The sequence below is a fragment of the Sus scrofa genome, chromosome 13 (assembly GCF_000003025.6).
Source record: "Sus scrofa isolate TJ Tabasco breed Duroc chromosome 13, Sscrofa11.1, whole genome shotgun sequence".
In the NCBI taxonomy this organism is placed as follows: domain Eukaryota; kingdom Metazoa; phylum Chordata; class Mammalia; order Artiodactyla; family Suidae; genus Sus; species Sus scrofa.
Window position 1 is genome coordinate 200,120,977 of NC_010455.5, and position 144,179 is coordinate 200,265,155.

General features: G+C 47.8%; 1 protein-coding gene and 1 long non-coding RNA gene across 6 annotated transcripts; one reads left to right on the forward strand and one right to left on the reverse strand.

Annotated features, from left to right (window-relative positions):
• Nucleotides 820–80,736, reverse strand: CLDN14 (claudin 14). Of its 5 annotated transcripts, XR_307263.2 has the most exons (4): nt 24,189–25,509; nt 2,605–4,351; nt 2,223–2,302; nt 820–2,036 (listed from the first exon to the last, which is right to left on the reverse strand). XR_307263.2 is itself a non-coding variant. In XM_021068341.1 (3 exons), the coding sequence occupies exon 3, from the start codon at nt 8,586–8,588 to the stop codon at nt 7,869–7,871; it is 720 nt and encodes a 239-aa protein (XP_020924000.1). In that variant the 5' UTR covers nt 8,589–8,637; nt 49,728–49,863; nt 80,602–80,736; the 3' UTR covers nt 7,074–7,868. The 5 variants fall into 5 exon arrangements, 4 of the variants coding, with proteins under 4 accessions (XP_020924000.1, XP_020923999.1, XP_020923998.1 ...); XM_021068341.1 differs by lacking the exons at nt 820–2,036; nt 2,223–2,302; nt 2,605–4,351; nt 24,189–25,509 and adding exons at nt 7,074–8,637; nt 49,728–49,863; nt 80,602–80,736; XM_021068340.1 differs by lacking the exons at nt 820–2,036; nt 2,223–2,302; nt 2,605–4,351 and adding exons at nt 7,074–8,637; nt 11,588–12,253 and having other exon boundaries at nt 24,189–24,690.
• LOC110256439 lies at nt 82,928–84,962 on the forward strand. Its single transcript, XR_002337941.1, has 3 exons — nt 82,928–83,018; nt 83,616–83,703; nt 84,784–84,962. It is a non-coding gene; the product is annotated as an uncharacterized LOC110256439 (long non-coding RNA).

Genomic DNA, 144,179 nt, shown 5'->3' on the forward strand with positions numbered 1-144,179 from the left:
TGGCTTGCTAAAAACCAATGATAAAAAAACCTAGATTTTTATTCCTACCTCACTGCAGTCTCCATCTTCCTCAGAAATGTGTGGACAAAGAATGTTGCCTGCCACCCAGCCAGCAGCCTGTGCACCACCCCAGTGGTGAGCCCTGAGGGGATTCAGGAGGGAGAAAAACAAGATGCTGGCCCTAGATAATTAAGATAGTTAAGCTGGAGTTCCTATCATGGTGCAGCAGAAACAAATCCAACTAGGAACCATGAGGATTCGGGTTTGATCCCTGGCCTCGCTCAGTGGGTTAAGGATGGGTGTTGCTGTGAGCTGTGGTGTAGGTTGCAGACGTAGCTTGGATCCTGAGTTGCTGTGGCTGTGGTATAGGTTGGCAGCTGTAGCTCTGATTAGACCCCTAGCCTGGGAACCTCCATATGCCATGGGTGTGGTCCTAAAAAGACAAAAAAAAAAAAAAAAAAAAAAAAAAAGATAGTTAAGTCAAAGGAATAATTTCCACTGGAGCCCAGACTCCTGCATTTTCCCATATATAGAAAAGCACTAAATGATTATCTTGAGCTGTCCGGTGTTTTTTTTGTGTGTGTGAGATTAGCAGTAATCTTTTCTTTTTTTTTCTTCTTTTGTCTTTTTGCCTTTTCTAGAACCACTTCCTGTGGCATATGGAGGTTCCCAGGCTAGGGGTTGAATCTGAGCTGTAGTCACCGGCCGACGCCAGAGCTACAGCAACTTGGGATCCCAGCCGTGTCTGCAACCCACACCACAGCTCACGGCAACGCCGGATCGTTAACCCACTGAGCAAGGCCAGGGATCGAACCTGCAACCTCGTGGTTACTAGTCGGATTCGTTAACCACTGCGCCACGACAGGAACTCCCCAGCAGTAATCTTTGGATGTCCTACTACATGACCTCTTTGGAACAGTTCCTGGGAGCTGAGAGGCCACCCTTGCAGGCTATTGTCCTCAGTACGGGGTCCCTGAACAAAACATAACTTTCAACTTTTAGGTTATGCTTTTTTTTTTTTTTAATTTCAGTTGATAAAAAATGTAATCTTTTTTTTTTTTGGCCCAGGCCAGGGATCGAACCCACACCACAACAGCAACCTAAGCCACTGCAATGACAACACCATATCTTTAACCTGTTGAGCCACAGAAGAACTCTGATGGCAGCTGTAGTCTTTTCTTTTTTTTGCCTTTAGGCCACTCAGGTGTCACAAGGAGGTTCCCAGGCTAGGGGTCAAACTGGAGCTACAGCTGCTGGCCTACACCACAGTCACAGCAACACAGGATCCAAGCCTTGTCTGAGACCTGTCCCACAGCTCATGGCAACACCGGATCCTTAACCCGCTGAGTGAGGCCAGGGATCACACCTGCCTCCTCATGGATACTAGTCCGGTTCTTAACCCGCTGAGCCACAGCAGGAACTCCTTCCAAGGGCTTTAAGTGTTTTCAAGTCACCTGCGCACATTGCTGTACTTTTTTTTTTTTTGTATTTCCCATTGAGACTTTGGAAATCGCAAATATTTTCACATCAAATTACAGTTGTTGCAAATTTCTTAAGATGTCACTTATGCTTATTATTGCTTTGAAACTGCCTTATTTATTAGACCTTCTGCACTGGATAATGCCATTTTCTGCATCAATAAAGGAGTATGACTATTACTATGCCATAGTTTTAAAATATTTTGAAAGCATATTTCAGTATAATGGTTTCCTCTTGAAATTTTACATATTGACCATTTTTTATGTTGAAAAGTATTAATCTGAGGTGAGTACATAATCATACCCCTCTCTCATGGCATATAAAGGAGTCCCTATTCTATTGTCTAGGGAAGAATCCATAGCTAGAAATATCTTCTTCTCACAGGTTATTGCAACCTTATGGACTGGAAATGAGATTTTCTAATCTCAGTGTGTATCTTTCCACATCTGTCAGTTTCTTCCTTCCATGGAGCCGTCTTCTGCATGGTCCCGTCTTTTCCAAGCCCAGTTTCCTCATCTGTGAAACGCAGCCCATCCTAGTGCCTCCATCCTACGTTGCTATGGAGATAGAGGAGGTGATTCAACACTACTGATGGCTCCCTTCTCTCAGCTTCCAGAACCCACCCTCCAGGTTTGGTCCTCCTTGCTCACGGGACGTTCCTCATCTGACTGCTTTGCTGGACCCCTCGTCTTCCCAGCCCCTGAGTGTGAAATGCTCAGCCCTCGGCCTCCGTGACTGCTCACCTGTGTTCATGTCCAATTCGATCCTTTGGAGCTGCACGCCTTCCATCACATCCTGGGCTGAAAAGCTCCCACGTGGATCTCTGCTTGAACATCAGAGTCACATATCTAAGGGCCCCGATTGACATCTCCCCACTTGAGGCAGCTCAGACCACATGCATGGACAAAAATTTAATCTATCTCATCCGAATTCTTTCTTTCCAGCATGTACTTTTTTCAGAGAATAGTAGCCCCATTCTTCCAGTTGATTTAGTCCCAAATCTTGGCATCATTCTTTTTATTTTTATTAAAAAAATTTTTTTGGCATCATTCTTTAAGCCTCTCTCTTTCCGCCCCCCCACCCCCCGCCACACCCCACAAGCAAGCTGGCAATAAATGTTATCACCTTCAGGCACATCCAGGGCTCATCCTCCCTTCACTGCTGCTGCCTGGTTCAGGTCCCCATCTCATGCCTGGATTGCCACCATTCATGCTGGTCCCGCTACCTGGCAGTCAGAAAGCAGAGGGTCCAAGGCTGGGAGAAGCAGGTGGCATGTGGTCAAGCATGAGGCTTTTTAGGTTGTGGATCCTGGCCCCAGCATTGGTTGATTCCTATCAAGAAATGGACTGTTACACAAATTGCATGTGTGCCGTATTTTTCCAATTATTTCCATTTAGGGCAACAGCGACCGATGTGAGAGTAGGATTTGCCGGGGGATTCCAGAGACCTTTGATTTCTAAAGACTAATACCCCTGAAAGCAATTAGGGTGTGTTACCCAAGAAGGAGGACAGGTGCTTTGAGTATAGAAAGGGCGTGGATCCATTTCAGGAAGTGGTTCCCAGAGACTGGGCCTGGGACAAAGGATGCCTCAAGGGAGAAGGGTCTAGGGGCTACGCACACACGGCCATGACCATGAGGATGGATGGGCTGCAACCTGGGAGCAGCATCGGGAGGCCCCGGGCTGTGACGGCATGTACCTGGGGCGACCACAAGGACTGAAGGCTGGGCCTCCCCCTCCCCCCAAGTCCTGGGCCTCCACTAGGGCTGGGGCCTTGAGCCCTCCAACATGCAGGGGAGGGAGCAGGGAAACGTGGCTGGATTTAGACCTCTCTGGATCAGAGCCAAATTCGATTTGATTTAGGGAAGCAAAGACATACCACATTCCTTATCCCACGAGGGTCATTGTGTCATTTTCATTCATAACAACAGTTTCCTGGAAAACATCAGCGGCTGACTCATGTTTCATTTTTTTTATTCTGAAACCTTGGATTATGTGCTGTCCCTGGAAAGGAGACCGCACGTCGGTCCAACAACCTTGGTTATGACTGCCTAGTCCCAAGATCTGGGCAGAAGCAGGCATCTATCTGGTGGCCGTGGCGGTTGGGATGTGACAAAAAAGGGGGCCCTAGGACCTGAGGTCTTGTCTTGGGAGTGAACGAGAGCAAAAGAGCAAGGAAACTGGTTACTTGAAGAAAGGAGTCAAGGTTTTACGTGGATCTATTTCCTCTTTGGGGGATAGAAACTTGGACCCATGGATCTGACACCACATTTCATCGAGCCCAGCTAGGACCCAGGTAACAGAAGGCCTATAGAGTGATGGTTCTAGAAAGAACTCAATATGGTTATGACACAATTCACTTAATTATTTGGAAATAGTCTGGGAGTGAAAATACTTAGGCTATAGGTCAGGCTTAACGTATCTGCTCCCTGCCTGCCTGTCTGGGTTTGAATCCTGGGTCTTTTACTCACTAGCTCTATGATTCTTCTGGGCAAATAACTTAATCTCTGTGTGCTTTGATTGCCTCTTTTGTAAGATGGGGTTAAAATAGAATTTATCTCACTAGGTTCTCATGTATCTCAATTGGACCAAACGACTAAGGTAAAAGGCCTGACACCTAGTAAATGCCTAATAACCTGTAATTGCTATTTTTTTTCTCTTTAGGGCCGCACCCTTGGCATATGGAAGTTCCCAGACTAGGGGCTGAATTGGAGCGGCAGCTGCCGGCCTACACCGCAGCCACAGCCACGCCAGATCCTTAACCCACTGAGCAGGGCCAGGGATCGAACCTGCATCCTCATGGATGGTCGTTGGGTTCGTTTTGCTGAGCCACGACAGGAACTCCATCATCAGCATCATTAGTAGTCTTGCACCTGAGAAGGAGACAGGGACCTATTTTACCTGAGTCGTGACCGTCTTCAGAGACAGAGTTTGAAAAGAGCTATTTTAGAATGAAATGCTGCCATTTGCAGCAACATGGATGGACCTAGACATTATCACACGGGGTGAAGTCAGACAGAGAAAGGCAAATATTATATGATACCACCTACATGTGGAATCTAAAAAATAATACAAACGAATACTACAAAACAGAAACAGACTCACAGACACAGAAAAAAACAAATTTATGGATACCAAAGGGGAAAGCAGGGGGAGAGATAAATTAGGAATTTGGGATTAACAGATGTGAACTACAATCTACAAAATAGATAAGCAACAAGGATTTATTGTGTAGTGCAAGGAACAATATTCGGTATCTCATAATAACCTATAACGGAAGATATTCTGACAAAAATAATTGAATCCTTCCACTTTACATCTGAAACTAACACGATACTGTAAATCAACTATACTGCAAATTCAAAAAAGTATTTTAGGAGTTCCACAGTAGCCTAGGGGTTAAGGATTTGGCGTTGTCCCTGCCGTGGCTCAGGTTTCATCCCTGGCCTGGGAAGTTTTTCATTCCCTGAGTGCAGCCAAAAAAAGAAAAAACCGTTTCATTTTATTTTTTGGCCACGCCGGTGGCATGTGTAAGTTCCCGGGCCAGGAGTCGAACCTGAGCAGTGACCATGCTGGATACTTAACCTGCTGCAGCACAAAGAAACTCCCCAAAGCTGTTTTATATTTAAATTTGTAATTGGTCTATTAACTAGAGAAACTTCTCTAAAACATTCTAGATTGTGACCATCAAGTAAGGACTGACAGAATACCATTTTTTTTTTTTTTTAAGGATTAGCAGCTTGGCTTTATTTTATTTATTTTTAAATTTTTGTTTGTCTTTGTAGGCCGCACTTTCGGCATATGGAGGTTCCCAGGCTAGGTGTCGAATTGGAGCTACAGCTGCCCGCCTACACCACAGCCACAGCAACGCAGGATCTGAGCCGCGTCTGCAACCTACACCACAGCTCATGGCAACGCTGGATCCTTAGCCCACTGAGCAAGGCCAGGGATCGAACCTGCAACCTCATGGTTCCTAGTTGGATTCGTTTCTGCTGTGCCACAATGGGAATTCCTTATTTTGTTTTAAGAAGATTTTGGTTCTCTTCTTTATAGGTTCAGATGTGTTTTTATAACTTGAAGAGTAGGTTAAAATTTGTTGTTTCGGGGAGTTCCCGTCGTGGCGCAGTGGTTAACGAATCCGACTAGGAACCATGAGGTCGCGGGTTCGATCCCTGCCCTTGCTCAGTGGGTTAACGATCCGGCGTTGCCGTGAGCTGTGGTGTAGGTTGCAGACGCGGCTCGGATCCTGCGTTGCTGTGGCTCTGGTGTAGGCTGGTGGCTACAGCTCCGATTCAACCCCTAGCCTGGGAACCTCCATATGCCGCGGGAGCGGCCCAAGAAATAGCAACAACAACAACAACAACAACAAAAGACAAAAAAAGACAAAAGACAAAAAAAAAAAAAAAAAAAAAATTTGTTGTTTCATTATAAATAAATGATGACTTTTTGATCTAAATCAGACGGCACATCCCAGGCCTCTTAGCGTCTCTGGAGTTAGAAAGAGGCTAAAATGCATGTGGTACCCTCTCTTTCCCAACAGAGGTGACCCCTGTTGCTTGGCGACAAGAGGTCAGCACAAAATAGAAAACAAATAGGTATATGTAGGACTGTTCCTTAAACCCCTACATTTTAACGCTGGAAGGTTTTCCTCTTGCTCCATCTCATCAATGATACAGTTTATTAGATGTAACAGGTGGGGCTTAAAGGAATCAGAAGAGGGTCACTGGCTGTAAGCACATCACCGGTAAGACCCTCTGCCTGCAGGGCAAGCACATGGTGGCTGGGCTTCTGGTCCCCATCTTGGTGGCCTGGTTGGAGGGCTTGGAGGACTCAGGAGGAAGTATGAAGTCAGGGGAGCATCATCCAGGCTTGCTGGGCTGTGTCCAGCTTGGCCTCCCGACCCTTGTCTGGGAGGCTCCCCTTCCAACTCCCTGGTCCTGGGGCCCGGGTCTCACCAGGCCATGCCAGCAAGCCTGGCCACCTGGTCCCATGTCCACACAGATGCCCTGTGGGTCTCTTCCCTGAAGACAGTGACAACTGGAGCCCTGGTAGCCTTATTCCAAGACCCGTTTAGAATGGAGGGGCTTCATGTAGCAGTGCCCAGACTCAGCCCTATCCCAGGGGAGGGCCTTTTCTTTCTGTGTTCACAGCTTGAGGTTGGGACAAAGGCATGAGCAGGGCAGCATCAGGGCGCATCATGGGCGAGGCTGTGAAAGAGTGGACACAGGGCAGGACCAAGATTCCTGGGCTAACAGGGGTGGGGGCAGAGAGTGTGTGTGTGAGAGAGATTTAAATCACAGCCAGAAAGCATCATCAGTGTCCTTAAAGCAGTCAGACCTTACCTGGCCTTCCCAGCGGTTCCTTCCAGCAAAAAGAGCAGTCGGCAGCCCCTTGTACCTGCTGTGATGGCAGCTGCCATCACAGGTCTGTCCCCAGAAAAGCAGCCAGTGACGTCCTGCCCTTGAGCACGAGCAGCCTGCCTAACTGGGCTTCCTGCCAATGCCTGGAAAGCCAGGTGACCAGGCACCTTTCACTTTGTCTTTTTTTTAAACCTAATCTCCATGGGAAATGTAATAAATTGGAGTCCTTAGTAGCTTCCAATTTGTCAAGTCAGAGTTTAATATTTGTTTTATAACATGAAACAGATGCATCCTTTATATAACATTAAAATGGGGACTATTAAAATGCTATTACTTTGAAAAAAAACCCCACTATGTCTTTTTTTTTCCTTCTGACTTTTGCTGCCTTACTACGGGGGCCTCTGGCTCTCGGGTAGAAAATGACATCGTCCTTCTGTGGAGGTTTATGCCAATTATCTTTTTAATTTCGAGGAAGCCCTGTACTCCCTGCCCTGGCTGCGAGTTGAAGCCAGGATAGGGTGACAGTTTTGGGCGATGTTGCCCAGGCATCCTTTGTATGAATATCTGCCCAGCCCTCCTCTGATTTTCCTGTCCTGCGTGGGCAGAGCCCCCAAGTAGGTGGGCTGCGACCAGCATCTTAGCAGACAGAACAACAGTCTGGAAACAGGTATGGATATTGTCCATTTCATAGACAACCACATCCAAAAGGTTTATTCGTGGATTGCAAACACACCCCACTGACCAAACTCCCAAATGGCTTTTTATTCAGCGGCCACTAAGTCACCCACATAAATATATATAATAAATACAAAAACAGAAAGGTTCTTTTAAAGTCTTTGGTATATAGCGCTCTTCTCTTCTCATTTCCCCTCCTGCCCTGCGTTCTAAGCCCATGTCCTCAGGCTCCCATCATTCCTTCGGACCCCAAAGCAGCTCAGAAATGAACTCGGTGTGGGAACCTTGAAGCAGTCCGCAGGCGGGCCGGGTCCCGGCACCTCTCTGGGCCCAGGCAGGGACAGGTCCCGGCGACTCACACATAGTCGTTCAGCCTGTACCCGCTGTACGAGGCCGAGATGGCCGAGGGGGCCCGATTGTCCTTGTAGGCGTCGGGTGGCCGGTAGGCGGGCGCGGTGGGCGCGGCGGCCGTGCCAGCCCGGGGCTGGGCCTGGTAGGGCCTGGAAGGCGCCTCGTCCTGGCAGGACAGGCAGAGCAGCGTGCCGCCGATGAGCGACAGGGACGAGGAGATGAAGCCCAGGTACAGGGCCTGCCCGATCTCGAACTTCATGCCGCTGGGCAGCAGCGGGTTGTAGAAGTTCTGTACCACGTCGTTGGTGGTCCAGGAGACCGCCACCAGGCAGAGCAGGCCGGCCAGCAGGAAGAGCACGCCGCCCAGCACGGCGAACGTGGCCTTGGCCGGGGTGCCCTTGGCGCAGCGCGTGCACTTCATGCCGACCACGGCGCAGGCGCAGGCCACGCCCGACAGCAGGCAGGAGATGACCATGAGCGCGCGGGCCGCCTGCAGGTCGCGGGGCAGCGCCAGCAGCGAGCGGTAGATCTGGCACTGGTAGATGCCGGTGCTGTGCCACACGCACTCCATCCACAGGCCCTTCAGGTAGGACACGGCCGTCAGGATGTTGGTGCCCACGTGCGCTGTTCGGCGCCAGTGCGGCAGGAGGGTGGTGAGGAGCGTGCCCACCAGGCCCAGGAAGCTGAGCAGGAAGCCCAGGAGCTGCACGGCTGTGCTGGCCATGGCCTTGACGGCGGCGGTGGCGGCGCTGGCTCAGGCGCCCGCGGGAGTCCTAATGAACCGGGGAGGCGGGGCAGGGCAGGGGGAGAGGGGGGAGGAAAGGAGTTAAAGATTATCCGGGTGCATTTATTTCTGCCACCAAAACGGAGATTTCCATAGGCGGTTGGTACCACGATTAACATATTTTTAAAAATAGTTTCTGAGACTCGATTGGGTTGAAGAAGCAGCTGCCCTTCTAAGACGCTTTTCCTGGAAGGCCAGATCTAGAAGAGGTGACACCTGACATTGGCTGGCCTGTGCTTTCCAAGGACCCCAGAGAAGGGCCCTCCAGAGCCCCCACTTCTCTCAGGACTTGCCAGTTACATGTGGGAAGTTCTACCTTAGGTCTGCCCTCAGACTCTGCTGCACTTGAATCTCCTTTTGTTCTGTTTGATCAGTGAGCACTTGGGTTGTTGAATAACAAGTGGACTGATAATTGTTAAGGCGTGTGCTGCTTATGACTTAGAAAATAGCCTTAGGTTGCCTGTCAGGATGAAAGCTTCTCAAAGTGGGAGATATCCCTAGGTACTCAGAGGGAGGGGCTTAGCACCCAGGCAGGTTATGTACCTCCTTCCAGAATCCCAGCTGTGACCATAGAGATTATCCACTGACGCTAGAGACAGGAATGGCCAAGGTCATCAGCTCCTTAGGTGCTGTGGCCACAAACCAATGACCCTACCCTCAAAGCAGGGCACTTCCTCTCACACCACACGGGGCAGGGATGGGGGTGCTTGTTAGAGGATAAAGGCTGCTACCTGGCTTTCAGAAATGCAAAGAGGCAGAGCCATTTTAGAGTTTAAAAAAATTCTCACCATGGTGGGAGTTCCCGTAGTGGCTCAGTGGATTAAGAATCTGACTGGTATCTGTGAGGATGTGGATTCAATCCCTGGCCTCATTCAGTGGGTTAAGAATCTGGCATTGCCGTCGCTGTGGCGTAGGCACGCAGCTGCAGCCCCAATTCAACCCCTAGCCTGGGAACCTCCATATGCCCTAAAAAGAAAAAAAAGAAACAAACATTCTCGCCACAGTAAAATCTCAAACCCTTCTTGGGGGCAGGGACCCAGCATGTGGGCACCATGTAGTGCCAGGCATAGTGCCAGGGATACTCAGGAAATGTGGGAGGGAAGGAGAGAGGCAGGGAGGGAGGGAAGAGGATGGAAGAGGGAGAAGGAAGGAGAAAACGGAGGGAGAACAGAACTGCCCGAGCGGACACCACTAGCGCCTCTCTCCTGTCTGGATGGAGCCGGGTCAGGAGCAAACGAGGAGAATCAGGAGTCCTGGGCTCGGGGCCACCCCCGCCCCCTGGGTGAGCTGGGGCCTCTCTCTTTAAAAGGAGGAAGCTGGTCTTCATGGCCCCAAAGTGTTTTCTGGTTCTGAAGCGAGAAGAAGGCAAAGCATTTCTGCTGGTGACAAGTCACTTTATCATCCCAAACTGGTAGGAATTCAGAAGGCAAAACACGCTTTTTCCTTCTTTCTCAGATCAGAGGAAGGCTCTGCAGTGAAACGCAGGAAGCCTGCAGGGAGCACAAGTGGGTGGGGAGGGCATCTCCCAATACAGATTGTCCTGCGAGCTGTCTTTAGAGTCCCCTAGGCCCCCCGTGTCTTTAATCCTGAGTCTGTCTTAAATCTCCTCAACCTGGATGAAGGATTTGGTTGGTAACAGGTGATGCTTCCACTGGGGTCTCTACGACCATCGTGCTGGATTTAAAGATCCCCATAGGGCTTCCGTGTCTTAGCATTAGAGGGTGTCATCAAGTCTGTCCTGCTTAACAAACTCGATAACAATGAGCGTGACGCCGGGCAGGGTGGGGGTGGGGGGGACAAGGTCAGGGGTTTTACTGATGTTAAAAATGACTCTTTGCTCCAGCTGATCGACCACATGCATCTTTTTGCCAAGCTGGCTTTGCTTAGGAAGCCTTTCCTCTACTGAGCAAGCACCCCCTCTGCAGGTGTTAGGCTTTCGGGGAGCTGGTGGGGGAGACCCCCCCACGGTTCCTGCTGCCCAGGGGATGGTGGGACCAGCTGGCCTGTGGTCACTAAGGGAGACAGCAGGGCCCGCAAAGGTGGCTGCTCTGATGTGTGGGGCCAGAGCTGCTGCCACCAATCACATGGAGGTACAGGGTGTCTGAGCGGAGCTGACACCCAAAGGACCAATTTACTGGGCCAGAGTGATGCGAGGCGCTGTGCTGAGCGCTCACACACGCACTCAGTCTATTCCCCACAATAACCCAGTGAAGCTGCAACTGGTAGCACCCTGTTTGCTATGTGGAGAAATGGGGTATAGGGGATGAAAGCTCTTTTTCTGGCCTGGCTAGTATTTCCTCTTCCTTCCTCCTTTCTGAATGCACTAGGACTGAAGTTAGTGTACAGGCCTAGGCATGATGTCATTGGTATATCCTGGGGTGGGGGGCTGACTTCCTCCCTTCCCGTGACATCCTTTGCCAGGGGATCAGGTGACAGGGTGACCTTTCAGTCCCAGGCAAACCAGGATGGCCGGTTCCTCCAGGGAGCCCTCAGGCTGCAGACTTCTCCAGAAGGCCTCTGAGATCCTTCCTGGAGTGCCTGGAGGCTGCCTCCAGCCTGGTGGCTGCACTGTCTGCCCCTGGTCCAGGGCCTTCCGAGGCATCTCGCAGCTCTTGCTTGTCAAGGTCAATCATTAAGCATACGGAGCCGAAAGAATGTGGCATAAAAGCTGAGCCTGTTCGACCTTATTCAGCTGGGGAAGTGGACCAGAAGTTTATTGGACATCTAAATATTTATGGAGAGGGATGACTGCTAATTTTAGAAACCATTAGGTTGCTATATTTAAAGTCCTGCTAGAAGGATTTGCTAATTTAAGAAGTGAGTGTTAATGAGCCTGCGACTCCCAGACCCCAGCTTCCCCCCCACCTCTTCCCCGGTCGTTTCCAGCAGCTGCTACTGGTGTTAGGTCCTAATTCAACTCCCCAGCATCCACTTTTCACCTTGGGGCCATGTGATGGAAGAGCAACCTCAAATGAACGAATCTCCTTGGAAACGACGTAAAATGCATGGCTGAGGTTTTAGAAGGAACCTGCCCAAGCAGGGCCTCCCAGGAGGGGCAGCGTGTGGAGGGCTCAGCTGGCCTGCAGTTGGCTTCGCTCATGGGCGCCCCTTTTCCTGCAGACGTGCTCGTGGAATCATTTGCTGGAGAGATGTGCATCCAAGACAAATAGGGCTCTGAGAATCAAGTTCTAAAACTGGCCTTGACGGGCTGGGTGGGTGGGGCCGCCTGTAACAAGATGACGCCTTCCAGGAATAAACGGGGACCCTAGCATCTGGGTTCACAGAGCCCCGGAAGCAAACTCGGGTGGCTCTGTGGCTTAGTTGCACACGTGAGCAGGACTTAGGGCAGTGCTTCCCAGCAAATGCTTCTCAGGATGCTGTGTTTGCAGGATGTCTGGCGGAAGACATGAATGCCAGGGAAGCTTGAAAAAAGCTGGTAACTGAAGGACTTCTCATTGCTGGTAATATGCAAATGTACATGGAGAATCTCCCAAAAAAGTCTCTTGTGTGGCATTTCCTAAACTTCTTTGACGAGGGACATCTTCTTGTGACTTTGCCAGAGTTTAAATTCAAATCACGTTGGCAAGTGGACTCAGAGAATATGTCTGTTGAAAGTTTAATGGAGCAATGCGATAGGGTGATTAAAAAGAGAGAGAGATAATTTTGGAGCTCTCGCTGTGGCACAATGGGATCAGCGGCATCTTAGGACCGCTGGGACGAGGGTTTGATTCCCAGCCTGGCACAGTGGTTTGAGGATCCGGCATTGCCGAAGGCAGCTGTGTCTCTGGTCGAGACTGTGGAGCTCCATATGCCTCTGGGTGGCCAAAAATGAAGAAAACAAACTGATTTGAGGGAGGGTTGAATTAGCACGAAGAGTAAGGCCAGTAAGATGCTCTGATGAGCCCTCAGTAGTCTCAGAAAACCCTGGGGCTGTAAACCAATGTGAAAATCTGCCAAGGGCAGCTGTAAAAAACCCCACAGCTGCTGTCGGCCCCTTCCACTGGAACTGGTTTTATGAGCACCAGATCTGAAAGGCCAGGTTTTTTTTCTTTTCCATATAAACTTTTGTCTCCTTCCTCTGTTGTCTATGAGCTACATTTTTTTTGAAAGGAAGGAATAATAAAAAAGTCAGGAATCTACAGCACATGGTGGATTTTTTTCCCCAGGGAAAAAAATCCAGGCAGGACCCCAGCTGTGTCAACTTTGGAGCTTGACCTCGGAATCAGGCGGCGTTTGGACAGCAGTGGCCAGTAAGGACAGCCTGGCTGGGACAGGGTACAGATGTGGTGTTTGCCCTGCCCCTGCTTCTTTACGGCTCTGTGTCCCTCGGCCCCTGCTATGAAGAGTTCTCCTCTGGACACGTGTGTCCTTTGTCCTTTCCAGCCACACAGCTGAGCGCCCTGTCAGTCTTTGAGTTGGGGGTGTGTGTGTGGGGGGGTGCCGGTGGTATGTGGGGAGGCAGGACCCCAGCCAGGGTGTGGAGGGTCTTCACCCAGCACCACTAGGGCCTTCCTGCCCCGGGGGGAGGAGCTGAATGATCTGGCCTCTTGCACCTCATTTCAGCTTTTTATTATTAGTATTTTTATTTATTTATTTTTTATTTTTTAGGGCCATGCCTGCGGCATCTGGAAGTTCCCAGGCTAGGGGGTGGATTGGAGCTGCAGCCACTGGCCACAGCCACAGCCACACAGGATCCGAGTCGCATCTGTGACCTACATCACAGCTTGCAGCAACGCGGAATCCTTAACCCACTGAGTAAGGCCAAGGATCGAACCTGCATCCTCATGGATCCGAGTTGGGTTCGTAACCCGCTGAGCCATGAGAATGCCCTCATTTCAGCCTTTGACTGCCCTGCAGTTGGAACAGCTTTAGAGCCCACTGGGAAAGGGGCCATGCAGCGTGGGGCTGCCCCCTGGTCCCCTGACCATGGCATAGGGGCCGCTGTTGAACTGTGTTTCTTAGAGCTTTCTTGGCCTGTGAGGAAGGTGCCTTTAAAGGAAGGTGGTCATTGGACTTTGAGAGAACGTGGAGTTGCCTCGACTTTGATGTTTAGCAATGGAAGGACATGTCTGGTTCAAAAACTGTCATGTTCTCCCTGTCACTCCAGCCAGACGTCATTATTGTTTGGAGATTTCCTAGATGCTAGACCTTGGGAGTGAAGGATAAACTCAGGGGAAATTTCAGTTCATCTCAATGAGATGCTTTAGCAAAACTACCCAACGGGAAAAAAAAGAAAAAGGCCTTTTATGCTATATCAGAGTGAAATAACTCCAAATAGTAATTCCGAAATAATGTTTAACATTCCTAAATTACATATTTGTTTCTTTTCTTTTTCTTTTCTTTTTGGCCGCATCTGTGGCATGTGGAAGTTCCTGGGTCAGGAGTCACAGCAGCAACCCAGTCTGCTACAATGATAATGCCAGGTCCTTAACCCACTGAGCCACCAGGGAACTCCTGGATACCTGTTTCTTGATAATGTGCAAAGCAAGTGGATCTCTTTTCTGGAAGCTTAGGTATGCTCCAGAGGTCCTATTTGAGTAATCTTCTTTATATACACATATAAGAATTATGAGACAGTGATCAAGCACTACCTTGGAAAAACCACTTCACATTCATTTAGGATGGGCTGGACTGTGGGTTTCTTGGCTCTAAAAATGTAGTTTCCTTCATTATTTTTCCAAGCTTTCTGTAACTTTCCTTGGGTTATTTTTCACACTGGCAGGCATCTATATTTTAAACTGATGAGCGCTTCTATGCCACCTACATACAGTGTGGAAGGACTGCAGTCTTTCCATAAGAGGCAGAGACAAAAAAAATTGTATAATGAACTTATGCCTGCCAGGAGAGCTGGGGCTTGCTAAAATTCTTCAGGCGAACCAATGTGAAATATCTTGCCCAGATCACATAGAAATGACAATTTATAGATTACGGTTTCCCCTCTCTTTTAGATGAGTAAAGAAAAAGCTATTTTTCCTAACAAGAGCGGGTTTGGGGGGGGGAGCTTGTGTTAATACAAATGAAAATCACCGTATATGGTTCAGTGTTTGCTGAGGCCGTTTTCAACTCAGTGAGATTGAGCAAACTATTGATTTAGTGAAAACTACAAGCTGAAGTTACCAGGACCGTAAAAATTCGAAGTCATTTTCCTGGGAGGCATTATCTCTGTAATTTCAACTCACCAAATTCATTGGAATTCATGAGAAATGCAGTAGATCAACATGTTCAGACAAATGATTGAATTTCATTTAATAAAATACCTGGGTGCCTTTGCATAGGCTTTTTTTTTTTTTTTTTTTTCTTGACAAGATAGGTATGTAGGTTGGCTATTTTTCCCCCCCAGGGGACAGGTAACCAACAATCTACTGTATAGGAAAAATATTAGGGAAGTACCCCCCCCAGGTTATAAGGTTATTTTTCAGAAGTGTTAAATGATGATTAGATGACTAATAAAGTGTTTGCTAGGAAAGCTTTATATAGGGTATTGATGGGGTACATTGTGTCTCCCCCCAAAAAACTGTGCTGAAGTCCTAACCCCTAATACCTCAGGGGTTTGACTGTATTTGGAAATAGGGTCACTACAGATGTAATTATTTAGTTAAGATGAGGACATCTTAAAGATGGGTTAGATCTCTAAACCAATAAGACTGTTGTCTTTTTTTTTTTTTTTTTTTTTTTGTCTTTTTGCTATTTCTTTGGCCGCTCCTGCGGCAGATGGAGGTTCCCAGGCTAGGGGTTGAATCAGAGCTGCAGCCACCAGCCAGAGCTGCAGCCACCATCCAGAGCCACAGCAACGCGGGATCTGAGCCGCGTCTGCAACCTACACCACAGCTCACGGCAATGCCGGATCCTTAACCCACTGAGCAAGGGCAGGGACCAAACCCGCAACCTCGTGGTTCCTAGTCGTTAACCACTGCGCCACGACGGGAACTCCCAAGACTGTTGTCTTTATGGGGAGTCGGCCATGTGAAGACAAAGAAATAGAGAAGATGCCACATGAAGATGGAAACGGAGACTAGACCGAGGCCACCACAAGCCAACGAACACCAAGGATGGCCAGTCGTCACCAGAAGCTGGGGGAGAAGCTGGGTACAGACCCTTCCTCATGCCCTTGGAAGGAACCAACCCTTCTGACACCTTGATCTTGGACTTCTGGCCTCCATTACTGGGAGGGAAGACATTTTTGTGGTTTTAAGCTACCCAGCTTGTAGGACTTTGTCATAGCAGCCCTGAGAAACCAATATGGGGGACTTCGAGAGTTACAGAAAAAAAACAACCACTCATGTCTGAATATGAGATGTGGGTCCCCTCCCAGAGCAAGCACCGAGCATAGTCTGATGGCTTCAGATCTGCCACGGAAGACAGCAAGGCAGTGGTTAGCTTCAAGTCCCCAGCTGTGGAGGACAGAATCCAGGGGGAGGGAAGGAGGCGCTCAGCGGGCCGTCCAGAGTTGTGGAAACCCAAGAGTGAGTGCCAAATACAGTGAGTAACCTCTGTGGCAATCAGATGACTCAGCTTCTCCAGATTGGAAAAGCATATGAGTATGCTGATCCCCCAAAGACTTTGGGGGGCTCAGTTCTGCACTTTGTGTGTAATTGGCAGGCCTGCACCCAGAGACACAGCTGACCTTTTCAGGCTGGATGTCTGGTTTTCTTAAATCAACATGTCTTGGTTTCATAGACCATAAAACCCCCAATTTGGGATGCAGGCCAGGTTGGATAAGGCAGCTCTGATGGTCTCCCAGGCTTCCCTTGGAAATCCAGTGGAACGCAGGGGGACGTCCCTTTAGGATGTCCCTCCAACCTGAAGTGGAAGCAAGCAGCAGGACTCTGTCCCGGCTAGAACCTCCGAGGAGGAGATAACCAGGCGATACACTTGGGAAGTCCGTGAAAATGATTTATTTGAGCCTGAACTGGGATTATACTGCAGTGACTAAAAAGCAGTGTCCAAGGAAAACATAAGATGAGGTCGACTCATGCTCAATAAAATGCAGCTCAAAGTGATGTTTAGTGCCCATGCTCTGTACATTTGGCCTTTGGAGCCCAGCTGCCCTGATGAAGAGTGAACACAATCACAACTAAATGTCCTGAGGATTGGTGACGTGCCAAACATGCACTCAGTGCTTCCACTGGCCTTGACGTATTTAATCCTTCAACAAATCTATGACGTGCAGGTCATTGTCCTCATTTACAGATGGAGAAATGGAGGCTCAGAGAGGTTAAGGAACTCGTCCAAGGTCACACTGGGCTGAATCAGGGAGACTAACTGGGGGAGTCCTGGGATCATCCAGGTGAGAGATGCTGGCAGTGACGAAGGTGGATGGTGAGAAGAGGTCAGTTCCTAGATACATTGGCAGATACATGGTTTGGCTGTGGGGTGTGAGAGACAGGTGTCAAGCATGGCCCCAAGGTCTCCCATACCTGGAAGAATGGAGCTGCCATTTATGGAGGGGGAGACTGTGGGAGGATCGGGATTTGGAGGGTGAAGGGCAGACAAGAGCAGTTTAGCTTTGGAGATGTTGGGTGGAGAAGCTTTCACTGCCTGGTGGGGGAGGGGGATACTGTGGTTGGATGTATAAGAATGGACAGAGTTCAAGGAGCGCCCAGACATGGAGAGGTCCACTTGGGACTCAGCACAGATAGAGGATTGAAAGCCATGGGATTGGGTGAGAGACCCTAGGGAGTGAGTGTAGACAGGAGAGAGCAGGTGCCTGATGACTGATTCCAGGAACCCTCCACCATCAGAGGTGGCATGAAAGGAGGAGCCAGCTGTGGGCTGGGGGAGCAGCCAGGGGGGAGGATGCCCTCCCCTGCCCCCCTGAGGGAGAGTGGAATCAGAGCAGAGCTTCAGGATGGAGGGAGTGACTCACTGTGTCAAGTCATCAGGTAAGTCTTGTCATCTGAGCACTGAGAAGTGGTGGTCAGATTTCGTGACATCAGGGACATTGACCAGCTCGGTTTTGGCAGAATGATAGGAGTGGGTTCAAGAGAGAGCTGGTTGTGATGGTGATGATGGCTGTACAACTCTAAATATAGTAAAATTCACTGAATTTTAAAAGGAGGGAGAGAGAGTCGGGATGGGATGCAGCAGATAATGAACCCAGAAAATTCATTTAAAGACTTGGACCATTGAGGAAAAAGAGGCAACAGTTGTAGGATGGGGGGGGGGCTTCTTCTTTTTTTGTATTTTCTAGGGCCACATCTGCAGCATATGGAGGTTCCCAGGCTAGGGGTCTAATCAGAGCCATAGCCACCTGCCTACGCCACAGCCACAGCAACGCAGGATCCGAAACCCACAGAGCAAGGCCAGGGATCGAACCTGCAACCTCATGGTTCCTAGTTGGATTTGTTAACCCCTGAGCCATGATGGGAACTCCAAGGATGGGGGTTCTTAATCTGTGGTCCAGGGCCCATAGAATTTAGGGTACCAGTCAACCTGGATGGGAGAAAAAGCTGCTTGATTTATTTCATCAGCCTCTCCCGAAAATGAGCATGTCCCGCTGTTAGGAAGAGAGGTAGCCCCTGCAGCGATGTGACCAGTGCCAGTGACTTGGTCACCAAAAGGAATCGCTCTTGGTTTGCACTGCTTTACAGGTGTGGCAGATACCTGGAAAGGTCATTTGCCATCACTGCTACTTCAGAACTGGAGTAGTTCTGAGACCCCTGCTAGGTCTGCTCAGGTAACACATTGATGGAGAAGCACATAAATGACTATGAACAAAATGGCTTTGAAATATTTCGATAACTGTATCAATTTAATTTGCATCCTTTACAGCCCAGTATATTATTATTTTGCTTTTTAGGGCCACACCCATGGCATATGGACATTCCCAGAGCTCCAGCTACCAGCCTGCACCACAGCCACAGCAATGCCAGATCCAAGCCTCAACCGCAACCTACACCACAGCTCACGGCAACGAGAGATCCCTAACCCACAGAGTGAGGCCATGGATTGAACCCACATCCTCATGGATACTAGTCAGATTCATTTCCCCTGCGCCATGACAAGAGCTCCCATCCTGTATATTATGTTACACACTTAAAAATATTCTTCGATACAACATCGTAAGTCCACTCTACTCCAAAAAACTTGAATTTTAAGAAAGTACCATTTAGAGAATAGGCTTCACTAGCTGGCCGACGGGATTCAAGGCAAAACAAACCATGTGTCCAGCAAACATCAGCAGCCTCAACATCACAAACCACAAACAAAACAGTTAAGGCCCCTCTGCCAATGGGATGTGTGTTCCAGAGAGGGTTTCCGTGTTGTTTTGTTGTTGATCTGAGGAGGAGAGAAACTGAAGCAGGGCTGCCTGCCTTTGGAAATGATCCAGTAAGAAGGCAGACGTTAGTGACGTGGGGAGGGATGTCCTTTCACAGAGGACAGGGGGGACCCTGCCCCTTGCCTGGAGAGGCCGGCTCAGACCAGGGGGCAGGCCGGTGGAGGGAGCCTGGGACGGATGGCCGTGGGCACAGGCTCCCCTGTCCCAGTTTCCTCGGGGAAGGTGGAAGCGGTGTGCTATGCTGAGAAGGAAGGAGGGGGACACGGTGTTGAAGATTTGCGTGGAGAGAGAAGGGGCACCCTGGTCCCCTCAGGGAATGGGAGCGCAGTGGTCTAAGACAAGGTCAGCAGCAGGTGCCCTTGTGAAGCGAGGGGTCGTGGAGGCTCAGTGACCATCAGTCACCGGGCAGCCTTCTCCAGCTTAGTCAGCAGGACCATGTGGGCCCCCGCGTGGGCAAAGGGCTGGACTGGACTCGGTGGGATTTTTCTAGGAGAAATGATGGAGAGAGGGGAGGGGTGATGGGTGTGTACACGGAGGAGTATGGGTAGTGGTGGATGATGGGTGGGGCGGGGTGGGGGGGGTGGGTGCAGAAGGACAGGAGATGGTGGCCGGAGACTGGGACACGGTCACTGCGATCATGCTGGGCAATGGCATGTGCTAAAGAAAAGGTGGGGCCCCCAGGGTGGGTGGAAGGAAGGGCTGGGGAGGGAGGAATGGTGGGAAGGAACCACCACGGAGTATGTGGAACAGTTTGTGATCTGGCCGTGTCACCCTTGTTTGACAAGTTCCATCTCCCTGATTCTCATTTTCTGCCCGTGGAGGTGAGAGAGAGAAACAGGGCGGGAAAGAGGAACAGCACAGAAGCTGCACGTGTGTGTGAAGTACCCTCGTGCTCGTGGCCAGGCTGATCTTGGCGTGGCTCTCAGGTCTGCCCTTTGCATCTTTCATCCACAGGAATCATATTTGCATGGAGCCGGGAAATGTACACACCAGGCTGGTATGTGAGACCTCGGGTCCCTTGACCAATAAATTTCGGGGCAGGTCTCTGTGCGAAGGGAGCTTCTGGGGGCAAGGGGTGTGCTCTGCTCTGGTCCCACCCTCCTGCCACCCCTCCGTGCCTCCCAACTTCCCAGTTCTGTATATTCCAGCCACGGAACCTGAGCTCAGCGGCTCCCCACCCTTCCGATGGGTCAGCATCCCTTAGAGAGCTTTTAAAAGACCCCGACACCTCAGACACTCCAGAGAGCATGATTCATCGACTGGGGTGGGGTCTGCACAGGGAAACTTTTTAGCCCTGCCCCCTCCCCCTTAACCCACTGAATGAGGCCAGGGGTCAAACCTGCATCCTCAGGGACACTGTGTCTAGTTCATAAGCCACTGAGCCACAATGGACCACTGAGGACCACTGCCTTAATTCATGTGACTTGGAAAGGTCCTATCAGGAGCTATAAAAGAGCTTGAAACTGCATAGCCAAGAGTCCCAGTACAAATGTCTGTTCTGCTTGCTGGCTCTGCTGGTTGACTCTGGGCTTCTTCTGGGGTCTCCCACGATGGGGACAGTTGTGCTTGTCGCTGTCCCCCAGTGTTATCTGATATACCCACAAGCCTTCGTGCTCACATGGCCTCTGCATTAGAACCACCCTCCACCCACGAGTGCAGCCGGTCCTGAGTCCCACACCCTCGCCACCCATCCTTGACCCTGTACCTTCGCCTGCCCCGCATTCCTTAACCAGCCACGCATCTGGAAAGAGGCAGTTTCCTATTCACCCCTCCGCCGTCTGGCTCCTGCCTTCCCAGCACCCCACCCCCTCACGCCACCCCCTCTTATCACCCAGGTCCTCTTTCTGGGACCCCAGCCCCTTACAGGCACTCAGCCTACCTCATGTATTAATGCTGGCCAAGAAGTGTCCCCCCCCAGGGCATTTATATTTTCCTGGATGGCCCTTGAAAACAAAACTCTTCTTGGCCCCCAAGAATGATACTCGCAGCGGTAAGGACATGGCGGGGTCAGTCCTGGGTGGAGGCTAGTGCTACTTCGATGTGTGTTTTACAAACATGTACAAAGTTTAGACTGAATTGGCTCAGGTCTGAGATGTCAGAAGTCCTACTAAGAGAATGATGAATGCAGATGAAACCGTGCAAAATGAAAATGTAGGCCCCTTGTTCAACACTTATGAATAATTTCAGGATGGCAACCGCAACACATCAGACCAAGCCGGGCTGGTCCTAGTGCATCGTCCTGTGTAGCCGGCAGGTGGCAGGCCCGTGAAGCCATCCTGCTCCTTAGCAGACCTGAGGACTGGACATGGAGATTCTCCTTACTTAAACCACAGAGTACATCTAGGTTTTAGTTGTTTTTTTATTTGTTTTTCTTTTTCTTTTCAGGGCTGCACCCGCAGCATATGGAAGTTCCTGGGCTAGGGGCTGAATTGGAGCTGCAGCGGCCAGCCTACACCACGGCCACAGCAATACTGGATCTGAGCCTTGTCTGTGACCTACACCACAGTTCACAGCAACGCTGGATCCTTAATCCACTGAGCGAGGCTGGCCAGGGGTGGAACCTGCATCCTCGTAGATACTAGTTGGATTCTCAACCTGCTGAGCCACAATGGGAACTCCAGAATATATCTAGTTTGAATGGAGTAAGAGACACTTGTGCAAGCTGTTCTGCAGAATCAAAAACTATGGGGAGTTCTCACTGTGGCCCAGGGGAAGTGAACTCTACTAGTATCCATGAGGATGTGGCCTCGCTTAGTGGGTGGAGGATCTGGTGTTGCCGTGAGCTGTGGTGTAGGTCGCAGACGCAGCTTGGGATCCCCCATTGCTGTGGCTGTGGTGTAGACTGGCAGCTGTAGCTCCGATTCAACCCCTATCCTGGGAACTTCCATATGCCACAAGTGCAGCCCTACACAGCAAAAAAAAAAAAAAAAAAAAAAAAGAGAGAGAAATCAAAAACTATGGTTGCCTAGGTTTCTTTTTTTTTTTCTTCATTCAAGTGTACCCCAGATGCCTCTGCAAATTTCTGCCAAGGAGGAGCCTTTTGAAAACAAAGCTATTGCTGGTCTCCTGTGCCCAAGAGAGGCCGCCAACAGAAATAGACCTGGGGTTTTAAATCCCAGCTTTCATTTCTCTCTTGTTCCAGGGAAGCTGTAGGGGTGTGTGTGTGTGTGTGTATGTGTGTGTGTGTTGGGGAGATGACCATCCAAGATGGGGGTGAACTGCTGTCTCTAGGGGGCTTGCTTCTTCAAGCCAAGAGACCCTGCTTGCCCCCCTCCCTGCACCCTGGCGGGCCCCCCCCCCCCCCAGCCCCAGAAAGAGAAGAGGATGAGGAATCCTAGCTTCTCCCTTCTTGCCTTCACACACTCACCCCGTGGGGGAGGCTTTCTTAGGCAAGTTCAGGGCACCCTCGCAGCAAACAGCCCCCAGTGGAAAATTCCTGTGCATGGCAGCTGTTGGTGGCCAAAAGCCTATGGCCCTGGCAGCCGCTCGTCCTGCCAGCGGTGTGAGGACTCGCCTCCACTGAGTGGAGATTATGAAGATCAGCTGGAGGGAAGGAGGTTTGAGTTGAAAAGCGCCAAGAATCACTCCCGAGCTGGCGAGAGTGACTGTCTGGTTTTTAAAAAAGACATCGGGAGAAGCCCTGAAAATAGGCTTTTAGACTTCTTGTTCTGTGCCATGTAAGACAGTCCCTGATAGAAGCGGAAAAATGATGCTTTTTTTTTTTTTTTTGCCTTTTTGCCTTTTCTAGGGCGCTCCCGCGGCATATGGAGATTCCCAGGCTAGGGGTCGAGTTGGAGCTGGAGCCACCGGCCTGCACCAGAGCCACAGCAACACAGGATCTGAGCCGCGTCTGCAACCTACACCACTGCTCACAGCAATGCTGGATCCTTAACCCACTGAACAAGGCCAGGGATCGAACCCGCATCCTCATGGTTCCTAGCTGGATTCGTTAACCACTGAGCCACAATGGGAACTCCGAAAAAAAGATGTTTTTGAAAAACAAAAATGGACATATTCAATGTTGTTGACCTTTTTAAAAAACAAACTGGAAAGCAGGAAATATTCATAGTGACACTTTCATGGCATCAAAGGAAGAAACTCTCTCTTTCTTTTTCCAGATTCCTCTGCAGATGCTTAGGAAGCATTGCTCCCATTAGAGAGATGGGTAAGTAGAGCACAGTAGGCTTTAGGGATTTGCCAAGCAGATGGAGCCAGATAAGAATGGAGGCTGGCTTCCGGTCAGACTCATTTGGGGCAAACAGCCTGGCTGTACCTGGCTATCTCCATCATAACAGCAGCTTCCCAGAGCTGTCTAGAAGATGCTAAGATAATATAAATAAACGCCAGAAAGCCCTGGAAGGAAGGACACCCAGTAAGGCAAGGTGTGCTATGGAGGTTTTATCAAGGTACAGATAAATACACCTGCTCCGACTCCCCGGAAGCCAGCCCCGCAGGAGACCCAGAGCTGAGCTGCTGGGAGGACGACATGGTGGGGCTATGCCGTGGTTCCCCAAGACTTCAAAACCAACCTGAGTGATGAAGAGACCTGGGGCCTTGAAAAGGGCAGGAATGAAGTCTCTCGGTGGGAATGTGCCCCCAAAAGCCAGTGTCCTGAGGGGCTGCAGGGTCTGGGGATCCCCAGATCCCCATCTACACTGTCTGAGGTTTTCCCCCGCAGGCCTTGCCCCTCCTGCCCACCCCGAGAAGACCTCGGCAGCTGCTGGGGATGTGGGGGTTCAAGGTCGTTGAAGGATTACCTCGGGGATTGGATGGCGTGGGATTTCCCCTCTTCAGTACCATTTTTACCTTATCAGGCGAGATCTGTAATCTCCCATGCCGGTGTCTGTGTGCATTGCGGGGAGGGGGTGGGGAGGACAAGATCCCGCAATCCGGAGGCTCCAGACACTCAAGTGCACAGGGGGCCAAGACAAGCGTCCCTCCCCTTCCCCTGTCCCCTGTCCAGACATTCACAGCTCCCGTTTTCCCAGCCCAAGCCCCCTCCGGTGATGAAAGGGTTCTGCCCCAAATCTTAGGAACCAGACTCTGTCCCCCTGGCTCATTAGGAGCCCAGCTGTCCTCATACCTGTGGCGGGTCCCCAAGGTCCCCAGGCCCAGGTGCGGCTGCCCTTCTGCAGGGGGTGAGACCATCCACCTGGAGAACTCCCAGCAGCCTCGCACAGACGCAACCGGGCATCACAGCCCCCAGACAAATGACAGCCAGCCCCCAAGCCTCCCAACTCGTCACCTCGCCCCAGACTCACCTGCAGAGGCCCTGGGGTCCCATCCGCCTCTCTGGGTCCCTGGCTGCTGTGGGAACTGGCGGGGTGTGGACTCTACAGGGACACTGCCACCTTTCGGTCCTCCCTCTTCCACGACGGGAAGCTTCCAGGCCAGGGCATATGAGAGGATAGTGACTAGACAGTGACTGTGTCCTTTGGGACAGGCCCGCGTGGGCACACGTGTCATTTGGTTGGATGGTTAACTGCCTCGCACACCATATGAGGCCGCTGGGCCAGAGCGGACATTCAGGACCAACCAGAAAGGTCATCTCTGCGCCTAGAAAAATGCTGGCTCCATCCGAGCACAGCCATCTCTTCCCTAAAATACCCTCTGGTGACACTCTGACAGGACAAAGCCTTGACCGCCCAGTCTGGCACTGAAAGCCGTCCACCGTCCAGCCCAGCCCGGCTGCACCTGCTATTGGCTGTGCACTGTCCATGTCCCCTGCATCACCCCCAGCAACAGTCCGGTTCCTGCTGATGACCACACCCCTCGCGGGTCCCCTCCTGGTCCCCTGACCATCCACCCTGCTGAGCCAGTCCCCTGGCAGTTGGCATCACACTGCATTGAACTTTTGTCCTGTTGAGCAACGTGGAGTTTCTCAACCTGCCGGTGGCTGCAGGCTCTGGGCGCGTGCCGGTGAGTTTCGATCAAGGTACAGCTGGGTTTTGTTTTGTTTTTGGCTACAGTGGCGGATACAGGCAGTTCTGTGATGCCTGCAGGGGGTGGTGTGGAGCTGGGTGGGCTGAGGGCATGGGGTATAACAAGGGACAGTTGGCTGTGAGTTGGAGATGAGGCATCATGAAGAAGGTGGCTTTGGGGAACGTACAAGTAGGACTTGAGAACCCAGTCAGGCTAGAGCAGGTTCTCCCAAAGGCTGGTGGCGCTGGGATGGCCTGCAGCCACTTCAGGTGTGCTGCAGCTGCACTGGGATTCAGAATGGCTGAGAACCAGTCACCTTGACGCCACGTCTGCCCTTCCTCATGGGTCCCACCATGATGCTCCAAGGCAGCGGCTCGGCTCCTGTGTTCCTCCCACAGGACTCCCCCGTCTGCGTGGCTTTGGTCAGCACTTAGAAAGAGACACAACGAGGGAACTCATGTGTGGGCAAATGGCCCTGGGCGGGAACTGGAGCCTGTCCTGTGTCTCTGCCAACAGGACTGTGACGGCAGAGATGGGAACATCTTGTGGCTGGGTGTTTGGAGCAGGAGTTCAAAAGTGTCTGTTATATATTATTGATTGAAGATTGACAGCCCAAAGCCATGTAGCCTTGTCTTTTTAGGGCTGCACCCACGGCATATGGACATTCCCAGGCTAGGGGTCCAATCGGAGCAACAGCTGCCGGCCTACACCACAGCCACAGCAATGCGGGATCTGAGCCGCATCTGTGATGTGCACCACAGCTCACGGCAACGCTGGATCCTTAACCCATTGAGCGAGGCCAGGGATCAAACCTGCATCCTCATGGATACCAGTCAGGTTTGTTACTGCTGAGCCACAATAGGAACCACTTTTTTTTTTTTTTTTTAAATCTCTAGAAGTAACTGTTCTAAACAAAATCATCTTTAGGTTAGAGTCATTCACAGGCCCTGACCCTTTCTATTTAGAGGTTCCCACTATACTTAGTAAAATGCCCCTCTGCCCCTGTGGATATGATGGAAACCAGCAGATACTGCAGATTAAACGGGTGGACGGAGGGATTAAATGGATCGACAGATGGATGATGGAAGGCTCGTGATGAATGACTAGATCACCTTTCTTCTGATCTCAACTGGTCTTTGAAGCTTGATTCATTTTTTGATTCCTCAGGGAGCCAGCCTAGGGTCTGACACGCATGAGAAAGTTGGTGGAAGTTTGTAGGATGAATGAACTGAGTGAAAGAAATGTTACCTATGTGGTTTCTGGTCACTAGTTTGGGTCCCGTTTGATTTCAGCCGCATAGCGGCCACTTGAGTCTGAGCGGACTCAACTATCTTGCTGGGAAGACCACTGTAAAACTTGACTTTGCTCGATTAATCAACAGAATGTCCCGTCAGATACATTTCATGGAATCCTTTCTTCGTGGTTTCATGTTGACTCTGCAGAGGTCTGACTTTTGGCAAATTCCTGGTATTAACAATAAGAATAACAACGGTACTGAACTCAGGGTGTGCTAGTTGTTTTAAGCACATCACGTACATTTGGTAAGTTTATCCTTAAAACAGGCCTTTGCTTTAGGTACTGCTATTAACACCCCACCCCCAGTTTTATGATGGGGAAATGGAGGCTTCGAGAAGTTAACTTGCTCAAGGTCATACCAAGTGGTGGAGGCAGGATTTGAAGGCAGGCAGATTGGCCTCGGTAGCTGGCCTCCTGTCACTATAGTCTGTATCCGTGGGTTCTGCATCCAGGGCTTAAACCAATGGATCAAAAATATTCAAAACACTTTTTCCAGAAAGTGCCAAAATGCATAACTTGAATTTCCGGTGTGCTGGCAACTCTTTATATTATATTAGGTATGATAAGGAATCTAGAGGTGATTTAAAGTATTCAGGTGGCTGTGTGTAGGTTATATGCAAATATTACATTGTTTTACATAAGGGACTTAAACAGCCTCAGATTTTGGGTGGGTGAGAGGGAAGCTGGAATAATTCCCTACAGATCCAAGGGACAGCTGTGTGTGTGACCTGTCCAAAATGAGCTGGCAGGCTCGCCCTGAACCCTTACTGCAGCCCACACAGCTTGGCATCACTGACCTGTCTGCCCTGGCAGGTGGGTTTGTATCTGACTCAGCCTTGTTTCCACTGAGGCTGGGTTCAGGGGGCCCACGGGGGGACCAGAGTCCCTCTCCAGCCTTACCTGTCATGCCCCTTGCACTGCATCATGAGCACGGAAGGACTGCTGGTTTTCTAGCCATGGGTCTGTCTTCGTCGCAACTGCCTGTTGGGCCTCGGACCCTTCCTGACCCTCTCTCTGGGGTCGCAGGGTCTGTGTCCAGCGAGGTCTAAAGGCCACATGAAGCTCAAAGAGCAAAAGTCAAGGTCACTGCCTCTTCTGAGGCCTCTTTGGAGCCACAGGGTGAAGGACGAGGGATTTTTCTCTGCTCATGGGCACCTGGGGAGCATGGCCTTGGAAAGGGGGCCCCCATCTTTGGTTAAAAGAGCAGTGAGCTCTGGGTTTGGTGAGCGTGTGGTTGAATGAATTGATGGGCGGCACGTTGTCCATCACAGGGACCCCTGAAGGAGGGTTTTGTCACCCCTGTGTCGAAAGGGCTGTGGGGAGCACCAGGTGTCTGAGGTGCTGGTTTTGGGGCTGGGACCTTTTGGGGTCCTGGCTTTATCTGAGGCAGGCCCATTGTGGTGGAGATAAATCCTTCTCTGCCTGCTATTGGCTTGGGTGGGATGAGGAGCCAGGACCAGTCCCACTGCAACAGTCAAGAACCAACCAACCTCAGGCTGTGCCCATCCTGCGAGGGGCCAAGGGAACAGGGACCATGGCAGGGATGGACAGTCTCATCTCCTCACTGAGGAGGACTCAGGACTTGCTGACCCTCCAGGTGGAGGAGGGTGAGGACCAGCCAGACCATCCATCTCAGGCACAGTCTGCATTTCAAATTGGGGTCCTGGGACTGTTCTGCAAAAAGATGTTTTCTTTTGGAAAATGGCATGAAACTGCCCCAAGGACAAGTGAGGCCAGGAGAGGGTGGAACTCCGATCATTTATGTGTGAATGTCTGTTAGATTCTGGATTTGGGTTTCAGATTGTACTTCTTGACCTAAAAACTGACTTGCAGAGTTTCCACTGTAGCTCAGCAGGCACAAACCCGACTACTATCCATGAAGATGCGGGTTCGATACCTGGATTTGGGTTTCAGATTGTACTTCTTGACCTAAAAACTGACTTGCAGAGTTTCCACTGTAGCTCAGCTTTCACAAACCTGACTACTATCCATGAAGATGCGGGTTTGATCCCTGGCTTCACTCAGTGGGTTAAGGATCCGGCATTGCCATGAGCTGTGGTGTAGGTCGCAGATGAGACTTGGATCCCGCGTTGCTGTGGCTGTGGTGTAGGCCAGCAGCTGCCGCTCCGATTTGATCCCTAGCCTGGGAACTTCCATATGACATGAGTATGGCCCTAAAAAGAAAAAAAAGAAAAGAGATTGACCTGCAAAACCAGACTTGGGGGAGTATGCCTTTCTCATGAAGGAAGAAGCCTAAAAATGTATTCGTTTCCTGGGGCTTCTGTAATAAGGTACCACCAAGTAGGTGGCTTACAGCAACAAAAATTTATCCTCTCTGAGTTCTAGAGGCCAGAGGTCCAAATTCGAGGTGTTGGCAGGGCTGGGCTCCCTCTGGGACTCTGGGTAGAATCCTTCCTTGCAGCTTCGTTGGTGGCTGGCAATCCCTGTGTCTCTGTCTTGAGCTATATCCCTCCAATTTCTCCCTCTCTCCTCACAGGGCACCCTGCTGTGTGTCTCTCTCTGCACATAGCACTGTCTAAGGACACCGGTCATGTTGGATTAGGGGCCCACCCTCCTCTAGTCTGACCTCATCTTTACTAATTACATCTGCAAAGACCCTATTTCCAAATAATGTCACAGTCATAGGTACCAGGGATTAGATCTTGAACCTATCTTTGGGGGTAATTCAGAATTCAACCACAAGAGCTAGTGATATCTGTGGCTCACTGCTTATGACTGTTTTTATTATGTAGAATGAGACTGTGGTTTGCATCAGGACCAGGAAGATCTCATCTGTCAACAGAGACTTGAACATAGGTGGCATCGATAGAGCGAAAGAGGCCACATCAGTAATGGCAGCAGTCAAGTTCACTTCCAGGAGTTCCCGTCATGGCTAAGTGGTTAATGAATCCGACTAGTAACCATGAGGTTGCGGGTTCAATCCGTAGCCTCGCTCAGTGGGTTAAGGATCCAGCGTTGCTGTGAGCTGTGGTGTAGGTCACAGACGCGGCTCAGATCCTGTGTTGCTGTGGCTCTGGCGTAGGCTGGTGGCTACAGCTCTAATTGAATCTCCATATGCCGAGGGTGTGGCCTTAGATAAGGTACAAAGACAAAAAAAAAAAAAAAGTTCACTTCCAAATACAAAGCAAAAGAAAGATGCTTTCTTAATCTCATGCTTTGTCTTCTGAAGCTGCCTTGGGACACCCTCTTATCCTGAGATAAGTGACAACAAAGTGACATTAAAGGCAAACCCAATAACTGTCCCGAAACCACACAGCCTACTGGGAAGAATTCCCATCAACTATGAATTGTAATGTTTGCACGTTTCGTGAAATAATCCTTCAAGAATGACTGGGGCTAATAGCGTTTCATAGTCCCTTTAGGAAGAGAGTCAGATAGAGAACAGACTTGTGGTTGCCAAGGGGGAGGGGAAGGGGTGGGACGGATGGGGAGTTTGGGGTTAGTAGACACAACTGCTACATTTAGAATGGATGCGCAGTGAGGTCCTGCTGTACAGCACAGGGAACTATGTCCAGTCCCCTGGGATAGACCGTGATGGAAGATAATGTAAGAAGATAATGTAAGAAAGGGAATGTGTATATATATGACTGGGTCACTTTGCTGTATGGCAGAAATTGGCACCACATCATAAATCAACCAAACTTAAAAAAGAAAGTCAGATAGAATTTTGCTTAGTAAGGACATTTTCAAATAGAAACTAGAAAAGTCAATTGATGGCGAGTGTATGTCACAGGGAAGACCCGTCGGGAAATTAATTAAATCGGTTCTTGTTTACACTTTTGTTTACCAAAGCGAAGTGTACCTTAGTTCAGGCTGGGCTTCTTTGGGGCTGTCAGAGCATAAACATGTTGGCTAATGATGGTCGGTTGGTTATACGACGTTTCTAAAATTCAAAGAGCACATTTGTGAAACAGGACTCCAGCTGGATTTATCTGGTGTCCATAATTTAGCTGACAACAACGTCCCCAGCAGGCACTTCGACACAACCCCGTGTTTGCGAATCGCTCTCCTGTGCTCTGGACACAGGGGCCTTCTCAGGCCAGACCCCTCCCCCACATCCTCTGCGTTAGCCCCTCTCTGAGGTACAGTATCTGATGCGCATTTCCTGAGTTGTTTTACAGATGCTAAGTCCACCAAGGGGAAGAAGCGAACGACTTGATGACTGAGCACACGCAGCCCCCAGACCCAGGGGCACCAAAGGGTTGATGATGTAAACCCCTGTGACATCACTCTGCAACCTCACCGTCAGCCAATCAGAGATTGTGCACGAGAGGATCGCACACCCTGCGCCCTGCCTCCCCTACCTGGCCTTTAAGAAAATGCTTCCCCAAAACACCAAACACGGCAGGCAGTGGGGGGTGTTGGGGGTGTGGGGGGATCGGGGGAGTGGGGTTGCTTATTGAGCACTAGCTGTCCCAGACGCTGCCCGCCTCCGTCACCACACCCACATCCCGGTGTCAGTAGACTGACTTTACCGCACGTGGGTGAGCAGACTCAAGTTTAGTCCCTAATGTCTCTATTCTGGCTAATTCCAAGAGCCAAATGCCAGGATGCTAGCCCACCTTGCAGGGTGAATTTGAGGCCATGACATAGTGACCTTCCCTAGCAGGTACTTCCTTTCTCAAGGACGCATGGTGCTTAGGCTGCTCGGCCTGGGGCGGGCAGGCTGGGCATCACAGGAGGAGGCAGCATGTAGCTAACTGCAGGACCTGGCGGGCGCGTGGCATCAGGTGGGGCTGGAGAAGACGCAAGGTCATCCACCTGCCATTCTGGATACTATTTTTTTTTAAATTCTTTTTAGGGCCACACCTGCAGCATATTGAGGTTCCCAGGCTAGGGGTCAAATTGGAGCTGCAAGCTGCCAGCCTACACCACAGCCACAGCAATGCGGGATCTGAACTGCATCTGCAACCTATACCATAGCTCACAGCAATGCTGGATCCTTAACCCACTGAGAGGGATTGAACCCATGTCCTCATGGGTACTAGTTGGGTTCTTAACCTGCTGAGCCACAATGGAAATTCCGCACTGCTATTCTGGACAAGAGCGAGCCTGCCCTGGACTTCTCCTAATTGCCACCCCTCACCTTGGGGAAGATCCCCTGATGTCAGGTGTCACACCTCTGAGGTGCCTTGTAATTTACTAAGTGTCCTTCCAGGAACTGGTACTGAATGGTGCAGACAGCTCCGTGGGGCAGCTGTCATCAGCGCCAGGCATCTTGTCTGGTCCTCATAGCTGGTTCTAGAAAGATCCAGCCTCCCACCTAAGCCCTAAATTCTCGCCTCCACCAGGTGCTGGCCCAGCGTCACCACCCCTCCCTCCAGAGGTTAGAAAAGCCAGCTGTTAGAGCAGGCGTGTTCAGGGTGGAGCTCTGAGAGCCGGCACCAGTCCTCGATCAAGATTCGCCGAATGAGCAGGTGTGAGTCTCCACGTGGTTTTCTGAAAGGCCTTTCCTCCACTCCTCGTCCTAGCCTCCGTCCATTGCAGCTGACGGACCGGGGTGACTTCCCTGGGTCCCAGCTTGAAGCACCTTCAAAAATATCTGTTACCGTGAATTGGGGGGTGTGTGGATGAGAACGTCAGATGTTCTTGGGGTGCTCTGAGGCCCTTTTCCAAAGAGAGAGGAATACTCTGAATATTCAGGTTGATAAGCTGGGAGGGATGTTTGTGCCTTCCTCTCCCCTTCTGCCTCCTGCCCCCATCTTCTTCCCTTTACACACACACGTGTGCACACTCACGCCTATGGACACACAGTGGACATGCGCATACACAGACTCACATCTTTTTCTCTTAAAATGACTTTTTTTTTTTCTTTTTTAGGGCTGCACCCACGGCACATGGAGGGTCCCAGGCTAGGGGTTGAATCGGAGCTACCGTTGCCAGGCTATGCTACAGCCACAGCCACACCAGATCCAAGCTGCCTCTGTGACCTACACCACAGCTCATGACAAAGCGAGCCCAGGGATAGAACCCGCGTCCTCATGGATACTCGTCGGATTTGTTTCTGCTGTGCCACAATGGGAACTCCTAAAATGACTTTTGGGAGCAGTGAAGCCAGATCTTTCCAATTCTCTGTAAATAAGGTAAAAAGGAGAACAACTTTGAGCCTGAGAAAGAGCTTCCTTTCATCATGTGACGTCAGGAGGCCTGGATGGCCTCCACTAGTTTGGACCTTAAACCCTGGTTGGTGGCTTCCCTGAGCCTTGACTCCGGCAAGCTGCTCAGGGCTGCCTCGACCTCAGGGTATGTTTCTGGTCTGCAAATGAGGGTCCTTCCTCATAATCTCCTTTCTGAGGTCATAAGACGAGACACCTTTATTACTATTATTTTTTTTTTCCTTTTTTGGCCACTCTGGCATATGGAAGCTTCTGGACTAGGGGTTGAATGGGAGCTGCAGCTGTAGGCTTACACCCCAGCCATGGCAACACAGGATCTGAGCCACATCTGCAAGATACCCCACAACTTGCAGCCACGCTGGATCCTTAACCCACCGAGCGAGGCCAGGGATTGAACCCACATCCTCAGGGACACTATGACAGGTTCTTAACCCGCTGAGCCACAACAGGAACTCCTCATTACTGTCTCCAAAGCCCAATAACCCAGAATCTCCCGTCTCAGTTAGAAGCCTCTGCCATAAACCAATTAACCAGGCAGTGCTCACCAAGCTTTTGCAAAGGCAGGACAGCGGGGAAACATACTGTTTCAGTGCATCATGAAAAGAAAGGGAGCCGAATGTCAAACTTAACAGCCTCATTTTAATTTCCAAGTGCTTTTGGGTTTTTTCATGTTGGCTTCATGGAAATTTATGTCTGCAGAGAAGCCTGTATTTGCTACATGGTCTCGCTGTGTTCATTTAGCCTGGTAATAAAAACCGTCTGCCTGAAATCCTTTTTGGAACAAAAAGGGGTATAAACAGATAAGCAAATGGTCATAAAAGACCAGGAGGGAGGGGGAGGGCTGTCTCCGAAGGAGGAGGGGTGTGCCCAGCGAGTGCTGTCAGCCAGAATTTGCAGGAGCTCCGACAGCTGAAGGGAGGGGTAAGGTGATTATATAAAAATCCATGCAGCTTTCAAGTTCCCATTGTGGTTCGTCGGGTTATGAACGTGACTTGTGTTCATGAGGATGCAGGTTCGATCCCTGGCCTTGCTCAGGGGGTTAAGGATCTGGCGTTGCTGCAAGCTGCAGTGTAGGTCACAAATGTGGCTGAGAGCCCAGCCCTGCTGACACCTTGATTTTGAACTTCTGGCTTCCAGAACTGTGAGAGGATAAAGTTCAGTCACTTTTAAGTCTCCTGGTTTGTGCTGATGCATCACGGCAGCCACAGGAGCCACATCCAACCCCCTTGCTGGCTGGGAGCTGTTGAGGCTAGGGGAGGTGGGGCCATAAGAGAACCAGGAATTTGGTCAAATCCTTGGCCCCTGAGTTAAGAATCAAGGTCCGGGAGGAGGGCAGAATGGATCTTGAAATAATTCTTAAGCTTTATTGTTTGTAGAGTTTGTTGTCCTTCCACTTGAGAAGAGCTGGAGATTCCTGGGCTCAAGGAATAAGAAGATGGCCTGAGAAAGAACCTCAGGGTCAGCTCCATGGACAGGGGAGCCACCCTCAAAGCCTTGGCTCAGCTGGGGGCTGCATGTAGAGAGGGCTGCCCTCTGGCTTCCCGAGGAGGTAGGGCTTGGGAAGAAGTTGCAAGAGGCACTAGGTTTAGGGCTTCTGATATCTAACATAGCTTTTATATCTCCAGCAAGACAGTGTTCTTCTTCTTCTTCTTCTTTTGGCCACACTCATGGCATCCAAAACTTCTGGGGCCAGGGACTGAACCCACACCACAGCCACAATGGTGACAACTCTGTATCCTTAACCTGCTGAACCACAAGACAATTCCAAGACAGTGTTCTGGAAAGCTGGGCATTGGCAAGAGAATTTTTTTTTTTTTTTTGTCTTTTTAGGGCCCAGGCCAGAGATTGAATCAGAGCTGTAGCTGCCAGCCTACACCACAGCCATAGCAACATGGGATCTGAGCTGCATCTGCTTGTAGCAATGCCAGATCCTTGCCCCATCAAGCGAGGCCAGGGATTGAACCCGCATCCTCGTGGATACTCTGGGTTCTTAACCTGCTGAGCTAAAACAGGAACTCCCAAAAGATCGTTTTTAAAATTCCTTTATCTTCTATTTACCATATCAAGATCCAGACCCTGAAATTTACTCTCTGAGGTCCTTACAATCCAGAAAACTCAGGACATCGCATACGCATTTCTGCACGAGGAGTGGGGGACGCAGGAGTTTTCCAGCGCTGGCGGATGAGGGTGGGGATGGAAGCTGAGGTGGGGGAAGCCAGAGGCCACATACCTTTGCCCCAATTTGCCCCAAGTTGAACGTCCTGGGTGGGGGCCCAGAGAAGATGGGCTTGTCTTCTGCTTGGATGACCCCATGGCAACACAGGGGCACGTGGGTATTGGGGAGTACAGCACCACTGCAGGAAGATGGGATGAGTGAACTGCAGCCACGGTGCCCGAGGGCCTTCATCTTCTCTGCAGTGCAGAGGGGACCCAGGGATCCTCAGTGGCCCCCGAGCCAGGATAGCCTGTAACCAAGAGCCTTCTGGGAGCTAGCGGCTGTGAGGGGACCACCTTAGGCAGAGATGGAGTGGATATCCTACCAGCCCTAGGGGTCTTCAAGGTGACGTGGTCACACCTGAGAGCCCCCAAGCCTAAGCCCTCCATTCATGGCCTTTAGTGGGGACATCAGCTGGATGTAAAAGGCAGATGCAGCCGTGCACCCCCGGAAGGGCACGTGTCAGCTCACTCACCAGGACCAGCACAGCTTCCTGGCAGAAGGCACCACTGCAGGGGAAGGACAAGACCAGGAGACCTGTGCCCTCCCCGTGGGGACCACGAGCTTCCCTGTGCACCCGCTGCCATCTTGGATATGAGGGTGGGGAGGAGAGAAGGGCACTGATGGGAGCGGAAACTACCAATACATATTTCCTGATGGACCAATTTCCACTGAGGGTGATGGTTTCAGCCAGAGGGCCCAGAGGTAAGATGAATGACAAAGGAAACTGCTCTGTCCCCCTTGCAGAGGCTCCGTGGGAATGAACGAGGCAGGTTTGTGGCCCTCGGACACCCGGATGGTGGGAGTGAGTCTGCGTTCCCATCTCATCCTTGGAAGGATGATGGTTATGGGCTGAACTGTGTGCCTCCCAGAATTCCTGTTGAAGCTCTACCCCTCAGCACCCCAGGATGAGACTGCATTTGGAGAAGGGGTCTTTACAGAGGTGATTAAGGTAAAATGAGGTCCAGTGGGTGGGTTCTGATCCAATCTGACTGCTGAACCTAGACACAGTCACAGAGAGGACCGCAGGGGGACACCACATGAAGGCAGAGGCAAGGACTGGAAGGACACTGCCCTAAGCCAAGGGGTGCCAAGGCTTGTTGGCAACGTCCAGAACCTGGAAGAGATGAAGCGCCTTCCTTGGAGCCTTCAGAGGGAGCCTGGCCCCGTGGACGACTTCGTCTTGGACTTGGAGCTTCCAGAACTGGAGAGAACTCATTTCAGTTGGTTTTTTGTGTTTTTTGTGGTTTTTTTTGTTTTCATTTTTTAAAGTTTTATCGACATCTAGTTGATTGGCCAAGTTGTCAACATCTCTGCCTACAGCAGAGTGATTCGGTTCTGCATGTACACTCAGTTGTTTCAGATGCCCGTTTCTGGTTCTTTGCTCCTGCAGTCCTAGGGAGCTGAAATACACGGTTTTCCAGAAGGTAAGCTTTCCGAAGGATCGTGCTCAATCTGAGCAGACTAGAGGGTATAAGTTTCCTCCAGATTTTGACTCCTTGGGGAATTCAGGGCACAGGAGGACACAGGGCATGTCCTCAAGCAGCCCTTGCTCCCCCTTCCTGGTTTAAACCATCTGATCTGGAGCCCTAAGAGCAAATGCCCCTCCCCCTTCATTTGGGGGCTCCCTCCCACCCCATCAAGAAGCAGGGGGAGGAAGGCAAAGAGACGGCAGAGAACACAGCTTTTCTTTGCTTTCCAACAGGAAGCGGCCTCAAGTCTGTTTTTTTTTTTTCTTCCTCTTCCCTTTACATTGATCTTTCATATCTCCAATAACTCTTATCTTTCAGCAAACTCAAGCAGGCCCAGCGGGAGCTGTGAAATGACCAGACTTCAAAGGTTTCTCACAAATCATCTAAAAGGCCTGACCTGAGCCCAGGAAAGCCGGAATGAGGCCGAGCAGTCATTCCTTCTTTCATCACCATGGAACTGAGACATTGTCCCCCCTCACAGGTCACATCTGTCACCTTAACTGCCCCACTGGGGTCCCAACCACCTTGAGACACCTGCGTGACCTACCCTTCAAGGGCTGAGCTAGGAGCTGTGCTCCAGACCTGCTGCCAGCCCCTGGGATGTTATTCCGGGTGAGCCAGCTCTGGGGTAGCCTCGAGAAAGCCACGGTTTAATTTCCTCTGTTGCTTTCAGGGTAGTTTCAAAGGGAATAGGCAGAAGTGATGGTTTTCCGTGGTGGTCAGTGTTTCTTAGTCTCAGTCACTGGTGGTGATGGCACAGAGTGATCCTGTTTTGGTTTTGGTTGTGCTTGAGACCTGCAGGAGTTCCGGGGCCAGGGATCGAACCTGCGCCACAGTCGTAACCAGAGCCATAGCAGTAACAATGCCGGATCCTTAACCCACTGAGCCACCAGGGAACTCCAGAGTGACTTTGCTGACAGCAAAGGGGTGCCTTTGTGAGTTGGGACAAGGGCAAGCAGAAAGAGAAGAAAACCAGTAAAATAATAACAATAACAATAATAATGCCTTTTCTCCAGTCATGGAGGATTAAAAGTTGACCTTCCCTTCCCCATGGAATTTTATTTTACATCTCTTGTCTGGATTTAGCTATTAAAGACCAATAGGACAACTGATGGAAAAAAGATTTGTATAGCGGCAGCAAGACAAGAGGTTGAGCAAGAGAAGAGGTTTCCAGGCTTGAACTGGACACGTGCACTTATGTTCAACAGACACGTTGGGGGTGTGTTCCGTGACAGCCTGGTGTTGGTGGTAGAAACCTGAAAATGGATAAGAATCAGAGCAAAGCTTTCCTCCTGGAAAAGACACACACAGGAAGTGGTGTAGCATCCAGCAGCCCGCAGACAGCGGGGAGCACCCTCAGCAGGGTCCTTCGGCTGCATATAGAGATGAGAAAACAGCCTTAGCTCCGCACTGGGGCCCTCCGTCTGGGCAGCATCAGCTCTGTGCAAACGTGGGCCTCTTGGGAGCTGAAACCCCCACGGCTTTGCTGGCCGAGCTCGCTTCCCTGCCCCAGGGGTCATGTCCTTTTCCTCTAGGGGCTCACTCAGCAGAGCCACTTTTTTATAATCCAGCCACTCGGATAAAGGTGTCTTTGCCATCCAGGCGGCAGAATGAGGTGTCTTTTTTTCCACGTGGCACAGTCTCAGGGCACATGAGTGGCCCTGATCTGACAGAAGGGTGGCTTTGGTGAAGTGTCACTGGGGTGTCAGGGGGAGAGATGGCAAGCCTCAGGAAGCAAGCAACATACCACACCAGTTTGGTGGAGGCGGGCAACGAACCCCGAAAGTCATGCAAAACCAGCCGTCAGAATTTTCATGTGATCGGAGTTCCTGTCGTGGTGCAGTGGTTAACGAATCTGACTAGGAACCATGAGGTTGCGGGTTCAGTCCCTGCCCTTGCTCAGTGGGTTAACGATCCGGCGTTGCCATGACCTGTGGTGTAGGTCACAGACATGGCTCAGATCCTGCGTTGCTGTGGCTCTGGCGTAGGCCAGTGGCTACAGCTCCGATTAGATCCCTAGCCTGGGAACCTCCATATGCCGCTAAAAGAATTTTCATGTGATCAGGGCCATTTACCTTCAGCCTTTTCCAATTTTTGATTTTATAGGGGTTGTCCAGGACGAGAATCTAGGGAGGAAAATGGGGGTTCTGTGTTTTCTCTTTGAAATGACTCAATGCCTACATGGGAGAACAAGGCCCCCTCTTAACAATCAGTTGAGGGAGTTCCCATCATGGCTCAGTACTAAGGAACTTGACTAGTAACCATGAGGACGTGGGTTCAATCCCTGGCCTCACTCAATGGGTTAAGGATCTGGCATTGCTATGAGCTGTGGTGTAGGTTCCAGACATGCCTCAGATCCCACGTTGCTGTGGCTGTGGTGTAGGCTGGCAGCTGTAGCTCCAATTCGACCTCTAGCCCTAGAAAAAAAAATCAATTGGTACACGTTTAATTTCTGGAGGCGGCTCAGGAACCTTGCCTAAGCACATGGCCATGGCGGTAACAGTTTGGGAAACACGTGGAAGAGGGTGGATCAGAAAACATGCGAGGAGAGCAGAGTGTGGTGGCTGCTGTGTCCATCGGTTTCCTCCCCTGAGAACTGTGCCGCCTGTCCACCCTGGATGCTGATGGAGGGAGGTGCAGTGATGGGGCTTCAGCCCTACCTCTTCATCCCCTGGCCATCCTTCGCTCCCTATAGATGTGTCTTCAGCTTCTTTTCTTCCTCAAGCCCCCTGTATTAGTTGCTTAGGGCTGTCTGAAAACCACAAACATTAGAAGGCTGGAAGTCCAAAATCAAAGTGTGGGCAGGGCTGGCTCCTTCTTGTAGTTCGGAGTGAGAATCGGTCCACGAGTCTCTCCAGCTTCTGCTGGCTGCCATCACCCTTCAGTGTCTGTGTATCTTTTCTCCTCTTATAAGAACGCCAGTGGTGGTGGATGAAGAATCCACTTTACTTCAGTGCGACCTCATCTTAACTCTACTAATATTACATCTGCAGCAGCCCCCTTTCCAAATAAGATCACATTCTGAGATTCTAGGAAGGACATGCATTTAGGGTAGGAGACACCCGTTCAACCCAGTACACCCTCGTCCTCCACGGACATGGAAATCCTTGGAACCCAGTGCACAGAATTCCGTGGAATTGAATCACCCATGGAAGCTCCCAGGCTTGCAGCTCACCTCATCTCTGACTGTTTGTGCCCTGTTCCAGAAGAAGCCCTTCTCTTAACATTATGCTCTGACGAAGACATCCAGTCACCTGTACCTATTTAACCAAGTCTAAACTCTGGCACCCGAATTTTCAACCTGCCCCCTAACCCCAGCACAGGCATCATCCAACTATTGAGGTGGTTGCCCCTGCCCCATCTCCCAGACCCTGCCCTTCTCGGCTCTCCACCCCTCAAGCCCCAGTCATGCTGCTCTTCCCCTCTTTCCCCTCACCCACCTCTCCTCCTTCCCCCTCCCCTCCCCCTCCTCCCTTCCAGCAGGGCCCTTCCCCCATGCCATAGAGCAGCTTGTCCTTCAGCTCATGCTTGCTCTGCTGAATGCGATTCCTTGCCACCTTTCTGGAGCTCCTTAAGCTGCACTCACAACCTTTGTTTCCAGTCCCTAGAGCCACCCGTTATCCTTTGCTTCCGGATGGGCCGGAAGTCTCTCCATCCCTGACTTGCTCGCTGCCTCTCCAGTCCGCTGGTGTTTGTTTCACTAAGGAGACATCTCCCCAGGTAGATTTTAGGTTTCGTGAAGGCCAAGGCCCAACCGTGCTTCTGGTCCCCCCACCCCCAGCACAATCCAGGAACTGAGGAGACGCAGTAAGTTTTCACTTAAAACTTGCACAAATGTGGCCATTTTGCTTTCTGGGCTTGGGTTTCTGCAGAGAAATACTTGTCAGGGATTGAGTCAGTGGGGGAGTGTCAACACAACACGATTGGGATTAGAATTTAATTGTGTTAGAGTGTGGATCTAGAGTTTAGAGTTTCCAAGGGTGAGTCTTAGGTCTGCCCGTTTCAGGGCTGGCAGGGTTGCCTGTTAAAAGGGAGGTTAACTGCCCCGACCCAGATCTGCTGATGGAGAATTGTAGGAGGTGGGTCCAGGAATTTAGTGTTTACGTCAGCCCTGGCCCCGGCCCCTGGTGATTCTGATGCGTGGTCAAGTTGAGAATCACTGATCTAGACACGTGGACAATAAATATTGATTCTAGATGTGCTCGCAGAACTGAAGATAAACGGGTGACTTATTACAGGTCACAGAGCCAGCTGGGACAAAGCCAGAGATGATGCACTGCTTCCCAGCTAACCCATCACTCCCTATGGAGGACTGACATTCTCACAATATCAGAAGGCCAGTGGCAGAATCTGGGGGGCCTCTGGAGTGGCCCCTGGATGGTGCTGAGCCTGAAGCCTGCCCCAGCCGTCAACAGTCTACCTTGCCCTCCTGCTGGCCCTCCCCCACCTCCCCCCCACGGGTGGAGAATTAGAGCACGCTGTTCAGTTCTAATGTTTGCTTTGCTTTTGGAAACACCTCAGGGCAACTCAGGATAGGTTTTCACAGTGGTGTTTGACTTGGCTTGGCTGCAAAGTTCCCCCTTTTTAGTCTATTTATTACAAGTTAGCACACGGCCCCAGATCCAGGAGCTCAACACTAGTTCTCACAGAAATCAGGGGGCAGATGCAAGAAATGAAACATGGGGAGGGCCAAACAGCACTTCCCCATGCCTGTTCCTTGGCCTGGAGCGAACCTGAGGACAGGGTGGGCATCAGGCTGCCTGGGACTTGGCAGCCCCCAGCCTGGGCAGCCCAGGGATGACTTGGGACAGTGGGACACGTTGAGCCACAGCCTGCCCCACAACAAGCTCTGAAGGATTATTTCCCAAGAAAGAGATGTATTCCATTTTTAGCTCCTATTTGGCTTACATATCTTATCTTTTAAAAAGTCAATTAACTTTTGGTAGCAAATTCCTGTGGTCCTCCCCTCCCCCTGCCCTGCCTTTATTTTCCTTTTTAGGGCCATACCAGCAGCATATGGAAGTTCCCGGACTAGGGGTTGAACTGGAGCTGCAGCTGCAGGCCTACAGCACAGCCACTGCAACACGGGATCTGAGCTACATCTGTGACGTATGCCGTAGCTTGTGGCCACACCAGATCCTTAACCCACTGAGCAAGGCCAGGGATTGAACCTGTGTCCTCACAGACACTATGTCAGGATCTTAACCCACTGAGCCACAACAGGAACTCCCAACTGGTCCCTCTTGATGTCTACTCTCAAGTTTCAAGCCGGGGCCATGTTGCATTTGGATGGTGTCCCCATCATGGCACCTGCTGGCCCATTTACACTGTTTCATTTAATCTGCGCTCCATGTGCAGGGTATTATGAGATCCCCTTTAATGGTGAGAAAGCAAACTCAGAGAGGTTAAGTGAGCAGCCCAAGGTGACCCAGCTAATAAAGGGGGAGGGAGCAGGGATGTGTAACTCCTGGGATCACACCTTCTCAGCCACTTGGTGACGACCTCCTCTAGTAGGTACCTTCTTTTCTTGCCTCAAAGAAGGAACGAACAATGATTTACTGTGGGCTGAAAGATTTCACTTAAGTTTAGCTCCTAATTGCATTAAGCATATCAGCCCAGTGTCTACTGGCACGATGAGAATTGAGGAAAGTTCTGGGTTTATAGTGACTAGTTTGCAGGGCATTAAACCACACTGTTAATGGGAGCTTCTGTCTACACCGCATTTCCTTTTCACAAAGGTGAAAAGCCCGTTTGAGATTCACAAGTGTGGGTGGTAGAGTTTAAAATCTATTCAGGACATAACCAAGATCTTTGAGATGTGGCCCCCCCTCCTTTGATCCCAGGGAGGGTGGTGCTCAAAGTTACGTTGGGTGAAATCTGGGACATTTAGGGCTGAGTCAAATTCAACTAGAATTTATGGGTTTTAGAGAATGGGCCCACAAACTCCCAATTTTTTCCCATGAGAAGCTCTTCTTCCTACTATCTCCCTTCCATAGTTCCTGTGGCAGTGACCTGGACACAGCTCTTCTGCCCACACCCATAGGTCACATTGTGAACAAAGACTTCAGGCTCTGTTCATCTCTCTCATCAGCAGCCTGGCCTTAGTTCAAGGAGCCATGGTTCTCTCTCTATATGTAAAGGGACACACGGCAGGTTCCCAGCCAATCCCTGGCCTTGGATGGAGGTTGTTTTTGGTGGAAGGAGGGAAGATTAAAACGAGAATATTTTAGGACTATGATACTCGATCCTTGAGAGAACACCTCAGGATGAATTTTAAAAGCCCAGTTGTTGATTAAATCCAAGGAAGCCCAGAAAGGCGAAATTACTGGTTTTGGCTTTGTTTTTCTCTTTTTACAGCCGCACCTGTGACATATATGGAAGTTCGAGGGCTAGGGGTTGAATCAGAGCCCCATCTGCAACCTATGCCTCAGCTTGAGGCAACACCGGATCTTTAACCCACCGAGCAAGGCCAGAGATCGAACCCACGTCCTCAAGGACAGTATCTTGGGTTCTTAACCTGCTAAACCACAACAGGAACCCCTCAGCTATTGTTTGTATATGGATCTTAGTTCATAGAGGCTGGATGAGGCGGGCTAGAAGGGGTTAACTGTACCATGCTGCCGTGAGTATTCTGGAAAACACTGTCTTTTGACTCTGCAATGAGCGAAAAGTGGTAAGAAGAAACCACCATGAATGATAGTAAGTGCGGCTCCCTTTGCTGCCCGTGTGCATTTCACGTTTATATGTTTTAACTCTAATATCCACAGTAGCTGATGAAGTTGGTGTTGCTATCCTGTGTGCATCTTGCAGAGTAAGAGGTATGATGAGTTCAGTCATTTGTACCAGATTAGAAAGTCAGCAGTTGGTGGGCCCCAGAAATGAATGAAGGCCTTTCTTCTGGAAACTGTCTCCCATGAAACACTGTTCTTATCCCTGCTGTGGCTTGCTAGGTATCACATTCTACTTTGGTCCCAGCCAGAAGGTCAAGGGCAATTATACCATCGCTATAGTCTGCTTCGGGGCCAGTCTTGGAATTAACAGAGTGTGCTCACAGCCAATGAGAGAGTATTCCAAGCAAATGATGTCTTAGATTTTTTTTTTCCTTTATTGGTAAACATTTACTTGGCAGGGTTATGGCCTATTAAAGATACATTACTGTGACATCTTGTAAATGTTATAGCTACTGTTTTATACTTATTCAGCATTCCTGATCTCACTGTGCTGTTCAAATAATAGTGAGTGTGTGTGTTAGAATCAAAGGCCTGTCCATTGCTTGATGATACACTAAACGACGGTGTCTTCAGGAATGAATTTTTCTCGAATATCAGGGCTTTTGTGTTATTCATTATTGCTTAAATACATGGAGTTTTTTGCATTCATAATTATGATAGCTATAAGAAATGAGTGGCTTACTATAAAACAAAATGCCGAATATTTCTCAACTATTAAAAAAACCCTATATAATCTAAAAAGCATGTGGTCTAAATGCAGGAGAAAGGTCTCAGCTTGGGCTGCACATTAGAAGGTAGAAGCTTTGGAAGCCCTTACAAGCTCCTAAGGTGTGGGGTCCATCCCTAGACCAATCAGATAAGATCTCTGAGCAATGTTTTCTGGCTAGTTATAGTTCACAACATTTGCAGGCAATTCTGAATGCAGTCAGCATTGAGAACTACTGGACCTAGTCAGTAATGGATTTTAATTTTTTTAATTTTTATTTTATTATTATTATTTTTTAAAGGAGACCTCATTCTTTTTAGTTTTTTGGGGTTTTTTGTCCTTTTAGGGCCACATCCACAGCATCTGGAAGTTCCCAGGCTAGGGGTCTAATTGGAACTGTAGCTACTGGCCTATGTCAGAGCCACAGCAACACCAGATCTGAGCCGTGTCTGTGACCTACACCACAGCTCAGGGCAACGCCAGATCCTTAACCCACTGAGCGAGGCCAGGGATCGAACCAGCAACCTCATGGTTCCTAGTCAGATTCATTTCTGCTGTGCCATGACAGGAACTCCAGTAATGGATTTTTAAATTCATAGCATTAGGTCTCATTAATATCGATTCATTAATGTATCATAAAGCAGAAAGACCCACATTAGGCATTGTAAGAGTTTTGAATATAACACACTTAAAATATAAAGAGTGAATATATTAATGAAATAAATAAAGAGGTTATAGGTATAAAGGAGATGCTCAATAATAATACTGAGAAAATGGCTGAATGAACATCTTGCAAAGTTTCACATGAAAAATCATATTCGGACAAAACTAAGACGTTATCAATTGTAAGGCAAAGCATCACTGAGAAAGAAAAAGTCTTAAACTATGATGTGCCATATATTATAAACCACAACTCAATTTCACAATTTAGAGATGCGGAAAAATCTGATTCTCTTAATTAATGAATTAACAGTACTTATAAACTGCTGCATTTTAATTTTTCTGCCTTGTCTACTCCACTTGTTATATCACCAATTTCCACCAGATGCCGCTGTGACCCGCTACTTCCAAAAGGCAGTCTGAAAACCACTTTTTCTGAGTATTTAAAATTGAAACAGCCTGCACCTTTAAAGACAGAAGAATTTTAAAATCTCATATTTTGAGGGATTGTTGCTCACAATTTCCCTTCTATTACGATCCATCTTGAGTATCTCACAAAGTGTAAAATAATTTAAAAAGCACATTGAAAAGTTTTAATGGCTTGATAGGGAAAACTATCACTTCTCTTTTATTCACACCTGAATTACTGCTTCCCACACCGGAAAAGCTGTGTGGAAAGGGGACTACGGTCAGTGCAGCAGAGCCCCAAGCTAAACCCAACAACAACATTAATCCTGGGGACTGACCCACGGCCTCCATGGCTGAAACGTGGGACAAACCCCCCTACCAAATGAGAATGGCTCTCCCAGTGAAATAAGAGAGGACTTAGGATGGAAAGGAAACCCGCAGATGCTTCTGGGGGCTACTTCAAGCAGTGTGACTCCAACGGTTCCTCACCTCCAATGAGATGAGAACAGAAATTGAGAGCAAGCATTTCAAAATGCTTCTATATCAATATACCAAAGTGGAGTTCCTGTCATGGTGCAGTGGAAACAAATCTGACTAGGAACCATGAGGTTGCCGGTTCGATCCCTGGCTTCAATCAATGGGTTAAGGATCCGGCTCGGATCCTGTGTTGCCATGGCTGTGGTGTAGGCAGGCAGCTGTAGCTCCAACTGGACCCCTAGCCTGGGAACCTCCTACATGCCAAGGTTGCAGCCCTAAAAAGAGAAAAAAAAAAAAACAATATACCAAAGTATGTTTTTTTTTTTTTTTTTTTTTTTTTTTTTTTTGCTTTTTAGGGACACACTTGTGGCACTAGGGGTCGAATTGGAGTTACAGCTGTCAGCCTACACCACAGCCACAGCAATGCAGGATCCGAGCCACATCTGCAACCTACACCACAGCTCACAGCAATGTCAGATCCTTAACCCACTGATTGAGGCCAGGGACCGAAACCGCAACCTCATGGTTCCTAGTAGGATTCGTTTCTGCTGCATCACGACAGGAACTCCAATGTTATGTCTGTTAAATGTAATAAAAAGAAATTGGGCTTGTATTTTGTATTTATTTTTTTACTTCATTTTTCTAGTAATTCAGTTTTTTCTAGTGTTTTGCAAAAGTATCAGTCCATAACCGATTGGAAATAAAAGAGTAGTCCTTCACCTCAAATAGCTTGGGAAGCACTGCAGAAAGCCCACCCTGAGCTGTCGAAGGAAGGGACCCCAGAACAATGGCCCTATCAGTCTCCTAAATAATTTCACAGTGGACAAAACAGGTAGAAAAGGGCTGAAGAACAGAAGCACTTGGGTTGTGAAGGACAGGATGACTAGAGAGGTAAAAAGAAATCCCCAAACAGTATGCCTCGGGGAACCCCAGACCCTGAGCCCACAGTCAACAGCTCACTCCAGAACTCCCCCATCTCTGCAAAGGCTTGGAGACCCCAAAACATCACCCCAAAGCTGCTGCCGTCACCCAATGCACACACAGCAATTTGAACTTGGGACAAGAGGAACTCAAGGGGCTGCAGTGAAAAGAAAACCACCCAGAACTGCCCCAATCTTATATATTTAGCTTCAGAAGGGAAATGCAGAAAGATGTCCATAGTTAAATTCCTCCCTGGCTTAATCCAGTCCAAATCATCTGGCTTTGATGCAAGAGAGGACTTCATGCCCTGTCAATGTCCGTTTGTGAATAACTGAGCTGCCATTGTGATTCCCAAAAAACTGCCCTATACTCATGCTCTATGCCCCATACTTACACTATATGCCCTATACTGCCTTATCAGACTGTTTGTATCGTTTTGGGGAAGCAATTTGGGATGAATTATCAAGATGTAAATTGTGACTACCCTTTAGCCCCACTGTAGAAATTCAGCCTAGAGTTATACTTTTAAAGCAAGCAAAGGCACACAATCCATTGTCCAATACTCATGGACTCTGTGGGAGGAAAAAAAAACCCAACAAACCCACTAAATAAAAGCTAAATGTCCTCAACGAGTGTCTAGCTAACTGATGACATCCATAAACTAGAACAGTACACCCCTTTGAAAGATTACATGCTTCTCAAGGGTCTCACGTGGAAAGAATTCCATGACACCATTTTAAGTAAAGGAAGCAAGGTGAAGCTCAGTGGCTGAGTCTGGTCCTATTTGCGTAAAAAAAGCAGCACATATACTTTGATCATGCAGAGAACCCTCCCAAGGCTCTGTCTGTTCACAGGGGTCGTCTCTGGGAAGTGGAGCTAAGGCTCAAGACTGGGGGGAAGCAGTTTCACTTCTAACACCACACCCTTCCATGTGCTTTGGACTTAAGTAAAAATAAGTACTAATTTCTGGACCAAAAATTAATATTTTATTCCAGAAATTAATATGGAACAAAGTACCTACCACAGAACAAAAAGAGCTACAAGAAATAGCAACAAACATCAGTCTGCCAAAGACAGGTCCTGAAGCAAGGGGCTGCATAAAGCAGTCATGTTCTAAATAAAGCTCGAGAGACTCTGGTCCATATTAACAAAGAAAAAACCTACAACTCCTATATTGCTCTCTTCCATGGCTGGTGAATATTTTTAGTGACAGGCAATACCAGTTGTGGGGGGGGTGGGTGGAGGGGGAGCATGCAACCCGGTGGACCATGTGGCAGGGAACCCAAAGCTCCCAGGCATCATGGCCACCACCACCAGGTGACAAAACCCAGAGACAACTTGCTTGAGTATTTAATTACTATGTGGAAATGGAAAGGGATTGGGGTTGGTTAACTAAACAAAAAGCCTGGCCCCGCTTCACAAATAGAGGGAGTGCCTTGGCTACTAGCAGTGCTGTTACTTTTTGCAAATACACACACACATTTGTTGTTTAATTTTTTTAAAGCTTTTTAGGGCTGCACTTGCGGCATATGGAGGTTCCCAGGTTAGGGGTCCAGTTGGAGCTACAGAAGCTGGCCTACACCACAACCACAGCAACGCAGGATCCGAGCTTCATCTGGGACCTGCATCACAGCTCACGGCAATGCCAGATCTTTAACCCACTGAGCAAGGCCAGGGATCAAACCCTCAATCTTGTGGCTCCTCATTGGATTCATTTCTGCTGTGCTGCGACAGGAACTCCTGTTGTTTAACTCTACCCTGCACGGTGCCAATTCATTCTGATACCATTAGCCTCAGAAATACTTTCCCTAAAAATTATATGTAATTAAACACACACACACACACACACACACACACACACTTTACTCTCAGGATGAGCGCTAGGGAGGGAGGCCTGTCCCCTTTGGGACCTTCAGCTCAGCACCCTGCACTAGACAGTATTTTCAGTGCTCTCCTCAGTTGAGTGTGTTCTGCAAATCACACCACTTACTCTGCTTTGGTCTTTCTCTCTGCCAGCTGTGGGTGGGTGGGTGGGTGGAGGGGGAGCATGCAACCCGGTGTTTCATGATCTAGGTAACAGTTTTGACCCCTTGTTTTGGGTAAATGGTGTTTGGGTGGTTACTCTGGACTTGCCTCAAAGGACAAAGGAAGGGTATTATGTTGGATGTCAGAGAGCCAGTTTCCAGGCAGCTCAAGTTACCTTCATGGAAATGGAGAAGCAGAGGGTGAAGTTCTGCCAGCCACTGGGGAGAGATGGCAACTAGCCCTGTAAGCAAGCAGTACTGAGGCCTGGGCATACAAAGAGGGCATCAAGGCAGAAGGCAGAATTACCCTTCTAAAGACCCAAAGGGCAATCCTGTCTAACCTCTGTGCACCTTCTGTGTCATGGCCTATCTGACACATGCTGGGGTGCCCCGGTTGCCAGGAGTGGTGGGCAAGGGGCAGGCAGGCTCAGAGCCACCCCCTCCAGGAACAGGGAGCACTCAGGCTTCCCAGTACCGTTGGAAAGAAACCACATTTCCTTTTAGCCAGGGTGGGCCAGCTGAACAGCTGCAGCATCACTGAAAACAGTAGCAAGACAGAGAGAGAGTCTTTTCTAGATCCGCCTTCAGGGGAAACAGCGGGGGAGAGGGGACGAGTACTTAAATAGGGCCTGGAATGCGGGGTTCTCAAGGGCCTGTGTAGGACAGTGTCTTCCGAGACAGGCGGGTGCCATTCACTGTGGGGCTTTTGTTTGCTGGGGGGGAGTAGAGGGAGGGATGGGCTGCCAATTTGGGGCCAGAAATGAATTCTCTGCAGGTGGGGGACAGGGTGAGGCTACCTCCTGGGGCTATTTTCTCCCACTGGGCCCTTCCTTTATTTATTTAGAGAACTCAGCCTTTCCTCTAAGTAAATACCAAAGAGACATTTTAAAACCACCCCTTTAAGACAGCAGCATATTGTCATCCGGGTCTCCACCTGGCAGAGGGCATGGCTGCCGTGCTCCCAGCCTTACGTCCTGACTTCCGGCGGAGCAGGAGGAGCCCCGCCCGCGGAGGACGGCACTTCCGGTGTCGGCCATCTTGGGAGGAAGCCCCGCTCGGACCGGAAGTGCACGGGGAGCGCGGCCTGAGGCCTCACCTGGGGCTGCACTAGGGGAAGGGGAGTGGGTGTGGGGTTTACCAGTTGGAAGCAGGAATTGGCATGGGGTGAAATTATGCAGACCCAGAGAAAGGGAGCTGTGCCGAGACAGCTGAGGTCCATGGAGGGTGATAGATCTGGTGGGGGCAGAGTCACTGTGGTGGGCAGGGCTGTCCAGGCACGAATTTTCTCCATGTAACCACCTCAGAGGCCTGGAGATCTTCTCATGAGGAAAGCAGGAGTCACCCCCTTAGAGGCACTGGTTTTAGATCAACATCTTAGAAACAAGAAGTCGGTTTCCTCATCACCTCCGCAACCTGTTAGTCCTCGAAAGACCATAAAGGCTCAGGGCCCTGCTGTAGACATCCTGCACCTGGTCTCGTGGGAGAGGTCCAGCCTTTGCTAGAGTGAACGGCATGAACAATCAAAGCCCGTTGCATCCAGGGCTCAACTGGAGTCTTGGCCTCCTCCTCATCCTCAAACCTGGAGAATACAACTCCCGGCTCAAGCCCAGCAAGTAGTGAGCTTCCCAGGACATTCTCCCACCAGCCAGACTGGAAATACTGGAAAAGCCAAGGTAGCTGCCCTCAGAGGCAGGGCTGGTATTTTCTTTTCTTTGGGCCAGTTTGGTTTTAACTAGAAACTGGAATAATAATTATAATGATACATGTTTACAGATCTTAACTAATTAATCCCTCAGAGTCCACTTTTGGGGGGGGAAAGCATTCGACCCACCTCATACATCAGGAAAACAGGGCCATGTGGTTTGGCTGGGCTGGGTGGTCGCTGGTGTCAGTACAAGAGCGGAGGCCTGGACTTCAGCAGTTCTTGACTTCTTGGCCTGTGTCCAGATTGCTGGGCCTCGCAACCCCTAGAAAGGTAACACATGAGAAATTGAAGTGGGCCAGACCATAAACCATCAGGAGCAGTTGGCTCTAGTTAGGAGGGCGGGCTCCACGGCCCTGCCTGTGCCTGTTTCTTTTGGAGAGACAGGCTTGGAGAGGAGGAAAAACCTATTTCTCCAGGGCTGTTTTGCCCACCTCTAATTACCAGTTAAAACAAAACATTCTATAGAGAAAACGGCCCTTGAAAGAAAACCCAAGTTGCTGGGAAGGTTTCATCTTTCCCTTTCAAATCCCAAGGTCCACAGCCATGTAATTCAGTGTTGGCCTGAAAAAATATTTGACTACAGAAACACCCACCTGGGGTTTTGGGGACACCCGTGCCCAGGCTGGGGGTGGAGGAGCCTGCATGGTAACCCTCAGCCAAATCCCTCCAGTTGGGTTCTGACCTACTTATTATGAACCCTCTTAAACCCCTTTTAACCAAAAGTATCTAGGTTTTTTCCTAATTCTTCTCTATCTGCCAGCAATATTTTTTCTCAACAAATTAGGGTGAGGTAGAAGGTGTGGGTGAAGAGAGAAGGATAATCCAGGTCTTTCAAGGCCATGGCTGTTTCAATGGAAGGGAGGAGAAACACAGAGCAAGGCAGGCTAGGAACCTTTCAACCCCAACAGTTGAAGACACATATAGAGGTACCCAAGTTGGCAAAGAAATCCAGGCTGGGTCCCCAGGGAAAATCACTTTTTAAAAAAATAAGCAAGCAGGCATGGTCCAGCATGATCCTCTCAGAGTGTATCAAGGCCGATTACCAGGCCCGTTTGAGAGCAGAGCCTTGCTGTCTCAATGGATTCTCCTTTTCAACCCCATATCAGCTTATATCATTGTCCAGTTCTTCATACGTGGATGTCCTCTTTCCCCCAGTTTAGTCGTTGACTTCCCAGTGGCAGGGACCAGAATTTTCATCATCAATAGTTTGATTATGATCACAGAGTTTCCCCTTGCATGCTATCAGCTGAGGGCCATAAGCTAATTTCTTTTAAAATCATTATTAGTCCTTCTGCAGCTCCATACCAAAAAAAACAAACAACCTCATCAAAAAATGGGCAGAAGATCTAAACACACAGTTCTCCAGAGAAGACATACAGATGGCCAAAAAATGCATGAAAAGATGTTCAACAGCACTATTAGAGAAATGCAAATCAAAACCTTACACCAGCCAGAATGGCCATCATCCAAAAGTCTACAAACAATAAGTGCTGGAGAGGGTGTGGAGAAAAAGGAACACTAGTACACTGTTGGTGGGATTGTAAATTGGAGCAACCACTATGGAAAACAGTATGGAGATTCCTCAGAAAACTAAAAATAGAACTACCATTTGATCCAGCAATCCCACTTCTGGGCATCTATCCAGAGGAAACCATAACTCAAAAAGACACGTACTCCAATGTTCATTGCAGCACTATTTGCAATAGCCAAAACATGGAAACAACCTAAATGTCCATCGACAGAGGAGTGGATCAAGAAGATGTGGTATATATACACAATGGACTATTACTCAGCCATTAAAATGAAAGAGATACCAGCATTTTTAGCAACATGGATGGACCTAGAAATTATCATGCTAAGTGAAGTCAGCCATACAATGAGACACCAACATCAAATGCTTTCACTGACATGTGGAATCTGAAAAAAGGACAGACTGAACTTTGCAGAACAGATGCTGACTCACAGACATTGAAATACTTATGACCTTTGGAGGATACAGTTTGGGGGTGGTGGGATGTGCTTGGGTTATGGGATGGAAATCCTGTGAAATTGGATTGTTATGAGCATTATACAACTACAGATGTGATAGATTCATTTGAGCAATAAAAAAATAAAATTATTATTAGTATTATTTTGTTTTTTTTTAGGGCTGCACCTGTGGCACATGGAGGTTCCCAGGCTAGGGGTCGAATTGGAGCTGTAGTGGCTGGGTTATGCCACAGCCACAGCAATGCCAGATCCAAGCTGTGTCTGTGAACTACATCACACCTCATGGCAATGCCAGATCCTTAACCCACTAAGCAAGGCCAAGGAGGGAACCTGTGTCCTCATGGATACTAGTCAGATTCATTTCCCCTGAGCCATGATGGGAACGCCATACTAATTTCGGTCTCACCCTCATTGCTTAATTTCCTTTCATAGTTCCAGGGTTCCTGTTAAGGTCCACATTTCGAGAGTCCTTATATGCTGAAGCACATCTGGAAGACATGTGTTTCTTTTCTTTGCTCCTTCAGGATGGTAATTTTTTCAGCTACTACAGGAAGCTTGGCAGATTCAGAGGTACAAGGAGCCCCACCAAGACTCAAGATGATATTCATTGATGCTATCAGCAGGTCTGAAGGCCAACATCTGCTTAAAGGTGTTTGCTCAGAGAAGTTCACCCAGTGCTAAATTTGGTGGGTCTGTCTTGAGATGACAGCCTCATATTGAAGTAATTTCTCCCCACCAAAGGTCTAGAATAGGTTCAGTTGTAATCTATTTTATGTAGTTGTGACTGCCTCAAGAAACCTGGAAAGGGGTACTAAGGGTGTGGGTGTGTCTAGGCATTTGGATAACTGTTCCCGCTCAACAGTCTGCGAACACCATTAGCAGCCCTTAAAATGGTTCTCCAGGAAGCCAGGGCTGTTAATAACCCTGACCTAATGCTCCTATGTGAGCCAAACAATGTATAACTTTGCAAGTAGCTCAAGTGCTCTGAACTGACAACCTGTTAGGCAGGTGGTGATGGTGTGCCACCCTGCACCCAGAAAATAGCGCCAAAGGGACAGTGGAAAATGATCACCTTTTCCTGGCCAATAGGTTGATGTGTCACTGTCATTAGACGAAAGAGTGACAAACTAATAGATTATGGAACAGTGTCCCTTCTGATGGCTCAGAAAAGGGCTCCATCTCAAGCAGTCAGAAGTACCAAGACTACTCTTATATGGAAAGAGAGAGACTCTTTCCATCAGTAACTGTTACTTGACTTTTACTTTGCAGGAAAATATTGTATTAAATGCTTGAGGATAAAAAGAAAAGTATGCCCTCGGGATGAGGCACAAGATTAAAAAGCTAGTTAAGATGTAAAGCAAAGGAATATCCACCCTATGGGATAACATTCCGCCACTGAACTGAATGAAGTAAGTCTCTAAGTACCGAGAGCTAAGTGGAAAAAGAGTAGTAGCCAAATGAAATAAAAAGGTAAAAATTAAAGCAAAACTCCTAGATGTGTTTACATTTGCATATATGCAAATGCATCAAGGGGACAGGAAGAGGACACTAAAATAGAGACTGATTCCTTCTGAGGAGGGCAGTGAAATTGGGAAAGGCTGTGAAGGACATTTTTCATATTTTAACTCCGCATGCTTCTGTAATGAATACATTTTTAGAACAAGATAGTATTTAAATATCTCTTTTGTTAAAAAAGAGGGGAAAATATAACAACAAAGTGAGCATGTGATAAGACACCAAGGGTGACCACAAAGGTAAGTTTGGTGGCCTCGCAAAGTCTGCAACTCCCCCACCCCCGGTGCCTTTGTCCTTGTCTTTAGAACCCAGTGTTGCTCAAGAATGAGGGCATGTGTCTCAGAAGATATAGGAAAGATAAAATCATGGTGGCCCCATCCCACTGTGGTGATTCCTGAGCTTGATAACATAGCATAGTCAGGGCCAATGAGATGTAAGGGGATGTCTGGGGGGCAAAGCGTTCTTGCTCTTAATGAGAGGAATGAAGACGAGAAAGCACATCTTCTTCCTTCCATCAGAGCATCTGGATGTGACTCCTGGCAGTGTAGTGGCCATTTTGTGCCTTGGGGAGCTACTCTGGGACCAAGCCAAACTCTGAGGATGCTGCTAGAAAGACGGAAAAACATCTGAGTCTTTGAAGACATTATGGAGCCAATGAATCAACATAACCCAGAGCTGCTCTACCTTGGGACAGCTGCTCCATGAGAGGGCACATTGTTCTTTTCACTGAGGTGGGATTATCCGTTACTTGCAGCCCAATGCATCCAAATGACACAACAGGCAGCAGGAACCCCATATGATTAGCTCCTTGGGCACATCCGAGGGAAACTTCAGGTCCTAGGAGCATACCCCCTGGGCACTGGCTCACACTCCAGAATGGAGACAAGGCCATGAGCCTTGTGGCTGCAAGAAGAGAGGCTTGGGGAGGCAGGGAGCTCATCCTGAGACCAGGGCACTCGTTCCCGTGGCATCTCAGTGCATGAGTGGGGCTGCCAGTGTGAGGTAGGAGGTTATCAGACAAGGGGCCCCTCAGCCTGGCCCTTGAGGTGTTTGATACAAGCTCCTAACAGAGGAAGGAGCTGCACTTGGGAGGCCATGACAGCATCACGGCCTCAGGCTAACTGCAGGCCCCGGCTCTCCTGGGAGGGTGCCTTCTGGGGGTGTAGGGAAGGCGCACAACAGTAGCCTCCTAAGGGCTGGAGCCAGCAGAGCCTGGGCCAAGTGGCTGTGGGGTGGCAGCACTTTAGGGGTGGCAGCACTTTAGAAGTGGCTCCCTACCACCAGGCTGTGGGGAAGAGGTGAGAAAGCCCCGGAGATGGCCCGCCGCAGGTGCTCCCAAGATCTACCACAAATTTCCCCAGAATTGATGAGGATTTTGGTTGGTTTTTTTATTTTTTATTTTTATTTTTGCTTTTTTTTTTTTTTTTTAGGGCCCCACCTGTGGCACATGGAAGTTCTCAGGCTAGGGTCGAATAGGAACTGCAGCTGCCAGCCTATATCACAGCCACAGCAATGCAGGATAAGAGCTGAGTCTGTGACCTACACCACAGCTCATGGCAACACTGGATCCCTAGCTCACTGAGAAAGGCCAGGGATGGAACCCTCATACTCATGGATACTAGTCAGGTTCATTTCCGCTGCACCACAATGGGAACTCCTTGTTTGTTTGTTTGTTTTGTTTTGTTTTGTTTTGTTTTTTATCTTTTTGCCATTTCTTGGGCTGCTCCTGCAGCATGTGGAGGTTTCCAGGCTAGGGGTTGAATCGGAGCTCTAGCCACCGGCCTACACCAGAGCCACAGCAACGCGGGATCTGAGCCGCATCTGCAACCTACACCATGGCTCACAGCAAAGCCGAATCCTTAGCCCACTGAGCAAGGGCAGGGATCGAACCCGCAACCTCATGGTTCCTAGTCGGATTCGTTAACCACTGAGCCATGAAGGGAACTCCAAGGAACTCCTTGGTTTTTTTTAGAGGAGTCTACCTGAATTTAACTCCAGTGACCCCCCACACTGCTATTAATTTAAAATGTTTTAAACTGGAGTTTAAACACTGTAGTGTTGGAGCTGAGCTCTGGAAGGCAGAGTAGGGAAATGAAGGCTTCCCTGTTGTGGTTGCCTTGAGTGGGGGAGCGAGTGGGAGAATTAGAGGGACAGAGACAGAGGTCCAGGGAGAGAGTGGGAGAGGGACCGAGTGGTTTCTCGTTTAGCCCGATCCTAAAGAGGCGGGTAGCCAGTTCCCACAGGGGCTCTGAACACCAGCCCTTGCATAGAGATACCTGTTTCCTTTTCCGATCTCACCTCCAGCTTGAAATCAATTCCCCCACTCACTTCATGGAGTAAAGTCAAGGAAGCTTTACTCTTAAATCACAAATTCTGAGAGGGGGTAAAACAACAACCACCACCACAATAGCACTGGCTTTTGAACTAATTTGTGGAACTTAAAGTGACATGAAAGTGCTTCGGGGGCTTCAAATGCACCACTCAAATCTCATCCTAAAAATGCTCTGATTCACTTGGGAAACAAATAAATGAAATGGAAAACGGGAACCAAGTGTTGGTGAGGATGTGGAGAAATTGGAACCCTTGGGCATTGCTGGTGGGGATGAAAAATGACACAGCTTCTGTGGAAAACAGTATGGCGATTCCTCAAAAAAAATTAAACATAAAATCTAGCAATTCCATGCCTAAAGAATGGAAAGCAAGGACCCAGACAGATACAAACAACCGGATTCATAGCAGCCTTATTCACAGTAGCCGAAAGGTGGAAATAATGCAAATGTCTATCAAGGGATGAATGGATAAACAACGTGTGTCCTATTCAGACATGGAATATCATTCAGGTTTAATAAGGAATGATGTTCTTTTTTTTTTTTTTTTTTTTTTTTTTTTTTGTCTTTTTGCTATTTCTTGGGCCGCTCCTGCGGCATATGGAGGTTCCCAGGCTAGGGGTCCAATCGGAGCTGTAGCCACCGGCCTACGCCAGAGCCACAGCAACGCAGGGTCCGAGCCGCGTCTGCAACCTACACCACAGCTCACGGCAACGCCGGATCGTTCACCCACTGAGCAAGGGCAGGGACCGAACCCACAACCTCATGGTTCCTAGTCGGATTCGTTAACCACTGCGCCACGACGGGAACTCCAGGAATGATGTTCTGATACAACAACCCAGACAAACCTTGAAAACATCACACTAAATGAAGCCAGTTACAAAAGGACAAATACTGTATGATTCCATGTGTATGAGGTACCGAGAAGTGCTAAATTCATAGAGGCAGAAAGGAGGGTAGTGGTTGCCAGGCACTGAGAGGGAGGGAGGAATAGAGATTCTTGTTTAATAGGTTCAGAGTTTCTGTGTGGGATGATGGTGATAGGTGGATAGTGGATAGTGGTGATGGGTGTACCATATAAAAGTATTCAATATCACTGAATTCGACACTTAAACATGGTTAAAATGGTAAGTTTTATGTTGCAGATATTTGCCACAATTTTTTTTTTGGCTGCACCTATGGCATACAGAAATTCCTGTGTTAGGAATCGAACCTGCACCATAGCAGTGACCCGAGTCACGGCAGTGACAACACTGGATCCTTAACCCACTGGGCCACCAGGGAACTCTTATTTTACCACAATTTTAAAAAGTTAACAATTTTTTTTTTTTTTTTTTTTTTTTTGCTTTTTAGGGCCACACCTGCAGAATATGGAAGTTCCAAGGCTAGGGGTGGAATCAGAGAGGCAGCTGCCAGCCACAGCCATAGCAATGCCAGATCTGAGCTGTATCTGTGACCTACAGCACAGCTCATGGCAATGCCAGATCCTTAACCCACTGAGGGAGGCCAGGGATTGAACCCATGTCCCCATGGATAATGGTTAGGTTCATTTCTGCTGAGCCACAACAGGAACTCCCACCAAATTCTAATTACTAAAAAACTATAATAAAGACATCATAACCTTGCAAATACTCAAAAATACATGAAGTGTTCAGACATGGAAGACCACGGTCTGTGAAACTGGGCTTCCTTTTGCTTTCCTTTTGTGCCTTCCTGGGAATGAAGCTTTTTTTCAGCACTCCTCCGAGGGATTTGCATTCATTGCAAAGGTGCCAGGGATTAGGAAGTTTCTATCTCCTGCACTGAAATTTGAAAAATTCAGACTTGCCTTTGTCCAGTTAATGAAATTGTGGGAGCAGAGATTGTCACAGCCGCGGGAGCATGTTTTGTAAAAAATACCTTATGACATGCCCAACCACGACATCGTATTTGTCATTTATTCAAAGTTTCTGATGTTTCCTGTCTGACTTTGATATTCATGAGTAAGAATATGAAGTACCATTAGATATCTTTGTAGGACTGCTTTGGAAGAGAAACTCTCCTCTCCTTTTTCAAACACCTGGACAGTTTAATCAAAAAGCATCTTGACACAGCCCTCTGGAGCATGCCTTGATTTTTGTATCCATCAAAAATATACAGATGCTACCCATTTGAACTCATAAAATTTTACTAATAAAATACTACATTTGTTTCAAACATTGGGGTTTCTAGAAGATTCAAATCCCCAAGGGTTTCTGCTGATAAAAATAAAGTTTGAAAAGCACTGTATCTGATCAATTCCCCTTTCATTCAATTCAATGAATTTTTTTTTTTTTTTTTTTTTTTTTTTTTGCCATACCCACGACATGTGGAAGTTCCTGGGTCAGGGATCAAACCCAGGCCACAGCAGTGACCCTTGCCTCTGCAAAGACAATGCTGAATCCTTAACCTGCTGAGCCAGGAACTCCCAACGAACATTTCTCGATGGAAGTTCCCAGGCTAGAGGTCAAATTGGAGCTATAGCTGCCAGCCTATGCCACAGCCACAGCAATGTGGGATCCAAGCCATGTCTGTGACCTACACCACAGCTCATGGCAATGCCAGAACTTAACCCATTGAGCAAGACCAGGGGTCAAACCTGTATCCTCATGGATGCTAGTCAGGTTCGTTACTGCTGAGACAAAAGGAACTCCAAGAGTTAAGTTCAGATCACCTGCCAGCTAAGGATGGTTTTTACATTTTAAATGGTTGGATTAAACAAATCAAGATGAGAGTAATATTTCATGATACATGAAAAATTGTATGCAACTCACATTTCAGTGCCTATAAATAAAGTTTTATTGGAACACAGCCAACTTCATTCATTTATATATTGTCCACGGCTGGTTTTGCTCTGCCACTGCAGAGCTGGGTGGTTCTGACAGAGACCATGCCATCCCAAAGCCTAAAATATTTGCTCTTGGGCCCTTTACAAAGTTTTCCAACCCCTTGGATTAGACCTTGTCTGTATCCATATGAAGTCTGAACATCAAGACCCAAGAAGCCCATCATTCGCCTTGATATCGCCAACATTTCTGCAAGACTACCACATAATCCATCTGGATCAGTGCTTCTCCAGCCTGGGTAGAGCCAGCCCCCAAGGGGACATTCAGAAATGAGTGGGCACAACGTTGCTGTAACACTGATGGGGACGTTATCGGTGCTGAGTGGACAGGGACCAAGGGATGTGAAACATCCCACAATGGACGGGACAGCCCTGCACAGTGGAGAATTGTTCTGCCCCAAACATCAATGGCACATCCTTTGACAAACAGTACCCAGACCGTTCCTTGATTGGGCCATGGAGCCCAGATATTTGGTCAAACAGTATTCCAGGTGTGTCTTTGAGGTTGCATTTTGGATGATTAATATTTATTCATTTGTTTATTTATTTATTACTTTTTAGGGCCACACCCATGGCATACGGAGGTTCTCAGGCTAAGGGTCAAATCGGAACTGCAGCTGCAGGCCTATGCCACAGAAATGAGGGAATCCAAGCCATGTCTGTGACCTACACTACAGCTCATGGCAATGCTGGATCCTTAACCTACTGAGCGAGGCCAGGGATCGAACCCACATCCTCATGGCTATCCTGAAGATCTAGAACTTGCCGAGCCTCCACAGTCAAGGGAGCCAATCGATTCCTTAAAATAAATCTTTCTCTCTGTGAATGTGTCTCTCTATATAATATAGACTTCCTGTGGGTTCTGTTTTTTACTAATACAATTACTCAATTTTCCAGTTTCTGGTAAGTGATTTTTTTGGTCCACTTAATCCTGGGCTTTGCAAAGTTCACCTTTTTTTCACATTTCAAAAAATTTTTTTTCCTTTTAGGGCCATGCCCACGGCATATGGAAGTTCCCTGGCTAGGGGTAGAATCAGAGCTGTAGCTGTTGGCCTACACCACAGCCACAGCAACACCAGATCTGAGCCGCGTCTGTGACTAGACCACAGCTCATGGCAACACCGGATCCTTAACCCACTGAGTGAGGTCAGGGATCGAACCTGCAACCTCGTGGTTACTAGTAGGATTTATTTCCACTATGCCATGATAGGATCTCCTCAAAATTTTTTGCATTAAAAAAATGAGATAAAATTGTGAATTTTATCTTATCAAATGATTAAAAAAAAACCTCTCATGCAAACTATAGCATTTGGAATGGATTAACAATGAGACTGCTGCGTAGCACAGAGAACCATATCTAGTCACGTATGATGGAACGTGATGGAGGAGAATGTGAGAAAAAGAATGTGTACGTCTGTATGACTCGGTCACTTTGCTGTACAGCAGAAATTGACACAAAACTGTAAATCAACTATAATTTTAAAACATAAGGAAAAAAACCCCAAACCTCTCACATTCCTGCTCCTAGGACTTTAATTCAACTATGAAGGGTTTAATTGAACACCGGTGACACAGGGGTAGACGCAGTTTAGGGAGTAAGGCAATGTTAAGACGGAGTCTCTGTTCAAATTTACCCAAAATTAAAAAAAAAAAAAAGAGTTCCCGTTGTGGCACAGTGGAAATGAATCTGACTAGGAACCATGAGCTTGCAGGTTTGATCCCTGGCCTCGCTCAGTGGGTTAAGAATCCAGTGTTGCCATGAGCTGTGGTGTAGGTCGCAAATTCAGCTTGGATCTGGCGTGGCTGTGGCTGTGGCATAGACCAGCAGCTACAGATCTGATTAGACCCCTAGCCTGGGAACCTCCATATGCCGCAGATGTGGCCCCAAAAAGACAAAAACAAAAAAACAAAAACCAAAACAAAAAAAACAGATTTATCCAAAATTTAGAGAAGACTAATGGGGACGCAGCAAATACCAGACCAGCATCAAGAAGCCCTTTTACACGGATACAAAGCAGTGCCTGAGGGAGGGCTTCTCATAGGATGAGATTGTAATTCCAACTGGTCAGCTTGGGCATTCCCAAAATCGATGTTTATTTTTGTTTTCCTTTTCCCTCCTGGGTGATTTCTCTCCTAATCGGTATCAGTAAAGCCATAAATAAGCCTCTCTGGTTTCCCACCCCCATCCAGTAAGAGACAAATCCTGGGTCCAAATTCTGATCTTTCAAGTCTACCTCCTTTGGGCCATGAGGGCCTCTGCCCATTCAGCTGCTCAAAAGCAAGACACCATTCACACTGGTCACACATCCCATCTTTACCCACACATAGCAGCTTATCCCTTATTTCCAGCCACTCAGTGCGGCTCTTAAGTTCCTCCAGCACAGAGCCACAGGAGCAGGTGATTTCAATACAAGAGCCACAGGCATCCAAGAGGGCGTTTCAACTTCCTAGGCTTCTGTCCCCAATGGCCACAAACCAAGGGGTTTAAAACAATGGTTTATGAGCTCACAGTTCTGCGGGCTGGAAGTCTGAAGTCAAGGTGTCAGCAGGGCCATGCTCCCTCCAAAGGTTCTTGGGGAGGATGCCTCCTGGCCTCTTCCAGCCTCTGATGCTTGTTTGGAACCCTTGACACTCCGTGGCTGGTAAAACCATCACTCCAACGCCTGCTTCTGTCTTCATGTGGCTGCCTTCCCTCCCTGTGTCTGTGTCTCTAGATTTCCCACTTAGAAGGATGACAGCCAAAGGCTTAGGGCCCATCCTGCTCCAGCAGGATCTCAGTTATATCTGCAAGAGTTCCCACTGTGGCACAGTGGGTTGAGGACCCAACTGTAGCAGCTCAGATAGCTGCAGAGGCAAGAGTTCGATCCCTAGCCCAGTGCAGGGGGTTATGGGATCTGGTATTGCTGAAGCTGCAGCGTAGGTCACAGCTGCAGCTCAGATTTGACCCCTGGCCCAGGAACTTCCATATGCCGTGGGTGTGGCCATAAAAAAAGTTCTATCTGGGGTTCCCGTCATGGCACAGTGGAAACGAATCCAACTAGGAACCATGAGGTTGTGGGCTCGATCCCTGTCCTTGATCAGTGGCTTACGGATGAGCTGTGGTAGGTTACAGACTCAGCTTGGATCCTGCGTTGCTGTCGCTGTGGCGTAGGCCAGCAGCTATGGCTCTGATTAGACCCCTAGCCTGGAAACCTCCACATGCCATGGGTGTGGCCCTCAAAAAGACCAAAAAAAAAAAAAAAAAAAAAGAAAAGAATGGGGTGCTCCAGAGACAGATGTAAAAAGAAAAAAAAAAAAAACCTCTATCTGCAAAGACCCTGTTACCAAAGAAGATCACGTTCACAGGCTTCAGAGCTGAAGACTTGAGCATCTTTTTGCAGGGGGAAGGGGGCACCATTCAGCCCACAACAGCTGCAGACTCCCCGCTTCCTGACAATGCACCAGAAGCCGCAATGACCTCAGGTGACACATCAAGCCCTGTCCAGCCCACTCTCCAACCATTCATGTGGCCACAGCACCATCACAGGGGCCCTCCCGTGGCACCCGGGCAGGGAGAGGAAACGAGTCGTGCCTTTTTCTTAGATGTTTGGCAGCAGGGAGCCAGTATGCCTCTTCTACCCTCTTTCTGGGTCCCCCGTGGACAAGGCTCACTGGTTCTCAGTGTGACCCTCTCGGGCTTGTTAGAGGTCAGATGCTGTGGTCTGGGCAACTGCTCACTTCGATATTGGAAAGCTGCACAGAGCAGAAGGCCAACGTGGAAGTGGTTTGGGGGAAGGCCAGGCTTTCTCAAAAAGCTGTCATTTCAGAGAGGAAGAAAAAAAAATCCACTTTTTTGGGTGGCAGGGGTGAGGGAGAGGCGCTGAGTGTCAAAGATTTAAAAACTTGGCTCTGACCACAAAATATCTGAATGTGGAGACTGTTTTGTAAAGATGAGCTTCTTCTTAAACCACCAGGCCATGCAACAAACAGGCTCTTGGCAGTGTCGGAGCCAGGATGCTGCCAGCAACCGGCTTCCAGGAGAAGCAGGAAGTATCACATGGCCGCTTCCAGCATTCATGTGGAAAAGGATGGAGAAGCAGAAAGAGGACAGGGCCCGGGGGTGGGTTGGAAGTTTTGTTTTGTTTTTCTTTTTATTGCCACACTTGCAGCATTTCCCAGGTTAGGGGTCCAATCGGAGCTGCAGCTGCCAGCTTACACCACAGCCACAGCAACGCCAGATCTGAGTCGCATCTGCAACCTATGCCACAGGTCAAGGCAATGCCAGATCCTTAACCCACTGAGCAAGGCCAGGGATCAAACCTGCCTCCTCATGGATCCTAGTCAGGTTCTTAACCCGCTAAGTCACAATGGGAATTCCTGGGAAGGTTTTCTTTTTCTTTGGTTTTTAGGGCTGCACCTGTGGTGTATGGAAGCTCCCAGGCTAGGGGTCAAATCAGAGCTGCTGGCCTACACCACAGCCATGGCAGTGCCAGGTCCAAGCCACTTCTGCGACCTACACCACAGCTCACAGCAACGCCAGACCCTTAACCCACTGAGCAAGGCCAGGGATGGAACCTGCAACCTTATGGTTCCTAGTCAGGTTCATTAACCTCTGAGCCACAAAGGGAACTCCCTGGGAACGTTTTCTAAAGGTGGTTTCCACCCTTTTCCAGCTCACTGAGACCCGGAACAGGAAAGTTCAGTGGCCTGTCGAATAGCTACAGAGGACAGAAACACAGCTTCAGACATCGCATCTTGTAACCAGAGCCATACAGCCCTCTACTTCTGCACGTTCCCATGGCCAAGACACAGATTTTCACCACATTCCAAGAAAAATCCTGAACTTGAGTCCTATGGATGGCTTGGAATGTTTCTGGCCAAGACAATGATCTTCCACGCCTCAGAGAGGCATCTGGGTGGGGGGCCCCAAGCTGCTGGTCACTGCTGGGGGCGGGGGCTGGAATGCAGGCTGGAGGGGGCGATCGAGCCCTGAGGCCCAGATAGTGCTGGGCTGGCCCCCCCCCCCGACTCCGCCCCAGGCCAGCTGATGGGGGAGCAGCAGGGTAGGATTCAGGAATACATCTGCTGTCCTAGTTCCCCTCTCCCCAAACTTCTCCGATGAACTGGCAGCTCCGTCATGATTTCCCAACTAAAACTCATGCAGGGGAATATTTAGGGCTGTCTAAAGAAGCTCCGAGGCTTTTGACTGTTCTATCAATGGCAAAATGTCAGTGGCAAAATTCCTATCAAGTTATTCTAGGAAATTTATTCATGCCTGAACTTTAAAAATAAAGGCCTGCCCCTCCCAGCAGGATCTCTGCTCTCTTCTAATGGAGACACGGATTTCCCCAGCTGAGATGAACAGCAGGGTTTCTGGCACCTAGACTTATTATAAGATTCATCTTCTTTTCACATCCAATAGAATCAAGGCAGCTACACCCCACGCTCAGCCGGCCCGTCCCTTCATTCCCCAATTCCAGGCCCCACGCCACACGAGAATACATGCCATTACCCTGGTAGGCAAGGAGCCTATCTTCAACTACAGTGCATGAGAACCACAGGGGAGTGACTCAAATCGTGTACCTTAGCTTGGCACTCCTGTTCCCACTTATTAACACTGAGCACTCCCCATGATGGGGGTGGGTGGGGGGTTGTACTCCCTCCTGCCCCAAGGCCAAGGCCGGCAAATTGCAAAATTGCAAAGGCGGGAGGAGTCCCCAGAACTGCCCCTCCGCCCCCACCCCAGCCCCTTTGGAGACAGAAGCTGGTTCCTGCCCGTTCCGGCTGCCCCGGATCACCAACTCCACACGACGGCATCTGGAGGACGCTGTGATATATGGTCCCTTCCAGAGAACAGGATACAGATGCGCGGGGGAGGGTAACCCGAGAATGGTGCGAGAAGATGCTTCTGTCCCCCAGAGTCCAACACATAAATTACAAACCACAACCTCAGATCCGAAGGGAAGTATTGACGTGTCTCTCTTTTGCAAACTTTGGCCTTTCTGTGCTCAAGGTAAGTTTGAGAGGAGTGTAGCTTTCACCCCAAGATGACTTCTTCCCATTCTAGTTCAGTTGTCTGCTGGGTCCACAACTAAAGTCAGTGTGTCCGTCTCGGTGACTGGGTCATGAGCAGTGAGGACCTTGCCTCCACTGCCCTGGCACTGCCAGCCACAGATCCCTGGGGTTTGCATGTGGTCTTTTCTGGGGGCAGAGGAGATGGGGGAGGGAAAGGGGGTGATGAGGGGGTGCTGGGGGCAGATACCCATGTCATTACAAAGACCAAGCCTAAGACCAACCAGAACATTCAGCATGGATTGTCCCCTTGCCACCCCATTCCATCCAGCACCACTCACTGTCCTCTCCTTACCCGATACTTTCATCCTCCCAGCTCCATGGAGCAAGAAACGAGCCTGAGCACACCCAGTATTCACACGCACACACGAGGGCTACAGGCTCCGTCACCCTCTTGTATATTTCTTTTCATTGTCTTTGTACAGAGCAAACTGACGGTTTCAAATACTAGATGGGTTTCCTGCACATCTTGCAGGAAACCAGGTTTTGGAAAGAGCAGATTCATCTCTTGAAACTTCATCTGGACACAGATCAATGTTTTGTGTGTGTGTGTGTGTCTGTGCATGCACGCATGTGTACCAGAAGAAACACTCTTAAGCTAAATTGTTTAATCTGTGTTCACTCAAACTTTTGCAAACAATGGATTGCACTCAGGATTGAAACTTTAATCATTTAAAAAATAACCCGGGACGGTTCCCAGTTGAGGTGGAAAGTGGATTAGGCACCAACCCAAGTGACAAAGGGATGTCCCTGTCAGCTGACTGCCTGCTCTGAGATGCTGCAATCCCCTGGCCCCTGGAGCATTACGTCCAGGACAGTGGAGCAGCAACGTGACAGATGGGGAGACATGTGACCTCAGCACTGGGGCCTGACTGCCCTTCCCGAGCAGGAGAAACCCTCCTGCAGGTATTTCCCCGCCCCCACCCCCCACCCCCAGCAGCACAACCGGCTAGGAACGGTCATCTGCCTTGAGTTTTAACTGGCACCGAGGGAGACAGGGGAATGGGTGACAGTGAGAATCAGGCTCCTCTCCCTTCAGGCAAGGCTTCACAAGGTGGAAGGAGAGGCCCAGAAACCAGCGAGACGGTCTGCAGGGGGCCATGTGATAGCCGGGATCACATATCCAGAACCTGCTGGACCCGGGCCCACTAGGGCGAACGCAGCCACTGGGTGTTCAAATGTCACTTCCAGTCCCCATGCTGTATAGCAGAGAAAATAAATTAAAAAAAAATAATAATAACTTGCCCCCCTACACCCCAGCCCCTGGTAACCACCATTACTCTTTCGGCTTCTATGAATCTGACTTCTGTAAGTACCTCACATAAGGAGCATCATACAATATTTGTGCTTCTATATCTGGCTCATTTTATTTAGCATAATGTTTTCAGGACTCATCCTCATTGTAGCATGTACCCTCCAAAAGTTTTAAATTTGAAAAAAAAAATTTGTTAAATGGCAAAAAAAAAAAGTCACTTCCAGACACAGCCACCGGCTGCTTTCCCACAGGACCGGTAAGTCCTGGTTAAGACGGGAAATAAGACTGGTGTGGCAGCTCCTGTCCCAGGTCCCCTAGGACTGGGACCTGGGTAAGAGTCCAGGGATGGCCATCTTTTCTAGGTCATTCCCGTGCATGCTGGGGATGCAAGGTGCTCTTTGCTTTGGCCCTCCCTTGGCCGCTAGGCCACCTTGACCTTTGCCCTTAGAGTTCTGGGCCCTCGAAGAACCCTCATCTTCTGCCGCCCATGGAAGCTGTTCTGTGGTCCTCTGCCCAGCTGAGCAGCCCCACAACCCACACGCAGAGGCTCCGCGAAATATCAGACCAGTTGTCCCCCAGAGAATAAACACCAGGGCTGGCCCAACCACTCAAGAATCACAGAACCAGGAGCTGCCCGTCTGTCAATATACGCTAGAGGAGTTGGGGGAGGAGAGACTGGTGGGCTTCGTGGAGGAGGTGAGCACTGAGCTGAGCCTTGAGGGATGAAGACATGGAGGCTGAGGGCGGGGGGAAAAAGGAGGTTCTGGGGCTGGAGGAGGAGCACAGTGGTCAGGATAGGGGATCTGGGGGTAGCCAGAGGATGGCGAGGAGCCCCCAGGCCAAAGCATGGGACAGCAGAGGAGCCAGCGTGAGGCCAGACGGAGGGGGACTTTGAGAACTGGGCAGAGGCTTTGATGGTGACTTCAGGAGCTGAGTAGTGACAGGCTGGGAACCGTGAGGATGGGTCTGGCAGCCACATGTGGGATGCACGGGGCAGAGAAGACGAGAGCTGATGCCCTTTTGGTGGTGGAGGCGGGGTGGCACATCTGGCCCTACAGATGAAGTGCCACCTACCAGATCCCCAGTGTGGCCCTTGGCCACACACTGTCCTGCACAAGGGAGGCCAGGTCTTCAGAAGGAGTGAGGGGGCCCCAGTACCCTCGATTTCCTTGTCGGGAATTGTCCACTGCTAGAGGGTTGTTGCGTCTTTAAAACATGAGGTGGGAGAGCTCCCATTGTCACTCAGCGGGTTAAAAATATGACTAGTATCCATGAGGATGTGGGTTCGATCCCTGGCCTCACTCAGTGGGTTAAGGAACTGGCGTTGCTATGAGCTGTGGTATAGGGTCGCAGATGCAGCTTGGATCCTGTGTTGCTATGGCTGTGATGTAGGCCAGCAGCTGTAGCTCCGATTTGACCCCTAGCCTGGAAACCTCCATATGCAGTGGGGCGGCCCCCAAAACCAAAAAAAATAAAATAAACAAGCTGGAGTTCCTGTCACGGCTCAGCGGAAACGAATCCAACTAGCATCCAAGAGGATGTGGGTTCGATCCCTGGCCTCACTCAGTGGGTTAAGGATCCGGTGTTGCTGTGCGCTGTGGTGTAGGTCACAGACGCAGGCTCAGGTCCCGTGTTGCTGTGCCTGTGGTGTAGGCCGGTGGCTACGGCTCCGAATAGACCTCTAGCCTGGGAACCTCCATGTGCCATGGGTGTGATGCTAAAAAGAAAAAAAAAAAAAAAAAACCACTAAAATAAAACATGAGCTTGGGCCCCTCCCCAGCACCCCCCTTCCACTGTGAGCCTCCGAAACACGGCCTCTGGGGCAGAGGGAGGCAGCATCGGCAGGGAAAATACATTTATTCCAGCCCATCCAGCCTCCCCTTCTGTGCTCTGATTGCCTCGATGCTGTCCCTTCCACTCTGGTACCCAGAGGGCTCCTGTTTTTTTCCTTGTTCCCAGAATCAGAGATTTCAGGAAGAAACCTACATGGGGACCACCCAGTCCAGGGGCCAGCAAGTGCTCACTGGCATGGGCCAGACAGTAAATATTTTAGGCTCTGTTGACCACATAGTCTCTGGGACAACAGCTCCACCCTGCCCTTGCCGTGTGAAAGCAGCCGCGGTGGCACCGAAGCCCACGACATGGCTGCATTCCAATAAAACTTTATTTACAAAAGCAGACAGTGGGCCAGATCCAGCCCTTGGTCCGAGCTCTCGGCTCCGGCTCTTGGGCTCATCTTTACATCACCAATGATGAAGCTGAGCCCCAGAGAAACGGGCTGACGTGAGCAAAGACTCAGAGATCTTCAAGTCCAGCAGGACCCGTTGGGATGTTTGTGTTTTCACTGGGGTAGAGAAAATAAAAAGAGATGATGGGCTTTATTATTCTCCTGTAAGTGTGTTCATTGAAATCACCCTTAAGCCCAGCCAGGCAACCAGCAGCCCTTCACTCTCGTGAGATTGGCCCTGGGTAGTAATACCGAAGACAGACTTCACTCCAGTTTGATCATCACAAAATCTTTCCTTGGGGCCTGAAAAATCGCCTATTGAGTAGCAGAATCTGTCTCATTATTGAAGTCAGCCCTCGGCGAGGTACGGGAAGGTCTCATCGCAGACAGGCTTTTGTGGCTGGTGGGAGCCACACACCGACCTCCTGAGATGTGGAGCATTGATGGGCAAGACCTTGGCTCTGAGGACCACTGGAGAAGTGCCCGGTTCCCCAAAGTTTCAGGCATGCTCTCTCGTAAGGGCCTCTTATCATGGTCATTGTCAACTGCAGGTACCATATGCCCCAACGAAGAGGAGAGCAAATGCTCTAAAAGGGAAACCTTGGGCTCCATGCCACGTAGGCGATGCGCAGATGGTGCAACACACGAAGCTCAACTGTCCTTCCTTCCAGACGGGACAATTCCACCCACCCGGACCACCCTGTCAACATGTCAGACTTAAAATATTACACGTGGAATAATGAAAAATTGCCAACATCTCACCACCATCTTTTGATTAATGGGTAGCTCCTCAGAGATTGATCAGTTTGTTTGATTTTGTTACTCAGAGTGACGGATGGCTATTTTAAAAAATACTTAGCTTTAGAGCTACCCAACGTGAGATAATTTTCATATGCCTTGTGTAGCCCCGTCCAGAATAATTGGACTTTATTGCCTTCCTTCCATGCATGAACTGAGGTTCCCTGGAGAAGCAAAACAGATTCAGGCTTTGTTGCTTTAATATTTCCATGTAGATCAGCTGCTGTATTCAGAGCGCAGCTTTGACCAGATGGCCAGCCAGCCTCGTAGTGACATTTCCCATTTCCCGTCTATTACTCACGGATGGAAAATAATGCGACGTGAATTCCCCATTTTGGGTAATATGTGGTTATATCCTTGTTGTACCTGCACTAAGATAAATGACTTATGGTGCAATAATTTCTTAACTCCTTAGGGAGAAAAACAGGAGGAACAGCACTTTACCAAGTTTAGCAGGAAAAGGGAATCGTCACTGTTCAGGCATTTACCAGGACATCTATGTTTAAATTCTTAATTTATTTTTTTCCTGCTTATTTTTACATTACTTTTTTCCCCTGTTTATTTTTGTTACTTAGGTAGGGGTAAAATCCCTTTTTTTTTGGTTGCACCTGGCATATGGTGTTCCCAGGCCAACTATCAGATCTGAGTCACGGTTTCAACCTACACCACTGCTGTGGCAAGGCTGAATCCTTAACCTGCTGTGCCAGGCTGGGGATTGAACCTGCGTCCCAGCCTTCTGGAGATGCCACCAATTCTGCTGCACCACAGCAGGCACTCCAGGAAACTTATTTTTGCTGCTTAAAACCTTTTAAGCTTGGGTTTTAGAAGGGACCCTCCAATCCAATTTTTGTCACAGCCCTCAGAGGTCTCTTTCTAGACACTAGCCTGATGCAGAGCTGAGGTGGCCAAAGTTAGTGGGAAAAAGTCCAATTTTATCATCTAGAGTACCTCGCATCAGCAAAATTTTTTGCTTTTTAAAATCTTAGTTATTACTCTTCACTCTTTGACACAACGTTGCAAAGACTCTAAGATCAGCTTTGGCTTTCAATGTCTCTCACCTCAACCCTTGGTGGTAAACATTTTTTCACTATCACTCCCATTTAAGCAATAATGATATAGCCGTGTTAATAAAGAATATGTAATTAAACACTGTAAACCAGCCGTAATAGAAAAAATAAAAATCATTATATATATTAAAAAAAGAATATATAATTAAAACTAACATTTCACCCATCTTTAACATGTCTCAGGCAGTGTGGGAAGAGGATTACACCCTGAAGTCATGTCATGGTCACTACTGTCCTTGGGGGCAAGGACTGTCATTACCATCATTTTCCAGGTAAGGCAAGGGAGGCTGGAGAAGAAACTAACCTGCCTGAGTCCCACAGCTTGAGTGGGATGCGAACCCACGAATCTGATTTCAAGCTTTGAAACTCTGTGCATTGGGGAAGCCAAGCGCTGGGCAACCCTTCTTTCTGAACATCCGAAACTTTCCCATCCCAGAAAAAAGGCAACTCAGCTACTTCCTAGTTTTTGCTATTCCCACTGGGCTGTAGGTCTCTCCCTGGCTGGTTCTCACTGGAGGCAGAGCTAAGGAACGGGGCTGGGGTTCTTTCCCCATCAGCTGATGCTGAGGAGGATGTGTCCCCTGAGCCACCCATCCACGCAGGGAGCCTCTGTTCCCTGTCCTGTCCTGGACACCCGTGGCCCCGCTCAGTGGGTTAAGGATCCAGCATTGCCATGAGCTGTGGTGTAGGTCACAGATGCTGCTCGGATCTAGTGTTGCTGTGGCTGCGGGGTAGGCCGGCAGCTGCAGCTCTAATTCGACCCCTAACCTGGGAACCTCCATAACTGCAGGTGCATCCCTAAAAAGCAACAGCAACAACAACAAAAGAGTGAGGGTTCCCAGGCCCGTCTAGCCTGTTTCTTCTTCCATCACTACCAAATGTTTCCACTCCAGGGGAGTGATTCACCCTAGGCGCTGGGTTGGCTGCTAGCAAGTCGATTTTGCTCAGTGAAATAATCTGCACGTTGGCAGAAGCAGAAGGTTCTGGAAGTGATAGAAAGTTCTGGAAGCGGTGGAAAGTTCTGGAAATGGCTTCCACTCTTCTCCTCTCCCCTGCCTTTACCACAGGCAGAATCTGCTCCAGAAGGAGCAGCCACCTTGCCGTGGCCCTTGGAGCCCAAGAAGAATGCAAGCCAGGCTGCGGCTGAGAGCAGCTCTCAGCAACAGAACTCAAACCGAGACAGTCACCTGCCCGGAGTTTACCCCATTAGAAACTCAAGCCTTTTATGAACTCATTTGTATTCATCCAGACGGCTGTTTTGGCTAGAAAGAAATGCTTCCTCCTCACTAGAATTACAAATAATTTGAGCAGAAAGCTACAGGCAAGACGTATTAATCATGTTTGAAAGGATGTATCTTTTCATACGAAGGGTTTTCTCTATGAAAAACTTTCCCCAATCTGGACTTATGTCTAATGGTGGTTTTTAACACAGAGAGGATGGACAGCTTACTGGTCGCCTCATCTCATTCCCACCTCCCCTGCAGGTGAAAAGTTCATAACCTTATCCCATGTAGGGGCCCCTTTAATTACAGGCTTCCTTGGTAACTTGGGGGAGCATCCGAGGAATAAACAGCTATGTAGATTTTTCCATACGTTTCCCCTTATCCCTTATTTGCATTTGTGAGTTTAAAAAATTAGCATCACCAGATATACAAAATATGAGAGCTGGAAATTTTCCCATAATATTTTTCTTATTTCTTATATTTGTTAGTCCCAAAAATTAGCACCACCTGATATCTGAAATAAATGTAAAGAAATGTTCTATGTGGAGCAAAAAACTGCTGTATGGGTTTGATATTATGATAGTGTCAGAGCAATGCCAGCTAACTGTCCCCCTCCCATGACCCAGCATAACAGATACCAGAGCGGGGTGATGCCCAGGGAGAAGGGTTTAAATAGGATGATTGCAAAGGTTGGCATTGCCATTATTAGTTTATGCTCCACCCTGCATCTCAGTTAAAGATTAAGTTCATGTGTCAGGTTTTAGCTCAGAGGTAGGTTTAGGAGGGATGTGGATTTTTTTTTTTTTTCTGTCTTTTTAGGGCCACACCCACTGCATATGGAAGTTCCCAGACTAGGGGCTGAATCAGAGCTGCAGCTGCAGGCCTACACCACAGCCACAGCAACAGGGGACCTGAGCCCATGTCTGTGACCTACACCAGAGCTTGTGGCAATACCAGATCCTTAACCCACTGAGCGAGGCCAAGGATTGAACCTGCATCCTCATGGATACTAGTTGGGTTTGTTACTGCTGAGCCACAACCGGAACTCCCTGTAAAAGATCTCTATTATGTATGTATCTCAAACCAATAACAGTCTCTAGCAGGAGCAGGAAGGAATTAGGATTGGGTATGGGGGGTCTGAGTGGACTGTGGGGTTTTTTTTCTGTAATGTTTTTTCTTTTGTAATTAAGGAGAAGACATTCCATATTACCTACATAATGAGAAAATATTTTGAAAAGTTAAATCCACAATCTATTTTCATCCTAACACACGGACTTAAGGATATTACATTACGTCCTACGACGTTTCTGTTTGGTATTTTTTAGCCCCCTGGCTTCTGGAGAAACGGAATTACTGATCCATAAAACCTGGAGCTCACAGAGTGGAATGCCTTTCTTTCACATATGAGAAAATGCGGGTTTCTTGGGGTCTCTCTATTTATAAGCACGGGAAGAAGGATGTAAAGTAATTCATGGAAAAGTCATTGTTTTTTGTTTGTTTGTTTTTGTCTTTTTGCCTTTTCTAGGGCCACTCCCATGGCATATGGAGGTTCCCAGGCTAGGGGTCTAATCAGAGCCATAGCCACCGGCCTACGCCACAGCCACAGCAACGCTGAATCCAAGCCACCTCTGCAGCCTACACCACAGCTCATGGCAACACCGGATCCCCAACCCACTGAGCAAGGCCAGGGATCGAACCCACAACCTCATGGTTCCTAGTTGGATTCGTTAACCACTGAGCCACGAAGGGAACTCCGGAAAAGTCATTGTTGCCTTTAAGTTTTCCAAGCAGCTAGGAAAACTGCATCAAGATGCCCCCCAGCCCTGCCCAATTCATTTGCCGAGTTGTCTGCAAAGGGGTGCTCGAGTACAAGGCTCAGGTATAACACACTAGCAACCGGGTCAGGAGTCAGGCGAGTTCACTTCTGCCCAGAAGCCACCCTCAGGGTCCCCAGCCCAGTACGGCGGATTTTCTGAGCCCCCAGGAAACACCATTACCCCATTTACAACAAGATTGGGCGAGGCCAGTTTTATCTGTGAGGATAGAACGCTAGCCTTAAAAATGGGTTCTGAACTTATTTCAAAAGTGAGCTTCTCACCTAAGCTTTGCAGGATCCCTAATTCAAGAGATGGTTTGACAGAGTCAAAAAACACAAGGGCTTCTCTGGAGAATATGGCGAGAAAGAGAAATCACTATTTTGACTAAAGAAAATATTTAAGTTATTAGAAATATATTTGTCTAGATGTAAAAAAGGGGCTTCCCCCCTTAAGTATTCACAGCTGGCTCACTGACCAATGACTCAACTCCCAACATCTGTATTGGTGGCTGACACAACGTACTAAGGGCTATCGAACTCTGAATCACGACATCCCTGTTTGATGAAGGTTTATTTTATCAGCACCAAGAGCCTTGCACGTTTAACATCTGTGGGGCTGCTCCTAAAATTCCAAGCCATAAAACAAGTGAATTCAGCATGGGCTGAAATTCCAGAGCCTAGCAACCAACTGCGCAGAAAACAGGCTCGGAGGGGCTGGTGGGTCATAGAGGAGGGTTTATCCCCGACAGGACTGCACATCTGGCCGCATCTTCTAGGAACAAGTGTGGGAAGAAGGAAGCAGGGGCCCCAGGGTCCAGCTGGGCAGGGAGGGACGGATGGGGCGATTGGCACGGGAGAGGGCTGCTCTTTGCCCTGCGGTGGGGGCGATCCTAGTGCAGTTCACCATTTAAGGACCAGATTGTTGAGACGGAACAGAGCTCACTCATATCCCATGTATTGAAGCCACATCTGAAGATGACTGTAGCCTCTGCCATCATGGACTCAGCTCCAAGTCCAGTGCAGGGGAGTTAAGTCACACCTGCCTGCCTCTGGAGGATCACGGAGTCTTTAAGAATGATGGTTCCATAGACACTGAACCATGAGGGGAAAATACTGATGGTGAGACTAAGCCGAAGACAAAAAGCAGAAGAACCCAAGGCAGCAGCAACAGATACTCTGGTTAATCAACTGGTAAGAACTGACGTGCACACACAGCCCAGGGCCAGAAGTAAACACGGGAAAAGAGCAGTCGTTCCACTTCCTGGAGTGAAGTGTTTCTTTCCAAAAATGCTTCCATTCTATCCATGGAAATGCATAATTTTATGTTCTATGAATGGAAGTTATACTAAAGAAAATTAATCCTCAAAAGACACAATGCCTGCTTTTTAGGAATCCCAGAGTTCTGGGGGAGGCATGGAAGTGGCATATGAATGCAACACGGGTCAACAGTGATGGAAGTTATGATAGAAACACAGGACAAGCACCCCCCACCCCCGGGGGTGGGGGCAGTTAGAGTAAGTAAGATCATGAACTTCAAAGCACTTTGACAAGTACAGGATGATAAAGACATACAGCTTCTGGACAACTCACGGTACCCACATCTTCCCACGTGGCTGACACCCAGAGACCTTTCAGGTCAGTCTTCCCGAACACACGTGATGCTTTAGGTGCAAACTGTTAGAGAGAGAGATGCGGGTGACCGAATCACCACAGTGCCAGGCCACCAAGACGACCCACAGACTCTTCCCTGGCCAAACACAGGTCTGGCCACGCCTGCCCAATGTCCTACTCTGGGAGCCAGCAGCCTCTAACTTATCTGCCATCGCCAGCCCCGTGTCCCATTTTCACGATGCCACCCAGGTCTGGGTTCCTTCCTGCTGTGGCCCGTGTCCTCGCCCCTCTCCCAACACTTAGATTTCAGTAACATGACAAAACTTCAGATGTGCTGGCTGCATCTCACCAACGAGAGGAAATGCCATCACCTCCCCGCCCCTCCCCCACTGATGGCAGAAAGAGCAGCAGGAAGCTATGATCATATTGGGTAATTACAGCCACAGAAGTGTGATTTATGTAGGATGAAAAGGAGGGGCGGAACGATAGACTTTATCCAAAAATAGGGTAGTGGTTAAATTGCAGCACATTCACTCAATGGAAAATCACTTAATCTATTTTTAAAAATGACTTTGTAAAGATGATTACCCAATGGAAAAAAGCATATGATACAAAAATGAGAAGAGATACCACACAAAATTGATTATACAAATTATGATTATAAATATAAAAACATCTTTAAGGACTGTGAAGAAATACAAATACACATGTGTTTACTCATATTCATCTAATATAAATACAAGTATAATCATCGGTAGTCCTGTCGAAGAAATTAACAGGTGCACTGACAGAGAATGGGGAGTCCCTCTGAGCAAGAGGCTTAGCTAATTTTCAGAAGCAGGGGATCATGGGGAATATTTTTTCTCTATTGCCCAAAATTTCTACGAGGTCATATATAATGTGTAATTGCAAAATTATTATCTGAGACAACATGCATTTTCTTTTCTGGCAGACACTTTTCTAGAGTTCAAATGGACAAACTAAACCACACAGGTTTAGAGGGACACATTTGGCAGCTAACCCACCCCGGTGTCCTGCCTGGAGGCAGAGGCAGGACTGCATAAAGAAGGTCCTTCGTCTTCCCAGAGAATAGAGAAAGGGAACTCAGCTTCACTGTCGACTTTCTCTAAATGTTTTCCCAGGCAGGGAGGAAAGCAGCACGGCTGTGCTGTTAGGAGCTCTGGTTTGGCACTTAAGTGCACAGAAAAAAATTGATCAGAAAATCTTGGTGGAGCTTGTAAATTTAGCTGTGGTCACCTCTGCACACAGGTTGTCAGATTGGGGGTAGTCCATCTTGGGGAACCCACAGCTCAGGCTTTCAGCTTCATCCCGAAGGGCCAGCTATGCACTTGCTCTGTTTCTGCCCCCTCCCCCCCAGAGTTCAGCTGGGATCAGGGTCCAGCTGGGACCCAAGTGCTTCTGAGGACCTGTTCCCAGTGGCCCACGGAGACAGCGGGAATTGAGGACAAGAGTCAGGGCTGGGCAGTCCACCCATCCTCAGGGCACATCAGCTCTAGCCTTGCACCAGGTTAGATGCAGACATCAACTTCTGGACTAGACTCGCTTTGGTTTTTTTATGGCCGTGCCTGCAGCAATGGAAGATCCCAGTCTAGGGGTCGAATCTGAGCTGCAGATCCGAGCCTCACCTGTGACCTGCATGGCAGCTTGTGGCAACACCAGATCCTTAAGCCACAGAGCAAGGCTAGAGATTGAACCCATACCCTCATGGAAACTAGTTGGGTTCTTAACCCATTGAGCCGCAACAAGAACTCCTGGACTGACTCACTTTAGAAAATGATTTCACCACCTTCCGTTTTAATGCTGTGTCCCTGGCTTTGACCTTCTGTATTATAGAAGCAGCTCAGTGAAGAATGTTCCTCAACCATTTAGGAAGCTGTTAAAGAAGCTGCTCATTACTTTGATGTCATTTGTCTAAGGATTCATGGGACCTATTACTGTTATAAAACTAGTGTGTATAAGGCTCATATGTCCTGAAGATTTTTTTTAACTTTTTTTTTTCATTTGTGCTTTGGCAGCCAGAAACTCAAAATTAAATCTCATGTTTAGTTACGCTAACAGCACTAACATATGTTTATGACATATGTGCCTTCTCCTTCCCCTCCACCATCTCTCTCCATGTTAAAAACATTTTCTCTTTTCTTCAACAGACTTTCTATTTCATGGTAAATGGCCTTAGATTCTTTCTAGGAGGAGACAGTTTATAAATAAACCTGCACAGTACCGAATCTTGAGGAAATTGACCATTGGCAGAGACCCAGCTTTGTACATGAAACAATGCTGTTAACATCGCTCAACCAAAAACAAATCTACAGCCAGGACAGATCCAGAACGTGGCTTTCCATAAAACAGCTGGACCGGGCAGTTCAAAAGTCAAAGCCATAACAGAAAAGGCAGAGAGACTGTTCTAGATTGAAAGAGACAAAGAGACACAACAACCAACATTCTGAACTTTGATTAGATCCCGGTTTGAGCTAAAAAACAAAACAAACAAACAGCTATAAAAGATGTTTTTGATGCACTTGGGGAAATTTGCATATGAACTGGACAGCAGATGATGTTAAATTTTAATAGGTGTGCTAATGGTATTGGGATATATAAGAGAATGTTTTTCAGACAGTGATATATTTATTGTGAAGTGTCATGATTATAATTTACTTTTTTTTTGTCTTTTTGCTATTTCTTTGGGCCGCTCCTGCCAGAGCGTTCCCAGGCTAGGGGTTGAATCGGAGCTGTAGCCACTGGCCTACGCCAGAGCCACAGCAATGTTGGATCCGAGCCGCGTCTGCAACCTACACCACAGCTCACGGCAATGCTGGATCCTCAACCCACTGAGCAAGGGCAGGGACTGAACCCGCAACCTCATGGTTCCTAGTCGGATTCGTTAACCACTGCGCCATAACAGGAACTCCTATAATTTACTTTTAAATGGATGAGAAAAATGAAACACGTGTGTGTATATATATATACATATATGTGTATATAATATATATATACACGTACCTATATATATGCAGAGAGAGAGAACAAATATGACAAAATGTAAACAATTGCTAGATCCAGGCAGAGAGTCTTTCATTGTCCTAATTCTCTGATCTTGGCTGTGTGTTTGAAAATTTTCACAGGAGGTTGGGCAGAGGTATACAAAACTCCAACACTTGTAGATCAACCAAAGATGTTTTAAACCTGATGGCAGATCATTTTTGGGGACCCTAGGTGTGCCCCAAACGTCAATGATTGGGGCAAACACTACTGATAGGGCTCAAGGAACAGTCATCGACTTAGCAAGAAAAAAAGAAGGTAACCCCCACCACAATGTCACCATTGTCACAGGGTGGAGGAGGGCAAAGGAGCAGCATGGCAGGAAGGAATGGAATTTCAGAGGGTGGAGCTGCCCAGTGCCACTGTGAGGAGAGACTCCCTCTGAGATCTGTGACCCACTCACTTGAGGCAGATGGACTTGGTTGCCTCTTAGGTGGTCCAACAAGACCCGTGCATCAGAACTGGGGTGCTAGAGTTCCAAAGAAGCCGCTTCTATTAAAGCCTCTTTATTTCCATAGTCTTCGTGGACAGCATGCAACCCAACCAGTACCGACACTCCTGGACCTCCTCCTCTAACTGTGGGGATCACCCGAACCCAGACATGGTCAGAAGAAGAAGCAGTAGGGAGTCCCTGGCACCTGACCACCAGCAGCACTTCCAAGGCTGCAAAAATCCCACTTGAGTCCTTCCCATTTCCACCCCTACACGGAGGGTGCTGATCAGTGACGCTCTCTAAACTGAGCTTTTAACCATGGATTTGGAGCCAGACCTCCTACACTGTCCTCACTCCAGACTTTGGCTGGGCCGTCTCTGTTGCTGCTCATCTCAGTGTAAGGGATGCTGAGAATGCGCTCTGAATCACTCATTCATCCTTTTGAGAACATCTGCTGAGCACCTACCCTGGGCCAGGCAATGTGCCAAAGGAGAACATACCTTTGTGAATAACTCAGATAAGGATCTTGTATTCATGGGGCCTGAGGTCTCGCGGGAAATATAAGTAATGAAACAAGCAAATATGTGTGTGTTATATGTACACCTGTAAATGCAACTATTACGAATTGATTTGTCCTCTAAGGGCAACATATGGGGTCCATTTCAATGATGGCATTGATCACTCTCACTGATGTTGGACATTGGGCAGCGCTACCCCTGAAATCCTGCCTTTTTCTGCCATAAACGGGGGTGGTTCAAGACGGTGTCTCTGGGGAAGCGATTTGAGGTCAAGTCCTAGAGGAGGGGAAGGAGGGAGTCAGCACAGGTGAGACTGGGGGAAGAGGAAGCCAATTGCAGAAGCCACGTGAGGTGGGCCAGGTGAGGCTGGAGGAAACTGACCCAAGGTGGGCTTGGGAGGTGACATCAGGCCAGACCTCACAGGTGGCGATAAGCAGCTCTGCATTTATTCTGAGTGGATGGAGGGCCACTGAGTCATCTTAAGCAGTGGATGGACACAATGTGACTTAAGTTTGAAAACATTATCCTGCGGCAAGTTGGGTGCAAGTGAGCAAGCCTGTAAGCTACTGCTGTAGTTCAGGTGAGACATATAATTCTTAAACTAGGCTGGTGAAGTAGGAAAGAAGTGGATAGAGCTGACAAGTTTTGCCAACAGGCTGAGAAAAGAAGGGAAACAAGGGTGGCTTGTAGATCTCTGGTTTAAGCAAATCCTGGTGCCAGTTAGAGAGAGCAACACAACGAGAAGGGAAGAGACGGGTATAGGGAACATCTGTAGTACACAGGGCAGAGTTTTTCATCTTCTGAAGAATACCTCCTCCCTTCAAGTCAGTCAATTAACCAGGTGGTACTTGTTAAAGGTTCATCAGGCATCGAGCTCATTGTGTTTACCCTGACCATATATTTTTTCAAAGATGATTTGAAAGGACTTGCATTAAAAGTCACAGATGCAAAAAAAAAAAAAAAAAACCCTCTATTGAAAAGGTGTGTGCGTGTGTGTGTGTGTGTGTGTGTGTGTGTGTGTGTGTGGGAGAGAGAGAGAGAAACTACAAGAGCCAAGTAACAAAAGGATGGAAATAATCATATGTCTTAAATCTAAAAGAAGCTGTTATGTTTGCAAACACAAAACTTAGCTCTGAGCTTCCCAGCAACCAAAGAAAAAAGGGAAAATGTGAATTTTGTAGAAGACATCGTCCAAACACCGGAAGCAGGCTGACTTATGTGGAGAAATGAAACTATGCTTATTCTCTACTTTGAAAGCATTTTTATCACTACATAGCTTCTGTAAGGGCCAAGGATAAATACGGCAAAGTTTTGTTAATAACAATTTAACACAAAATACAGAGCCCTTCTATACAAAAGCTAAAAAGACAGCTCAAACACCCAGTAGAATGGACCATAGGGAGCACTGGTCCAGGGTACAGGTCTTTGGTTTCGTTTTTATTTTTTATTTATTTATTTTTAGGGCTGCACCCACAGCATATGGAGGTTCCCAGGCTAGGAGTCCAATCGAAACTGCAGCCGCCAGCCTACACCACAGCCCCACAGTATCCGAGCTGCATCTACGATCTACACCATAGCTCATGGCAACGCTGGATCCTTAACGCACGGAGCGAGGCCAGGGATGGAACCCCGCGTTCTCATGGATACTATTGGAGTTCACTAATCGTTGAGCCACGACGGAAACTCCTGGTTTTATTTTTAATCATGTCACTGTGATGGTTATCTTGGTATCCACTGATTTAACTTAAGGTTCATTTGTCTTGGGGTGTATATCATTCACGAGTCTCTCTCTGAAGATGTGTGTGTATTCCTTTTGCGAGTGAACTGCAGACTTTCTAAGACGATGTGATAAACCTTACACACTTCCCTCACCCCCACCCCCGTCTCCACCTCCGCCTCCCACCACCAGGAAAATTCTGACTTCACTTGGCTTTTGGGAGAGCAAGCTTCACGCGACAGTTTCCAGGCCTTGTCCCTGTCACAAGGGAAATAAATTCGCATGAACTCCTTTGTTTCTGTCCTCTATCTGCTCAACTGACACCCCCCACCCCGCCATAGCCAGGTAGACCTCTCTTACATCAGAACTTGCTTCTTGGGGGATTCCAGACACTGTAAGCTCCTTGGGGCCAACCTGAACCAGATTCCATTCTAAATATCCCGAAGCGGGAAGAAACGCCCCACCCTGGCTAAGGGAGACGCACACAGGAGGTGCCTGGGATGACCAAACCCCGGCAGCCTCGAACTCACCCTTTCTGGGCGGCTTCACACCAGCTCATGGCCGTTCATGGGTCCTCAGCTTTTCAGGGTAGGATCCTGGAGCCAGCTGCCTGCGGTGCAGCCGCACCGCGTTCCGTGGGCAGCCCTGCCGCACTGGGGCCTCAATGGCCCGCAGGTGGCTGAGCACGCGCGAGGAGCGGATGAATAATTGACTAATTGAGACTGCGGAGTGGAGGAGTGGAATTACCGCTGCGGCTCCATCCCTCCGCAGCCCACACCTGTCCTGTGGCCGCAGCTGCCGCCACCTTGGGGAGGAGCGCTGCTCTCTGCCCAGGACGCCCTCGCCGCCAGCTCCGCACAGTGCACTGCCTTCTGGCTGGGGATCTATTTGCATATTGCTTTCAGGTTCAAATGTGCGCGCACAACCTGGGCAGGTTCCCCTCGGGCCAGGCCTGTTAGGTGTGAATCCCACCCCCCTACCCTGGACAGGGAGGGACCCATGGGCTGAGGCTGGGGCTGGGGCTGACCTCTGGGGTGGAGGGAGTCCCAGTTTCCATACTGAGGCGCTCAGAAACTAACTGGCTGCCTCCGTTCTCCATGCCTTTTTTTGGTTCATTTTTTTCCCCCAACAGATATTCATTGAACATCTACTATGTGCCGGGGCTACGTGTGTGAGGGAGGGGGAGGATATAGCCACGAAAAAAACCAAGTCCCTGCTTTCTTAGAGCCTCCATTTGGTGGGGAGGGGAGACACAATAAAGAAATAACATGGGGGGGGGCAGATAAGAGCAATTACCCAGAAAGGGCAAGGGGAGTGATGGAAGATAAGATGCTGAAAAAGTACCTCCCTCTAGCAAGTATCATTTATCAACTATGTTATTATTTACTGACAGCACTTATGAAGCATTATGATAAGTGCTTTCACATTTTTGCTTTATGTGACTGTCACAACGACCTAATGACATGTATCTTATTGCGCCCCTTTCACAAAAGGGGAAATTGCGACAATGGGTCCCAAGGCCACACAGTTAGTGGGTAGTCAAGCAGGGCTTAAAACCAGGCAGTTGGCTCCAGGGCCCCACTCTGAAATGCTGTGCCTACACACGCGCACACACACACACACACACACACACACACACACACATTTATACATGTGTATATATATTTTTTATTTTATATGTATGTGTGTGTGTATATGTGTGTGTATGTATGCATACATATGTTTCACCCTCATTTCCAAATGTGATGGGGCCAAAATAAACTGAAATACACATTGCAGTGTTTTGAAAAGGGCCACACCCATTACATGATGTTTCTTCTCGTTCTTGCCTAAATTTCTAGTTGGTTTCTAAAGCGAGCAAGAGAATGTGGGACGGACTATTACTAGCTGAGGGAACTAAGTCGCCCAAGTGTCCCCAAGCTGCTGGCAGACAGGTGGCTTGTGTCACCAATCCCACCTGCTATGCTGAGCTGCATTTGCTCTGGCTGTGATGCTAGTGGCCAGTGGGTGACACTCAAGAAGCAGTCACATCAGTTCCTGGCTCCTGCCAACAAGGTTCCCATTACAAGGGTGCTGCCAACCAGCCGGGTGGGCAGTGGGTGCCCTCCAGGAACCAGTAGGAGACCAGCAGGATCACACCATGCCCTGCTGGGTCCTCGAACTGGGCTCCACCGTGCTGCTGTCCACCCCTGTTCACGAGACGGGTACCACTCCAGACAGTGCCCTGTACCTAAGCAAGAAGTGCCAGGGAATCCAGCCCCGGGGGGCAGAACCAGGGATCAGCCAAGACTTCTGAGCACCTCATCCCCATCCACAGGTAAAGCTGGATACTGGGTGCCTAGAAATCTTAGCCCCTGACATTAGAAGGAAATTCTCCCAGGTCACCCCTGCCCCCACCACCTGACTGTTCCCATAGGAGGACTAGGAGGTGTTGAAGCTGGTATTTGGAAGGAACAGCACATTTGAAGCTGGGTAGAATTTGGACAATATTGTGCATTAACCATGGTGAGCTATCCCCTCCCCCTCAGACGCCCCACAAGACAAAATAAAATTTCTCCGTGTTTTATCCAAATATGCTGTGGACTTTGGAATGAACTCTTACTCCTCCTTCCTGCTGACCCGACTGCAAATCAGCTTTGGATGGGGTTGGACAGTTGGGAGAGATGGGCAGCCATCACACTGAAATATGATGACAGGGGCAAGACTGTGAGGCTGTCCTCCAAGTAAGACATGTGCAGGGAGCAGCCATGTGAAAGTAATTAGGACAATAAATTTACTAATTGCTGAAAGTAACTTAATAACAAAACCACAATGCTCTTGGCCATTAATCCCAGCTACCGAGGCGGGACGGGTACAGATCGCCTTTTGCTTGCTGGAGGGGTTGTAAATATCAGGCCGGGGCTGCAGTGTTTGTGGATATCATGTGAAACAGCTTGCGTGGCTTTTGGTAATTGAAAAGTAAACCACTCTACAACCTCAAACCCATGTAGGGGTCCTTGGGGGTTTGAGGCATTTCTTAAACCTGTGCAGAGAGAGAGGAGGCAGGGCCCTCTTTCCTGCGAGGATTCTCTCTTCCTCTCCAGCCCCTTTTCTACCTGCTCCATTTAAACTAAAGCAACGGGAGTTGCTTAGATTTGGGAGGCTGGGTAATTGATTTTTAACAAGTGGAGATTCAAATGCCATATTTTAAGGAGACTTGGATTCTTAAGGTTGAATGGGTAGAAGGAAAGTGACAGGTAGGCTCAGGGATTCATTTGGGGTTTGGGTGAGGAGACTTCGGTCTCTGGGTGCCCAAGTAACCTGGGGGAATGCTTGTTCCTGATGGTTCTCCTGGTACCAGGAGTAAATGCAGTATGTTTGGAATAGAGAAGGACCCTTATCCCCACAGAAGATCAAAGATAACCATCAAATATATCATCGTCAAGAACCCACCAATGTGGAGTTCCTGTTGGGGTACAGTGGGTTAAGGATCCCGCATTGCTGCAGCTACAGCTCTGATTCGATTTAATTCCTGGCTCTGGAACTTAACTTCCATATGCTGCAGGTGCCGCTGGAGGAAAGACAAAAAACAAAACAAAACAAGAAAACCTTGAACTCACCAATATACGAAGGACTGCAAGTTCCCTGAGTAGGTGGGTTTTTGAGCCCACGTCTCTTTAAAGGTTTCCCAAGGCTTCAGGATTTGGGATCATTCAAGCTTAATTTTTTTCTCTCTAAAATATTCAGAAAAAAACAGGCCAATATATATATATACATATATATATTTGCAATATGTTTGTATCCACCTTCACTCTGTATCTGACGGTACTTCAAGGGGAAGTTATATTTACAAAAGCTGGGGGTTCTTTGGTACTTTATTGTGATGTTTTCATCCTTGCAATAGGCAGGTTAACTATTTCCCCCCCCCAATTAAAATAATAGCCCAAAGTTTCAGAGTTTTAAAGACCAAGTTTGCTCCTTGGTCCCTAGAAGATGTCCAGACAGCCCTGCTGGATGGCTAAGTGGAGGAGGGGTAAGAGGGATGCCAAACTCTTCCTACAGGTCCAGCCTCACTGAGGGATGCTGTTTTTCCAAAAGGCCTTAAGCTCTCCCTTGAACGGCAAGAAGGAGAGCCAGGGGGACCTAAACTGTTTCCCCCGAACAGCCACCTTCCAGGAAAGTCAGAGGTTATCACTTTGGACTTACTAAAAGTTTGGAGAGAAATCATGTTTCTGAGACCATGCAACCTCTAGCCCCTCTAAAGCTGGTTCTTGGATTAATTCAGGTCTTCAAAGACCTGCATGTGGGAGTGGATTGTTTTCATTCCTTGTGGAATCACTTTTACTAAAGTGCATATTAGACTTATCTCTTTGGCCCACTTCTAAAGAAGTAAGAGAACAAAGTCTCAGACACCATCCTAGAGTCTGAGCATTTCCAGGGGAGCCTGAGAAAAGCTGTATCCTGCTAGTGAAGTTCCTGGGCCAGGGGTCAAACCAGTGCCACAGCAGCAACCAGAGCCACTGCAGTGACAACAGTGATCCTTCAGCTACCAAGCCACCAGGGAACTCCCTCTGCTGATTCTTTTAGTCAACGATTGTCCTATAACATTTCTTTCAAGTTTCATTGTTAGGAAGAACAGTACTTATTCTGAACAACTGGTTTATGTTTTTTTTTTTCATCTCTAGACTCTTGTGCTTTTAACTGATCCTGTTATTTCTTTGGATTGATTGCAGGAATTCCAGATTCAAACCCACCCCTTGCAAAATGGACAAGACCTTACTCAGCCCATGTACTTTATGTCCATCTTCTAATTTCTGCCTTTGCTTCCCCTCTGCAAAGATGCACTTATCTTTCTTATTATGAAAAATTTCAAACATACACAAGAAAGCAAGTACTGTAATAAACCCTCATATGTCCATCACCAAGCTTTAAGAATGTTCAACTTCAAGAGTCAATCTTTAATGAGTATTTTCATGCTTGTTAGAATTCTGAATCTTCTGGAGTCCCTCCAATCCCTTTTCTAAGGAGATGGAGGGTATGTTCTAAATAACCACAGTATGTCAGTGGTTCTCATATGAACTGGTTTTGCCCCACCATCCCACCCCCTTGCCTGAGGACATTTGGAAATATCTGGGGGCATTTTTGGTTGTCACGACTGCAGGGAGGGCAGTGTTGCACTGACGTCTAGTGTGTGGGGTAGGAGATGAGCAGGATGGCTCCCACAGCAATGTGATGCTGCCCCAAACACCAATAGAAAAACTGGTGCTAAATGAAAAGTATTTTTCAAGCCAGACTCTCCCTAGGATGTTGAGTTTGAGTAAAGCAAAAACCGTATTTTCAAGTTGAAAACTATTCCACATACCATAGGTTTGGTGGTTTAGAATACATTCACAGGGGAGTTCCCACCATGGTTCGGTGGGTTAAGAACCCAACATAGTCTGCATGAGGATACAGGTTTGATCCCTGGCCTTGCTCAGTGTGTTAAGGATCTGGTGTTGCTGTGGCTGTGGCTGGGCCTGGCAGCTGCAGCTCTGATTTGACCCCTAGCCCTAAACTTCCATGTGCAGCAGGTGTGGCCATAAAAAAGAAAAAAAAAAAAGACATTAATGGTACTTATGTTAGAACGTCAGCGAGAAACTTGTTCATGTGGTTACATCTGGGAAGGTGGGCTGGATGACTGGAGGACGGGGTGAGATAACGACGTGCTGTATTTTTTCTACTTTACTAATAAATCTATAAGCTTTTTTAAAAATTGAAGTATAGTTGATTTACAATGTTTCAGGTGTCCAGAAAATGATTCAGTTATAACATAGTATTTATTCTTCGTGCATATATCCTTTTCCAGGTTCTTTTCCATTATAGGTTCTTGTAAGATGTTGAATACAGCTCCCTGTGCTAGAAAGTAGGAGCTTGTTTATCTCTTCTCTACATAGTAGTGCGTATTTGTTAATCTCAAATTCTCAATTTATCCCCTCTCTTTCCCTTTTGGTAACAGTAAGTTTGCTTTCTAAAAGATTTACTGTTTCCTATGTATCTGTTCATGTTGTTTCTATTGTTTCTGTTCATGTCTTCTGTTTTTCTTCTCTTACCTATTTGAAATAGTACACTCACATAAGATAGAATGACTGCTTCCAGAGGATCAAAAACCACAAAATTCATCTTAAAAAAGAACTTTTCAAATGTCTGTGTAAGGAGACTGAAGAGAACCTTCCAAAAGGGCTTTGCAGAGCACCGTGAGCCTGTCAGACATCTCGTGGGACTTGGCAGAGCCCAGGACCATTAAGTGAATCAGAAACACGTGGAGGGGCGGCCGTCTGGTCCCAGCATGATGGATCAATTGTGGGAGAGACAAGTTAAATGAGATGGCCCCCGTGCCAAGCCTCTGACACTAATGAGCCTTCAACTCAGGGAGCAGGTCTCTGGTCAGGCAGGCAGGGGTGGGGGCGACTTGCAGACTTGCCCAGGAGCAGGGCAGGCAGGGGGTGGCCTCAGGCTCACAGGTTGGGTCCTGCTCCTGCTGGCTTGTGGCTACGTGCCCCAGGGAGGTCATTCTTCCTCAGCCTGATCTTTTGGAGGAGATGGCTATGATGAGCTGTGTACGTGGTGATGGAGGTGAGGTGAGATCCTTGCTTCTTTCAAAGAGAGCCACTGGCTAGCAGTTCCAACAAAGAGGCTGCACTCTGGGTGGGCTTGTAGGCCCTCCCACTTTTCCATCTCCCTCTTCCTCCAGGCTCCTTTGCCCTCTCAGCTCCAGCTCCCAAAGCCTTGCATCAGTACCTCGTACTCATCAAGTTCCCCTCCACCATAGGGCATTTGCACATGCTGTTCCTTCTATCACGCACACTATTCCTATTCCTCTCCCCTGGTTAATGTCTCCTCATGCTTCATCCCCTCCAGGAAGCACCCTTTGACTCCCTTAGTAGGTCAGATCCTTTGTTACAGGATATCTGGTCTGGGATTTCTCTCCCAGCACTTGGAGAGATGCATCTTCATACTGTTGATGCAATGACGTGATGCTACACATCTCTCCTCACTGGTCTCTGAGATCTGTGGAGGCAAGGTCTGAGTCTAGATCCTGGAGCAGCACCAAGAACATTCTTGGGACTCAAGTACCTATTGACCAAGTGACCCAATGAGTAACAGAAACAACCATGCCCCAGGGATGTGACCACTGAGAGCTTGTCAAGGCACTCCTGGAAGAGCTGGTGATCTGGGAGTAATGGATGAAGCCTCCAAGATGTGGGGGGAGGAAACCTGCATGTTCTGGAATCTTCCATGACTTGGCCAGGGGTGGAAGCCTATGTGTGGCCAGGTCTGGAGTCTGCCAGAGGGCATCTGGATTGTTAACCTGCCCACAACTCAGCATCTTCTGTTTCTCTTCTCTCCCACCTGGTGTGGATGGAGCAAGGCAGAGCTCAGTGATGCTTGAGTGATGAATTAATCTGATGTTTGTCGGTAGATGTGAGAAGCCAGGGATGGAAGAGCTAAGATTCTCCAGGATGATCTGGGGAAAATGAGGAACCCTCTTCCAAGTTGACCCTTGGAGAGGGGGGAGGAGGTCTCACCTTCCTGGCTATGGTGACCCCAGACTGTGTTGGATGCCCTTCCTCTGCATTCCCATGATGCTCTGAGCATACTCCAGTTGTTTAGCGACAGTAATTGTGCCCAACGAGGTTGCCAACCCCCTGAGAGCCAGACTGTGGATTTTTCTCCTTCCTGCTAATCCCCAAACCATACACAATGCCTCAATGATTAAGGTACTCAGTAATGCAGACGGAATGGGCTTCCCACTTTATGACATCATGCCTAGACAGTTACTTTTTAATTTTTTTAATTAGAAACATTTTTTTTTTTTTGCTTTTTTAGGGCCACATCCATGGTAAATGAAAATTTCCAGGCTAGGGGTTGAATGATAACTGCAGCTGCTGGCCTCCACCACAGCCACAGCTACCTGGGATCCAAGCTGTCTGCGACCTGTACCATCACTTATGGCAATGCCAGATCCTTAACCCACTGAGCAAGGCGAGGGATCAAACCCACATCTTCATAGATACTATCTGGGTTTGCTACTGCTGAGCCACAATGGGAACTCCCTAAAATTTTGTTTAAAGACATTTTTTTTGGTACTTTTTTTTTTTTTCATTTTTGGTTGCCCTGCAACATATGGAGTTACCAAGCCAGGGATCAGATCTGAGCCACAGTTGGAGCTAAGCTGCAGCTGCAGCAACACCAGGTCCTTAACCTACTGTGCTGGGCAAGGGATCAAACCCACGTCCCAGAGTTCCCAAGACACTGCTGATCCCCTTGCGCCCCAATTGGAATCCCTTGATTTTTTTTTAACAACTTGTCCATCTTGCTGCAATTTCTGTCTGCATGAGAAGGGAAGGCTGAAAGACAGAGGGTTTGCTTTAAGCAAGACCTTTATATTCTTTCAGGTGTTCATTCAAAACACCACACCACACATACACACACCCTTCTCAGCTATCAAGAATTCTCACTGAAGCCGACAGGGGTAGAAAGAAGTGTAAGGAAATGCTGTAAAAGAGAAAGATGTATTTGGTGTTGAAAAGTGAATTGATGGGAAGGAGTAACGTGTGGGCTCCCGGTAAGGTGAGCCGCCTTGGGGACGCAGCGGGCTCAGCCGGAGCCGAGACCCACTGACAGGTGTGCGGGCCTCCCCAGGAGAGCCCCGCAGAGGCCGTGGAGGACGTTTTTCTTTCTCTTGCTTCCTACAGAGACCAAACCTCCTCCAGAACGTTTCTGTTTCCCAGAGGAGGGGCGGGAGGGGTGGGAATTGCTGCTGGGGGGTTGTACCAGCCACCGGCTGGGGCAGGGAGAGGAGAGGCTGTTGTCAGGAACTCTGGTCAATCACGCAGCCACTTCCAAGTGTGGGCTCTAGGCTCTCTGGCAGCTAGAGGAAGTCACCTGTGCCGGGTAAGGATGGGGACGTCAAGGACGACCTTGAATCAGAGACCTTCCTCTCGTCCTCCAGATCATCACTCAAATGTCACCTTCTCAGGAAGCCCTCCCCTGGCCAGCTTCACACCTGCAGCCCTTTCCTGGCCTCACAGGGCCACGTGTCCCCTCCTGCCATGCTTAATTGTTCCCCTGAGCACAGGTGGCCTCCAAAGCCCGTGCTTGTCCCTGATTTCCTAACATCTCCTTCCCTCCTGAACTGTAAGCTTATAAAGAGTCCCTTCTCTGCTCACTGCTCTGTCCCCAGCATCCAGACCACAGCCTGGGAGGTGTGGACTACATGTCTACTGAATGGCTAAAAAAGCAAATAAATGCTGACTTTTGGAATGATGATGACCCCGTGTTCTGATTTGTCTAAAAATATTGCCTTCCAGGAGTTCCTTGTGTGGCTCAGCAGGTTCAGAACCTGACGAGTGTCCTTGAGGATACAGGTTGGATCCCTGGCCTTGCTCAGTGGGTTAAGGCTCTGGTGTTGCTGTGAGCTGTGGTGTAGGTCTCAGACGCAGCTCAGATCCTGCGTTGCTGTGGCTGTGGTGCAGGCTGGCAGCTGCAGCTCTGATTCAACCCCTAGCATGTGCACTTCAATATGCCACAGGTGTGGCCATAAAAGATACCTAGATAGATAGATAGATAGATAGATAGATAGATAGATAGATAGATAGATAGATAGATAGATCTCCTTCCAGAGTTCCCTGGTGGCCTAGCGGTTAAGGATTCAGCATTGTCACTGCTGTGGCTCAGGTTCAATCCCTGGGTCTAGAACTTCTGCGTGCCATATGCATGACCAAATAAATAAATAAAAATACTGCCTTCCTAAATGCCCCAAAGCACAAAGTGGTCCCAACCTATATTTGAAGCCCAGCAATCCCACTCCTGGGCATCTATCCAGAGAAAACCATGACTCACAAAGACACATGTACTCCCATGTTCATTGCAGCACTATTTTCAATAGCCAAGACATGGAAACAACCTAAATGTCCATCAACAGAGGAGTGGATCAAGATGTACATATACATAGTGGAATATTACTCAGCCATTAAAAGGAACAAAATACCAGCATATTTAGCAACATGGATGGACTAGAAATTATCATACTAAGTGAAGTCAGTCAGACAATGAGACACCAATGTCAAATGCTATCACTGACATGTGGAATCTGAAAAAAAGATACAATGAACTTCTTTGCAGAACAAATACTGACCCACAGACTTTGAAAAACTTATGGTTTCCAAAGGAGACAGTTTGGGGGGTGGGAGGATGTGCTGGGGGTGTGGGATGGAAATCCTATAAAATTGGATTGTGATGATCATTATACAACTATAAATGTAATAAATTCATTGAGTAATTAAAAAAATAAAAAATAAAGCAAAAAAATAAAGTTTGTGTCATTTTCTCTTTTTTTTTTTTCTTTTCAGGATACACTTTACATGGTATCTGGGACGTTGGGGCCATGGCACCTGAGTGCCCAGGTTTTGTCCTATTTCTGCCTTTTGCACAGGGGGCCCATTTCCCGTCTTGTCTGCAACAGGGGCCCTGGACCGCCGGCTCCCACTTCTCCGGTCCTCCTGGTTCCATCCTTCAGGTCTCCGCCTCACCCCTGGCCTTCGCCCATCCCTGGAGAGCTTTTCTCCTCTCTCTCTGCTTCTGTATTACACCAGCAACAGCCCCCGTGCCAAGGGAGATGCCAGGGCCCCCAGCCATGCTGCCAGTGGAGACTTGGGGGCACTGAGCAGTGACCCTGTGATGAGAAAATCTTCTTTGAGATGTTCCGTGGGCATTTCACAGTGTGGCAGCCCTGCTCACACCAAGTCTGGACATTTAGATCCAAGCCTGAGGTTGGGATTCCCACCCCAAATTCCCTTTTCCTGGGGCTTGCTTTCTTTCTTTCTTTCTTTCCTTCCTTCCTTCCTTCTTTCTCTCTTTCTTTCTTTCTCTTTTTCTTTTTAAGTTTACACCCATGGCACATGGAGGTTCCCAGGTAGGGGTTGAATGGAGCTGCAGCTGCTGGCCTATGCCATAGACAGCAATGCGGGATCTGAGCTGCATCTGCAATCTACACTACAGCTCATGGCAATGCTGGATCCTTAACCCACTGAGCAAGGCCAAGGATGGAACCTGCATCCTCATGGATATTAGTTGGGTTCTTAACCTGTTGAGCCACAACAGGAACTCCCCTGCGGGGCCTTTTAAAATAACCACTTAGAGTTGAGCCTGAGAAAAGTGAGTGACCTCCGGCCCAGCCACCTTATACGTCACAGCTACCTGCTGTTCTGCTCTGCATCCCCCACTGGCCATGACCTGGGATGGACAACAGACCGTCCTCCGGCTCACAGTGTCCCTCCTTTTCTGGGATCTGTGAGTAGTATATCTTGTAAACTTGACTTCCTTTGTATGAATGAACTGAAACTGCGCCTCGAATCTAAATGACCTGGGGTTTTCAACTTTTCCAGAGGGGTAGCTCGGCTGCTGATGGAGTGACCTGCCAGCCCTGCGTGGGTGGCCTCCATGGTCAGCAGTCATCATCTGGATATCCTCAAATTCACACCCCAGCTCTGGCTGCCCAATTGCCCCCCCCCCCCCGCCCAATTCATACCCACCCAGAACCTCAGAATGCGACCTTCTTTAAAAACAGTATCTTGGAGTTACTGTTGTGGCTCAGCAGTAATGAACCAGACTAGTATCCGTGAGGATGCAGGCTCGATCCCTGGCCTCACTCAGTGGGTTAAGGATCCGGCATTGCCACGAGCTGCGGTATAGCTTGCAGACATGGTTTGGATCCCACGTGGCCATGGCTGTGATGCAGGCTGGTAGCTGCAGCTCTGATTCAACCTTAGCCTGAGAACAGTGTCTTTCCAGGTGTAATTAATCAAGATGAGGCCATACTGGAGAGGGTGGGTCCCTAACCTAAGGTGACTGGTGTCCTTAGAAGAAGGCTTATAGAGACACACAGAGGGAGGAGCTCAGCAGAAGATGGAGGCAGGAATGGGGGTGATGCCTCTACAAAGCCAAAGCCAAGGGTGGCTGGCAACCACTGGAAGCAACTGGAGAGCCTGGAATGGTTCCTCCTTCAGAGCCTCCAGGACAAACTGACCTTGAAGACACTCAGATCTCTGGCCCCTAGAACCATGAGACAATAACTCAGTGTTGTATAAACTGTCCCATCTGTGGTGCGTGGTGACAGCAGATCCAGAAAAGTAACACACAGACCCGATGGCCTGGCTGAGCTCCCCTGGGCCTCCCCACTGAGGGAGAATGTGGACTCCAGTGAGACGTAGAGGTAAACATGCTGTTTACCTTCCGATAGGCTTTCTTGCCTGAGCTTCGTCCTCTCCTGTGCTGACGACTGGCACGCTGTCCACAGCCCACCTTTGCACATAGTGCTCTAAGGGTCCAGTTCTCTTGTCTGCTTTCCTTCCCACAGACTGGCTTCCAAGGTGCCTGGCACAGGGTAGGGTGATGCAAATAGCGGTTGGACCATAGCCACATGTTATAGGGAGCAGTTGGAACATAGCTGTTAGGGAAGCTACTTTTCTTTTTTAAAAATTTTTAAAAATTTATCTTTTTAGGGCTGCACCTGCAGCACATAGAAGTTCCCAGGCCAGGGAATTGGAGCTGCAGCTGCTGGTCTACACCACAGCCACAGCAATGCCAGATCCGAGCCATGTCTTGAGACCTACACCACAGCTCACAGCAGTGCTGGATCCCCAACCCACTGAGTAAGGCTAGGGATTGAACCTGCATCCTCATGGATACAAGTCAGATTTGCCACCAGCTGAGCCGCAGCAGGAACTCTGGGAAGCTACTTCTCTGATCTGGATCTGAGATACAACCTGGGCGGTGGGGGCGGTGGGGGACCTCTGAACCAGCTCTGTCATAACCACCCCTCCTGGAGATCCCAGATGCACCAGGCATGCTCCCTTGTGGGACCACACCCTAGTGGGACAGATTTTCACACGAAAGGAGAAAATTCCCCCAGGCTGCTGGAGATGCTGAAACAGACAGCAGCTCTGTCCCGCCAGCTGAGAGGAGGAGCAGCTTCAGCCTGCCCCTGCCTTCCCTGGACGCAGAGCAGCCATCCTTCTTGGCTCTAATTTTCATCGTGTTTAAAGGACGGTTGGGGGTGGGGAAGGTGGGGGAGTAGAGAGGAGGCTGTCTGGTGTGAGATTTCTACAGTTTGCTAACAGTAAAAAATGGGAGAAGTGATAAAGTTACTACATTCATCCGTCACACACCCTGAAACATTTGCAACTGATTACGTTCCTCAGAGCTGGCACTGAGTCATGAGGTAGTCTGGTGAGCAGCCTGCTGGCATGAGCCAAATGCAGGAAGACTAGAAGGTACCTCTGGAACACGCTCAGAAGGAAAATTCTCCCAAGCGATAAAAAAGATATAGAGACCAGTAGTTGCTTTTCTCAGCAGCAAAGCATCCAGTATTGCTTGAAAATAATAATAATAATAGCAACAACAGCAATAATAATAATAAAATCAGAATGGTCCTAGCAGCTGTAAAGATGCATGGGCTTTTTTGGCCTCAAATGGACTTCCTGAATCCCTGTCATTGTTAAAACATGTCCCATGGGGGAAGGGGAGCTGATGGTTGTATCGATGGGGTGGACTTGTGGGCATGTGTGGGCTCTGGGTTACATTCGTGGCCAAGCCCAGTTGACCTACCGCAGAATTCATTCTCCTTAAAGGGTCATGAATGACACCTGCTGGAAAACAATACTCCAGTGCTCTTCTCTGGCCTTCTAGAAAGGGCCACGGGGAGTTCCCATTGTGGCCCAGCAGTAACAAAACCGGCTAGTATCCATGCAGACAAGGGTTCGATCCCTGGCCTTGCTCAGTGAGTTAAGGAGCCAGTGTTGCCGGGAGCTGTGGTGTAGGTTGCAGGTGCGGCTCAGATCTGGCATGCCTGCGGCTGTGGTGTAAGCCAGTGGCTACAGCTCTGATTCCACCCCTAGCCTGGGAACCTCCATGTGTGTTGAGTGCAGCCTGGGAAAAAAAAAAGACAAAAAAAAAAAAAAAAAAAGGCAAAAAAAAAGTTCTGGAAAGGGCCATGATTGAATTGGATTAGGACTCCTGTCCAAAAAAAAACTACCCTACTTTTGGGCAAACTAGTTTTCATTGACAGGAAGTAAAAGAAGTTCGAATCCCTATCACAGGATGATAGGGAATGAGACCTCTGCATTTCCTGAAACGCCCGTCCCCCGGATGCGTGCCATCCTTGGAAGAGCATGGTCTCTGCTTTGCATCCTTGGTCTCCCAGCTGGAAGGAAGCCTCGTTCCTCCTGTTTCCTTCTCTGAGCTGGACCACCGCCTGCTGGGGGGTGGGAGGAGGGTTCGGACTGATTCTGGGACTGATGCTGTTGCCTCGTGCATCCATTTCCCTGTCTAAGCAGGATAATTCAGCTGCCCAGCTGCCCTGCTGCCCAGGGGTCAGCTGAGATGAGACATATCAAGCCCTGGGCCAGGGCCTGATGGCCAATAGGAGCCGTTCCGGCATCAGCTGAATGTGCACTGACTCTGCAAGAGGCAGCTGCTTGGAGACCGAGGTGCTGCATCATCACAAGGTTGCTGTGGCCACGGGGACCCGTTGGTGGGAGGACCCCCTTCTGGCTGATGGGGGCAGCTGGCAGCGCCTGCTGTGGTCTTACCTCTCCCTTCTTGGCCTCTTGCTTTCCTGAAATAAGAGGTGCAGGGGCCCGGAGAAAGGGAGGGTGAAAATGGCAAGGGGGTACATTTCAATACAGTGGAGGCTGGCAGCTCCCATGAGGCAGGGTCCCCTCCAGGGGAATGGATGCCCGGGGGTCTCCAGCTCAGCTGCTGCTGGAACGACACACCTTCCAGCTCTTTTCTGCTGGGAGCCCCTTCACGGGCCAATACTCAGGGAGACGCGACAGCCAAGCCCAGCAAACCAGACTCCCTTCTCCCTCATTTCCTGCCGTACCTTTCCCAGAGCCCTGCTGATGCTGTAGAGGAGCCAGGCTCCGCGACGCTGAACTAGGCAGGCAAGTGGATGGGCTACCCTCCCACTGTGGGCAGTCAACCTCCCCCTACCATGGGCAGGATGCTGGTCTCACTGGTCAGCCCCTGGCAGGACCCTGCCACAGTCAATAGCACCTAGGGGAAGGTATTCAGGCTACCGTGCCTGAGCAGGGGAGGAACCACAACCAGACACGCCATTGCATCCAAAGCCGTCTCAGCTCCAAAGCGGAAATCACGTCTCACACCATCTCCTACAGGAAAGTCCATTCTTTCTTCTGGGGACACTGATGGCTTCCAGGTACAGGCCTGGTCCCTGCATTCCAGCCACAGACCCTGCCTCCAAAGGCGGATGAGAGCACCTAGAACTGCAGTGCAGGATTAGAGGTGCTCCATGGTGGGGCAGGGGTGGGGTGGGGGCGGGCCGTGGTGGATAAAGGGCTCGGGTTATAACAGAAACGGCTGCACAGTCAGTGCTCAGTGTGAACCGGGCCTGCCTTGTTCTGGTCCACTCCTTTATTCCTCACAATATTCCTAGGAAATAGAGACTATCAGTATTGCCATTTCATAAAGGGGAAAGTGAGGCCCAGAGAGGTGAAGAAACTTGCTCGAAGTCACACAGCTGAGACCTGAAGTGAAAGCTGGTATTTGGGGATTTTACCCACTACATTCCAGTGTTTCCACAGGACACAGGCCTGTGATGTCTGACCTTCCCAATGCTAGTTAAGCTCCTTGAGGGCAAGGGGCCTATATATCCCCCCCAGAGGAGGTATTATCCTGGAAGAAGCACTTAATAAATCCTGATTATGTTCTTCTGCTTCTACCTCTGCAGGGTCAAGGGGCCCGAGGCAGCCCCGGAGGGATCTGCAAAACCTGATAAATCTCCCATATAACTTTCTCTGATTCTAAAGCCACCCCCAAATCACAGAAACAATTGTCTTTTGCCAGATTCTTCGATGATGTTTATAGGAGTGTTTCCTCCTTTACCGGGCAGCTCAGCTCACGGTGGGCCCCCTGAGAGCAAAAGTCAGCCTCTCTTCTATCCCCAGGGATCCCCCGGGCCAGCCAGAGGCCTCTCAGGCCACGAGCCATGGGCGGATGTTTGTCAAATGAATACATGAACACCCCTAGTCCTGCCCAACTCTGAGCTTCGAACAGCGCTGCTTTGCTGGAACACCCATCACAACTCTGCCTAACGGAGCAAGGGCTGCTTTTCTTGTATTTGGAAGCTATTAGGAGGGGGTTCAAATAAATTGCCAATATTCAACAGGCTAAAACTACTGTGGCTTTGCCAGAAATCGCTGGAGAGTTCTAGCTGGGGAGGGGGCTGTGGGCCAACGACCCTCACGTGCACTTCTCAGCACGGGAACCCAGGGAGGGGAGAGTAGAAATGCTTTGGCTCCCGGCGCCCTGCCTGGGGGTGCACTATTAGGCCTCAAAACAGAACTTATCAACGATTTAGTCTCATTAAGTTGTAAGAAAACAGGCTACGTGTTCCAAGGTCATAAGTTTTCTCCAACGTTCAAATGTTTCCAATGTTTTGTAAAACCAGAGGAGGCCGGGAGCCCCCCGGGGCTGGCTGGGGTGATGGATATATGTGGAGTTTGGAGGGAACTTTTCCAGCCGTCTTCAAAGCCAGCTCACTACCACTCCACCGGCTCCGGGAGGGCGCTCTGAGTCCCCAGCGAAGGCTGGTCAGTTGGTGTGTGTGACGATGTCCAAAGACTCGTAGGTCCCACTTAGCAGTTTCAGCTTTAACAGAGGCTTCCGAGACTGCACATGTGGACACACACAGCCAGACTTCCCCAGCTTTTCTGCAGGGCAGGGTGTGTGTGTGTGCGTGTGTACACAGTCACAGGTAATTTTGCATGGCAGATCTGATTTGGGCAGCACTGGGATAGGGAATTCAAAGACATTTCACTGTGATCATTACTCATCCCTTGTCTCCCCCTTTTTTTTTTTTTTTTTTTGGTTTTCAGGGCCACATCAGTGGCATATGCAAGTTCCCAGGCTAGGGGTCGAATTGGAGCAGCAGCTGCCAGCCTATACCACAGCCACAGCAACACCAGATCCAAGCTGCATCTGCGACCTACACCACAGCTCATGGCAGCGCCAGATCCCTGAGCCACTGAGTGAGGCCAGGGATGGAACCTGCATCCTCATGGGTACTAGCGGATTCATTTTCACTGCGCCACAATGGGAATTCCCCCACCTCTGTTTTAGCCTCAGAGATGCTTCTCTGTAAACATTGGCCCCAAATGGCAGTGTTCCCCCAAGGCCACTTTGCTGGGGTCCAAGTGACTGGTGGACAGTGAGTCATTTCCTTACTTCACTTCCTGATGCTGAGCAGGGCCACCTTGCTTATCAGCTGGCAGATGAGAGCAGCGGTTACAGCTCACCTTGGGGGCCCTTCTGTCATCCACCTTGCAGCTCTCAAAGCAAAGTGTTTGCTTCTCTGAAGTCCTCAGTTGATAAGATGTGTGCTCCAGTCTTTTCTAGTTAAAACAGCCTACATTCCAGGTAGGAAAATCTTCCCTTTGGATCAGACTCACCTCCTGTGTTATTGGAGGTGAAGTCTACACGGCGACAGAGAAGCAGCGAGGTGCTGTCATGGGTGGCCGTGGACACTGTGGTCCTTTCGATACAATTCCTCTGAAGGCTCATGGCCATCGGTCCACAGCTTTAGGCTGCGTTGGAAATTTAGCTCAGCCCCTTCCAGGCAAACTGCCCATGTCAACCCTCGGGGCTCCCGCTCTGTGGGGAGAGATGCTGGCTTCAGCAGGTGGCTGTCTGCATGAAACCAGATGACCAATAGGAAAGCACTTAGAACAGTATCAAAGGGATGAGAGGTACCAGTCACTGAGAAGTCTCTTTACCTACCCTTGTCCTCCTAAAACAAATCTCAGGATATGAAGTTGCTTCCCATTGGCTTACACAGCTCTTGGCCAAATTTCTTCTTTGTTTCCGGTTGATTTTCAAAGAGGATCTTACTCCGTGTCTACGTGCAGCCTTTCCCTCACCTCTGGGGTCATTAAGTTAATCAGCCCCGAGACAAGACTTGTATATGTTTGAAGAGGTCATTAAGGCAACCTGAGGTAGGTAGATCTATCTGAAAGTCAAGCATCCTCAAAATTCAAGAATATGCCTCTGTAACAGACAGGACTGGTGAAATGTGGGTTTGTCCACACATAGACACAGCTATTTGTCTTTAGAATGATCCCCATTGACAAGGGTGAGATCAAGACCATGGCGCCAGAAGGGAAGATTCCTGAACCCAGAACTTGGTTTCGCGTCCGTAAAGTCACACTTTGCTGGGACAGCAGATTCATGTACTCCTTCAAATGGGGCGGCTCTCACATCTGCATTTCTGTCTCTGAGCCCCACACTAGTTACCTCTTAGGACTCATGCCACTTGAGGGAATACATCTCTTGGGGGTTAAGGCACCCTGGGAGGGTTGGGGGGGTGCCCCCCAAGAGGACACTCTGCAGGTGTGTTCCCTGAAGGTGCCATATGAGCTGGAGCCAAAAGGAGGCCTTGAGAGATGCGGTGGGGGTGGGGGTAGGATATTCATTCTCATTACAATTCCGACGTGCAGGAAACTTTGCCACGTTGCTTCTTTAATTTTTCCCAAAACTAATCCGATCTACCTCTACAAGTCCCTGTTCACTGACTTGAAGGGAAAAATAGTTCATCTGGTTTAAATCCTGGTCCCTTCCAACATCCAGTGCTTTCCAACTATCTGTGGTAAGGGGACCCTTTTTTTTTTAATTTCCAACCAGCTGCAGAGACTTTCATAAAATGCAATCGAAATGGATTACTGGAAAATAAAATTTAAGAAGACATACAAAGTACAAGCCAACATTTTTTATGATTGATTTCAGTAAACACGAAATTATCCTGTCAAATTGCTCCAGGGTGCTTCTGAATATCTACCCCCAGTTTTACTGTTTCTATCATCTCATGCCAGCAGCGTTGGAGGACCAGCCCAGCCCAGTCCTCAGCCCCAATGGGAGAAGCACTAATTGAAAGTGTCCAGAGATGCAACCTGACCCGTCTCGATTCCATCCTCACCCTGTCATTCTCCCCAAAGTAGTGTCTGGGCACAGGGAGGAAAGATGGGGGTTTGTGTGCATGACTGTGGGTGGGGCTGGTTGACCCCCTTGTGGGTAGAGCTGGCCAGCTGACCTCCGTGGCAGATGCAACCAAAGGCTATTCCTTCCTGACCCATCAGAGCCAGGTGGTGAGTTGGGGTAAGGTAGGGAGCCTTCTGGGATTCTGCCATGGCATCCATCTGCCTCTAGACACCCTCCGATGTGGGTCACTTGGCTCCCACCATAATGGGCCACTTGACAGTCCCTCCCCGACTCAGCTGAGCTAGCTGACAGCCCCTTCCCCACTCCGCTGAGCTCGCTAGTGGCCCCCTGTCTAGTGTCACTAGACTCTCTCGGCTACATAGTGCTCCACCATCCTCTTGGTTTCTCAAGGGCCTCTCTGTGCTTGTGAGAAATCACCCGACAGAGTGATGTCCCCCCAAATAAAAAATACAGAATGAACCCCTTTGCTTTCACCATCCCTTTGACTTAGCAAAGGTACGTCCCTCTCTGGGTCTCCCATCCCGGAAGAGGCAGGAGTGGGACCCACACAGCTCACCGCTAACTCGTCCTTCGGGCAGCCCGCATCCCACAATCTTCTAGGGCTGGAAGGTGCAGACGCCACTCTCCCTTTCCTTCTGAGTGTACAACTCTATGGTTTAGTCCTCCACTCCTGGCTTTGGGTATGCCAACGGACAAGAGGGAACTGAAGCAGCAGCAACGTGTTAGAACTCATCAACGAATTTGGCAAAGTTGCAGGCTACAAAATTAATACAACAGAAATCAATTGCATTTCTATATGCTAATAATGAAAGATCAGAAAGAGGAATCAGAGAGAATCCCATTTACAGTCAAAACAAATGAAAAGGAATTGAAAAAAATCTTTCTCTCTAAAATGCCTGACTTTTTTTTTTTTTTTTTTTTTTCAGGGCTGCGCTCACGGCAAATGGAGGTTCCTAGGCTAGGAATCAAATCAGAGCTGTAGCTGCTGGCCTACACCACAGCTCACAGCAATGCCAGATCCTTCACCCACTGAGTGAGGCCAGGGATCAAACCTGTGTCCTCATCAGATTTGTTAACTGCTGAGCCATGATGAGAACTCCAAAATGCCTGACTTTTAAGCTTATTGTTTTGCTGCAAAATCCTCTTTTGTATAGCAGAAGCTAAATTTTTTATTCTCATTTTCTTTGCAATCCATCCATGATATTCTCAAATCTCTTGAAGAATGAAAGTGCAGTGAAAAATGACATTATTGTCATTATCTTCATCTAGGAGAGATGACATACCATCTGGCTAATGTATTCGTAAGGACCGTTTCTCTGACTCATCTGCCTGCATCCATTTTCAGGCAGGGAAACAAAGTCTGAAGGAATAGGACTGGGGTGGATGAGGTCTGATGGGGGTGAGACATCTGAGGCAACGAGGTTTTCCAGGAGACCTGCAGCGAGGTGTCCTTTTAGTAGACAGGAGTCACCAGGAGGACTCAAGGACAGGAATAGGCTGTAGCGAACAGGTGGGGTCCCCGGGGGGAAATGGGAAAAGCACAAAGATAAACTCCACCCACTTTATCATTCTACTTCCGGCTCATCTTTCAGCTACATTCTAAGCTTATTCTCACTTTCTGGTTCTGGAAACACAACGAAACTTCTGGAGCATTCCTCAGAAAAAGGGCCCATTTTCCTCCTTTATCACAAACCCCACCAATTCTCCATGCTGGATGGCTTCCAACCCACATGTCACCTTGTGTTTATGATTTATCCATCAGTGTTGCTTCAAAAAAAAAGTAAATTTCAGTAACCTCTGAAGACATGCGTTCTCTTATCTCTAAAATATTCAAATGACCCATCACCCGTTCTTTTGGCATGAACAAATTACACCTGGCTTCTTTCCCACCTGGTGCGTCAACAGGGATCGTGTGGGATGGAGACGTGGCTTGCTCTCCCCACCATGTCTGTTTGTCAGGCGGTGTAGTTTTGTGGTGAGCCCACTGGCCTGGGAATTCTAATAACCCTGGCTTCATGGGTAATTTGGGGTAAGTTATTCATTCTGTTCTTCATTGGCCTCCTCTGCAAAATGGGGCAAATAATAACGCAGCGTGATGTTGAAGCCATAACAAGATGATGGGAATGAAAGTGGTCGCCTTCATCTAACTATGAACTTGGGGGCTGCACGAATGTGGAATGAAATGTTATCATTCTTCAGTGGAGTCGGATTTCATGAAGCGCTCCATGTTTCACTCTTTTTTTTTTTAGGTAAAAGAAGGAAAGAAAAAAATGATACATGACTTCAGCCTGGGACACATGGGTTATGTTTTCTGTTGCTTGTTTGAGCGAGGGAAGTCCTACATGGCTTTGAAAAGTTAAACACAGGGCGCGCTGGAAGGGTTGCAACAGGCCTAGTGGCAGGTACAATAGGAAAAATACTGTGGCCCGAGAATCTCTAGGTATTATTTGTTTTTTAAAAAACTTTCGTTGAAGCATAGTTGATTTACAGTGTTGTGTTTATTTCCTCTGTACAGCAAAGCGAATCGGTTATACATGTATATTCTTTCTCGTGTTCTTTTCCAATATGATTTATCACAGGGTATTGAATACCCAGGTATTACGTGGATTTTAAATTCTTTTATTTTTTTCACGGAACTACATTTGATTTACAATGTTTCAGGTGCAGAGGAAAGTGATTCAGTTATATATATAATTCAGTTATAGGTATATAATTCAGTTATATATATAATTCAGTTATTTATATTCTTTCTCAGATTCTTTTCCATTATAAGTTATTACAAGAGAGTGACTATAGTTCCCTGTGCTATTCAGTAGGTCTTTATTGTTTATCTGTTTTATATATAGTGTGTATCTGTTAATCCCAATCTCTTGATTTATCCCTCCCCCTTTTCCCCTTTGGCAACCATGAGTTCGTTTTCTATGTCTATGTGGATTTTAAATTCTAAACCACCATATAAAATAGACGGTTTGGTTTAGGCTACCCAACTAGACAGGTTGGCCTGGTTTCCCTGCTCCAGAGCTCTCTCCCAATTACCAAACAGAAAAAAAGCAGGGCTTTTTTCAAAGTTGCAAGTCCATGTGCTGTAAACATGGGTCTGAGGTTAGAATATTGAATTCCACGAATATCAACAATCTGTCTTACCCCATTAATCAGAGGTTTCCAATCTCTACAGTCTCAGGAGCCATGGGGCCGTCATTGATAATTCTCTGTCAAAGAGAAATGTAGTCATCTAGACGTGTGCTTGAAGAGGAATTTTTCCCCTTGTTGATTTTACGTAGGAAATGATTATTAGAAAATGTTGGCTCACAGGCTGGACGTTTGGGGAGGAGGCCTCACACTGGGGAGGGTGGAGGCGAGGGCGACACATGGGGCTCTGTGACAAGGCCCTGCAGACCCAAGGAGCCTCAGCAATTTGTGGGGCTGGGTCACCTTGGGCACCTCTTCCAGATCAGATCAGATCATCCTCAAATCCACTCCCTCTCCTCGGGGGCTAATATGATGAACTTGAATTACATGATCGAGAGACAGACGTTGGTTCAGTTCCTAGACCCCAAACTCCAAGGAAATGGTCCTGCCTGGGAGAGAAAGCCCGCGTAGTGAATTAACTGTATTTCTTCTTTTCTTTTTTGAGCCGCACCCATAGCATATGGAGGTTCCAAGGCTAAGGGTTGAATTGGAGCTGCAGCTGCCAGCCTACACCACAGCCACGGCAATGCCAGATCTGAGCCACATCTTTGACCTACATCACAGCTCATGGCAATGCCAGGTCCTTAACCCACTGAGCGAGGCCAGGGATCAAACCCGCATCCTCATGAACCCAACTAGTAGTTGAGTTCTTAGCCTGCTGAGCCAGAGCGGAACTCCCTGAAAGCTATGTTTCTTAAGTCCGGCCTCCCTGCTCCCCTGCCGGCTCCACCCTGCTCTTTTAGATTCTTGGAAATGACTCCCTGAGAACGAAGCCTGACTCCAACGGGGGTGTGTGGGGGGGAGTTATCCAGGCCCACATTCAAGTCCCCCAAGAACAGTCTGTGTGATGTGTCAAGAAGGATGCCTGGTTCTCCAAGGTGGGTGCACTCCCTCTGTGTAGGGTTTGAACATGTGAGTGAGGGTGGCGGGCATCAGAGAAGGCCCAGCGGTACCCAAGCCAAGCAGAGCTGGAAACAAAGGACATGATTTTAAAGAGTTTGGATACAGTAATCATTTGGGGCAGGAGAATACTAACACCTCTAATTTTTGTCCTTAAATCTATGGAACTACCAGAAAAACCCATTCCCGGGATCCAGAACAGATATGGCTTCACTCTGCATTTCCTTGGCCATCACTGAGGATAGAGCCTGGGGTGGAGTGACTTTGGTTGGGTTCCTCTTAAAAAAAAAAAAAAAAAAAAAAAAGGAGAGGGAGATGTAACTTGTTTTTTTCTTTTTATAGCAGCACCTGCGGCATATGAAAGTTCCCAGAACAGGGGTTGAATCAGAGCTGCAGCTGCAGCCTACGCCACAGCAACACTGGATCCGAGCTGCATCTGCAACTTATGTTACAGCTTGCAGCAACCGCCAGATCTGTAACTCACTGAGCAAGGCCAGGGATTGAACCCGCATCCTCACAGAGACAATGTTGGGTTCTTAACCTGCTGAGCCACAATGGTAACTCCTAGATAGATGTAATTTTATTTTATTTTATTTTTTTTTTTATGGCTAAGAGGTTGGATTTTCTTTTTTTTTTTTTTCTTCTTTTTTTTTTATTTTCCCACTGTACAGCAAGGGGGTCAGATTATCCTTACATGTATACATTACAATTACATTTTTTCCCCCACCCTTTCTTCTGTTGCAACATGAGTATCTAGACAAAGTTCTCAATGCTATTCAGCAGGATCTCCTTGTAAATCTATTCTAAGTTGTGTCTGATAAGCCCAAGCTCCTGATCCCTCCCATTCCCTCCCCCTCCCATCAGGCAGCCACAAGTCTCTTCTCCAAGTCCATGATTTTCTTTTCTGAGGAGATGTTCATTTGTGCTGGATATTAGATTCCAGTTATAAGTGATATCATATGGCATTTGTCTTTGTCTTTCTGGCTCATTTCACTCAGTATGAGATTCTCTAGTTCCATCCATGTTGCTGCAAATGGCATTATGTCATCATTCTTTTTTATGGCTGAGTAGTATTCCATTGTGTATATATACCACAGATAGATGTAATTTTAAAGTCACTTCCAGGGTGTTTCACTGAAGACTTAGGTGGCACATGTTGGTACGACAGGCAAAATGGTTTCGCACCAAAGATGTCCACATCCTAATCTCCAGAATGTCTTGTCACAAGACAAGGGTCAGTTAAGCCTGCTAACCAGCTGGTTATAACAAGATTATAATATAACAAGATTAGTGTGGACTATCTGCATGGGTGCAATGCAGTCACAGGGGTCCTTACAGAAGACAGAATCAGAGGGTCAGGGTCAGAGGGATGCGATGTGAGAAAGACCCCACTGGCCATTGCTGGCTTTGGTGATTAAAAAAATGACCAGGAGCCAAGGATGCAGGCGGAAAGAAAGCTAGAGGCTGGAAAAGGCAAGGGGCTGGATTCTCCCCTGGAGCCTCCAGAAAGGAACACAGCCTGCCAACACCTGGGTTTCAGCCCAGGGAGATCCATCTCTCCAGAACCTTAAGATCAAAAATTGGTCTTGTTTTAAGGCAGTTTCTCGTCATCTATTACAGCAGCAATAGGAAATGAACACTTGCTTCACTGTTTTCCTCCAATTGACACAAGTTACAAAAGAACTGATTTTGCCACTCTCAGCGTCATGGCAAGTTAAGTGGGAACAGGGGGCTAGAGCATCGGCAGGCATGTGCATGAAAGCAGGTGGACGGGTCTGAGGTAGCAGGTGGCTGAACAGTTTTGTCGCTCGGCCTGCCTCTCTCTGTGGCTTGTGAGGACAGGATTGAGGATGCTGTGCTCTCTCCCTGGTTCTTTTGAAAGGTGGCCATTTATTCTTCAGAAGCAAACCTGCCATCTCTTTTGGCTGCCCTGGGGCATATGGGATTCCCAGGCGAGGGATCAGATCCAAGCTACAGTGCCAGACTGGGAATCGAACCTGCATCCTGGCACTGCAGAGATACCACCCCTCTCATTGCATCACAGCGGGAAGTCTTCTGTACTCTTCTTAGAGTATCATGGTTTCTACTTTTCCCAGTGACTCTTCCTTTAAAAAGTTCTTTTAATATGCAACCCTGCTTTGTTGGAAAGTTCCATAAGTTTCAGACTTCCTTTGCTGACGGCATGCTGGTCAGTTGGTTCTGGGGACTGGCAAAGCAGTTCCACTATAGCGTTTGCCAATTTCCATGGTATAAATGCTTCCACCAGGGCTGAGGTCAAGGTACCAACTTAACATCTCTGAAAGCAGAGGTGGGAAGAGATGTTCACAGTCTGAATTGAGCAGGCTTCAGAGCACCCCAGAGAATGTCCAAACCCTCAAAAGTGCAACCTGGGGTCCTGGGTTTTCAGAGAGCATAGCACACTGACTGTAGTTTGGCCCTGCCTGTAAACAGCACTGTGGAGTCTTTCAAAGCAATTGTGCTTTGTTTTACAGCTGGTCCTGTAACTAAATGCCCTCACCCTCTGCTGCAACTGCTCAAGACCAAGGGGAATTACAAAGAGCCAAAGAGCAGAGTTACAGGCAGCCATGAGTTGATTAAATACCCTGGTCACCAGTGGTCAAGCCCAGTTTCAACTCTGCAGTGGGTTTTCTTGAATTCTTTTTTCCTTTTTAACAGTTATTCTTCAGTCTAGTCTGATTGTATAAGCTTATTTGAAAACCACTGAAACCTGAAACCATCAGTCTCAGGAAAATTATTAAGAGAATTTTGATCAAACAAGCATGTCTTATTTTATAGCCATCATACCTGAAAGGACTAGTCAGTCTCATTTCTACCACTGACTATACCAGATCTATCAGTTAGCAGTTTGGTGAAGTGCTTAAACCAGTTTGTTGGAGGAATATTTACACACACACACACCGTGATATTATATACACCTAAAAATCCTGGAGTTCCTGCTGTGGCTTAGTGGTCTAAGAATCTGACTAGTATTTATGAGGATGCCGGTTCGATCCCTGGCCTCGATCAGTAGGTTAAGGATCCAGCGTTGCTGTGAGCCATGGTGTAGGTCACAGATGTGGCTCTGATCCACTGTTGCTATGGCTGCAGCTCTGATTTGACCCTTAGCCTGGGAATTTCCATATGCCATGCCTGTGGCCCTAAAAAAAAAAGCAAACTTTGCTTTCCAAATAGATTTGTCCAAAGAGTAAAAAAAAAAAAAAAAAAAAAAAAAATTTAAAGAATGCAATTATTGACTTTCAGTGATATGAGGAGGGGAAGGATAGTACCTCCTGGTGGGACTGTTAGAAAGAGTATGTGAGTTAATATTTGTTAAGCACGTGGACTCACAGTAGGTGCTTTAGAAGTGTTTGCTCTTTGTTAAGCAAATAAACATGACTTTAAAAAATCAAGAACGTAGGAGTTCCCATCATGGCTCAGTGATTAACGAATCTGACTAGGAACTATGAGGTTGCAGGTTCGATCCCTGGCCTCACTCAGTGGGTTAAGGCTCCTGCGTTGCTGTGAGCTGTGGTATAGGTTGCAGACGTGGCTCAGATCCCCTATTGCTGTGGCTGTGGTGTAGGCTGGTGGCTACAGCTCCAATTCAACCCCTAGCCTGGGAACCTCCATATGCCATGGGTGTGGCCCTAGAAAAGACGGAAAGACAAAAAAAAAAAAAAAAAAATTGAGAACGTGAAAGAACTTTGACTTGGGAGACTTAAATATCATTCAATGCTATAAACACAAATCATGGCATAACCAAATAATTTCTCCCTTGCAGTTTTGTTTGTTTGTTTTTTCATTTCATCTAAACAAGACACTCCAAGTGACTCTGCCCTTCGAGTTGGGCTTCTGGGGCCGCCCTGTCACCGCAGCCCTAGCGGCTCCAGTTTATGAGGCTCTGGGTGCAGCTGCTCTCGCGTGATTTAGAGGCCCCAGCGCCTTCCCTTCCAAATGGGAGCACCAGCAGGCTGCCAGGTGCAAGAGCCCTTTTCTCATCTGCACAACCCGAAATGAGGTGGTGGCCCCTTCCCCAGAGGCTCCAGTGTTCCCCCCCAGATTCACTGCCAAGGCCAGGTGATGGTCTGGCCTCAGTGGGCCCTGCTCACCGGGTTCAGGGTTATAAATCAGGGAGCTCCTGCTGATGGGCAGGGAGGCCGGAAGACATCTGTCTGCCAGCGGGGAGAAGGAGGTGCTTCCAGCCACTGGGCTGACTACAAACTCTTAAGCTCCCGGGAGTGGGAAGGTTGGGATGAAAGGAAAGGCGAACATTAAAGATGCTGGAGCTACATTTTCCAGAGCACATCTTCATCCCATTGTGAATTGATCTGCAGCCCTGGATTTCATCAGCTGCCTCATAACCTCAAAGTCGGCCAGGAGAGACAGCCGGCCGTCCCGAATTCACCAACAATTAGGAGGCCTGATTGGAGAGGCCTACCCTGCCTCAAGCTGGAACGTTGAGAGCATGTGTGTGGGTACAGACGCACGCCAAGAAAGGCTCGCCTAGCGATTGAATCCAAGTCCTTCCTGTGTTTGTTTTGCATGTTTTGCAATCCACCCTTGGAAGGGAAAGTTGGGGAAGGAAGACAATAATTCTCCAAGGCACACTGCTTCAATTAAGAGATAGAGAAGCCTGGAGGGGCCCAGGGGTTTCGAGAGGAGCCAACCGCAGATTAATGGATGTTGAGGAATGCCGGGTTCGAAGCTGGGAGCCACTGATTTATGTCTGTTCGCGTATTCCGAAGCATTTAACTCATCGGCATTCCTTAATCATAGCACGATTACATGACCACTCTCATCTGGGGGGATGGGCTGAGAGGGTCTGTTTATGTGGCTGAGCTTTAATAACTTCATTCTTTATTGCAGTGTTCTTGGTGAAAGCGTTTTTGTAAACTGAGAACAGTTTCCATCCAATCCCCTCTGTGTCTCCTTCTCTAGTCCCACATGTATCCTCCTTGGCCATTCTTTTTTTTTTTTTTTTCTTCTTTCTTTGGCCTAGCCTGTGGCATGTGGAAGTTCCTGGGCCAGGGATCAAATCTGCACGGCAGTTGGGACTTGAGCCACAGCAGTGAGAGCAATAATAGACCCTTAACTGCTAGCCCACCAGGGAACTCCAATCCTTGCCTTTTTTTGGGGGGGAGCTGCACCTGAGACATATGCAAGTTCCCAGGCTAGGGGTAGAACCAGAGCTGTAGCTGCCGGCCTGCACCACAGCCACAGCAACATCGGATCTGAGCCACGTCTGTGACCTACACCACAGCTTGCAGCAACGCCAGATCCTTAACCCACTGAGCCAGGCCAGAGATTAAACCCACATCCTCATGGATACTAGTCAATTTTGTTTCCACTGCTCCACAATGGGAACTCCCTCCAGCTATTCTTAATGTGCAAAATGTTTTCTTTCTCTGAGCCTGAAATTGTCCAGGCTCCAACACCCCTATCCCAGGTGTTCTGTACTTGGTTTGAGCGAATTCAGATCTGCCATTTAGTTCACGGAAGAGGGAAGGAGAAAAGTGAATGCAGGACAAGCCTAAGTCATCCATCATGCTTTTCATTCATTTGTTCCACTCGGAGAACATTTACTGAGCACCTACTACGAGGCGGTTCCATGCTGGGCAGGAAATGTTCAGAAAGAAATAAGATTTCCCCCCTTTCACATGTGCTCACCGTCTAATAGGGGAGGCAGATGAGAAAATCTGTAATTACGGTAGAGTGAGAGGTCTTGAGAAAAGGCAACTAGGAAACACTTCCAGGACTAGAGGAACCCGGAGCTGAATATGGAGGCACATGTGGAGATTTCCGGGGCAGAGGCGAGCCTGCTTGGACCCGTGAGGGAACTCAGCCTCTCCAGGAAGCTGTGGGCAGCCTGCGCTGGACGGAGCACGGGTTGGTGGGAACAGGGCCCATGAGGTCGATGAGGGATCCACCCTATGTGGGTGTGACCTGGGATGTGCTGCTCGGAACGTTTCGGGAAAGACCACGCTGCCTGAGGTCACCTTCCAAGCCAAGGTCATCCTGTTCTCAGGGTTCCCCCAGCCACTGGCTGAGAAGAAGGAGACCCCAGGCCTTGCTGCCCACCATGGAACTCCTCTACCAGGCAGTCTGTGCCCTGAACTCCCCTCTCAGATACCCGAGGGCCCCTGGCACAGGTGGGGGGAATTAGAATATACTGGCCGCTCTGATGCTTTTGACCAATGACAATGCAAAACTTCAAAATCCCAATACATGAAACAATGGGGGGATCTTTCTACACTCCCTCTCCGCTTCTCACAAACACACCCTCCTCTTATTCCTTTAGGGACCCTGAGACTGGGTCACTATGATGCTACAGGACAAGCCATAGCATGCAACGGACTGCCATTTGAATCCAATCACCAATCAACTTACTCAGTTTGACTTTATTGCTGGACTAAGTAGTTTTGAACTTACTGGTGCTCTGCTATCTTACAGACCTGAAATCCATCAGGGGCTAAAGCCATTTACATCACGAGGCATTTACAACCTAAGGACACAGAGTTATTTTATTCCAAAGGTTCCAGATATTAAGCCAACCTACTCTAAACATTGGTAACTAAAGGAAAAATATTGGGAGGTATATCAGGATTATAAAAGAGCCCTGATTTGAGAAAAACCTCATTATGAAAGGGTGCTAGCAAAAAAAAAAAAAAAAAAAAAAAAAGAGGAAAGAAAGAAAAGAAAAGAAAAATGGGAATTCTTGTTGTGGCTCAGTGGTAACAAACCCAACTAGTATCCATGAGGATGCAGGTTCAATCTTTGACCTCCCTCAGTGGGTTAAGGATCTGGCGTTGCCATGAGCTATGGTGTAGGTTCCAGACCCAGCTCAGATCCTGTGTCTCTGTGGTTTAGGCCAGTAACTGCAGCTCCACTTCAACCCCTGGCATGGGAACTTCTATATGCTGCATGTGAGAGAGAGAGAGAAGGAAGGAAGGAAGGAAGGAAGGAAGGAAGGAAGGAAGGAAGGAAGGAAAGAACGAAAGAAGGAAAGAAGGAAAGAAAGAAAGAAAGAAAGAAAGAAAGAAAGAAAGAAGGGGAAGGGAAGGAGAGAGGGAGGAAGGAAGGGAAAGGAGGGAAGAAAGAAAGAAGGGAGAAAATGAAAGTAAGCGAGCTAGGAAATGCAATAAATACTCAAAGGAGAAAACCGCCATTTTGGAGGCTTGAATGAAACAACGGACCCAGTGCAGGATTGCTGATGGATGCGAGAAGTATTCCTGGAAAGAGGGGTCAGGAGCCTGATAACCCACAGATGACTTACTCGTCATAAGGGTGAACAGATTATGATGGAGAGATCTGTGGTGCCCTCTGAACCCGGGCATCAATCTTCACATCCCTCAGAGTGGGGTCACCTGGCACCGACCTGATACAGTAGGAAGGACACAGCATTAGCAGGGAAGCTTTCTTGGCAAAAAAAAAAAGTTTAACTAGAAATCAACCAGTCCATGGAGTTCCCGTCGTGGTGCAGTGGTTAACGAATCCGACTAGGAACCATGAGGTTTTGGGTTCGGTCCCTGCCCATGCTCAGTGGGTTAACAATCCGGCGTTGCCGTGAACTGTGGTGTAGGTTGCAGACGCGGCTCGGATCCCGCGTTGCTGTGGCTCTGGCGTAGGCTGGTGGCTACAGCTCTGATTCAACCCCTAGCCTGGGAACCTCCATATGCCGCGGGAGCGGCCCAAGAAATAGCAACAACAACAACAACAAAACAACAACAACAAAAAAGACAAAAGACAAAAAAAAAAAAAATAAGCCATTCAGAGAACAGAAATGCACAGCATACTCCCTGTAACACCTGTACTGCTATGTTAAAGAGAGTAATTACATTGAGTGTGGTTAAAATTATGCAAGATAGCTGTTTTTTGTTTGTTTGTTTGGCCCTACCTGCAGCACATGGAAGTTTCTCACAGGGTGCAAAGCCAAGCTGCAGCTCACAGCTCACAATACCAGATCCTTAACCTACTGTGTCGGGCTGAACCTGCACCTCCACAGCGCCCCAAGATGCTGGAGTCAGATCATTAACCCCCTGCACCACAGCAGGAACTCTGCAAGGTAGTATTTTATCGTATTTCTTTCTTTTTTGGCCGTACTCACAGCATTTGGACCAGGGACCAAATCTGAGCCTCAGCTGTGATCTACACCACAGCTGTGGTGACACCGGATTCTTAACCCACTGTGCCAGGCCCAGGACCAAACTGGCACCTCCTAAGAGACAAGCCAGATCATTAACCCACTGCACCACAGTGGAAACTCTGGGAGTGTTTTATAAAGCGCTTTTAAAACCTCCTGCTGCATCTCTTATGATGCAGAATGTATTCAATACAACGTGAAGATTGGCAAACTGTCGTTTCTACCCTGTTCTTCGTTGACGACATGGCCAGCGGTGTTCAGCGTGGCGTTACCGATCCCAAGAGCATGTGTCCTTCACTGTTGGAGACAAGGGGTGCGACTCTCACTCTGCGTCCCAGGTTAGAGACCCAGAGTTCAGAGAAGGCCTGTGGGTTGGAAGCCTTCCAAGAATGAAGGCGTGAACTCCAGACCTAACCGCAGATTGAAAGGATGGAGAGTCTTGGAAAGGAATGCCTTTTGGAATCAAAGAACATCCCGCTACGTCCAGGTGCCCTGATGGATGTGGAAGAGCCCTGCCAAATTCCATTCTCCAGACTGGAAATTCCAGGATGGTGCTGGTACCGGTGACTGACGTTTTCTTGGAATGTCCCCAGGAGTTTTAAAGTACTCTTCCCACCTCTACAGGTCTAAGGTATGAAGGGTAAAGGTCGTCCTGGAGCACATTTAAATTATCATAAAAACATCGCGATGGATTTAATTGGGAAGAATGCAGAGGGCGGATGGAGTCCGATGAATCGTCCCAAGCCCCTTTCTCAAGGATTCCCTCCTCCCTCGATGAAATCGGAGACAGCAGGGGGATTTTGCCAAGTTGAGTCTGCGCTGAGGCACAACAGGCTTTGTTTTACAAGCGTCTCTTTACGATTCCATAATCGGCCGCGTACAGGGGGACCTCGTGCTGTTCTGGAGCCCGTGCGCCCTGGGATTGTTACCGTGGGTTTTTACTGCCCGCGGTTGGGTTGGTTTTGTTTTGTTTGGGGATCGCTATGTAATTCCAGCCCTGGCGTCATCTGCGTCTGGGCAGGGGGCTTGTGTGGGTTGCGTGCTGGCGAATTGGATGCCCTCCCCAAACAGCAGGGGCACCCCAAGGGTGCTCCATGCAGCCTTCTAACTCGGCCTGCAGAAGCGCATCATCTAGGACCCCGTGGGCGACCTGCCCTCTGCGGAGGCTGGACTTGTGCTGGGTCTCCAGCCACGGAGCCCCACGGCCCTCACACAGCTCCCCATGGTACTCAGGGGTTGAAGATCCTGGTCCTCCTAGCACCTGGCTTAGCTGATGCAGAGACTGATCACCGCCCCCTCAACCCCAACACGGTAACAAATAAAACCAGGCATTGCTTCCTGCCAGCCTAAGAATTCCCAAGGCTGGCTAAATTCCTTTTTTCTTTGCGATACCCAGGGAGTGTAGAATTATGATTGCTTTTAAACAGATGCTTTAGAAGAAACGGTCAAAACTGTGAATTCTGAAGTCAAGAGTTTTGATGCAAACTTGATTTCTGCTAGGTATTGACTGTGTGACCTGGCAGACAGCTGGATCTGAGCCTCGGTTTCCTCATCTGTAAAACAGGTCTAAGGATGATTCTAAGTTTACAAGTTCTTTGAGAGGAATGAAGGGTGCTTGTCAACTGCTTAGCTCAGCTCCTGGAGTGTAGTCAGTGCTCCCTAAATGGATACTAGTCAGGTTCATTACCACTGAGCCACAACGGGAACTCCTGACACAACATTGTGAATCAACCATACGTCAATACAATTTTCTTATAAAGAATAAAGTATTGATTCACCCACAATATGGATGATAACATAATAACAATATAACATCTAACATATCAAACCTATCATGACACAACATATCAAAAGAAGTCACACTCAAAGGAATAGGTACGCTTTGATTCTGTTCACAAGAAATACAAATAAAGACAAAACGAAATCTCTACATAATCTATGAAGAAGTCAGAAAGTGATGGGGTGGGGGAAGGAGACTGGAGGGAAGTTTCTGGTATAATGGAGAATATTCTACATCTCGTTTTCAAGGGTGATTACCAAAGAGTATACAATTCTCAAAGCTTGTTGAGCCAAACACCTCATACCTGTATGTTTCATTTGTACAAATTATACCTAAATAAAACGTTTTGAAACAAGAAATGGAAAATTATTAGGGAGGGAATGTTTAATTGGTGAACTGCTTTCATGTTACATCTGTCCTTTCTCTACATGCTATTGCAGTGAACGCGTGCATGATGATGGCATCGGTCCTACCATATGACGTTTTCAGTTGTAGCCCTGTTTGAATTTTTAGGGTTCTTTTCATTCGAGGTTGTTTTGAGTAATGAAAGCGCAATAGAATATACTGCTTGTGGTGCAATTGTTTCTAACACAAAGAAACTCGCTTTTCCACTTAACCTAAATGACAAGGTTTAGATTCTTTTTTTTTTTTTTTGTCTTTTTAGAGCCCCACTGGCAGCATATAGAAGTTCCCAGGCTAGGAGTTGAATGGGAGCTGCAGCTGCCGGCCTACACCACAGCCACAGCAATGTGGGTTCCAAGCTGTATCTGTAACCTATACCACAACTCGTGGCAACTGGGGAATCCTTAACCCACCGAGTGAGGCCTGGGATCAAACCGTTGTCCTCATGGATATTAGTCGGGTTTGTTACCCCTGAGCCACAATGGGAACTCCTTGATTCAGTTTTTTTTACATTCCTATTAAATTTCCAGAGGACACAGGAAATGAAAGTCTTTATTTATTTGTCTTTTTTCTTTTTAGGGCCACACCCGTGGCCTATGGAAGTTCCCAGGCTAGGGGTCTAATCAGAGCTACAGCCTACACCACAGCCACAGCAACACCAGATCCGAGCCACATCTGTGACCTACACCATAGCTCATGGCAACGCCAGATCCTTAACCCACTGAACAAGCCCAGGGATCGAACCCACAACCTCATGGTTCCTAGTTGGATTCGTTTTCACTGCGCTACGACGGGAACTCCCAGGAAATGAAAGTCTTTAAAGCCAGTTCCCAGTGCTTTGCTTCCTCTGCTCTGGCCCTCTCCCCTACCCCCTTATCTTTATTTACTGATGGAGACGGTTTTAAGAAATAAAGCCATACTTAGAAAAAAATCAAACAAAAACCAGACATCCCTGTCTCTCCCTTAGAATATGGTAGAGCATGTCACCGTTTTATCTTCTTACGGGCATTCTCTAAACCATCTTCTCTTTCTACAGAACTGAAGTGCCCACTCTGCAATTGAATCAAGATGACTCATGCAGGTCTGCTTGGCTGTTGTCTCCTTTGCTGTCAGGCAACATACAGGGGCTCCTCGGCTCCTCTTGGGTCGATCCACTTTATGGACCCTGCTGCTCAGTGATGTCAAACAGTGATAATCAGCCAAGAATCACCCATCCATGAACCGAACCCTTACGAGAGGCCAGGCACTGAACTATGTGAGTATGTATCTCCACATGCAGCCCTGAGGTAGGACTATTATTCATCCCCATTTTACAGATGCGGAAGCGGAGGTACAGAGAGGTTGCATAACGTACATCTAGTTATGAGCAGAGCTGGGGTCTGAATCCAGGGCGGGTTGTCCCCAGAATCCCTGTGCTTAGCCACCATCTCACGCAACCTCGAGTCGGCTTTAGCAAAAGGGAGCAAATAAAACCGGAAGCAGGTGATGCCGTCGTGCGTGGTGTTGGATGGTGGAGACGGTCTTGGGAGTGGGTACACTGTCCCCAGGAAGCACAGCAAGATTTATTGGCCTAGACTGACATTTCCAAACACAGCTCTCGTGATTTCATAGCTCTTAATGGTCTTGAATTTTATAACACTGAGGCTGCTGATGAAGTGCCTCTGGATTTATACCTGGTTTCACTTACTCCCTAGAAGGAGCCCTCTTGCTTTTGGACCATAAAGAACATCACCGCCTTTCTGGTGAACCAAGCTCGGAGACCCCGAGAACACGCCTCTCTGGAATTCCACCATGGAGAAGGCGATGACATCTCTGCAGTTGCGGGGGTCCTGGAGACCCCCGCACGGCCCGAAAAAGCACTGGGGTTGATCTTTCCTTTAGAAACCCTTATGACAGTGAACCCTTATGATAGGCCAGCCGCTGAACTATGGTCACTTTTATCTCCACATGCTTAATTAACCAACACACTGAATTAACACAACGTGCACGTATCTCCAAATTACTACCCCATTTCCGGTACTCATACTCAGTGATTCAAAGGTAAACAAACCATCCTTTTTTTTTTTTTTCTAGCCATGCCCACGGCATATGGAAGTTCCTGGGCCAGGGAGCCAACCTGCGCCACAGCAGTGACAATGCCGAAGGCTTAACCACGAGCCCACCAGGGAAATCCCAAACCATCCTTTCTTATTGCAGTAAGGGAAAAACAGGAAAATGTTTTGCCGACATCCTCAGAGTCCAGCTAGAGACATCTGTCTAGACTCCAGGCCATCAGAGTCACTTAGTAAAACAATATTAATATTTATCTCCACATACAGCCCTGAGATAGGACTATTATTAATCGCCAGCCGCCTCATCTATTCACCCTTCTCTTTCAATTTTTCTTTCCCTCTTTCGCTTTCCTTGCTCATCCTACTCCCAGATCACTTGCCTGTTCTAATTATTTTAACCTTCCATGGTCCGCAGAGATAAAAATTAGGCGCAGATGTAATTGACAAACCGTTGTGCAACTCACCAGCATTGGCGTGTCCCCAGCCTGGTCCAGCTCTACCTCTGAATGCTCTTCTGGGTTCCTCTTAAACCGCCCGCTCAGCCCCTTTCCCAGGTGCCCCGGGCTCTGGGCTTTCACCTGGCTGGGTCCCCGTGCCTTCTCTCAGCAGCTTCCCCCAGCATGACCTCACCCCCAACCAGAGGCACCTGGTCTCTGCTCGGGCTGCGCTTGGCCAGTCCTCCCTGGAGCTACCGAAGGCTCAGCTGGTGTCTGGCTCCCTCCTGTGTGGGTGTCACACAGGCCTGTGGCACACCCAGTTTCTGCTGTCAACACTGCCCTTTCCGTGCCCGCCATCCCAGCTCTGTCCACTCTAAAAAGGGGCCAGTGTCCTTCGGGCCCAGCTTAAATGTAGAGTCACTCTTCCCTTAACAAAAGGCCAATCACATACTAATACGGTTTCACTGACGGCTCTCCCGGCTCAAATGACCTGTTTTCTTAGGCCTCATTGTTGCCGATCACCACTGGTGCCTCTTGGTGTTCAAATTCAGAAGAGATGCCAGGCCGAGGGCGGCATTAGGAAGCAGGAAGATATCTGGAGGAAAAGGGAGGGGCTGAGGAGGGGTCATGAAAGAGACGGCATGGGCAGAAAGGCCCACAGTGAGGCCCAGAGAGGAGGGAGGAGACGATTGGCGGGTGAGGTCCACGCAGGACGGAGGAGGAACACTCAGGAGTGCCGACTGCAAAACTACCACCTGCAAGTTGAGAGTTAAGTTTTATTTGGGGTAAAATCAGAACTTAAGCTGGGGAGACAGCATCTCAGGTAGCCCTGAGAAACTGCTCCGAGGAGGCGAGGGGGAAGCTAGGATATAAGAGTTTTTGCAACAAAGGGAAGATAGTAGGAACAAAAGATTTACAGATACCTGGATTTACAGAAAATTTACAGAAAACCTGTTTCTATGGGAAGACGTGAAGGTCTTACTGAAATCACTCCTTTGATACGCACCTCAGCTGTGGGCTGTTGGTACCCACCCTCATCTTTAAGGAATAAAACCCCCTATAGGACAATAGAGAAGGGGGCTCTTCTCCAAACTCCCAGCAGCATTTGCTTTCCTTTTATAAAGACCTTGCTTGCTTGCTGCCTGTGTGTTCGTGGAGTTCATTCTTCGACTGCCGTAAACAAGAACCCGGATTCCAGTATCATCTTTCCGGTATCACAGCCATGCACCCATTTTACAGAGGTTTGCTGCTGGTCTTGTGAAAGTTACGACTAGTCACAGACACCAGTCATCACTGACGGATTTTTAGTGTTTTTCTAGATATGAGGCGATGCAAGAATCGGGCTCATGAAATCATCTCCTGAAAACATCTAACTCTCTGAAGACCTGTTCTTCCAGTTTTCCCAGAGCACAGAGGGCCTCCCTCCTGGTCTCCACCCTGAGGTCTGCTCAGGGGAGGCTGTGGGTTGGCAGTTGCAGTGGCTCATGTTCTACTCCATGGAGAGGCTGATGGCAAGTGCCCAACTCCAGTTCACAGGAAATGACTCCTTAAGAAGAGTGAAGGCCAGGAAAAGAAAACAAGACTATCAAGGAAAGAAAAAAGAAAGCAAAAGAGGGGGAGTCCCCATCGTGGCTCAGCAGTAACAAATCCAACTAGGATCTGTGAGGATGTGGGTTCGATCCCTGGCCTCGCTCAGTGGGTTAAGGATGGGGGGTGGTGAGCTGTGGTGTAGGTGGCAGACGTGTTGCTGTGGCTGTGGTGTAGGCCAGAAGCTGTAGCTCTGATTCAACCCCTAGCCTGGGAACTTCCATATGCCACTGGTGCAGCCCTAAGGAGGAGGAGGAGGAGGAGGAGAAAGAAAAAAAGAGAAGAGGAAAGGAAAAGAAAAAGAAAAGAAAAAAAAGGAAAGGAAAGAAAAGAAAAAGAGGCATTCCCAATGTGGCACAATGGGATTGGCAGCATCTTTGCAGCACCAGGATGCAGGTTTGATCCCTGGCCCAGGTATCCCATATGCTGTGGGATGGCCAAAAAGAAAAAAAAAAAAAAAAAAAAAGAGTGGGACTTAAAGATCAGGGTTAAAGCTGTCTTGTTGTCTGGGAAAGTTTAAAGGAAAAGGAATTTCTTCCCTCTGTGTGTTTTCTGCCCCGGTAACTTTCCAAAGCATGCCCAATTCCCTCTTCCCATAAGGACCTCATCCTAATGACTGAAACCAGGCAGGCATTCCTGCTTCCCAGAGGTTCATGGGTGGAGTTGAAAGTTCCAACCCTCTACTCGCTAGGTCTTGCTGGTGACCAGGCCCATCCTGGGGTTCCACCCGAAGCCATCACTAGCAAATGCTCAAGAGGGACTTCTCATGAATGATGAAGGGACTCATCACTCAGGAGTGCCAAGGGTTTGAGGAGCTCTGTGCCAGGAACCAGGACAAAGACCAAATACATTTATTATTACATCTTCAGTATCCTTGCAATGTGACACAGCAGATCTTCCTGCTAGAACTTGAAGTTTATTTCTCCAACCTTTGATCTGGGCTTGGCCAGGAGACTTTCTTTGGTCAACAGGATGTTAGAAAATGGGACACCAGCCGAGATCTGAAGGGTGGGTGAATGGGGGCTTGCTTTCTCCTGCTGCTAGGAACCCATTACCCGCCATGTAACAAGGGTAGGTTGGTCTCTTGCAGGGGGTGGCTGGATGAGAAACCCCAGCCATCCCAACCTTCCACCTGAAATATCAGACATGGAAGAAAGGCCAACTCAGACCATTCAACCCCAGCTAAGCTGGCTCAGACCAGAAGAACTGCTCACTCAACACACAGAATCATGAGATGCAATAAATGCTTTCTATTTTAATCCATTAAATTTGAGAATCATTTGTTATGCAGCAAAAGCTAACTGGTACAGCAGCTCATACCTGGTAATAATAACCAGTATTTATTAAGAGCTTATTAGCTACAGGCGCTCTGTTAGGTCTGCCATGCTGGCTCTCCCTGGTACCCAGGACAGAGTTTTGTTTTGTTTTGTTTTTCTTTTTTGGCCACTCCATGGCATATGGAATTCCCAGCCCAGGGATCCAATCCGAGCTGCAGTTGTGACATACACCGACACTGGATCCTTAACCAAATGTGCCAAGCCGGAGTTAGAACCTGCATTCCAGGGCTCCAGAGATGCCACTGATCCCATTGAGCCACAGCGGGAACTCGCAGGACAGAGTTTAAACACCAGAGATTCCTGGTAGGTATTGTTTTAAGAATTAAAAAAAAAAATTTTTTTTTTACTGTGCCTGAATCCAGAAAGCTTAAAAGGATACTAAAATACAATCAAATAGCAAAAGGTAAAAATAAATGCAGGAGTTCCTGTCAAAGTTGTACAGCAGAAATGAATCTAACTAGTATCCATGAGGATGTGGGTTCAATCCCTGGCCTTGCTCAGTGGGTTAAGGATCCGGCATTGCCATGAGCTGTGGTGTAGGTCGTGGATGTGGCTCGGATCTGGTGTTGATATGGCTGTGGTGTAGGCCTGTGGCTACAGCTCTGATTAGACCCCTAGCCTGGGAACCACAATATGCCATGGGTGTGGCCCTAAAAAAAGACAAAAAGAAAAAAAGCAACTGTGGGAGACATAAAATGAAATTTAGCATAAGTCAAAAAACAAAGGAAACATGAACATCTATATGATGGTTTGGGCTAGGTATATCAGTTTGCTGGGGTTGTCATAACAAAATACACCAACTGGGTAGAGTACACAACAGAAATTTATTTTCTCACAGTCCCAGAGGCTAAAAGTTCTAGATCAATGTGTTGGCTGAGTCGGTTCCATTTGAGGCCTCTCTCCTTAGCTTCCAGAAAGCCATCTTTTCGTTGTGTCTTTACATGGTCTTTCCTCTGTGTGTGTCTGTATCCAAATTTTCTCTTCTTATAAGGATACCAATCATATTGTATTAGGGACCAACCTAATGACTTTTTTTTTTTTTTGCTTTTTAGGGCTGCACCCACGGCATATGGAGGTTCCCAGGCTAGGGGTTGAATCAGAGCTACAGCTGCTTAATATTATCAAATACTCCATTGCCAATGCTTAATGGTAAGTAAAACATACTTGGCTACATTCGAAGTCTTGAAGGGAAATATGACCATTTAAACAGGCAGATATAAATAGAGCACCTATGCGTATTTTCTTTTTTAAGTTAGAAAGATCAAATACTGAGGAAGAGCTCATTTTAGCTTAATTACCTTTCTGAAGACTCCAAAAAGAGCCACATTTTGAGGTTCTAGGAGTCAGGGCTTCAACATATGGGTTTGATGGGGGTGGGGACACAATTCCGTCCAAAACAGTAGAAAACCAATTTGCTTTGAGCTTCCCACACTAACACCCAAAGAGAGACATGGACGATTATGCAAGGTCATGCCCATAAACTCAGGAAAAACAGAACTGGTGCTAGCTCTCAGAGCAGATGGAGTTTCTACAAGTTTCCTCATAAAATGTCATGCATTTTCAATGCTTCTCTTACAGCAAAAACAACAGTAAGTTACAAATCCATCCTCGGCATTGGTCAGGGGTCCAAGCCTATAGAGAAAGATGATTTGAACCAGTTTTATTCTCAGCCTCATTAAAAGAAGGAGTAGCCAGTAGACAGGATAGCTATTAACTTCTGGACCATTCTTTCCACTGGAATAGTTCCATTTCTTTGGACATTAAAGGGGTTTTTATTCTCAAGAATTTTCCATTAAAATGCAGCACCGTGGTTGAGAGCCAGTGAAGGTGAGAATGACCTGGGTGTGCTTACTGAAGACCCCAGAGGGTAGAGGGAGAGAGAGAAGGTTCTAGACAAGAGATGACATGTGCCAAGGGTGTTTCCCCTCTTTCGCATCTTAGGTGAGCTACACCCTAACTCCCAGCATCTTCCTCCTTGTATAGTGGACATGTTGATCATGACTACAGCCCCACCTAAGGGGAGATAACCCAGCGAGGTCCTCCATGGATAATCACGCACATGGCAGCCGTGACCCTCATCTTCCCGGTCTTGATGATTCCTACGACGTATAGCTTTGCACAATCAGGTGTGTTCAGCCAATCAGACTCTCCCTCTCTCTCTCAGGAAGTGTGCCAGATGATAGGGGGGACCAGATCCCTTGAGGGATCAAACACAGACTGAAATTATCAGGCAGCAGAAACTGCAAGGAAGCAGAAGAAGCCATAAAGCATTAAAAATAAAAACGCACAGAGAGGGATCAAGATGGCCAAGGAGTATGATGTGGTGCTCACCTTCTCCCACAAACACATAAAAAAAAATCTGCATATAGAACAGTTCCCACAGAACATCTACTGAATGCTGGCAAAAGAACTTAAACCTCTAAAAAGGGCAAGAAACCCTCCACAATACCATGTAGAACAAAAGGAATAAAAGAGAGAGAGAGAAGGATTCCGGACAGGACGAGCACTCCTGAGAGGGAGCTGTGAAAGAGGAAAGGAACCCACAGCCTGGGAAGCCACCTAACCAACGGGGAGATCAGCCAAGATGGAGGGACCTCAAAGCCTCAGGGAAAAGCACAGCAGCTGGACTGAGGAGGACAAAGCAGAGAGAGAGCCTCACATACCATCTGCACCACCACCCCCGGAAACCACAGCCTGAGATGCTTGGGTGGGGGCTGGGCACTGAGACTCAGGGTCTGGAGGTCAGTTTGGGAGAGGACTAGGGTTGGCTGTGTGGAGACAGCCTGAGGGGCTTGGGAGCCGTGTGCCATGGAATGGGGAGCCAAGTGCTATAGATGAGGGAACCTGGGAGGAGGTCTGGGCCTGCAGCCTGCAGGAACAGCAGGGCCCCGTTGTTGGGGAGGGCAAGAGGAGGAGGGGTGGACCGGCATAGGAATATCTTTCTCTGCATACACATGGAATCTCAGAGGGTGGGATGCCTCTGGCATAGGCTCTAGGTGATGGGACACCTCTTGAACAGGCTACAGGTGGCCAGGCACCTGTTGCAAGAGCTAAGGGCAGTGAGGGGCTAAGCTCGATGCAACACCTCTAACATGGTCTATAGGTGGCAGAGGCAGACCATGGCAATCATCTCAGACACCAGAGGGAGGAATGGCCTGCCACCACTAGGGGTCCATGAACAAGCACCACCTGTGGCCCCAGTCACCTCAGAAGTCTACACACAGGAGGGCACTACAACTGAGCACCACCTGTTGTTGCTCTCACTCCCCTGGGAATGCAGATGCCCGGCCACTGCCACTGCCAAACACTCCAGGCACCACATTTAGATCACTGTCACCTCCAAGTGATGGCAGCCTGTGCCACCTTCCCATGGGTTATTGCCACTGTCAAGGGCCCAGTGGCTACTAGCTCTGCCCATTGCCTCCATCTCCTTGGAGGCACACAGAGCACCCTAAAAATAAATAGTAAGCCCTCACAAAATACCCAGGGGCACTTATGCATATAAATAGCCCTCTAAGACTACAGTAGTCGTTTTCCCTAAACTCACAGAAAAAGAAAAATATAAGCAAAATGAAGATGCTCAGGAACAATTCCCAGTTAAAAGAAGAGAACTCCCCTGAAGGAGCGAACAATGAAACAGACCTCTTCAGTCTAATAGACACCGAGTTCAAAAAGGAGATAGTGAAAATATTGAAGGAATTAAGAATGGATATAAATAGTGATGCAGATTACCTTGGGAAGGAACTAGAAAATATAAGGAGGAGCCAAGAAAAATTAGAAAATTCATTTGCAGAGATGCAAGCTGAGTTAAAAGCATTGAAGAGCAGAATGAATAATGCAAAGGAATGAATTAGTGACTTGGAAGACAGAATAATGGAAATCACCCAATCAGGACAGCAGATAGAAAACCAAATGAAAAAACATAAAAGCAATTAAGAGATCTACAGGATAATATAAAGTGGGCCAATCTACACATAATAGGAATTCCAGAAGGAGAAGCAAAAGAAAAAGGGAGTGAAAATATATTTGAAGAAATTATGGCTGAAAACTCTCCAAATCTAAAGGAAACAAATATCAAGATACAGGAAGCACAGAGGGCCCCAAACAAGTTGAACCCAAACAGGCCCACACCAAGACGTATCATAATAAAAATGGCCAAAGTTAAAGATAAAGAGAGGATTCTAAAGGCAGCAAGAGAAAAGCAAAGAGTTAATTATAAGGGAACCCCCACAAGGCTATCAGCTGATTTCTCTCTAGAAACACTATAGGCCAGAAGAGAATGGCAAGATATATTCAAAGTTCTAAAAGGGAAAATTTTGCAGACTAGAATACTCTACCCAGCAAGGATGTCATTTTACGTAGAAGGAGAAATAAATAATTTCTCTAACAAACAAAAACTGAAAGAGTACAGCAATACTAAACCCATTCTAAAAGAAATACTGAAAGGGCTCCTCTAAATAAAAAAGAAGTAAGAACAGGGAGTTCCCGTCGTGGTGCAGTGGTTAACGAATCCGACTAGGAACCATGAGGTTGCAGGTTCGATCCCTGCCCTTGCTCAGTGGGTTAACGATCCGGTGTTGCCGTGAGCTGTGGTGTAGGTCGCAGATCGGCTCGGATCCCGCGTTGCTGTGGCTCTGGCGTAGGCCGGGGGCTACAGCTCGATTAGACCCCTAGCCTGGGAACTCCATGTGCCGCAGGAGCGGCCCAAGCAATGGCAAAAAGACAAAAAAAATAAAAATAAAAAAAATAAGAAGTAAGAATAAATAGGATGGAGGAAATCACAACTGGAAAGCAATCACTTAAATAAGCCAGTACACGGAGCTAAAAGGAAAAAAAACACTATTGTAAAAGTGATGATAAGCACAAGGACAAACATGAGGATGTTAAAAAAGGACTTCAAAATCAAAAATTGTGGGGAAGGAAAGTAAGAAAATCTAGACTCTCCTTTTTTTAAAGAATGTGTTTGAGCCTATATGACTATCAGGCAAAAGCAAGCAGACAGAGGAAGGAGCTAACATACTTGAAAAACAGGGCAACCACAAATCAAAATCAAACATTACATTCACAAAAACTAAAAAGAAGAGGACACAAGCAAAAATAAAAGGAAATAATCCAGCCAAAAAAGAAAGGAATAAGGGAGAAACATAGAATCAACTAGAAAAACAAGGTTTAAAATGGCAATAAAGGAGTTCCCATCATGGCTCAGTGGTTAATGAACCCAACTAGGATCCATGAGGATGTGGGTTTGATCCCTGGTCTTGCTAAGTGGGTCAAGGATCCGCCGTTGCTGTGAGCTCTGGTGTAGGTCAAAGACACCATTCAGATCTGGTGCTGCTGTGGCTGTGGCATGGGCCGGCAGCTGTAGCTCTGACTGAACCCCTAGCCTGGGAACTTCCATTAAAAAAAAAAGTAAAAAAAAAAAGGCAATAAATACATAATTATCAATAATTACATTAATTGTCAATGGACTGAATGCTCCAGTCAAAAGACATAGCAGATTGGATAAAACAGCAAAAGCCTACAATGGGCTGTCTACAAGAGATTTACCTTAGGGCAAAGGACACATATGAATTGAAAGGGAGGAGATGAAAAAAGATATTTCATGTGAATGGAAAAGACTGGAAAACAAGAGTTGCAATACTCATATTGGACAAAATAGACTTTAAAACAAAATTCATAAAGAAAGACAAAGGACACTATTTAATGATAAAAGGATCCATTGAAGAAGAGGATATTACACGCATCAATATATATGCCCCTAATATAGGAGCACCCAGATACCTGCAACAAATACGAACAGACATAAAAGGAGAAATGGATGGGAATATAATAATAGAGACTTGAACATCCCACATCACATCAATGGACAATCCTCTAGACAGAAAATCAATAAGGCAGCAGAGATCCTAAATGACACAATAGAAAAGTTGGACTTAATTAACATATTCAGGACATTACATCCAAAAAAATCAGAACATACATTCTTTTCAAGTGTACATGGAACATTCTCAAGGATTGACCACACACTGGGGCACAAAACTAACCTCAACAAATTTAAGAGTATAGAAATTATTTCGAGTATCTTCTCTGACCACAATGGCATGAAACTAGAAATCAACCCTAGGGGAAAAAGTGAGAAAAAAATGACTACATGGAGACTAAACAACATGCTACAAAAAAAAAAAAAAACAAAAAAAAAAAAAAAAAAAAGAAAAGAAAGAAAAGAAAATCCAAGAGCTGGTTCTTTGAAAGGGAAACAAAACTGACAAATTTCTGACCAGACTCACCAAGAAGAGGAGAGAAAGAACTCAAATCAACAAAATAAGAAATGAAAAAGGAGAAATTTCAATGGATACTGCAGAAATACAAAAAAAAAAAAAAAAACCATAAGAGAATACTATGAACAATTATATGCCAACAAATTTGATAACCTAGAAGAAATGAACAACTTCCTAGAGACATATGGCCCACCAAAACTGAATCAAGAAGAAACAGATCAATTGAACAGACCAATCACTAGAAATGAAATTGAATGTGTAATAAAAAACACTCCTACAAACCAAAGTCCAGGTCTAGATAGAGTCACAGGAAAATTCTACCAAACATACAAGGAAGAACATATACCCATATACTCTCAAAGACATTCTTTGAAGCTGCCATCACCCTAATACCAAAACCAGCAAAGATACTATAAAAAAGAAAATTATGGGCCAATATCTTTGATGAATATAGAGGCAAAAATTCTCAACAAAACTTTAGCTGACTGAATCCAACAACATATAAAAAAAATCATACACCATGACCAAGTGGGATTCACCCAAGTTCACAAGGATGGTTCAACATACACAAGTCAATCAACGTCATACACCACATTAACAAAAGAAAAGTCAGAAACTACATGATCATCTCAATAGATGCAGAAAAGCATTTGACAAAATCCAACATCCATTCATGATAAAAACTCTTACCAAAGGGGGTATAGAAGGAACATACCGAAATATAATAAAAGCCATTTATGACAAAACCACAGCAAATATGATATTCAACAGAGAAACTCTGAAAGCCTTCCTACTAAAATCTGGAATAAGACAAGGATGCCTCCTCTCAACACATTTATTAAACATAGTATTGGAAGTCTTATCCACAGTAATCAGACAAACAAAAGAAATAAAATGTATCCAAAATGGAAGAGAAGAGGTAAAATTGTCACTGAATGCAGATGACATGAGACTATATATAGAAAACCCTAAGTACTCCACATGAAAACAACTTGAACTGATCAATGCATGCAGCAAAGTAGCAGGATACAAGATTACTAAAAATAAAAATGAAATATTAGAAAAGGAATATAAAAATACAATACTTTATTGTGCCCCCCCAATTAAATATCTAGGAATAAACCTAAGGAGGTGAAAGACTTATATGCTAAGAATTATAAAACATTAAGCAAGCAAATTAAAGAGGATTCAAAGAAATGGAAAGAATTTCCGTGCTCCTGGATTGGAAGAATTAATATCATTAAAATGGCCATACTGCCCAAAGCAATCTACAGATTCAATGCAATCCCTATCCAATAACCCATGAAATTGTTCAAAGAACTAGAATAAATCATCCAAAAATTGATATGGAACCATAAAAGACACAGAATTGCCAAAGCAATCTGAGGAAAAAAAAAAAAAAAAAACCAAGCAGGAGGCATAACTCTCCCCGACCGACAATACTGCAGTAATTGAGACAGTGTGGTACTGGTAAAAAACAAAACAAAACAAACAAAAACCAGACATACAGACAATGGAACAGAATAGAGCACCCAGAAATAAACCCAGACATCTATGGTCAATTAATCTTTGACAAAGGAGGCAAGAATATAAGAAAGGAAAAAGTTCTTCAGCAAGTGGTGCTGGGAAAACTGGACAGCTACAAGTAAATCAATGAAACTAGAACACACCCTCACACCATACACAAAAATAAACTCAAAGCGGCTTAAAGACTTAAACATAAGACAAGACACCATAAAACTCCTAGAAGAGAACATAGGCAAAACATTCTCTGACATCGGCTGTACAAATGTTTTCTTAGGTCAATCTCCCAAGGCAACAGGAACAAAACAAAAATAAACCATGGGACCTAATCAAACTTACAAATTTTGTACAGTAAGGAAACCATAAAAAAAAACCAAAAAGGCAACCTATGGAATGGGAGAAAATAGTTTCAAGTGATGCAACCAACAAGAGCTTAATGTCTAAAATATATAAACTATCCATACAACTCAACAGCAAAAAAATCAACCCAAAAGAAAAATGGGCAGAAGACCTGAATAGATTTTTCTAAAAAGAAGATATACAGTTGGCCAATAGACACATGAAAAAATGCTCAACATCACTAAGTATCAGAGAAATGCAAATCAAAACTACAATGAAGTACCATTCACACCAGTCAGAATGGCCATCATTGACAAGTCTACAAATAACAAATGTTGGAGAGGGTGTGGAGAAAGGGTACCCTCCTACACTGTTGGTGAGAATGTAATTGGTACTACCACCATGGAAAACAGTATGGAGGTACCCCAGAAAACTAAATCTAGAACTACCATATGACCCAGAAATCCACTCCTGAGCATATATCCAGACAAAACTTTCATTGAAAAAGATACATGCACCCCTATGTTCAATGCAGCACTATTCACAATAGCCAAGACATGGAAACAACCTAAATGTCCATTGATAGGTGAATGGATTAAAAAGATGTGGTATATATATACGCAGTAGAATACTACTCAGCCATAAAAAGAACAAAATAATGCCATTTGCAGTAACATGGATGGAACTAGAGATTCTCACACCAAGTGAAGTAAGAAAGAGAAAGACAAATGCCGTAAGATATCACTTATATCTGGAATCTAATACACAGCACCAATCAACCTATCCACAGAAAAGAAACAAACTCATGGACATGGAGAACAGACTTGTGGTTGCCGAGGGAGAGGGGAAGGGAGTGGGATGGATGGGAAGTTTGGGGTTAGTAGATGCAAACTATTGCATTTGGAGTCGATAAGCAATGAGATCTTGCTGTATAGCATGGGGAACTACATCTAGTCATTTGTGATGGAACATGATGGAGGATAATGTGAGAAAAGAATATATATATATATATATGTATACATATTTATTAAACGCACACATGTATATGACTGGGTCGCTTTGCTGTACAGCAGAGATTGACAGAACATTGTAAATCAGCTATAATAAAAAAATCTTTAAAAAAATAACATAGCGCCCTTCTTTTCCATTAGGAGTAGAAAATACTATCAAAGGAACAGAAAACAACAAGCATTGGTGAGGATGTGGAGAAATTGGAATCTTCATGCATTATAGGAGGAAATGTAAAATGGTGTGGCCACTGAGGAAAACAGTACCATGATTCCTACAAAAAATTAAACAGAGGAGTTCCTGTTGCGGCTCTGGTTATGAACCCTACTAGCATCCATGAGAATGTGGGTTCAATCCCTGGCCTTGCTCAGTGGGTTAAGGATCTGGCGTTGCCGTGAGCTGCAGTATAGGTTGCAGATGTGGCTTGGATCCTGCATTGCTGTGGCTGTGGTGTAGGCTGGCAGCTACAGCTCTCATTAGACCCCTAGCCTGGGAATTTCCATATGCTGAGGACCTAAAAAGAAAAAAAAAGGGGGGGGGAAAGGGAGGAATCTGGGACAGAGGGGAGAGAGAGGGAGAGTCCGCAATAAGGAGAAAGGCTGAGAAGCAGTCTAGAAGAAGCAAGGCATCTGCAAGGTGACCCAGGGATTGATCCGGGGAAGGTCTGGAGGCTGGACTTCTGACCCAGCAGCACCCCTAAGCTTGGTGTTAGAACCTACAGGCTATTCTCGTACTGTCAATCTGCCCTAATAGCACAGAGGAAAGCAGAGACCCAGCAGCAGTGTGGTGAATACAGGTAAGGCAGAACACATGGGAGAACATGTAGGGGAAAAAGACACAAGCAGACACCAGAACCCTGAGACCGTTTGATAACACAGAAGGCGACTAAGGAGGTCAGGGGGAGCCTTGGTCCCAAATCACAGTGGCAAAGACAAAAGCATGAATGTGTAAAGATGAACCCCCTGCTCCGCCCTGTCATCTGGTTTGAGCTGTGGGGTCCCACAGGTGTTAACTGAGTGTGTGTGTGTGTGTGTGTGTGTGTGTGTGTGTGTGTGTACCAAACATTTTTCTAGGTCTGGGGTTACAACAGGGAACCAAACGGAAAAAGAAAACAGAATCCCCCACCCTAGTGAGGGAGACAGACAATCACAAGGTGAAGTGCAAACCACAGGGCAGCTCTGACAGTGACGAATGCCAAGGAGAAAAACAGCACAGGGAATGGGATGAGAAGGTCCGAAGCTGTTAGCCCTTTAAAGAGAAGTCCTCCCTGAGAAGGTGGTGTTTGGATAAAAACCTAAAGGACAGGGGGACCAAGCAGTGAGGGTGCCTGGGGAGGTGCAGTTCAGCCTTGGGAGAACAGCACATGCAAAGGCCCTGTGGTGAGTATGTTTGGTGTATCTAAGTATCAGCCAGGAACAGAGTTGCTGGGTAAAATACAGGACACTTGGTTACAGTTGAATTTCAGATAAAGAATGAATTGCATTTTGAAAAGTATGTCCCAAGTATTGCACATTGCAATCTTCTCTGCCACCTCTCTGAGAGATCTTAGGGAAAGACATAGCTTGTTGGATGGGACACAAGTTGAGATGACCCAGCTGTCAAGAGGGATGAAGTCTATTCCATCCTGGCTATATTCTCGCAAGTGCATTCCAACAAAGAACACTTCTGGAACAGCAACATCAGGAAACCCACCTGCCTTTCTTGCAAAGGCCTCCTAACACTTGCCTGTTTCCTGATGGCTTAGACCTACATTCCCCATGGTGTGTTCCAAGGAACCCCATCCCAAGAATACTCTGTAAAAAAAAGAGTTCCAGGAGCAGAGTTTGTGAAATATTGCCTGCTCCATCCTACCCATTAAAGATTCTGAGATGTACTTCCATAAAATTAACTCTGCATAATTTTGCTTAACTCAGGAGTTCCCGTGGTGGCGCAGTGGTTAATGAATCCGACTGGGAACCATGAGGTTTCGGGTTCAGTCCCTGCCCTTGCTCAGTGGGTTAATGATCCAGCATTGCCGTGAGCTGTGGTGTAGGTTGCAGACGCGGCTTGGATCCTGCGTTGCTGTGGCTCTGGCGTAGGCTGGCAGCTACAGCTCCGATTAGACCCCTAGCCTGGGAACCTCCATATGCCACAGGAGCAGCCCAAGAAAAGGCAAAAAAAAAAAGACAAAAAAAATTTTTTTGCTTAACTCAGCCTCTCCTAAGCTCTGGAGTCCAGAACCCTTTTATTGGAGGGTGCAGCTCATTTGCCAGCTCTCCCCCTAGAGATGGTTGATTTTGTGTGTTAACTTAGCAGGGCCATGGTGCTCAGATATTGGGTCAAACATTATTCTGGGTGTTTCTGTGTGGGTATGTTTGGATGACTTTGAAAGAAAAGCAGGTGACCCTCCATATTGGGGGTGGGCCTCACCCAATCAGTTGAAGGCCTGGATGGTGCAAAAGGCTGACCTCCCTTGAGTGAGAGGGAGTTCTGTCATCAGATGGCCTTCAGGTTCAGCTGCAATATCTGCCCTTCATGAGTCTTCAGCCTGTTGGTCCCCTCAGCAGATTTTTGGACTTAGCCCCATAGTCATATGAGCCAATTCTTTAACCTTCTATCTGTCAGGGTTCTCCAAAGAAACAGAACCAATAGGATATGCAGGTATAGCTCTTTTTATTGAGCTTTGCTTTTTTGCACTTTGCAGATAATGTGACTTCTATAAGTTGAAGGTCTGTGCAACCCTGCATCCAAAGATCAATTGGTGCCATTTTTCCAACATTTGCTCACTTCATGTCCCTGTGTCATGTTTTAGTAATTCTCCCAATACTTCAAGATTTTTCATTCTTCTTTTTTTTCTTTTAGGGCTGCACCTACAACACATGGAAATTCCTAAGCTAGGGTGTGAATCGAGCTATAGCTGCTAGCCTACGCCATAGCCACAGTGACGTCAGATCCGAGCCGAGTCTGTGACCTACACCACAGCTCACAGCAACACCGGATCCTCAACCCACTGAGAAAGGCCAGGGATTGAACCTGGCTACTAGTTTGGTTCATTACCACTGAGCCACAGTGGGAACTCCTTCATTCTTATTATATCTGTTGCAGGAATCTGTGATCAGGGGTCTCTGATGTTCTACTGTAATTGGGGGGGGCACACAAACCACTCTCAAATAATGACGTTTCATCAGTAGATGCAGTGTGTGTTCTGATTACTTCACGAAGCAGCTGTTCCCCCATCTCTCTCCTCTCAGGCCCCCTATTCCCTGAGACAAAATAATACTGAAATCAGGCCAATTAATAACCTTGCAGTAGCTTCTAAGAGGTCTCTCACTTTAAATCGAAAGGTAAAATTGATGATGCTTAAAGAGGAAGACATCAAAAGCCAAAGAAGGCAGAAAGCTGGGCCTCTTGAGTGAGCCACGCTGTGAATGCAAAGAAAAATCTCTAAGATAATGAATGAGGATCCATGAAACAGTGGATATTCAGTATAGATGAAACAGCTTTATCTTTTTTAAATCTGATTGAAGTATAGTCGATTGACAATGTTGTGTTCGTGTCTGTTTACAGCAATGTCTTTCGGGTGTGTGTGTGTGTGTATACATACACATATATATATATATATATTTTTTCATATTTTTTCCATTTTTATCACAGGATATTGAATATCATTCCCTGTGCTATACAGCAGCACCTTGTTGCTTTTCCAGCTATATAGAATAGTTTGCGTCTGTTAATCCCAAATGCCCAGTCCATCCCTCCTCCATCCCCTCCCTCTTGCCAATCACAAGTTTGTTCTCTATTATCTGTGAATCCAAACAGCCTTCTGCTGGAAGAAGATGCCCCCTAGGGCTTTCCTAGCTAGAGAGAAGAAGTCAATGCCAGGCTTCAAAGCTTCAAAGACAGGCTGACTCTCTTGTTGGGGCAGGTGCAGCTGGTGGCTTGAAGCTGGTGCTCATCTACCATTCCAAAAATCCTAAGGCCCTTAGAATGATGCTAAATTGACTCTGCCTTTGCTCTAGAGATGGAACAACAAAGCCTAGATGATAGCACATCTATTTACGACATGGCTTACTGAATATTTTAACCCAACTACAGAGACTACTGCTCAGAAAAAAAAAAAAAAAAAAGATTCCTTTCAAAATACGGCTGCTCACTGACAATGATCCTGGTCACCCGAGAGCTCAGATGGAGAAGGACAACAAGATTAATGATGTTCTCATGCCTGCTAACACAATAGCCATTCTGCAGCCATCATTTGGATTTTCGAGTCTTTTTAAAAAATACACTGTGTAAGGCTATAGCTGCCATGGATAGGGGTTCCTCTGATGGATCTAGGAGAAGTAAATTGGAAACTTCTGGAAAGGATGCATTACTCTACCTGCCATTAAGAACATTTGTGATTCATAGGAAGAGGTCAAAATATCAACCTGAACAGGCATTTGGAAGAAGTTGACTCCAAACTTCATGGATGACTTTGAGGGGTTCCAAGGCTTCAGAGCAGAAGGGAACTGCAGATGTGGTGCAAACAGTAAGAGAACTGGAAAGAAAAGATGTGGAGCCTAAAGAAGTGACTGAATTCCTGCCGCCTCATGAGAAAACCTGAACAGATGGAGAGCTGCTTCTTATGAATGAGTGAAGAAAGTGGTTTCTTGGTATGGAAACTACTCCTGATGAAGACTGCTGAAGTGGCAACAAAGGACTTAGAATGTTACGTCAACTTAATTTATAAAGCAGCTACAGAGTTTGAGAGAAGTTTGAAAGGTAGTTCTACTGTGTATAAAATGCTATTGAGGGGGTTTCCATTATGAAGAACCTGACATAGTGTCCACGAGGATGCAGGCTCGACCCCTGGCCTCGTTCAGTGGGTTAAGGATCCAGTGTTGCCGCCGCAGCAGCATAGGTCACAGGTGCAGCTCGGCTCTGGCCTGGCTGTGGCTGTGGTGTAGGCCAGCAGCTGCAGCTCTGATTCGGCCCCTAGCCTGGGAACTTCCATATGCCATGGGTACAGCTGTAAAAATTTTTAAAAAGTACTATCAAACAGCATCACGTGCAACAGAGAAATCACTCTTGAAAAGGAGAGTCAATGGATATGGCAAACTTCACTGCTGCTTTATTTTAAGAAACTGCCACAGCCACCTTGCTCCTTCAGCAACCACCACGCTGCTCCGTCAGCAGCCATCAACATCGAGGCAAGCCCCTCCACCAGGCAAGAGGTTACCACTCACTGATGGCCCAAAGATGCTGCGCATTTTTTTAGCAATAAATTATTTGCAAATTAATATAGGCACATAGGTTTTTTAGACATAACATTGTTACACACTTAATAAACTATGGTATAGTGTCAATATCCTTTATTTTTTCCTTTTTCGGCTGAGGCATACAGATGTTCCCGGGCCAGGGACTGAACAGGTGCTGCCACAGGGACAACACCAGATCATTAATCCATGGTCCCACAGCGGAAATTCCTAAATATACCTTTTTTTCCTCTTTTTTTCTTTTTAGGGCCACACCTGTGGCATATGGAAGTTCCCAGGCTAGAGGTTGAATTGGAGCTGCAGCTGCCAGCCTACACCACAATCACAGCAATGTGGGATCCCAGGCACATCTGTGACCTACACCAGAGCTCACAGCAATGCTGGATCCTTAACCCACTGAGTGAGGCCAGGGATTTAACATGCATGCTCTTGGACACTTTGTCATGTTCTCAACTCATTGAGCCATGACAGGAACTCCCTAAACATACTTTTTATAGGTCCTGGGAAACCAAAACATGCAAGTGACTTACTTTATTCCCATAGTCTGGAACCAAACCCACAATATCTCCTAGGCATTTCTACATACGAACATTTAGAAAGAGATGTATTATAGGAACTGGCTCATGAGATTATGGAGGCTGAGCAGTCCCATGGTTTGCCAATTGCCAGATGGAGGCCCAGCGAAGGCAGCAGTGTGATTCCAGTCCAAACCCAAAGGCCTGAGAACCAGCGGTGCAGGTGTTGAAGGCCAGGGGAAGATGGCTTGTCCCAGCTCAAACCGAGAGCACATTTGCCCTTCTTCTACCTTTACGTTCTGTTTGGACCCTCGATGGCTTGAGCGCATTGGAGGGCGCATTGGATGGCTTCTTTGTTCAGTCTACCAATTCAAATGCCAAACCTTTCCAGAAACCCCATAGTGACACACCCAGAATAACAGCTCACTAGCTACGTTGGCATGTCAAGATGATACACAAAACTAAGCCTCACAAAACAAACATACCCATCTCTGGAGGACCCTAATACACTCCAGACCAGCATCCATAGAACAGCTGAGGAACATCAGTGCAACCACTGAGGTCTCAGCCAGACCAAGGGTCCTGTCACTGATACAGGACTGGCTTCCAGAAGCCCCACCAGGCAGGCTGTCAGGGAAACAGAAAGGCTCACAGACCAAGTCAAGATGCTCAGATCACACGGTTTATGAAATCAACTCGGAACCACAGCAAGAAACAAAGGGAGAGGTCTGGGGCTGGCTGACTCAGGCTCAGGTGCTGGTGGGGTTAAAGGACCAGACTCCTGAATCCTGGGCTTTGCAGCGTTCACAGGTCCTCTCTCTCCGCTGCGTCAGTCTTCCCTGCCAATGGGGTGCTTACTGGGACCAGCCTAGAGTCAAACCAGGAGGCTCAGCAGATAGCGGGAATGCTTGCTCTTTGAAGAGTCACAGGAGCAAGTTCACTTGGCCAATAGCTGCAGCTGGACCATTAGCCTATTGAGTGGCTGTGGGCTTTACCTGCATTTTGGGGGCAGTGCACACATGGAACCAGAAAAGGTAGCATCCATGAGTGGCTGGGTTAAGCCCTCGTGAATATTGACCTCCTCATGTCTATTTGCTTCCATCCCTCCTAACTCCATTCAACGCAGACAAATGTTCTACTTTATCCAGGGCGAACTGATTTCACAAGCTAATTGCTCCTACACCTGGTTTCATCTACCCTCCTTATTCATTTCTGTTATCTTCTCTAGCAAAACAGAAGAGTCTCCAACACAAGAACAAACACCCCTTGCAGACTCAATGAGCGAGATGGCAATGAAACACTTTGCCTAAAACTTAAAAAAAAAAAAAAAAGACCCTAGCAGAATGGCTATTATCAAGAAGACAAGAAATAAAAAATGTTGGCAAGAATGTAGAAAAGGGGCAATCTTGTGGGCTGTTGGTAGAAAGGTAAATCGGTGCAGCCTCTATGGCAACCAGTACTGGAGGTGCCTCAAAAAATTCAAACGAGAACTACTGAACAAATCCAGCATCTCCTCCTCTGGGTATATAGCTGAAGGAAATAAAATCACTCTCTCAGAAAGATCTTTGTACCCCCATGTTCATTGCAGCTCATCTACAATAGCCAAGACTTGGAAACAACCTAAGTGTCTATTGACAGATGGCTGGAAAAAGAAACTGTGGTGAAGAAGAAAGAGATCCTGCCATGGACCACAACGTGGATGAAGCTTGAGGGCATAATGCTAAGTGAAATAAGTCAGACAGACAAAGCCAAATATTGTATGAAATCGCTTATCTAAAACACAGGCACACATGCACACATACACACACACGAGAAATCATAGATACAGAGAACAGGTTGGTGATTCTCAGAGGTGATGGGGATGGGAGTGGGAATGAGTGAAGGTATTCAAAAGGTACAAATATGCACTTACACATCCTGGAGATGGAGTTCCCTTTGTGGCGCAGTGAAAACGAATCCGATTAGTAACCATGAGGTTTTGGGTTCAATCCCTGGCCTCAATTAGTGGGTTAAGGACCCGGCGTTGCTGTGAGCTGTGATGTAGGTTGCTGACACGGCTCGGACCCTTTGTGGCTGTGCCGTAGGCTGGCAGCTATAGCTCTGATTCAATCCCTATCCTGGGAACCTCCATGTGCCACAGGTGTGTCCCTAAAACCAAAAAAAAAAAAAAAAAAAAAAAAAAAAAAAAACAAAACCAAAAAAATTCCTGGAGATGTAATGTACAGCATGATGGCTATAGTTAATAAAAATTTTGAAAGATTAAAAAAAGACCCTACAGAATGAACTTCTTTGCAGAACAGATACTGACTCATCGACTCTGAATAATGTATGGTTTCCAAAGGAGACAATTCAGGGGGTGGGGGGATGCACTGGGGTTGTGGGATGGAAATCCTATAAAATTGGATTGTGATGATCATTGTACAACTAAAATGTAATAAATTCATTGAGTAATAAAAAAATAAAAAATAAAATAAAATAAGACCCCAGCAAAGATCATGCTTATTTTGTATATTGTTGTTGAAAGTAAATGCCCTGGATTGGAGATGAAAGCAAAGCAGGTGGTTTTTACTTCATGAAGGTTAGACTCTGCTTTGTATTCAAAACACACCAGAAGTTGTGAATTTAAAAAAATGAACATCATCTTTAAGCAGAGTGAAGACATTGTCGAAGGCAATATTTTAACTGGAGAAATGGAATGTTCTGGACAAAGGAAGGGAGAGGGTAGCAAAGGGTATGCTGAGTGTGCTGGGCTCCGCCAAGGATAGTGGGCAGGCGGGGAGCGGGGTGCAGGGGTGTGATGGGAACGAGAGCGAGGCAATGCAATAAATTTAAAGAGAGGAACAGACGCATATGTAAGTTATAAATCTCAGAAAAGATAAATAAAAGATTAGAAGTGAGCAATGGGGAGGCTGAGAGGTGTTATCTGAATGAATACGTTGAATGAAGGCAAAAATTTCATAACAGGATTAGGTAGAAAAATGCAACTTTCCCCTTTAACCAAAAGAGGCAAGGACTCTCCGAGGAAATATATTCGCTCGAGAATCGCCCTGGTGATTTTTCAGCAATAGAATCAGACATTTTTTGGGGGGGACCTAATAAATGGGCTCTATCTCAGTGGTCAGAATGTAAAATGGAAACCAGACTCCAAAGACAGGCATTGATTCCCTGGAGGAAAAAGGATAAAGCTGAGATGAGAATCAGGCCAGCGCCGAGGGCTGAGAATTGGAATGTCCAAGGTCAGATTCAGTCTGCTAATCCCTGCCTTGCCTCCACACGAGGACTGGTTCCAAGAGGCAGCTCATCAGCCCGCCAGCGTGGACCGTTCAATCTCCTCCCATTGCTGACGAACATGCTCCGCTTGGCTTCAGACCAGGAATTCGACACACGTTCTCTCCACAACAAACCAGCTGGAAGAGAAGGGTCTTAAGTCTCTAGCAATGGATGCTTCTCTCTACAGTACCTTCCATTATCTTGAAAATTAAACTTGGTAATGACACAGCAAGACCTGCATATCTCAGGTGCCCTGTCCTCAGCCCCCTTATGATGGCACTAGCCACAGCAGAGCACCTGGACAAGGCCTTGAATGAGCTGTCAGCTCCTCAACAGCATCTGGAAGGATACAAGGGCATCCTTCAGTGCCTGTTCAGGGCTCCTCAAATCGGCTCAGTCCACACAGAACCACCCCCTACGGCCCCTCCCCAGCCCTCCTTGTGATTTCATACAATATGTCCTCATTCTGCTTAAAGATGATGGTTGGGTTGAATTAAGAGTCTCAGTCAGGCTATTCACAATAGCCAAGACAAGGAAGCAACCTAAATGTCCATCGACAGGTGAAAGGATTAAGAAGTTGTGGTATGTATATTACAATGGAATATTATTCAGCCATGAAAAAGAATGAAATCATGCCATTTGCAGCAACATGGATGGACCTAGAGATTATCATACTAAGTGAAGTAAGTTGGAGAAAGACAAATATATGATATCACTTACATGTGAAATCTAAAATATGAGACAAGGAGTTCCCATTGTGGTGCAGCAGAAATGAATCCAACTAATATCCATGAGGTTTTGGGTTCAATCCCTGGTCTCACTCAGTGGGTCTGGGATCTGGCATTGCCATGAGCTATGGTGTAGGTCGCAGATATGTCTCAGATTCTGCATTGCTGTGGCTGTGGTGTAGGCTGGTGGCTATAGCCCCAATTCAACCCCTAGCCTGGGAACTTCTATATGCCATGGGTGCAAGCCCTAAAAAGCCAAAAAAAAAAAGTCTCTGCCAGGTTTCCCCTCCTGCCAAGGCTAAACCCAGGAAGAGAGTAGGGATGCTGGGCTGGAGGGAGAGTGGAAGGAATCCCCTCCTATTACGTGTGACAGGGGAAGAGTGGCCTCAAGGGACCTGAATGGCCCCTGGGGGCCTGTCTCACTACTCTCTGTAGCAGTCCAGATGGAATCTAGGGATTTCCACAGATAAATCTCTCCCATCAGGGACGTGGTTGACAGACTGGGAAGGGCTGCAGGCACCTGGGAGATGCGGGGCCTCACTGGAAGTGAAGCCATGGGCCTCCCACCTCCCTGCCACCACCCTGTACAGACCCAAGGCCACCTGGTATTTGCCATCACTTCATCTTCTCTCCACCAAAGATCTACCTGCTCCTGCTTCCAGGGACCCACATGCTGGAGGCTCCAGGGAAGAAGGCTTGCAGGCTTCTTCCAGCCTCAGCTATTTGCCAGCCATCCTTGGGACTGTTTGGCTTGTGGCAGCCTGACTCCCATCTCTGCCTTTGTCGTCACATGATGTCTTCCCTTGTCTATGTCTCTGTGTCCACATTTCACTCTTCTTCTTCTTTGTTTTTTTTTTTTCCCAGGGCCACACCCACAGCGTATGGAGTTTCCCAGGCTAGGAACTACAGCTGCCAGCCTACACCACAACCATAGCAATGCGGAATCCGAGCTGTGTCTGTGTCGCCGGATCCTTAACCCACCGAGCGAGGCCAGGGATCGAACCCGCATCCTCATAGGTACTAGTCGGGTTCATTTCCACTGAGCCACGATGGGAACTCCTCATTTCACTCTTCTTATAAGGACATTGGTCGTCTTGGATGTAGAGCTCACCTTAACCCAGGATGACCCTCCCTTAACTTGGTTACATTGGCAAAGACCCTATTTCCAAACCAGGCCACATGCAGAGTCTCCAGGTGGACATGACTTTTGAGAGGATCCAACTCAACCCAGTAAAAGAAACCAGAGCTTTGGACTTTGTAGGCATAGCCAGCTTTTACTATGGGATCCCGCTCTCCTCTCCAAGGCGCCCAGCAATGACCAGGGGGCTCCCCTTTTGGTTCTGTAAATCCGGTTGAGCACAGGCAGAGCTCAGCTTTCAACATCCAGGAGTTTTCCAGAGTCTCTGCAGGTAAGGACCTGTGTTAACAGGGACTGCTGGCCAGGCCAGGCCGGGGGTAGCTGTGAGGAGCCCCTCAGGATTCCATCCAGGGGAGAGGGTATGTTGGCAGGACTCCTGACTCCCTGTGCCCATCACTCACTGTCCTTCCTGGCTGGTGGGTTTGGAAGAGGAAACCAGTCATGAGCGGTGAGAGGTCCGCTCTTAGGATGGTGAGAGGTCCATTCTTAGGAGTGTGCTGTGGAGTGGGGGTTGCCCAGATCCACCAAAACCCTCTGCTATGCTTGGACTTTCGTATTAGAGAGCTTATCTGCCTACGGATACAAATCATGTCCTTACCCTGGCCTTGATCAATTGCAAAGGTAGCCTTTGCAACTCCATTATTTCTCATGTGGTTCAGAACTTGGGCAGGGAAGAGCTGGCCTTTGGGGGGGGGGGGCAACTCAGAGAGAGACACACAAGGCTCACCTTTTATCTTTTTTTTTTTTTTTTTTTTTGTCTTTTTGCTATTTCTTTGGGCTGCTCCCGCGGCATATGGAGGTTCCCAGGCTAGGGGTCGAATCGGAGCTATTAGCCACTGGCCTACGACAGAGCCACAGCAACGCAGGATCCAAGCCGAGTCTGCAACCTACACCACAGCTCACGGCAACGCCGGATCGTTAACCCACTGAGCAAGGGCAGGGACCGAATCCGCAACCTCATGGTTCCTAGTCGGATTCGTTAACCACTGCGCCACGACGGGAACTCCCTATCTTTTTTTTTAATCATTATTATTTTGTGGCCATGCCCCTGCCCTGCGGAAGCTCCCAGGCCAGGGAATCAAACCTGCACCACAGCAGTGACAGTGCCAGATCCCTAACCCCCTAGGCCACCAGGGAACTCCCCACAGGGCTCACTTCAACACTATGTTACATCTCAGCACTTTACACGCAATCCAGCACTTTACACACAATCCATTTGTGTCAGCTCTGAAGGTGCCAAAAAATACACCTGAATCTGGAAAGCAGAGCACCTGGCCACATGCCGGAGGAGGGAAGCTTGACCTCTCCATAAAAGGCCAGGGAGGGAGTTGATTTATCCTGGGGTATTCTTACCTCACAATAGCTGGTATGCATTCTAAATAAGGCAACAAAGGAGCTAGGCCAAGTTGGGGAGAGGAGTTCAAGTGAAAATCTTCCACACACCAAAATCTCAAAGGAGAGGAAGTCCCTGGGCACCCCCTCAGCTCCAGTCCACCGTAACAGAGCCCATTTCTATACACCAGGCTTCCACGATTATCTCTTTGCAGAAATGTACAAACACAGCCAGCATACTCTGTGCCTGTGGAAAGACCTGGATCAATAGAAGTAACAGGCGAATGAAGGAAAGAGAAAAGAAAAGGTTTTATCGAGCCTATTTGCTTTAAAGATGCCTTAAAGACCTGCACAAACACACCTGCTTCTTCAGCACCAGGCGAGAGCCAAGCAAACATCCCTCCTTTAAAAGAAAAGCTCGGCGAAAGAGACACTGCAGCCTCTGAGCGGTTGCCCCGGGAGGCACTCCCACCTCATCGAGAGAAAGCGAGAAGCCTAATCCTCAGGTCAAGGTTTTTTTAAAAAATGAGCCAGTGATCACTGTATTATTTATTGGTTCTGAAGGAAGCCTACATCACACCGGGGATAGTGGGACACTGGGGAGTGTTTAATAACTTGACCACCAGGGAGAAAGAAGCCCCTGATTTGTAGCATCTGCCAATTTCTGTGGTGTAAATACTCCCACTGTAGCTGATTTCAAGCTACCAGTGTGGCTCATGGAAAGGGGAGTTGGAGCTGCAGCCTGTATAGGATGTTGCCGACATGCAGACATGCAATAGATGCAAAGGATGTGTCTCAGCACAGGGAAGAATAAAATGAACACAGTTAGGAAGTGATGAGTTTCGAGGATTTAGTACCTTTATTTTAAATGGAATTTACTGAATGGTAAGCTTAGCTATTTGAATTTCTAATAGGGACTGTTTAACAACCAACTCACAAATTTTAAAAATCTGCTCAAGTTGGAACAAGCTGTTTCAGCACATCACTGCCTGGGGAAGTTTTGGAAATACCAAGATCCCCTCTCCTTCCCACCACACCATTGCCCGAGGCCCACTGAGCCAGATCCCCTGATGCGGCCCACCGCTGCATATTTTTAAAAGCTCACCAGGGTGGTTCTGATAGGCATCTTCTGCTGAGAGATTCCAGGGCATCACTACAGAAAAGGAAACTGAGTTTCAGAAGTTTAAACATCCTGGCTGTTGGTTATCGCTTGACCAAACCAGAGAATGACTACGAGTGAGGTTTCATTTCTCCCCCAGGCCTTCCCACCCGGGGTTGTGCGCAATTATTTTAAAAAATTTTATTGGAGTATAGTTGACTTACAAGGTTGGGTTAGTTTCAGAGGTAGAGCAGAGTGATTCAGTTATGCATATATGTATGTATCCATTTTCATATTCTTTTCCACTATAGGTTATTACAGGATATTGAATATAGTTCCTGTGCTATACGGTAGGTTCTTGTTGGTTACCTATATTATATTATATTATTTTTATTTTATTTTATTTTTGTCTTTTTAGGGTGACACCCACAGCATATGGAGGTTCCCAGGCTAGGGGTCTAATCTAATCCGAACTGTAGCTGCAGTCCTATGCCACAGCCACAGCAGCAACGCCAGATCTGCATTGCCATGTCTGCAACCTACACCACACCTCACAGCAACGCCAGATCCTTAACCCACTGAGTGAGACCAGGGATCGAACCTGCATCCTCATGCCTGTGGGTCTATTTCTGTAACTATGTTTATTGATGTGACTTTTTCAGATTTCACATGTACGTGATATCAGAGGCTATTTTTCTTTCTTGTGGTTTGGTACAATCATCTCTAGGTTCTTCCCTGTTGCTACAAATGGCATGATTTCGTTCTTCTTTTTATGGCTGAGTAGTGCAATTTTTGACCTATTTTTGAAATACGGAGCCTTATGTTAGGATCCATATAGCAAAACCTTATTACTTTTTCATTATTTTAACAAGAGCTGAACTAACGTTTCCCTTTAATCAGCCTATGATGAAGAGAAAATGCTTAACCAGGAAATGCATAGGTAAGATGACTCAAAGGAGATATCAAAGCCCTCAAGAATCTTTTAAAGCCATTTTGTATCTATTTTATACAAATCATCTGTATGTGAAAAACAAGTGATTCTGTCTACTCACCCACAGAGGGCTGACGAGCTGGCAATGTTTAGTTAGTGGTTAGTTTATTCTTTTTACTTCAAAAATGAGCTTACACTGGCTAGTAAGATTACAGGTGATTTTCAGTTACTGTGATGTACTCTTCTATATTTTTCCTAAATTTTCTTCAGTAAGCAGAATGCTGGAATGGGCATACACTTTTAAAATGTTTCTATAATCAGGGAAAGTTGACTTTTTTTTTCCTTGGTTTTTTAGGGCTGCATCCACATCATATGAAAGTTTCTAGGCTAGGTGTCGAATTGGAGCTGCAGCTGCTGGCCTCTGCCACAGCCACAGCAACACCAGGTCTGAGCCGCGTCTTGGACCGACACCACAGCTCACAGCAGCACCGGATCCTCAACCCACTGAGCAAGGCCAGGGATCGAACCCGCATCCTCATGGTTCCTAGTCGGATTTGTTTCCACTGCGCCACACCAGGAACTCCCAACATTACTTTTTTAAAAGAAACAAAATCTATTTCTTTTTGCACCTAGACTTTTCACAAATCCTATCTGACGTCTCCCCCCTGAAGAAAGCAATGAGGGCTTTAACTGAGCCTGCAGCTCCTTTAAACTTTCCTTTCAGGATTTTCCCTTCTCTTCCTGAAGCAGAGAAAAACCTCCTCTGAATTCCCACGGGTCCCCACAGGACAGGACACAGTGACCAGCAACAGGTCCCAGGTCAGTTTCTCTCGCTCCTGCAATCAGTGGAGAGAATATTGCTCTCCTAACTATGAACTCATTCCCAAAGTTATAAAATCTGAGTTCCAGTGGAAGCCGGTCCAGTGAAGCCAAGGCCAAATCAGAACCCATCTAAGCTAAGAATGAAGCCTGCTAGGAGTTCTCTTGTGGCGCATTGGATTAAGGATCTGGTGGTGTTACTGCGGTGGCTCGGGTCACTGCTGGGGCGAGGGTTCGATCCCTGGGCCAGGAACTTCCATGTGCCACAGGTGCAAGAAAAAAAAAAAAAAAGAATGAAACCTGCTGATTCTAGCATCATCCCTGTCCATCTCCTGGGGACATCCTTGCCTCATCCTGTGCCCGCAGAGGAAGGGGTTGGTAAGGAGGTGATGACAAGGCCGGGGAGCTGAGTGTGCTGGGTGGCGGGTGCGGGGCTGGCTGGAGGCACCTGTGCTCTTTCCTTAGAACAAATGCATGCCTTTTATCCTCTTCTCTTCCAGGTGAGCAGACTCCTTGAAAAAGCAATTTTCTTCTCACATCCCAGGGAGCTCTGGTCTCTGTGGCCACACAGACGTTCACCCCCTTCAAAGCCACACATGCTAAACCCCAATTCTTTTTTTTTTTTTTTTTTTTTTGACTCTACCCACTGCATATGGAAGTTCCCAGGCCAGGGATCAAACCTGAGCCATTGCAGAGACAATGCTGTGAATCCTTAACCCACTGCACCACAGCAGGAACTCCTGCTAAACTGCAATGCTAAGCCAGGCTCCCTGAGACTTGGGTCTCCCTGTCTCAGGATAGTGTAGTGTCAGGTTTCCAGCGGGATGCTGCCACACCTACCTGCCCTTCTGATGCATCACTCGACCCCAGGGTGCTGGGGCTCCTCCCATAGACAGTTATAGGGAGAGCCACCCAGCCACCCCTCTCCTGCCCCTATTGGATGAGTGTTTGTGTGTCCCATGGCCTCTGAGCACCTCAGTGGCCTCACTGGCCAGCTGGGGTAATGACGTCCATCCATGAATCAGTGTGAGTGTGCAA

Coding starts and splice junctions, on each gene's coding strand:
- CLDN14 (XM_021068341.1), bottom strand. CDS start 8,588: ATGGCCAGCACAGCCGTGCAGCTCCTGGGCTTCCTGCTCAGCTTCCTG.